At 38.1% G+C, this 132,189-nt stretch overlaps 1 protein-coding gene across 2 annotated transcripts; it reads right to left on the reverse strand.

The window, feature by feature from the left end:
- Positions 1–12,530: 12,530 nt before the first annotated feature.
- TRIM8 (tripartite motif containing 8) lies at positions 12,531–74,833 on the reverse strand. Of its 2 annotated transcripts, none has more exons than XM_026704687.2 (7): positions 74,694–74,833; positions 71,395–72,076; positions 22,418–22,513; positions 20,944–21,177; positions 17,285–17,316; positions 16,408–16,523; positions 12,531–13,889 (listed from the first exon to the last, which is right to left on the reverse strand). In XM_026704687.2, the coding sequence occupies exons 2-7, from the start codon at positions 71,962–71,964 to the stop codon at positions 13,282–13,284; spliced, it is 1,656 nt and encodes a 551-aa protein (XP_026560472.1). In that variant the 5' UTR covers positions 71,965–72,076; positions 74,694–74,833; the 3' UTR covers positions 12,531–13,281. The 2 variants fall into 2 exon arrangements, with proteins under 2 accessions (XP_026560472.1, XP_087788943.1); XM_087932817.1 differs by having other exon boundaries at positions 72,279–74,700.
- Positions 74,834–132,189: the final 57,356 nt, after the last annotated feature.

The raw sequence follows: 132,189 nt of genomic DNA on the forward strand, positions 1-132,189 counted from the left end.
TCAGTAAAGAGCCAGCTAACATTTCATGTCACTTATTGAACTAAGTTGTCTTAAAATGAAGCTCTATTATTTGTACAACCCACTGAGATATAGACTAGCTGATTGGCCTAGTGTATGGGGTGATGCCAGCCTATGTGGTTAGTAGTTGTTCAGTGTATCTTGTAATATTCGATGGAACCCAAAATATAGAGTGAAATTTAAGCCATGGTTCTATCAAACACCAGTTAGCATGTCATGTGAAAACAGCCAGTACTTTTAATATAGAAATAATAAAAACAGTTTTATCACACAGATCTGTCATATGTTTCAGCAATACAGTATCTTGCAACTAAAATTGAATTTTTGTGCCTCACTAACAGTACTCAAGAAAAGATAAGAATAAGCCATTTTTTTTCCAGTCAACCCAGGGGAAAGTATGTCCAAAGTCACAAGTCAGATCAGGAGCAATTTGCTCAAGCGCATATTCAGAGCCTCAGGGCTTTGCAATCCACATGCACTAACATCACAGTGCAGTTTGGTTCCATTACGATGACAATTATGTCTCAATAAAAAGAACTGCATGTATGATGCTGTAGTTCTAAATACTCTGAATAGCGAAACCGTCACTCCCCTCCCCATTTTAAACTCCTGAAGCACATAGATGATATCAAATGTTCATAAATGCAAATATTATTTAGGTAGGCTCTAGATTAAAACACAATAGCAACAATACTGAAACTTGTCATCTGATTATTTATTTTTATTCTTTTATTCTTGTTCTCGATTTTGTTTGACAAATTCTAAATAAATAAATAAATAAATAAATACTTGAGACAGCCTAATCATAGTTCTCTTGCAGTATGGACTTATGCTGAATACAGAACTGCTTGAAGAAATCATTGAATGATGGGCTTTGATAACTTATCAAGACGATACTGTGGCTCACTGTTTGAAAAATATTGTCAAAGTATCTTTCTTAAAATCATACAATTTTTTTTTTTATTCCAACACAGAATCCATTTCTGCAATTTCTCTTCTCTAACCCTGATGCTATAAATAAGTCACTTCAGTTAATTTCTCCTACATCAACTCTTTGAAGGCTATAACTAAATGGGAAAGCTATCAGCTTTTCCATTTCTGCTTTGTGACATCCCAAGATTTAGCTGGAATAAATTTTCCAGGCTTTCATTCTGAGGTCTGTGTTCATGCACAAATGTAGTTATGAGCAAGTGAAAGGACAATCTATGGTAATTCACCTACTCTTCACCTGGGACTTCAAAAGGCAAATGTGGGAATAATAAGGAAGAGCAGGATTGGACAAGAATGACAGTAGAAAAAACAAAAGGAAATCAGCCATTATCTCTCAGCTATATTTGCATCTTAATGACTTCCCATTTCACAAGCCACAATGAACACTGCTGTTCAGTTTGGAAAGAACAAAGCCATTTCTGCTTTCGGCTGGGAGAGGCCAAATGGGTCACCTAGTTTCACAGAATGATTCAAAACCTATATAGGTATATTTGAAACTGATCTGAGGGGGGGAGAAATGCATTTTGAGTAGATAATAGAAACAATGAAAGTTATATTGAAGCCTTAGAATAAGAGATTGATTTAAATTCATCTATTGTAAAAGAATGCTAGAAGTGATTTCATTGTATTGTACTTTTTCTACGTGTTTGGTTTTGATTAAATTCCTATCTTAAATATTAGAGCTTTTTAGTTTTCATCTTTTTAGTTCAAAAAAAAATCTAATAAAGTTATCTTTAAAATAAAAAAGGAAAAGGCATTACATTTTGCAAGCTTTTGCTGAAGCTATGTTTTAAACTGTATAATACTCTGAAATGCAATTCCCACTGAGGAATATTTATGCGTGGTCTAAAAGTGAGAGGGCAGATTTTGAGTGTTCCCTCCCTTTCACAATTGGTGTCCTGAAACAGCTTCTTATAAAGCTATCAAGTCTGTTTCTTGTTATCGCTCTTCATGGAAGTCCAGCTGCCGCTGGCACAGCCCCTTCATTTTATCTTGTCAGCCCATTTTTGATTACCTCTTCTCAAATCTTTCCTCTTCACAAATCTTTACACAAACCTCTTCAGCCTGAATGGGCTCTTTTTAAGATTGATTGATTCACCATAGAATTAACCCAACCAATATTAGGATTTTAAAGGTTATTATAAGAATAAAAGGCAATGAAATCATAAATAAAACCATATCTAGTATGAGAGCAAATAAATAAAACTTTTTTAAAAAATACTACCATAATATATTATCAAGAAATTGACAACAGAAATTATCTAATATTTAAGATTCCTGGAGGAAAAAAGGAAAACATACAACAAGGCACCAAGCAAGTCTTATTGGGATTAGTGCCCATAAGCAAATTCTCAAACTGAGAAGGTTAAGAAATAGAACTGTAAAGCTGATCAAACCATGTGGCACACATTGCATAGCTGACCCTCCTTTAGATTTTCTGGCTACAAACTGTTTAATAAAATACCCCAAACCTTTACCAGTAGAGTCATTTCGACAGGAAATAAACATAAATTGAGCAAACTCAAGACTTCATCTGACTTATGGTTAGATCTTAGAATATTAAATAATGGTAGATTAAACTGTGAATTTTTAACTGTGGACTTTTAATGTGTATGCTGCCCAGTGTTACTGTGTGTATTGTAGTTGGATGGATATTTATTTGATAGTAACTTTTCCTTCAATCACCTTACTAACTCATAAAACTGGAGCTGCTGCTAAGTAGACAAGCAACTGCCTTATGCAATAGACATAGGGTAGTACAAAAAATCAAATCAACAAATTACATTATTTAATTTGTAATTGTATTTCACCAATAGAGAAGGGTGTCAATATTGTATTCCATTACCTGCCAAAACCAACATGGATGTCTTTGATTAGAGGCATTCTGAGTTGAACGGGGAACAGTCATAGGCAGGAACTATTTGCAGCTCTGAGTCAGGCAGCAAAATGTCTTGGGTCAGCCCTGTTCCCACACTGGCAGGCCTATGATTCATCCACTGTCCTTTTTTAGTTCCATTTCCTATAGGGTGACCCAGTTTTTCCTATACCTCCCATCCCATGCTGAATTTGATTTTTTCTGCCAGATTCCGAATAATGTTGCATCCTTTCTCTTAAATTGTCTCCTAGGTATCATTAATACTATTATATTCAATAGAATATGGCAGAGGTATATTGTCCCTAAGGGACTAAGAACTTACGTGGTAGGCTCTTGGGTATATCTGGGCTGAAATCAGACATGTTGGGACGTGTTTTATGGCCACATTTTATGGGACTGTTATGCAGATGCTCAGCAGCTGTTCTTGGATCATGCGGGTAGATCTTAAAGATGGCTAGCAGACCTAGTAAGAAATAGAAAACAGCTTCTCTGTGCACAGGCTGATGATGTCTACTACATCGGTAAGAATTCCTAATGTTCCTGCTTGTATAAAATATCAGCCTTCACCACTTTGGTACCTTCCAGAGATGATGAATGGAAGGATGATATCGGCTGGGTATTATGGAAATTGACATCCAAAGCACTGCAAAAACTAGAGATGCTGGGAACAGCTGAGATTCATAACCCATTTGTGTATTACTGTAGCTGTTAAGCAATTACCCAGAGGTTGTAAGTGATTGCCTATGATGAAGCAAATAATAGAAAGTTGAAGCATGCATTTTGAAGCGAAGGAACTAATAGCAGTTTAATTCATGCTACAGCTATACAAGGATTAGTGCAGTGCTTTTCTGTCTAATACAGAATTCATGCTGGAAAAAGGTGGTTTTAAGGACAACCTAGCAGTAATAATGATTAAAAACAGAATATTGTGGTTAAATGAATATTTTGCAGATTAGCTTTTCACGAAAGCTTCTTATGCCCAGCATTTATGTCCTAGACCTAGAGTGACCCAGCATCAAGGCACAAATGGTGAACACCTTCCCTTCCCTTATACCTTCCAGATATGGTGAGACCGAAGACTTTAGCATTCCTGGTCAGCATGGCCCACCGGATTTTCAGTTCCAACATACTGGAGGTCATCAAACTGAGAAAAAGGTTTTAAATTTAAATATAATTTAGACCAGGCATGTCCAACCCATGGCCCAAGGACTGCAGGTGGCCCTGGACAGCAATTAATGCAACTCCACAAAATTATAAACTTGTAATATTATTATGTGTTATTTATATACATTAACTATATTATATATTTTAAACATGGCCCGAAATAAGTCCACCCATTGCAACTCAGGCAAGCCAAAAGATTGGACACCCACGATTTAGACCACTGACTCAAGACTTCTAGTTCAGTTCTTTGTTATTTTGTCAGAACTGATCCAACTTGCAAAGTGATGAATAGGTCTGGAATAGTAATGAATGCAGAAAAGTTCCAGGGCCCTCTTACAAATGTACAGATTTGAAAAAGGGTAGAATCAAAATAAATGATTTGTAGCCTAAAATTATCATTGATCGCCCAAACTACTTTGTGTACAAAATGAAAGTTACATTTGGAACTAGCACTGCCTTAATCCTTATAGAAGTGAAAAAGCTTTGTATTACAGTAAACATTTTGAGGTACAATTTAGCTAGTAAAAGCCAGTACATTTTAGAGCACAATTGTAAGACAATTTCCTTAGAAATGTTTTTTCTGACTGTCTGTCTGTATGTGAATTTGTATATATGCATGTGTAAATACACAAGTTTTTTTTTTTTTTAATGGGGAATCAGTTTAGGTTTTGTCCCTTGTGGGAGCCTCAATTTCTCAATCAGCAGGAAACACTGAATGCAGGCAAAGATTCCTTTGGCCACCAAAAGCAGAGATTCTGGCTGGATCTCTGACTGGTGGAACAGGAGGAAGCTAGAAGCCATTGCTGCATCACAAAGACTGCAAAAGAATACTAATGAAATACAAAGCCTCTCATTCTCCATTCTGAATCCTCAATGTGCACAGCTGTATGTTCTGGCACATCTGCACCTCCTGAGAAAAGCAAGCAGCAACCCCCTCACTCTTCTCCTGGGAGGCATGCTTTGCATTAAACGTCTTGGGGGCTTAGCTATTTGTTGCATGGAGTCATTCCAGGGCACTAAATTAATTGGCCTCTCACTATCTGGCCCGGCACACTAAAAGCCTCTGTTGATAGAACAGATACTTTGCTCTAGTGAAGAACAGGGGCTCCACCCTTTTATGGTATTTGATTAAGCATTGCTATTACTAAGCCCAGGCTTTTTAAAAAAAATAACATCCGCTTCCCACAGACATCCAAAATCAATTCACAAGGAAGGAATGGCTTTCTTTACCCCTCCCCTCCCGGCCCCAAAATCTAGAACTGGTCATAACTAGTTAGTTGCCAGATCAGGGAAAACCATTCACAGCTTGTCCTTGGTATAAAGAGGTGCACTTGGCTGAGTACTTAGCAATCTGGTTTGGACTTAGAATCTAAGAAGATTTGTTTCAGATTAATAAACACATAAGGGCCATCAGGCAATTCACTTGCAATCAGGAAAGCATTCCCAAAGTTGGCAATGCTAAACTGTATGATTGTCCATGTATTCAGTAAACTCTCTGTAAAGCTCAGCATTTGCTTTTTTTCCCTGCTGATCAGGGAGAACTATTGCAAGTTCCTTACTGAAGAAGCAAGCATGCTGCTTTGTTGCAGGAGAAAGGAAGCAATCGAAACGGCTACAAAAATTTGAACTGCTTTTCTTGGTTTGTGCAATTTCTCCCACTAACTGAAAAGTACTGCCTTAATGCAGATGTTAAAAGAGTGATTACATTTCTTTTCAGTAATAGCAGCCTTCCAGAATAAATTGTGACCTCTTAAATTCCTTGTCTTGGTAATCCTCTAGGAACCTTGATTTGCTTACCCTTTATTATTTAAGGGTGTTGAATGCCATTGCTACGAGAAGGGGCAATTTGGGACTATAATTCCTCTAAGTTCCAGGTAGCTTGGTCAATATTAAAGATGATAGGAATTGGTATTTGAAATGTTTGGCAAAAATCAAGTCCGCCATCTTTAAGCCGGCAGTGTGTCCGATCATCATCTCAAAAATAATCATGTTCATGTTATGTTAACTCATTTATTTATGTATTTATTCACATATGGGTTCCTACTATCTGAATATCCATGTAACATTCTTTTCACTTCTTCCTATTAACACAAGCAATATTCTAGATAGTATTCCTTTCTTTAAAGAGGTAAGAGAACATTTGAAGAAATTTTGCAATTTGTTTGATTGAATGAATGACGTATGTTGGCCAGGCAAATACAGTATTCTATCTTGTGCTAGCTCAATAAGGCAGTATCTTTAACAGAACCCAGTCTATTATATGTGTACTCTTTCTGTGTATCACATGTAAACAATTCACAAATTCATTTTCATGGATGTATTTAGAAAATTTGTCATTTGTCGCCCTTGAGCAGATATTCCCTCTGACTGTTTGGAGTAAAGCTGACTGAGGAATTCTGGGAATTGAAGTCCACAAGTCTTAAAGTTGCCAAGGTTGGAGACGTGGTTTGGAGGGATCTCATTCCCCAAGATACGTTAACATTTGGGTCAGAGGTAGGGAAAAGAAACAAACTTTCCAGAAACATGCACATTGCCATTTTCTTACAGCGCATAATCTGTGGAGCAATGCATCCAGATTTGAATCTGCAGGACCCTGACAACTATGAAATTATGCTATCCCACTACCTGCAGGTTGCCTTGAGTACCTGAAGGATGAACTGAAATATTCCGTTGAACAAGATGTCTTGAGAAGTTTTATCCTTCAATTCCAAAATTATTTTATTAAAAAAAAAGAAACAATCATATGATAAAAATGGATAAATCTGATGAGGCACCTCTCGTGGACTTTATTCTGAATTAGCCTGTATCCCTTCAGGTATAAAGTGGAGCCTTTGCATGTATAATGCTGGACTGCAGTTGCTGAAATCTCTTACCACTGGTGATGCAGGATCAGGTGTGAGTTGGTTTCAACATTGTCCATCGTTGTGTTGGTTGTACCTATGCTAAGTTATGTTATGTCTGTCCTATTTGCTTAAAAATATGGCAGCAAAGCAGACCTGCTGGGGTGAGAAATGAACACAGTGGGTGGGACTTCATAAAATATGTGAAGGCCTTCCAATCATTTCCCATCTTTTCCCATACTAAGTTGGATAATATCACCATTTCAGTCTTAATAAATCAATCCTCTTTTTTCAACGTGGCCACCCTTTTCCCCTTTCAACAGATTTATCACATACTTTAGTATATAAATGATTTAGAAGGCAGTAAAATGATGAGCTAGGATTTTTATTACCTTTTGAAGGCTAGTTAGGCAGTTCCTTCTGTCAGATATACATTAGAGCTTCAAGCAGACAATTCTAATGCAGTTGGCCTAAATAATGTAGATTCCACTGCCATATCAGAATCAGCAAGCTTTCTTGAGACGCTGACCTTTTTCACCTTTACCTTACCTCTTGGGTAGAATGGTAGCAAGGAAGTTAAAATATCTTCCAATATTACAAGTTTTTGTTTTTTTTACCAACAATTTTACCATAGGCCAGCATTCAAACCAACAGTAAAAGATGAAAATGTGGAAACCAGAAGAGATTCCTGGGTGTTTTACATAAATCTTTTGGCTAAACGATTTCTTTACCTTCAAAGCACCCTAACAGACAATAAAACCTCTCTGTACTGTTAGCTATCCAGGAAGAATAAAATTATCATTTTTTGATTGAGAGCAAGTTGATCACTAACTCTGTTTTTATGTCTGCTGCTGTTATTCTTATTTGAGCTTTGCTGCACAAATTCTGCATTAGCAAAGTGCATTTGCTTCATCTTGAAAGGCATCTCTTTTTTTAAATATCAATTTGATGAATCCATCCCCAAATAATCCCAAGGAAGAAATCTTCACAGGAGGAAAAAAATGATTGTTCCGCTATGCTTTTAAACTATAGCATCTAATAGCAACTTGTTTGATCTAGGAAACACCCTTAGAAGCTATTTTGCAAATTGAACTGGTAATAAAAGGTCAAAAAATGAGTCCTGAAATTTGAACCAGGGATTTCCCCACCTATTTCAGTTGCTTGAACCTTAAACAAAAGTAACTCAAGTGGTATTTTAAATATTTTTACATGACTGTATTGCATGTTATTACTGCAAGATACTATAAAGAGAAGAGTATTTGAATATATTCTAGTGAAGGTACAGTTATTACTTGGATAACGAATGGGCTAGCTCTTTTGATCTTTTTGTCATGTACTTGATTCCATTTTTATATTCCCAGAGCATTTGAATAGGGCAAGGTTGTTCAAACCATTTATACTTGGCTCCATAAGGCTCAGTGCTGCAAGATCTCTTAGGAAAGTTATTGCCTTTCTTCTGACAACAAAAACAGCATGCATATTTAGCAAAAATGTCATTCTACCCTTGCAGCCCCCTTGCTGTGAATTGATTAGGCTCTTAAAAAGAAATAAGACTAATGCATTCACTCAATCAAGAACTAAGAATGTGGCTGGAAAAAATATCCTAATTCTAGCAAGGTCATCAGCTGTAGGTTATAGAAATACTTTGGTATTTTACATCCTACTTACTTATACTATGAATGAACGTTATTAAAGCACTTTTCTCCTCCCTACTGAAGCTAGTCTTTATAATCTAGTCTTTTTTTCTACCTACTTCTTTTGGAAATCCTACTCATTCCATAGATCCTGTAATGTGCAGGTGAGGAAACTTGGTGCTTGCAGCCGTATAAAATATTTCTGGGGAAGGCCAAGAGTTGCAGTGGAACATCCAATGACACAGAGTAGGTTGAGCTGCATCATACGCATGGGCAGCACCAGAGTTCTTACATGGATGTTTCTTAATCACTCATCACCAAATGGCAATAAACTTTGTAACTCAGAGATGAAATGAGATTCTGTATACTACAAAAAAAGGGACCCTGGTTGCCCAACTTTGCACTAAATTGTGCTCACTATCCATCATAATTCTAGAAACTAAACAAGTTTTTTATCAGGTGGCTTTGTAAAGAAGGCGGCACTGATGATACTCTTATACTCCAGAGCCTTACCAGGTACAGCACCATCCTTAGTTTCTTCCTCAGAAACATGCAACTAATAAAATGCTACCCTCATCATAATATTTTAAGATCCAGAAAACTGTAATGGCTTTATGATTTGTGCGTTCTCCCAAATGCGACTGAGACATGCACAAGGCTTCACTGTTTAATGCCTAAGTATATGAAAGTCAGAAGTGCTCTTCTCAACAGGAAGAGGAAAAGCAGTACTTCTAGAAGAAAATATAACAAATAACTCTATTGTATAGTATCATAAAGTACATTATTACTTCCTCTGAAATTTACTTTATAAACAATTGGGTTTTTTTTTACTAAATAATGACCATTAGAATAACATCAAGGAGAACCGATCATTTTTTCAACATTGGCTAGAAATGGAAATCCAAAATTGCTGGTTTTCATCTGGCAAGCTCAGATGGGCATGAAAAGGGTTGTTTACATGGAAATCTTCAATGCCTTTTGATATAGTGGTCTGCCTGAAGAAATAGTTGGAATTAATCCATGGTTACCATTCATCGTACCACAGTAGACTACAGGAAACTCCAAATGAAAGAATCTATTCTGAGTCAAATGCAGCGCAACCCTCCATATAATACCAAATCTTAAAAGTAATGCCTCTTCCAGAAATGTCCACGAGGAAATCAACAGGAAGAAAATGCACTGTATCGGAGAGACTTAAGCTCCCCACTCCCTTTTCTAGGCCTTGTGCACCTGGGGGTGACCTCTGAAAGAGATGAAACTTGCTTGGCAAAGGTACAATGCTGCTTTGTACTTTTTGACAAAAGTGCTGGATCTGAGAAGGCATCTGGTCTTTCTCAATAAGTTGAGACAGGATTAAAACTTGTTTCTTGAGAAGAGAAGCTTCTGCTTCAACTCTGAACCTTTGAGTAATGGTTCCTATGAGGAAATGTTGCTTTCCACTAAAACACAGGTAAACAATGTGTGAAGAAATGATTGTCTTCTGTGGGTTTATGGCCTGCTCATTGTCATTTTACAACACAGTACCAATAATAGGACCTTAAGGAGATTCCTAGGATTCATCAAATCTTACAGATGAATTTGAGGCCCATATAGTCCATGGCAGGAGATCCATGTCTATATTGAAGCTCTATGTCCAATCTATGTCATAGGACCAAGGTTTAAGAACTAAAGGATATTTGTGCATGAGGGCAAGGGATGTTTCAAAACATTTCATCCATATGTCCTTTCCTATTTGGACTGCCAGAATAAATAACACCAGAGTGCTGTTTTAAAGTGAAATCTGCATTCCATACACACTGCCCACCCTTTGTGTTGAATGCATGCTCCTCTGCATGTAAAAAAAAAAAAGATACGCCTGTGACAGATGTAATTTGCTTTTAAAAACTACCAAATCTGACCTTTTAATTATCTTGCAAATCTAAAATTAAAATAACTCTGGGATGATTATCTACTCCCTCATTAAGCCACCACTGAATATTGCAAAACTTTGTTTGAAGTAACATTTGATCAAAAGTTAATATGCAATCAAAATTGGTAAACAGAACAGACGAACGAGATGATTTTACATTAAAAAATAATGGTTTTTCTTTAAATAGTGAATTAAATGCTATTTAACTAATGTCAATGGAAGAAAGACACTATTTGTTAAGCTCTTCACTAGGAGAAACCACACACTAGTCTATCAGTTTCCAACAAACAATTTGTTTGTTTTTTCATATAAACCAAACAGAAGACTAACTTAAATCTAGAAGCTAATGGTACTGCTAGAGTCCTGAAACCTGATTATAGTTATTTTTTCCCCCCTGTGAATAAAAACGGGTTCATTTTCTGCTTGCATCATATAATGTATTAACTCCCACATTGTTTGAGAGAATAGACAGTGAAAGGGTAAATAGTAGAGACATTAAATAAAGCCATTTCCAAATAAGTTTGGAGCGGATTTGTTATAAAGCCTCTTGCTTGCTGTTATTGCTTTTGGGTGCTGGGCTTGTTTGCTTTTTATTACACTGATTATTTTAATTTTCTTTTGAAGACTGTATGCCACTGAGCCCTGTTTAAATTGGACACACATCTAAGTTCCAGTAAATAAATAAATAAATCTGAATGGTTGATGCTGGTACTAGCTGTGGATTTCTTGTCCCACCCTTTGTAAAAATAAATTATGTGCCTTTTTTAAAAAAAATGCCAGAGAATTGAAAGCTGGGCTCAGGTAGTACAAAATCTTTTCTTAACGCCATCAGGATACTTCCTATATAACAGAAGTGGCAAGAGCAAGCACAAAGGTGAAAGGATTTTTTAAAAAACTTGGGCCTCAAGGAATCTAAGCCCACTTTTCCCACTGGGAGCATTTGTAACTCCTAAAATTCCCATTCAGCATTTTCAGTGGCTGGGGATTCTGAGAGTTTTAATCCAGTGTATCTGAAGAGAAATAGATTGAGAAGATCGGTTCAAAAATGGCCAATAGAAAGCAGCTCTAAACCACAGGTATTTTGTTTTTGCTTTAAATAGCAGTACAATCTTCTACAGGTGTATGTAGCAGCATATTCCATTGAGTTAAGGAATCAAATGTTGCGGAAATGTGCATACGTTTGTTGCATAAATGTGTTATAACAGAAACATATGGACAATCATGACTAGTTTAAAAGCAGAACCTCTGATATAATTCTGACAAACCTTAGAATGTGATATTTTTGTTTTAAATAAAGGAGATACCCCCAGAAAGCAAAATATGGCACTATATTAATAATCTGCATTGCTTATTAAGCTAATATGACCGTATCTTTCTTAATTTGCAAATCTCACATTTTTACATTTTAATCAAGTTTTAGCAAAGAAGAAGCAAAATCTGACCATTATGCAATGTGCATATCATTCGTAATTATAGCACCCATATATATTATATCTGTCTTTTATTCTGAACTACTGTTCTGATTCCTGTTTGGTCCATATGTTTTCATTACATCCAAACAGAAATGACATTCCTATTTCACTGAATAAGGAATAGGGTATTGCTAGATAATTGAGCCCATGTTTTTCAATATTTATCCCATTATTGAATATCTATTTAGAGCAGGGGTTTCAAATTCAAGGCCTGCAGCCCAGCCCATGGGGTGCTTAGACCTGGCCCATGGGACTGCCTTGGAAACAATGAAGGACCGGCTTGCGGTGCCTCTGCCAGTGAAAATGGAGCTTTGTTTTCACTGGCAGAGGGCTGCAGGAGGATTACCCCAGCTCTGCCCAGGCCATCACAGGTATCCCCGACATGAGTGACATTGAGCCGGCCACGCCCCCAGCCCCCCCAAGGTCAAATGCAACCCTGATGCAGCCCTCAATGAAATTGAGTTTGATATTCCTGATTTAGAATTATTCCCAAGGGCATGCATAGACATAGAAGAGTGTGATCTATTTTTTTTAAAGGCTATCAGATTTGCTTTCTGATCAACATATCCTTATTCTCAGACATAACTGGGTAAAGTAATGCCCACACAGGCAAACCAGAACAAGGCATTGCACTAAGTGATCACATTTATTTGAATATTTTGTGTGTGTGTGTTCTAAAATTGGTTACAGAATAAATACCTGCATCTTATAACAGGAAGTCCATTTTTTTTAATACAAAGTGCTTGTTAGAGGAAGTTGCATCAACAAAACACAGGAAACCATGTGTGTACTTAGGCACACACTTCCCTCCTGGAAACTAAAACAGATTTTTATTTTTTTTTAAGTTTCTTTTCCCTTTTTTGTGCATTTCATTTCCTGCCATTGTGTATTTACAAATCTCTGAAAGAAGAAAAAAATGCCAATATGTACGATACGTGGCCTTTTAACACACAAAAAAAATCAGCCTTAAAAAAAAAACCTCTACAAGTGTCATTTCTTAATGAATCAATGATAGAAATTTGTCTTAAAAATGGGAAGGAGAAAATAATTAAAAGGAAAACCAAAGAGCCCAGACTCTGAAATAAAAAGGATCATCTGTCCCTTTAAGTTTTCCCCGTAGGAAAGTAGCAATGTCACATGATCCAAAGCAAATACTTGATTGAAATTCTTGTTAATTTTTTCCCACAGTTCCCATCCCCAACCTGATAGAAAGAAAGGAATTTTAAAGAATTAAATTAGAAATAAGAGATGACAACAATGCCCCACTCTGAATCTGGCATGTGGTAGGGATAGATGGAAATGGATTTGATTTAAAATAACAACAAAAACTAGATTAAAAAAATTCAAAAATCAACAGGATTCTACCAAAACCAGATGGTTAACTGGTGACATAGTGTTTGGTGGAAGGCTGACCATAAACTCTATAGAAATCCTGGCGTCCATGTTGCTGAGATGCATCAATCCATTCTCTCACTGCCAATCCTGGAAGCGACTGAGGTACAGATGGAGCAGGTGGGAGTGGGTGGGAATATTCCTGTGATGACACTGTCCATGGAAAGTGGCCGGATCGTGGGTAGGGCTGATGCCCACTGTGATTGGATACTGAGGAACAGTAACAGTTGTCCACTGAACAGACAAGAATTTTGCGCCCACCATATTGGGACAGCACAGACTGCTGAGATGATGTGCTGTTGGGATAGTGAGAAGGGTTGAACATGGAGCTGGAGTGAACTGGTTGGGGGCCACTGGAGAGTCCTACTATGTGCTGCGTGGAGCTACAAGGCACCATGGGTTGTGCAGACTGGCCTTCACCAGCCGAAGCCCCCTGGCTGACGTACTGGTTGGCAACAGGTCCCGAGGATGGCTCCAAGAAACTGGCTTCTGGAAAAGCTGTGGAGTGCTTGCGTTTCTCCGCTCCTGAGTTACTGACGCTGCAGGGATACATAGGGATGCTCTGCAGGAATGGCACAGGGGTACTGAAAGGACCTGAAATGAAACAGAAAAAATAAGTGACATCTCCATTTTCAGCTGAGTGATTAAGGCAACAGCACAGATCCATGTGTGTGTTAGTAATATAATGAAGTCTGCCAGATAATGCCAAAGACAGACATGATCTCAAAACTAATAGAAACTAGGAAAAGAACCCCTGATTATTCTAGCTATCCATTGTAGAGATGTCTGCTGGACTTCTATTCTTATACTGAACAGACAGAAAGAGAAAATATTAAATACTAAATTTTGTTATCTGCGGGAAAGACGGTGTTAACATGCAGTGTTTTCTAATGTGCATAACAAATTCAAATATAATTTTGATGCAGAACCTGGATTCAAAGAAAAACTAGAAAGTCCAGTTGCCTCTTGAAAAAGTACCTTGGGGATAGTAACATTTTATTGATTAACTATTAGAGCATAACAGAATACAAAATATAAAACACAAAATACTAGTAAGAACATATGTTAAAAATAGAATTAAAGAACCTGCAAATTGTACTTCCATAACACCCCTCCAAATTCACATATGCAGTTCTCAACTCTTTGCTTTGTTCAAATAAAGGGCCATATTATTATAGGTCCATGTAATAATAATGTGCATAATCAGGAAGTCTGCAATTGTGGCAAGATGTATTATTATTTAATGTTAATGTGTTGAGTGATCTAGAAAGATTTTTGGAGGTAATATCTTATAATGTCATTTTCTAATGAATTATTTCTATCAATATATATTTGAAGAGACTATGCAGCAACACTTGCCCATTTAATATCATCTCATAGAAATATTCTCCTGATATACAAATATTCCCATATAAGCAGAGTATAAACATTAAAATAATTATTCAAAAATATTATAAATCAGGAATTGGTAACCTTTTCAGTAGCATTGGTAACCATAGCATGATCACATGCAATAATGCAGAAATCATTGATCAATATGATTAGTTGAAATCTAACAAGAATATTGAAATTTATAGGATTTTATCAATTTCACTTGAAATTCTTTAAGATGTCATGTGTCAATGTTGAAATCTTAAAAACACTTGATGATTTATCATTTTGGAGAATATAGAAATGCTACTCAAAAATGTCCTCAACATTCTAGAGCCAAGGGGCAACATATTTATAACCCCTTTTTGATCCTTGTCTCATAAATTTTAACCCATGAACAGCCATTCCAAGTGCAACTGAATGCAGCCAAATTACAGCTGGTGAAAATAGCAGCTCCAAATGTTTTGGATAATAATCTACACTCCTCACCCCAGGTACCTGACAAATAATAATAGAAATATATTGGTTGCTACAGAATTAACTCAGGGGAGCCAGCAGTATAGCAGTAATTGAAAGAATATCCAAAGAGACTGTACCTCTTTAACTTCTTTCTTGGATTAAGGCCATACTCTATAGCAGAGGTGTCAAACTTATGGCCCATGGGCTGGATGTGACATGCATTGACCACGCCCCAACCCTGGTTTAGTGAAGGGGGAAAAAGTAGCGATATGTCACGTGATGACAACATGATGCCGCAAGTTTGACATCCTTGCTCTATAGGACAGAGTAGAAATTCTAGGCCCTTCCAATGCTTTTGGATTATCAATTCCAATCAAAATGGTAAACTGAGAGCTGGTAGTCTAGCAACATTTGGAAGGAAACAGATTTTCCATTCCTATTCTAGAGGTTATGTAGAAAATAGCAAAGACATCAAATTGAGTTATCTTTCTAGTACTATTAAGACCACCTTTTGTTTCTAAAATATCTTAAACTTTGTAGATCTGGGACTAACAATATACAGTGAAAATATTATGGGAAGAATATCATTTTGTGCCACATTCTTGCCACAATTCCCTTTGAATTAAAATTAAATTGCCAATTAATAAAGAAGCACAGTGTAAGGAATGGAAGACAAATTAAAAGAAATAACACAAAAATAAAATGGTTTCGTCCGCCTAAAAATAGATAGTTGGAAAACCATGTACAGATTTAAGATTGGGATCCAATCTAGGTTGGTCACAAGGACGAGAGATTTACTCTTCCAAGCTTTTGGACTGGTCCTAGATTCCACACTCAAGGATCTTCTCTATAGCAGAATGTATGCTTTGGCCTATTCTATGAGTATTTATGTGGCACCTTGTTGTCTTTAGCTTTTTAGTTGTTGATTGGGATGTTGATGGCCAGCTATTAAGTCATTGGCTGATTTAAAATCGCTATTCTATAGAACCCAGATTCTTCTCCTGGGATGATTTCCTTGAAATACAGGAGCAAATCTGTGAATTGAATATGTTGTGCTTATTCCTAAAGGAAGAAATATAAAACTCATCCAACAACACTCCCAAACCAAAAAAGGTCCTGCTCACACACGTTACATCCCCATTACCCTGTTTCCTGTGGTTTCCAATTTTCAAAAATAATTGTTAAAAAAAGGTAGCCGAAAGATACTCTGTCCCGATTCATGCAAACGGAAATTCAGTAGTGAGTATACAAATGATGAAGTGTCATGGGAAATATTACTCACCTTCCAGGAGCTTCCGCAACTGTTTTTCCTTCTTGGCAATCTCATTCAGGAAGAGCTTGGAATTGAGGTGGCCAATCTTAGGAGGGGGCAGGCTGCCTCCTGTGCAGTTCTGAGTCCTTAAAATGAGCATTACAATCTATTACAATTATTTTTTTTTTAACAAAAGCCAGCTCGATAAATATCCACAGTGCCTCTTGTTAGCCATCTGATTCTTTCTTATGGCTCCATCCTTCTGCTAATTTAAGGGAAGCCTCAATTGTTCAAACATTTATCTCCCAGCAAACTTTTCCCCCTATATCTCTAAGAACAATTTTCTTTCCTCCACATATTATTCTTTCTTCTTGAAAAACAATTCTGTAAATTTAAGATTTCCCATGTCTTTTTAAGAAATCGTGTTCTCAACTGCCAAACACCATTTAAACTAATATTTTTCTTACACGTTTCTGTCACTAACAGAGAACAGTTTATTTGCGGGGATTCTCTGGTTTTGTAGATACAGGGCATAATTCAAAGAACTTTTTTTTTTTTGCTCTGATTTGAGTGGACACAAATAACACAAAGTGTATAGCAGAAACTAAAGCACAAAACCCCCAAACCATAACTTTGTTCCATCAGTGCAGAAGCAAAACTTGTATTTTTCATGTTTGAGAAATATAGTTGTCATTTTCTTGAACCCTCGTTCTGAGTAAAGTATACAACAGAGAGTTCCATTTCAGTGCAACAATAACCATGGTTATAATAATGGCAGCTGAGGAAAAGAAATTAGCTTTGTTAATGTTATCTTTACAGCCACTCAGATGGTTATCTGGATTTTCTGCATTTCAAACCACCTTCTAATACAAACCACCCTCCAAATTACTGCCAATAGATTTCTTACCTATCCATCAAGATCTTCACTGACTTTGTATTCTAGAAAAGAATAAAGAAATATAATTAGTAGTTGTCAATCAAATAGATGTCTGATGACACATAAACTACAGTTTTCCAAATTCTGCAGATATCTAGGGTGTTCCTATTGATTATATACATTTATTAAATTCATCTCCAACAACCTATAAGTATTCCATAACCAAACTACCTGACGATCACAGCTCATTCATTTTCTGTATTTTCCAAAGTTTTTCAGTTAACAAGAATGACTTCTGGCTGAAACTCTGGAATTTAGTGGCTACCATTATGAATACTGTCAAGGTAGATAGCAAATTTTTCTTCTCATAAAACAGTGGTCCCCAACCTTTTTTGGGCCGTGGCCTGGTACCGGCATCACAAAATCATCTGCGGCCCGGTACCGGCATCAGCACGCATGGCAAGGCGAGCTGAGCAACCGGCCAGCCAGCCGTCCCCCGCTTCTCCCCGCCACCTTCAACTCCTCCTTTGTCGATGGGCTTCGCGATGGCTTTGGGACGGTCACTCGGCTCTCCTTGCCATGCGTGCTGAAAGAATCCTCGCGCCTTAGTTTTGTTCGAAGCCGCCGCCCCCTCGATGAAACTAAGGCGCGAGGATTCTTTCAGCACCCAAACGCCGCTTTCTACCCAGAAAAGCTCACCAGAAGCACTTTTTCATCAAAACAAGATGGCGGCGCCCAGCAAACTGGCAGCCCGGTAGAAATTGTTCCACGGACCGGTACCGGTCCGGGGACCAGTGGTTGGGGACCCTGTCATAAAAGATAATCTGGATTGCTTTTCAGAGTTGTAAAGTTCATGAGAATATATGTAGAGCATTCTGAAGTACTATATTACCACTCTCTGTATTACAATATGCTTCTACCAATACCCTTTCATTTCTCTGTTGTAATTAAAATATATGGGATCAGTATAGAATCAGCTATTCAAGTTCAATCAGTGGTGTACAATATACTTTAGGTTAATTGCAAAAAATGCTAGTAGTTTACACAAACCTTCTTGGTTTTAGATATATTTGCTATGATTTCCTGGATCACAACAATGAAAATAAGACAGCCTTCTTAATTAATCTTACAAATTTAATTAATCCTACAGATAATCTTTTCTGAAACAAATAGCAGAAGTTACTAAGCAAATATTTTGAGTTAGGTGAAAACCCAATAACTTTATCTATTGCTCTATAATGATTCTAGTTTTTATTATTTTAGCTGTAGTATATGACAGATAGACCCTGGGTTTTAGAGCACAAGATTACCACTATTGCTGTCATTTCACTACACTTCCTTGGCTTCATGCACCTACTGAATGTTAATAATATTAAGAATAACCTCACATTCTGACACATTAATTTTTTTAACTCACTCTGCCATTCTTCTAGTAGTCCGATTTGGGACTCTTGCTGAAGCACAATTAAGTGCAATATGATGTATCAATCGACTTAACGAGATATTCCAGTAGGGTGTAAATACCTTGCCAATCAATTATTAAGATTTACAACGAAGCTTCTTTTTAATAGAGGCATTAATATTCACGAGGTGAAGAAACTTCCAAAATTGAGTATTAGGCTATTTGGTATATATGAAAAGCTTTTTAGAAAAGAATGCTGAGTGGAACCTTATCTGAAGTAAGGTTTGAAGTAATCTTTTTACTCATCCATCTGCTGTATGACCTAAAAAGCTACATTTAGAAAACTAATAGGAGGATTGACTAGGCATCTCCAACCCTAAGGGAAATCCACAATCCTAAATAAGCCAGTTAAAACATTTGAATCTCAAAACCAAATATATAAGTTTAAAAATGTTGATTCGATTCTGTCCTTAGGCCATTTGACCAAAATTATAATAGTTTTATTTTATTTTAACTACAATTTCTTTCATGGCAGGTAATAATATTGTTATTTTTGCCTTAATACTTAAGGCAACTTTCTCTAACCTGATATCCTTTGAGACATAGAATTTGCCACACTTGGGACTTCTAGCCCAACACATCTCTTGGACACCAGATGTGCAACTATTTTCAAAAACAGTCAACAGAATCCCCTAATCTATTTTAAACAAATGTTATTTGAAATATTCATCTAAATACATCTCTGTCCAGGAACTGAACTGAACTTTTTATCCTGTCTAAGAGCTGCATGAAGTATGATAGCTGATGCTGCAATATCATTAGAATAGGCAGGATTGAATTTTGTATGAATTTTAGGGTTTAGATGAGGAGAAATATTCATTTTGTGCCATCAAGTTAATGTTAACTATTGGTGACCGCACAGATTTTCTCCAGGAAGATCTTTCCTTAATCTGGCCCTTAATGGGCTTCCATAACAGTGTACGGCATTGCTGTTATAACTGAGTAAAATTTCAATCTTATCCATTTAGGAAGGAGAAACTGTGGGGATATAAATGGACTCAGAGCAACTAGAAGTTCAACAAAATTGTTGTGCTATATATATTCAAGAGTACGGGTAATATTGTTGGCCACTAGTTCTTTTAGGCAGCTTGGGACACTTATGTAACTTAGGAGAACATTTTACCAAATAATAATGTGAGGTAGATTAGGTCAAGAGATGATGACCCATCCAAAATCACAAAAATATTTTGTAAGATTTTTTCTGCTATATATTTAACATAATTTTGGCTGAGAATATCATCTATAAAATAGTTTAGCACTTGTCCAATTTAAGTCTTCAGCTCTACTTAAAATGAGAAAACATATTTTGTTCATAGATATCTGTTCACAAGAAAGAAGGAACTTTGAAAATATATGCTATCAAACTATCCAAGTTTAATATTTATCATTGATACATCCTTTGATCAATTCTGACTCCTTGCCAAGTGTTAAGATTAACCACACATTTGGATGTCCCCATGGTATACTATATGGTAAAATGAAAGATAAAATAATTTTCTACATGGACTAATTTTCAACTCTTAATTTTAATTTCCACTGTTAATTTTGACACTGCTAATTCATATGCAGAAACTACAGGGTCTTAGCACTAGTTTCGAACGCTGAATGTTTAAATCCATCCATGAGAGCTAAAAGTAAACACCTGTCCAACTGTAGCCCAGAATTTTTCTATCAAACTTCAATCTACTTCTTTTATTACTTCTATAAACCTTTTTGGGATATTCTCATCCTTTGTTGACAAAGTAGCATTTAAACATGCAGAAAACAGTGATAGCATTTCTATATCAAATAGAGAAATTGAATAATAATTGAATACTCTTTTCATTCTCTCTCTGCACAATATCTCTGTGTGTTGCTGCAGAAGCTTCAAAATTATTAAAGAGAGAGAACCATAAACAATAAACAAACTAGTCAATAAAACTACAGAAAGTTAATCAAATCTAAAGTAATATGGTTTTGCCAGGTAAATATGGGAGGATTCATCAGGGTAACTTGAGAAAAACAAATGCAAGGAGATGGAAATGCAAGCTGAAAAGGCTATAAAGAAGAGAGGGGAGAAAGAAGAAATTTCTATTGCCAGGATGGGAGACAAAGATTGGAAATAAAGTTACAACTGTGAGCTTGATGCACCCAGTACTGGCTTGACTGTTTAAAAGCTCTGAATCCTTCTTTTATTCTAAATGCTTAGCCCAGACCTCTCCTTCTCCAAACACATCCCACTTTTCACCTTCATGAAGTTGATGTCTTCTGTCTTGTCATACATGACCTGAACAGAGCTTAGCAGTTTCTTAGCCTCCTGCATGCGTTCGCTCAAATGCAGCACCTGGGCAGCATTGTCATTGCAGAATTTGGCTTGGGCTTTGTCAAGGATCTCCATTGTTTTGCGCAGGTCCTCATCAAGTATCTGATGCATCTTCTCATACTGTAGGCGCACCTCATCCTTCAGCTGGCTCACCTTCTCCTATTGGTACAGTGAAAGAAGAGTGCCCAGAGTCAATGTCCTCTCTTATTTACTTACTACATCACTCATAATGGATAGTGGCAATAATGCTGATTCAGAAAATTTATTCTAAGCAATTTTCACTCGCATTTTTTGCACAGGTAAAAAAATTACACAGCATTGTTTTTGCTCTACTGGCCTATATGAACTTTAAAAGAATACAGTTACTTCAAGATGTGAAAAGAGTGGTGATTGTTCAACAGAGTGGTAAGGGTGCACATCTTAGCAAATGGCACATAGCAGCTATGAAGCATCATCTATAAGAAAATAAATGTTTGCTTTTGTCCTTGATCAAGATGGCAAAGACTGTGTTCCAGCCGTGAATAGAAGTTTTTCATAGACACATTATTGTACATCAATGCACCCCCTTAGCTCAACCTCCTCTACTGTCCCAGGCAAATATGCTAGAAAGACAATTTCTCTATCTAACTATCAGCTGAAGTATGAGGCTGAAGTAAACTAAAATTATTTTATATCTCATATTCGGTAGATTATTCGTGCCCTGAGAGAGGAAGCTACACTGGAAGGCAGGAGCTTAAGAAAAAGGGTCTACAGCAGGGGTGTCAAACTCAAAGCCCATGGGCCAAATCCAGCCCATGGGGTGCTTAGATCTGGCCCATGGGGCCAACCTGAAAAACAGTGAAGGACTGGCCACGGTGCCTCTGCCAGCAAAAATGGAGCTTGGCCACATGCGGCCTTCCTGAGCTCCATTTTTGCTGGCAGAGAGTTACAGGAGGCTGTTGAAGCTGAAAATGGAGCTCAGGAACACGTTTTTGCTGGCAGAGCACTCAGGCCGCCACAGGCGCCCCCTGACGCAAGTGACATCGAGCTGCCCATGCCCACCCCGGTCCACCCGCGGTCAAACACAACACTGATGCAGCTCTCAATGAAATCAAGTTTGACACCCCTAGTCTAAGGTATGAAAAATACCTGTAGATTAGTGGTTTCCAATGTTCCTGCATATCATAAGAAGACATATTGAAACGATATAATTAACATTAGAGAGCTGTAGTGAATGATGCCTTTGGTGGGGATTCTCTAATTGTTCCATGCATGGAGGAAAAATAATACATGACTATGCCATTTATTTTGTAAGGATTCCAAAGACTAAACCTTCACTGGAAATTCCCCTATCAAGAACACTTTCTTGCTAGATGAACATAATTCTTCTTGGTTATAGCTTTAAGTAAATTAGAATTACTTCAACCAGGCGCTTGTCCGATTCCAACTTGTACAGCTGCTCCTCAATGTCTTGTTCACGCTCTTCCAGACGGTCCTGCTGCTTCACCAGCATCTTCTGCAAGAGAAGGAAGAAGCAGAAGAAAGGCTGTTAAGATGTTTTAAGGGAAAGGGGGGAAAACTGAAAAGGTATATAATAATCACAAGGAATGTTGGAAATGCTGATGAAGACTAGTTCATCATGTTCCACTGCTCTTTCTGTCAAAAGTAACAGAGTGACAGTGGCAACCCTAGGTTTGTAATTTCACTAGCTAATCTGAAAAGTGTTCAGTTAATTAGAAAAAGAAAAAATGATAAACGATTTGTTCTTCCACTCACCATCACTGCTTCTATGGTAATATACTATGAACTACAATTCCCAATTTTTCTCAAATTTTGGAACGACATGCAGAAGTTATTAAAGAATGAAGACATGTGCTTCAGAAAAGATAAACCCACTGTGTTACATAAGACCTTATTCAAATCATTTATTTTTGTTTTGTTTTGTAAGCAACAAGTATGTGCCAGGAGTGGAAGGAGACCCACACTGACACACACACATGCCAGCCCTGGAGCCATCTTTGAGGCTGCCACAGTGAGGCTGGTTGGAGCTATAAGAAAGGGAAGGAGGAATAGAGATAGCTGAGTGGAATATGTAGCCAAAATAACATTATTTCTTATGTGAACCAAGGACACTCTCACCAGCACCTGGAGGGGCGTGGATGGGAGACATCCAGAATGGGGAGACCTGATTGGGGCATGTGATGGTTGTGTGCAATGTGGGGAAGAACTTTGGGTGGAGAAAACCCAGGAAACATCAGATTCAGGTTTTCATCAGGTGTGCCAATATGACATACCTAATAAATCTATACTCTGAGGAACCCTGCCTTGGAGTTTTGATTTCCTATGGGCTGTTACTTGGAACCCTGACACACAACACATGAATATTTTTGCTAATCTGGAAAAGATGGAAAAAAATATATTGGGACACTTCTTGTTGTTAGATGGACTTTTTCATCTTAATTGTTTAAACATCTTAATTGTTCAAATCTTTGTATTCATCTGTGTATGGTTTGTCAATTGCACAGTGGCAGATAAGAAAGCACTCCAGAGGTTAACTTGTCCAGAAGATTATTGGTTGCCCTCTCCTCTCTTTGGAAGAGCTTTATAGCTCCTGCTGCCTTAAGAAAGTTCAAAACATTCTCAAAGATCCATCTCATCCTGGGAACCCTTTTTTCGAACTATTACCATCTGGCAGATGGTACAGAATAATAAAAACAAGGACAAATAGGCTGAAAAACAGCTTCTATCCTAGGGCAGTAGCTCTATTGAATTCTACTGTATAGTGCAATATTAATGCAGTATCAGGGGTTTTCAATTCAATGTGAAGAATGTGAAGGATGTATGTTTGTTTTATTTTCATAGTCATAATGCACACTGAAGATGGTATTGAATTTCATTGTACGAGGTGCAATGACAATAAACTAAACTAAACTAAACTTTGCTAAGAGACATCTTACCAAAATCTATATCTTTGTTTCTTAAACTTTAAGAGAGAAAAATAGAATTTCCACCCAAAATATTTTTTTCAATTTGAAGTGCAGACTAGTTGTCCTATAATGTTAGAAACTGTATAAATACTATAGCCATAATAACAAGAAATTAAAAATAATAAATACTTACTATGAAAAATCAACATTAAATCATTTCCTTTGTATTTATTTTATTCTTGCTATTATTATGATCTTATTTTTCACTTTCAAAGTTCTTCCAATTCTGAGGAAATTATTTCTGGAATGCTATAAATTATTGTGTATACAAGAGTGTTTTTACTTCTATAGAAACTTTCAATATAAACATAAATAATTGATAGCATTTTACATCATCTAAAAATTCTTGATAGTACTTTGCCCACTTATTATGCACTAACTTCAGATAAGGCCCTTTCTACTTAAAAAGCTGTTTCCCTGGGTCATTTGGCTAGGAGAAGAAAAAGAGGCAAAGAAAGAATGCTTCAGAAGACATTGGACTTATGAAAACACTTTAGGCAAACAGGTCTTCAGATAACTAAGCTTCCTTGTTGAAAGTTACAAAGAACATTACTGTAATTTCAAACAAATGAGTTTTCTGTGATAATGAAGAGCCAGATAAACCAGTCTTGTATAATTTCTTCCCTTTGCTTTAAGCAGCTTCTACATACAAATAGAATGCACTTTGATTTCAGATAGTATTACCCAGATATGAAACTTATTTTTACATGACTACGATAATTTCAATTGTTGTATGAACTGTCTACCTTTGACCACTTAACACCCAGGTAACTGCAGGTTACTTCTCTGCCCTACTTCCATGGAAATGAAGTTGCTTTATTTTTTCATTGTTATGAAGATGACTAGGCTGAAAGACACTGACATGCCCAAGGCCACCCAGGCAGCTTCTTGTCACAGCAAATTCAAGTCATTCTAGTTCAAGCCGAGCATTAAATCCTTACATTACACTGGAAAGAATTCTTATAAACCTATTGTCATTGCTCACTAGATAAAATGGTATCTCACATAGCTGGCAATAAGTATTAAACTAGAAAAAGTTGAGAAACATAGATGGATACATAGCTTGAATAAATAGGCTGATACTGATGCCATACATGAAAGAGTTAATTTGTCAAAAATAGTAGTAGAGAATTAACATTGTTTTAATTACATGATAGCCCTGGTTTGTATTATTTTTAAGTGCAAATTTTTCCATTTAAGTTTCATCACCATTTTGGGAATGGGCAGCATACAAATAAGATAACTAAATAACCTATTACTGCTTAAAATAATGCATTTTGACATATTGAATCTATATGTAACATAACTCTTGATATCTATGGAGAAATGACCTTCTCATTTGATATTTGTCTGCAACAAGCATGTGCATATGTAGCAATACCATATCCATTCATTGTTGTCTGACTGGTACATATGTGAAATTTGGCTAGGAAATTTTGTGAAAGATAGATTAGAGGAAAAGCTGAACCAGAGGCTTCAAAGATTTTGATTGGGATTGGGAGGGGCGGGGAAGAGATTGGGGGCAGTTACTATGTTTTGTATTCGAGTTTTTATTTATGTAAGCTACCCAGAGTCACCATAAGTGAGTTGGGTGGTCATATAATTTTTATAAATACATAAATATCAACGAAGATTTATCTACAAAATTTGCAACCCGTTCTGCCTTCTGAGAATTGAGACCTTGGTCCCCAGGAGATGCACTTATTCAAGGAGAGCTAAATCCACTAAGCTTCCATGGTAGAGATTTTTCATGTGCTCTTCTGACAATACTAAACTGATCAAAATTAATTATTCTAAATAAATAAATATCTATGTATTTCATTTCATTTCATTCTCTCGTTTCTGGCTACCTCCTCCAACTAATGAAATTCAACTGACATCATTCAAGCTGGGTTCTGCAGTAGGAAATCATTATCTGTGTATTCCTAGGGAGTTTTAAGCAGTAATAGATTATTTAGTTATCTTATTTGTATTCTGCCCATTCCCAACTGCTGGTGATGAAACTGAAATGGAAAAATTTGCATTTAAAAATAATACAAAATAGGGCTATCATGTAATTAAAACAGTCTGTATGTAATTTAATTTTAACTATTTCAATTAATATAAACTGCAGGGAATCAGCATGAAAGATAATTATAAATATCTATAAAATTATAAATAATATAGACAATATATTTAGATGTAACAGAATACTAGAAAATTCATTCTTTTCTGGGGATAAGAAATATAGGATAAATCTCTTAAAATAAATCTCCATAGTCAGCCTTTCTGAACAGCTGTCCAGGCTAAGTGGAGATGACGTAACTTGTATTCTAACACCTCTGATGAACAACACATTCAGAAAAGCTATTTTAAATATTTAACTTTAAAATAATCTGTTTCTTCAAAACGTTATGCAAAATAATTTTGTTTCCCACTCAAGCTATGTTAGTAATTGATAACAAAATCTCCAGGAACTGGAGATAAATGAGATAGCAAAATATTTCAATATAACACAAAGGATTCACATTTCTGACCTTTGGGAAAGAAAACCTCAGGTGATGGCATATTTTTCACTATCAAAAGTTTTTTAAAATATATGTTTACCATTTCAATAAAAGTAGGGGAAATGCAAAACAAGCCAATGTAATTTACCAGTCTCCAAATATTTTGGTCTTCTGTTGGCTTAGATGTGGTGTGTGTGTGTTTGTGTGTGTGTGTGTCTCCCATTCATTCTCGGGAGGGGAAAATTTACCTAACTTTTTTACTACACCCCCATTGAAGCAATAAGGGTAAGGAAGATCAAGAAGGAAAGTGAAGTGGTTAGAATAGGCAGAAGGGCAATAACAAAAACCAGTTCTGAAGGGATTATTATTATCATAAATAGCTGGTTGAGGTTTATAATCAGGTACTTGGTTCTTGTGTCAAGTACAGCGAAGAGTAAATCAATTTAAGTGCAAGGAAGGCCACTATTTTCTCTATCCATTAGGCAAAAATATTGGAACTCTTTCCTTATTTTCTTGATGTTTCCTGCAGATCTCAGGTACCTTGATCCTCGTTATCTACAGAAGTTGGGATAAAACAATAGAGGGCTGCAACACAACTAATAAAACTGTTTGCAAAACTTACAGAGAAAATAATTCATTTTTGCCTATTTTTTGCCTCTCTAACCTGTCCTTTAAAAAAAATTCCCCAAAGTGGTACCACAGGTTTCACTTAGGAATCCTTAGTCTTTTAAAAGAGAGCTGCATTCTATCTAGAGACAAAGTACAATACAGAGCTGTTTGTAAAAGCTCAACTACACTTTGCTAGTTTATTAAGAAAAACTAAACTACACTCTGTGAAAGACTTGGGCATGACTAGGATAATATCAGTGTATCAAAACAGAACTTTCAGCATCCATTTAGAAATGTGAGCTGGATAGGGTATAAATGCTACCAATTCCTAGTCTAATTCTATTCACTTTCCTGTCAGTACAAGTTAAGAGCTGAGACTTTTTGCATTCCTCACAGCTCATCCTTATTAAGGAATGGGGACATCCCACATTTGGCAGACTTGTCAGTTCTTTCCCTGAACTGAAACACTGAGTAGGACCAACAGCATTTGCAGTATGCATGAGCAAAGCTATTAAATAGAAAATGAAAGATTTAAAATAGGGTAACAAATGTGGGAGGCACCAATGTGAAGCATATGCAAATTTATCAGTTTTCAACATCTGTACTATTAACTGCTGAATATCACAGATTGTTCTCCCAACCTGGTTCCTTTTCTAGAAGGAACTACAACTTCTTCCATAGTTCTATACTGTAGCTCAATAATTCCCAGTGAGCACATAACCATTCATGGCGGCTGGTGAGGATAATAAGAGTTGTAGCCTAAAAACCTAGAAACTAGGTGGGAGAAAGCTATAATAGATCCAGGGGTTGGGGGTGGAGAAGAATCTTGATATTTAATTTACCAGTAACTGAGACTCTCTGAATTTTGAATATCACTACTGCTGTAGCAAAAGTAACGAGCTCATTATTTTTTTTCAGGAACAAATTAAATCCTTTCTGTTTCTCCCAGTGCTGACATCTGAACCTCTGTATATCTGCTTTCAAGTTTGGCATTGAGGAGGGATAGGATACCAACTCTAGAGATAGGCATGCTGAAAATTCCCTGTCCCTTAAATGAATGAAAGAGCAAATTTGTGTGTGTGTGTGTGTGTGTGTGTGTGTGTGTATGTGTGTGTGTGTGTGTGTGTGTGTGTGTATGTATATGTATGTATGTGTGTGTGTGTATGTATGTATGTATATATATATATATATATATATATATATATATATATATATATATATATAAAAATCTTATGCAGATACAAAGTAATATTTGCTATGCCTTCTGTTGAATAATCACTAACATAGGAATATTTATAGATACTAATGACAATCATAATGGATTACCATTGTACAAATACAATCATCTTTGATTTTGAGTGCAGTTAAAGTACAATATGAATATTCCAATGTCTCTAGATGGACATAGATTTTAAAACTCGGTTAATCTTTTGCTGAGATCTAGCAAACAATTATAACAATTCTGAGACTTATTCAGAGGTTCAGTGGAGAATTTTGCAGTTTTTAGGAAATATAGTGTCTAGTATTAAAGATCTTTATTTTTTTAAAATAGCCCATAGAATATTTCATAAACTAAATGGAATGAAAAGTATTTGATATAAATCAGTGTTTGACATATCCTTATATACCATAATAGTAAGTAGAATCAAACTTAATATCAATGCCACAAACTGTTCAGCAATATAATGTCCTAAATACCTTTTGTCTCACTTCTTTCCAGAAAGAATGAAAATTTTTCTGTCATAGAGCAAAAACAGAATTGAGATTTGTTGTTTTGCTACTATGCTTTATTTTTTTTATGTCACTTATTGGAATTAATTTTCTATTTTAGTGCAATCATTGGAAGTTCAGTGCATGTGTCAATGATGAGTTCAAAGTGGGAAGAATAAAAAATATTTTAAATTAAAATATTAGCCAAAATTTCTAATGCTAGGGTGTTGCAATCAATCACAACCATTCAGAGAAGTGAATTTGGAAGAGATGCTGTCCTGAACAAATGAAGCAACTCCTGTCTGTCATTAACTCACTGTTATGGCAGCATGATCTATGTCACTGATTCAAAAAACTAAAAAGGAGTCAAAGACCTGAGAGGATTAGTTCCAATATTATGCTGAGACAGGATTTTTCTTCTTATTTCCCCTGATATAAATCAAGTCAAATGACTCATCCAGTTCCATTTATATAAAGTGGTGAATATCTAGTGATGAGTTAGAAACCCTGGAAAATTTACCAACAAAAGAAAACCATACGCCATTGATTCATTTTTTAGGTATTCGTTTTCCATCCTAACATTATTAGGTTATCAGGACCTTTTAAAGAAATCTGAATCCAGGATCAACTCTAATTCAGAGGAAGAGTAACAAAACTTACTTCACCTTTTAATTCCCTAATCATACACACAGATAGTATGTGCTTTTATTTACATAGCCACACAAAACTGTTCTTTTTAAAGTCTATGATATCCCAATTTTTTCAATATGAACATTTGTTATAAGATAGTGATAGTTGCCTGTTATAAAGGGAGATGGCCATACAGCAAACAAATGAAGGGAACACACAAAAAAAATACTATTTAAGATTGTCCTTGTATTTTACAGTTTACCCAACTTAATGGTACACTCTCCTCTTAGTTTAAATTTCATACTTCTACTCCTTGAATTTAAGAAAAAAGATTTTTCCCACACATGTGTTATTAAAATAAAAAAATATTTTACAATGTAAAACTGTGACATGTGGGGTTCTTGATAAAGCACATATTGCAAAAAATAAATTTACATTTCTCATCATTGTAATTAATCAAATGTATGACAAACCATGGCTCATAAGCACACTACTCATATACTCGAATTTCATTTTAGAATTGTTAACTCCCACGTGAGAGCTAGTTATAACTAGAAACAATAGGATCAGAAACTTATATTTATTTATTTGCCTATTCCTATAGCAAATTGCAAGATTTCGAAAATGGGGCAATGTAAATCCTTAGTATGTTTCAGTTAGACCACAACAGCCTTTCCATACATGGAATCCTCCAGATATGTTGGATTGCAACTCTTACCACCCCAGTTGACTGCCAGTCAGTATGCTGACAGGTATGCTCTGAGCCAGTTGTAGGATTCATTTTTTTTTTACTACCAGTTCCGTGGGCGTGACTTGGTGGGCATGGCAGGGAAAAAATACTGTAAAATCTCCAGGCAGAGATGGTATTTGCCGGTTCTCCAAACTACTCACCATTTCCGCTACAGGTTCTCCAGAACTGGTCAGAACCTGCTGAATAGCACCTCTGCTCTGAGCTAAAATTTAACACAACTAGGAGGGCATTGGATGAATGAAGTTTAAAAACAATTATAGCAGCTCATTCAACAACAGGGTTCATCTGATGACTACTTCCTTATAGATCATAAATGACAAATCTGCTTTACCCCTCAGCAAAGTCATATCAATTGAAAGACATACTACATTTATGTTCAAAAGACAAAGTAAAAGTTGGAACTCCAAACAAGATAACAAGCAATCCTTGGCTTGACCTCTACAAAAGTGTTTTGAGTTTTACATCCGCACCCTACACAAGGCAAGCTTATTAAATGCAACAGAACACTTTGCTGCATTTAGTAAAATCTCCCTTAAGTTACTATAGCTGGTTCCCTAGCAACCACTGACACAATGGTAGACAGGAAAAGTGCAGACACAATTCTGCTGTCTGAAAACAATAGACCACTAAATGAAAGGAAGTAGTATTCTACTTCCTTAGAGCTGCTTTAGTTATTGGAGATCCCAGTTTAACACTGATATTGATTTGGAGAAAAGACTCATTCAGATAAGTTCCACAGATTGTAACAAGAGAACACCATGTGCTTGAACAACCTAATTCCATTTCTTTCCCTGCCATCCTGTTTCAATTACAATTATTTTCAATAATTTCATGGTGTTTTAACAACAGTAATAGTTTTGAATACTACAAAGACAATCTGATAGACACATACCTATCACTGACTGTTGTTCCAGCTTCTTACATGATCTACTTTAAGTGACTCTTTTTGGTTAATAAATCTCTAGTTAAGAACTTTTTATATTCATATACTGCCATAAGATTTCACTGGTCTTTTCACTAATAATTAAAGATTTCACTAATCTTTAATTATTTTCAAATATGTACCTTAAAATTAGCAAAGGCATTTAACATAGAATAACTTTATCTTTGTAAGCTGCCCAGAAATATTGAGAGTAAGTTGGAATATAAATTCTCTAAATAAACAAATATTTCAACCTAGGAATTTAAAGAAAACAATCATGTGCAAGAATAATTTTTAAAGGTAATTTTAAATTATGTTCTTGGAATTTCCAGCCCACCCAGTGATGGCTGATTAGAATCCTAAGCATTGTATAAGCCATGAATTAGAATCCAACTGAGAAAGTCTTAGAATGATAGTTCAATATTTGCCATGTTCATAAACATTACACAATTTAAGTCAACTACGTGAAAATAGAAATCTATTGCAGCTGGGTAATATTCCATATCTTTTCATACATTTGTGCAGGAACTCTGTCAAGAATTTTATGTTGAAGATCCGGTTTGAGCTTCTTCGTCGACAGAGCAAAATCCGTGATTGTGCACGGTTTTGATCTGTGCTCGCCACTGGAGTGCCCTAAGCCGGCTGGTTTCGGGGCTAAGCTACCCTGTAGAGGTGGTGAAGAGTGGGGAGGACTGCCAGGAGGGTCGAGGAGAGTCACATCTTTCCTCCCCAGCTGGCCATTACTCCCTTTCCCGAAGGTGGTTGCAGCGGTGGTCAGAAATGTCCACCTCAAAGAAGAACTCGACCAGAAAAGAATGTGTAGGAGGAAGATAAGAAGAGAAAGTTTTGGCTGACCGGGTCGAACTGAAAAAGCAACAATATAAGGTACCCTGGAATTTGAATTATAAAAAAAAACATTGCTCCCAGAGAAGACTTTGAAGCGGTGAATGAGAGAGGTAAGGGAAAGGATTTGGGTTTTTTCTTTTCTTTTCTTCCCTATATTGACAACTAAGAGATTTAAGCAAGAAATCGGCAAAAATCTATTTTGACATTAACAGTTATTTAAGCTGAAAATAAAATGTCAAAGGGATAATAAAGATTTCTGGATTCTCAAAAACTTTTAAAAGAAGAAAAACAAAACAAAAAGATGGGATCTGGAAAAATGGAGGGAATTAACAGTGAAATTTTAACAAAATTCCTAAAAGCTACATTTTAACTGAAACTTTGTAACAAGATAATAGTACTCCAGGAAGAGAAAGTGGAAAAAAGAACCAGGAAGAAACAGCTTTGGATTATTTGGATTACTTGGTGATTTTTGGATTTTTTGGCTATTGGATCTAAAGGACTAAAATTAATCAGGTGGTTGTTTAAAAGTTTTTAAAATGGCATCACTCTTGGAAGAATTGAGAATGGAACTTAAAAAACAGAAAGAAGATGCACAAGAAAGAAGAGGTTCTTTTGGCTTCGTATTTCAATTTTTAGAAATGGAGATCCTGAACTATGAGAAACAACAAGAAATGCCTGTAGAACCAGAAGGGTGGGACAAAGAAGAAGCCATCTTCAATGACCAAATATTTCGATGCAGGGAAAAGAAAGGAAAGGGGGGAAAGAGAGTGAAAAATTTAAGATTTGAAAAAGCAACCCAAAAAAAGGATAGTTTGAAAAGTAATTACAATATTAGGAAGAAACAGAAGAGAGGATTACAGAAGAGAGAATCACAATTAGAGAGAGAAGAGGTCAAAAAGGGAAGGGAGAAGAAGAGGGGGAAGAGGAAAGGAAAAGAAATTATAAAGGACAGAAACAGGACATAGAGAAACAGGGAAAACGTACAAAGATTAAGGGTATAAGCCTATTTAGAAGACACAGAGATAATTGGTGAAAATTTAATTGAAAGGGGGATTCTGCAAGGGTACATAAGATAGTATTTAGAAATAGAAATGAACTTTGAAAATATGAAACAAGTGTGATTAAAATGATAGATAAAATACTTATTGTAATGTAATGGAATGTTTAATAAATAAATGAAATAAAGAGAATGAGAGAATGGAATGAGGAAAGGAGGGGAACATTTTAATTATCATTAATGTGTTATAAAATTTTAAGTGAAGAGGAATATGAAAGAAATATGAAAAATTATGGAAATATTATAAGTGTTCCTAGAAGTATGATATCCTATTGAAAAGAAATGTTAAAGATGTTAAAGATTATAACATTAATGATAGAGCTGAATTGGAATAGAATAAGTATTTTATTTATTATTGTTATATATATACTTTTTCTTTAAGAACTTAGTACGTATTTTAAGAATGTACCAAGCAGAATTCGACTGGAAGTTATGTGTTATATTGAATGTTATAATTGTGAAGGCATAAACTGAAGTTTAAATAAGAGTTGAAGGGATAAAAATTAAAAGATGTAAAGGTGTCATACTCCAATCAGTAACTACAGGGGAAAATTTTGTTTAATGAGAAAAGAAAGTATGAAATTGAAACAGGACAGACAAAAGTAATGATTAGAAAGATATTGAAACTTAGAAAAAGATATATATAATTGAATTGAGAAAGGAATGAGATAATTATAAGTAAGATTGAGGGAAGGGAAAAATTATTGAGAAAATGTTAAAATAGTAATAAGATAGGGAATAGAACACAAAGATGAATATGACATTGAATTTGTGTCTGTATGGAGAAGTGATAACTCGGGACCATGCTATTCTCAAAAAAAAAAAAAGAAATTTTACTTGTATTATATTTTGTGAAAACTCAAATAAATTTTTTATTAAAAAAAAAAAGAATTTTATGTTGAAGAGTTCATAAAATGTAGGGTGACCTCATGGCAACCAAGCAGGAAGAGCTGAACTTGGCTGGGGCAATTCAGGAAACTTCCTTTCTTTAGTCTTATGGCACAAAGCCAAACCAAATGAGATGACACCCTTGAGTCAAGTATGGAGTCACCCTTGAGTCAATGGAGTCAAGTGTGCTGACTACATAATTTAATGGGCCATAACTTTAAGTCATGCATGGTAAGACCAGGATAATTAAATTTCATGCTTTAGAAATTCAAGGTCAGAAAGGCGTTCCCAGATCCTTACACTGTATGTTGCATCACCCAGTCAACTGTATAGTTCTTCTCAAAAATTTGGCCTGGTCAGATATAGAGAAAACTCAGCAGCTGCACTGGACTTGTCATTTTCCTATGGAAAAATCCCATCTGATTTTAAGTAGAAAGTATAACAAAACAAATTAGAACAGAGATTATATGAAAGCTTGTTCATTTTTTCCATCCTCTTTTCCAAAAACTAAAGCATCGACAAGAGCCAGTTTGGTGTGGTAGTTAAAGCATTAGGCTAGAAACTGGAAGACACGAGTTCTAGCCTTGCCTTAGGCCCAGCTGGGTGATCTTGGGCTAGTCACTTTCTCTCAGCCCTAGGAAGGAGGCAACTCCAAAACACTTCTGACAACTCTAGCCAAGAAAACTGCAGGACTTGTCCAGCCAATCTCTCCCACCCCCCCACCCCCCAAAAAAACCCAGACAAAATTGAATGCAAGGGGGGAAAATCCATTGACACTCTCATGCTTTTTCTTCCAAAAGCTGGAACTCAAGAATACTGAATACTAAAGAAGCATGAATACCACAATGAGATTTAGAAAAAGATTTAGGAAAGCTACCACAGAAATTGCCCTGCAATTCAGACTTTATCCCATCCTTCTTATAGTTGCAGCTTCACCCTATTTTTAGTTCTCCACGGGGGCCCCTCTTCCAAGTATATTTCTGATACAGTGTCAGAAGGAGATTATTTTGTTTATAAATGGAAATGTCAAAATATAGAAATAAATTATAAGGCAAAGAATTCTTGACGGAAAACTTGCATATGTAAAATTTCCAGAGGATTCCCCAAGGATAGTAATAGAAATCTAGGGCATCTCTCTAAAATGAAGTATGGCTGATTTTAAGATTAACATACTATAGAAAACTCCACTCATTATTGTTATCACTAATAAGATGCTTCCTGGCCATGATGTACCCTCAGACCTGGGGCTCTCCAGACAGCCTTCCAGACTTCCAAGTGCCAAAATTCTCATCAGCAGTCAAGTTTATTCTGGGGAAAGAGGCTAATACATACAGGGGGCTCTCAGATTGGGAAAGGATGGCTGCACACACCAATTACCCCAAAACCTATAAGAACAGTTTATTAGTTAATAATAATTTATTTACAGCAACATGAGAATAGAGTAGAACGAATGGGATTCAGAGAAGGTGTGGGAGTGACCTTTGGCTTCTAAAAAACCTGAGTGCCATCCCTTCGACTCTGCTACTGAGTGCCGGGTTGATCTTATTCAGATTCCTTTTCAAGGGCACCGAAGAAAAAATAATTAGCATTATCTGCAGAGGCTGTAGCCCAGTTGTCATCATATCTCAGTTTGAAATAACGCAGAAGAAAGAGGTATCAGCCCACTGAGACCCTGGAAGATTTGATATTTTTGTACGTTGCCATGGAAGAGATCTGCATTTCTTTTCCAGCAGGTTGATTTTTCTATTTGCAATTGACACATTCTTTTGGCAACCAGCAGGATTATTTCAAAAGTAGTACCTTGAATACTAATGATGAGTGCAGCAGAGAGTGATGTGCTTCCAAGGACACACTCAAAAGATCCAGAACAAGGGCAGGTCAACATGTGAATGCCTTCAAGAACAGAACATTTGCGGGAGGGGAGGAGGCAAGACAATTCTATTCCAGGGTCCTTCCCTTTGAAACAATGAATTATAACTAGACCCAGAAAAGAGGCTGACCCATGCTTCTACCTCAAGAATGAGTAGGTGGCCCCAGTAGAATCTAGGTATTTTGGACTATAACTTCCTTAGGCCTTGATCGCTCGTGGTTTACTTATCCCTGCCATCAATATTCCATTGTTAGTTTCCACTATTAATTTCCACATTATGCTGCTAATTTCACATGCAGGAAAGATACCTTATGGCTTTGCTTAGTTGCCTGTACGCCAGATGGAACGTTTTCCTCTGAAATGTTTTTTTTCTGTTTGAGGTAGTAATGTGACCCAGATCTCATTGGATGAGTGCAAAAATAGGGCAGATAGAAATGACAGGCCAGATTTTACAGCAAAATTAGCCCTCGGATTCCTCTTTCCATCCAGTCAGCTTAATCCTTACCATCACTGAAGGCAAATGTGCTGAGTGTTCTTACCCTGCAAATTGTAAGGGAGGTACCATCCAATGAAGCAGCTTCCATTCTTTAGAACAATATTTTTCAAATATGTCAATTTTAAAATATGTGGCCTTCAACTCCCAGAATTTTCCAGTCAGAATTTTGGGAGCTGAAGTCCACATATCTTAAGAGTTGCCATGTTTGAAAAATGTCCTGCACTCAATATTAGAAATGCCCAACAACACCCCCCCCCCCCCCCCAATATTTTAAGCTTTTAAAAATGCAATTGTGCTACAGAGTATATGGGTGCTAATAGTATAATATTACAATTTGCAGGGTAAGAACACTCAGCACATTTGCCTTCAGTGATTGTAAGGATTAAACTGACTGGATGGAAAGAGGAATCCAAGGGCTAATTTTGCTGTAAAATCTGGCCTGTCATTTCTATCTGCCTTATTTTTGCACTCAATAGTATATGCTATTCAGATGAGTTAGAATAAATTTTGTTTTGATAGTTTTGTTTGATTTAAAATATCTTGAGTCCTCTGCTAAAGTGGGCAGTCTAAAAATTATTGCACAAATATATAAACAAATGCATAGTTTACTTTCTAAAAATACCTTGATTCTTACCATTCTGTGGTTGTGTCTGACACAAGAAACCCCAATATACACTGCTCAAAAAAATAAAGGGAACACAAAAATAAGACATCCTAGATCTGAATAAATGAAATATTCTCATTAAATACTTTGTTCATTACATAGTTGAATGTGCTGACAACAAAATCACACAAAAATTATCAATGGAAATCAAATTTAGCAACCCATGGAGGTCTGGATTTGGAGTTACACTCAAAATTAAAGTGGAAAAAAACACTACAGGCTGATCCAACTTTGATGTAATGTCCTTAAAACAAATCAAAATGAGGCTCAGTAGTGTGTGTGGCCTCTACATGCCTGTATGACCTCCCTACAACGCCTGGGCATGCTCCTGATGAGGTGGCGGATGGTCTCCTGAGGGATCTCCTCCCACACCTGGACTAAAGCATCCCCCAACTCCTGGACAGTCTGTGGTACAACATGGCGTTGGTGGATGGAGCGAGACATGATGTCCTAGATGTGTTCAATTGGATTCAGGTCTGGGGAATGGGTGGGCCAGTCCATAACATCAATGCCTTCGTCTTGCAGGAATTGCTGACACACTCCAGCGACATGAGGTCTAGCATTGTCTTGCATTAGGAGGAACCCAGGGCAAACCGCACCAGCATATGGTCTCACAAGGGGTCTGAGGATCTCATCTCGGTACCTAATGGCAGTCAGGCTACCTCTGGCGAGCACATGGGGGGCTGTGCAGCCCCCTAAAAAAATGCCACCCCACACCATTACTGGCCCACTGCCAAACCGGTCATGCTGGAGGATGTTGCAGGCAGAACATTCTCCACGGCGTCTCCAGACCCTGTCACGTCTGTCGCATGTGCTCAGTGTGAACCTGCTTTCATCTGTGAAGAGCACAGGGCGCCAGTGGTGAATTTGCCAATCTTGGTGTTCTCTGGCAAATACCAAACGTCTTGCACGGTGTTGGGCTGTAAGCACAACCCTCACCTGTGGACGTCGGCCCTCATACCACCCTCATGGAGTCTGTGGACGTTGTCCACCTGTGGATGTCGGCCCTCATACCACCTTCATGGAGTCTGTTTCTGACCGTTTGAGCAGCCACATGCACATTTGTGGCCCGCTGGAGGTCATTTTGCAGGGCTCTGGCAGTGCTCCTCCTGTCCCTCCTTGCACAAAGGCGGAGGTAGCGGTCCTGATGCTGGGTTGTTGCCCTCCTACGGCCTCCTCCACATCTCCTGATGTATTGGCCTGTCTCCTGGTAGCGCCTCCATGCTCTGGACACTACGCTGACAGACAAAGCAAACCTTCTTGCCACAGCTCGCATTGATGTGCCATCCTGGATGAGCTGCACTACCTGAGCCACTTGTGTGGGTTGTAGACTCCGTCTCATGCTACCACTAGAGTGAAAGCACCACCAGCACTCAAACATGACCAAACCATCAGCCAGAAAGCACAGGAACTGAGAAGTGGTCTGTGGTCACCACCTGCAGAACCACTCCTTTATTGGGGATGTCTTGCTAACTGCCTATGCTTTCCACCTGTTATCTATTCCATTTGCACAACAGCATGTGAAATTGATTGTCAATCAGTGTTGCTACCTAAGTGGACAGTTTGATTTCACAGAAGTGTGATTGACTTGGAGTTACATTGTGTTGTTTAAGTGTTCCCTTTATTTTTTTGAGCAGTGTATTAGCTCATCCATAATTATAACACAAAAATCCCCACAACTAATTTTACAACCAACCTATATGTGCAGTAAAACTGCATATCCTGAGGGCACATACATAACTATACCATATCAAGCTTAGGGTCAAAATATATTTTTGAATGCTGTTCCACACAAAGAACAGCCTCTTTGTTCTCTGGATGTTCTCTAATGGCAGACTTCTAAAAATGCAGTCCATAAGCATATAATCTGAAGTGGGACACTTCAGATTGTCATGCAACTTTGATGCACATTTGGATCAAACCCTGTTGGAACTCAGAAAGAACATGGCTACAAGTGAGAAAAATGGGGGTGACCAACTAAAACATACACAACTTCCTTTCTTCCCTTTCCTGCTCTTGCTTGGGGCTAGAATTCTGCATTGTTTTGCTGCAGTTCTGCATAATAGTTATAGCTTCCTCTCCTGCTCTGGGGAAAGAAAATGATACTGACCACCAAGGAACTTGTCTACTCAGATTCTAATTAGATTGTGCTCCCTAGCGCAGCAAAACAAGTGGAATGTTGCCAGCCATAAACGCTCAACGCAAAGGCCTGCATCAAACTGCAATCCATCTATCCTAAGGCTATGTGGGAAGGCAGCTTGCTCTGGCCCAGTTGCCAAGGCAACAGGGGGGCGTTGCCATGTGCATTGGCTCGGTAGAGGACCAAGGGGAATGAGGTCAGCAATACTGTATGGCCTCGTCAATCACAGTAACATTAGGCTGGTGGCCAAGTGAGCAGATAAGTGGCTAAAAGAGCAGACCTTATCCTCTGCTAAGTAAGGAAGAGAATATGCTCTATTGAAAAGCAGCTCAGAGAAAATTGGAATGGGGAGGGGGGGGGGAGAATAATAAATCAGCCAGTCACTCCTGACTTACTTGTTGGAACAGGACCAGAGTTAGGACCAACAATGAGGAAGTAGCATGGAGGAGATTCCACTCATATTTCCCAGATGGCACTAACCAACTGCTACTCCTGAATTTAGAATTAGTGTAATCTACATCAAGGCCCCACTGTACTGTTGCCTGTTGATCAGGAGTGTAAGGTAAATGGGGCTGCACTCTTATTCACGCTCACCAAGGATTAAGGGCCATCAGATGTTAGTAAATGTGCCAAGGATTCCATAAAATGAAAATACATAGCACACTCACCTCAAAGGAACTCCCTTTTAAAATTAATAGGGATTACTTGGATAAGGCTATCGAATATTGACTGTAAGTTCTTTAAAAAAAATACTTAATAGCACAACCATAAAAAAGAAATGTGTTCACCTACTGAAGATCAGGAAAAAAAAATCAGTAATTGACAGCTAAGAGATATAGACATCCTTAAATATTTGTTGCCAGCCGGTGGTCATCCACATTTTTACCATCTTGATCTCAACGTTATTTCTGGAGTAACTTTGAATACTTTGTGTGGAATAGTGCATGCAGGTAAAATGTTATGCAAATAAAGACAATACAGTAAAAAAATAAAAACCCTCAAAATTGCTATGTAAATATTAGTAATTTGTGGATGAGAATTCAGAAACAATCACCTAAAAAGGGTGGCAAGCATTAGTTCTAATCTGGTCTCTAATTTCAACATGGACTTCTCCAAGATCTGTAAAGTCTTGCACCTCAAACTGTTCATACATTAAGGCAAGTAATTTACCATCTGTCATTTAAAGACACCTGCACACAACACACCACGAATTTCAGGTTTACGCCTAGAAGAATTCAGAAGTAGCTGTAAAATACAATATGGTCTTGAGTTAGAAAGCTAAAAATAAATACCTCTGATGCAATCTATATGAAGATTTTAATATTACTTGCTATAATAATTCTTATGTTGCTATACCTAAGGCTGACCAGCTGGCTTCCTGTCTTTGGAAGCACTTCAGTTTTATAGAGAACATATTAATTATCAATAGGAAAAAAGATGTTCCTCATTTGTGAGTTAGTAACTATTTTTGGCCTGAACCATTTCTATCTGTCTTGCCTCAGGGCCATCCAGGAATGATCACAGTGATATTAGCAGAGCTAGTAAACCCAATAGTGTGCAATTTTTTTTTATTTGAAAGCTTTATTTGAGAGCTGATTAAGCTGTAAAGCACCCGTTTTTGCTTCTCAAACTCCTCCCAAACAAAAATGCCCTTGTTTTCATACCTAATATTCAAGGAGAACATGTAGCCAATTGGTGGTTCGTTCCTGCCCTATTTCAAAGTTCTGGTGCATATAAAGTACTTTTTGCAACAGGGAAAATTCATTATGCTTCCTATAAACTGAGGCACTGAAAGCCAAAAGAATAATGAACCTCTTCCTATTTAGAATCACTAAACTAAAGCTTGCAATGTTTTAGCTGTCTGTGTTTCCTACATGTTATTTTCATACCACAATTAGTTTTTGTTTGTTTTTTACAGTCCTCATTTAAAATCATTTGGATCCTTGCATTTTCAGTTTATTCTAATTGGCTTTACTCTTCAAATAAGCATAGAAGCTGCACTGTTTTACATCAAATAACAGCTTCAAATAAAACCTCTAATGTATGTTATTCATGGCTCCTTAGAAAAAATAGAGGAAATATTTATAAAATTATAGTTTACCAAACCAAGATGTCAAGCTATTCCTAAATTCTCCTTCTTGTAAGTAGTGCGTCTTGACTGATTATTGATTAAAGGGACTGAGGGCTGGAAAAAGAAAGGTCTCCATTCCAAGAATATCAGTCAAGCAATCAAGGCAAAGGATTATCTCGAATAAGGCTGGGTTTGTGAACATTCAAATGGCAAAGTGCTTTTTGCAATCGTGTTATAGAATAATCTGGCTTCTGTTCTGAAAATGATGTAATCAAGCAACTTTGTGTTGGCAACTTCTAGAAAACAAAACCAATGCAAATAAAGATTTTAAATACTCTGTTTATGGTGCTGCATGGAAGAAGATGTTGACCGAAATGCAGTATATACATAGAAGAGTTCCAGTTTCCTGCCTCTCTCCAATCTACCTCTGGAATTTTCAGGATCAGAACAGCTGCAAGCAGACCAGGCCCCTATCAGACTTCTGGCATCTGTTGACTGGATAATTCAATTCCATGTTTTTGTTCTATGTCCTTTCCTCATCAGCTGAGCTCTATACCTCCATGTGTACATCTTTCAAAGTTTCACACAACCTCCAAATCTCACTGAATTTGTTCTGGAAACCTTCAACAGACTATATACCAAGTAGCAATCAGTCTGATTAATAAATAAGTAAACAATAAGCTAAGTACATAGCACCCTATGTGCATGTTAATACTTTGTCCAAAAACAAATTAGCACAGAAAGGCATTGAAACAGCTAAAATGATGCACAAAGAGAAGCAGAGCAAATGCTCTAGCAATCCCTGATTTCAAGATCCATTCATATAGGTTTTGCATTTCTGGGGAGCCTTTTGCACAACAATCGCCTAATATACAAAACCTACAAAATTTCTCAATAAGCGTATGTTCTTGCATTACTAGAACAGTTAAATTGCAGTAATCCACAATCCACTTATGACTCCAAAATCCAGGAGAATTATTTTGATGATCTTAGGTACTGAAAAAACTTTGTAATTTGGTTTTTTCCTGGTTATCTCAGAGCTCTCCACTACCAGATCAAGATCACAGCTGCTTAGTTTTCGCAATGCTGCTATATCAAGAGCTCCAATGCTATTTCCTGAGCCCTGTGTTTCAGCTTTGTGACTGAATTCATATACATATGTTTTTAAAAGAAGTACCTATGAATCTAAATGTACAACTAATCTGCCATAGGCAAGGGTGGGATTCTACCAGTTCGCACCTATTCGCTAGAACCGGTTGTTAACATTCTAAGCAGTTCGGAGAAGAAATTACTGGCCTAATCCTGTAAGGAAGGCAGGAAGGAAACATTCTGGTGTTGCTTACAGAAACCGCCTCTCCGTTAACCCTTATTATATTCTTGGCAGGACTAGACTTCCAGTCTCTGGAACTTCTCTCGAGTTTTTTTCCCCTCCCTTGCTGGTACTTTGCTTGTGTGGAGTGACCATTTAAAGTTACAATGGCACTGAAAAAAGTGACATGACCATTTTTCACATTTATGACTGTTGCAGCATCCCCACAGTCATGAGAGGCCAGGCGAGGGGATGCGTGCCTCAATGTGAGTGATATTGAGTTGGTCACACTCAGCCAATAACATGATCACCACGTCATGTCTAACACCGAAGCCACGTCTACAGAACCAGTTGTTAAAAATTTTGAATCCCACCCCTGGCCACAGGAGAAGGAAGCTAGGTAGAAAATTCACAGGTCCTTGACTGCCTGGGGTGCTTCAAAATTTGCATCAGAATTCAAGAAAGTATTTAGTATTAGCTTTAAAAATTCCTATTTTCAACCCTCAGACTATTAAAAAAATTCCAGGTCAAAACAGACACTATATACAGATATAGCTATTCATTTCAATGGGACTTTTTGTTTTCTGTGGAATTTAAAAGTTGAAACTGCCACCTACATTTCCGATCAGATCACTGTAGTTGGACTTATCTTCTTCCTAGTCTATAGTTTGGACAGCATTCAAACAAATATACTTTCAATTTTTTGGTATTCAAGCTTCAATTCCTAACGAAGCAAAGGACTAGTGAAAGGACTGGTATATATGATGTACTGATTGCATGATGGAACTGCACTGCCGAATAAAACTGCTGTTATATAATTTTGCTGCCAATGCATAAAAGAATCTGGGATTCTTTGACCTTAACATCTCAATGCTGTGTTATAACATATATTTGATCCTCTCCATCAAACAGAAGCCAATCACTTCTTTCTGAGAGAGAATCTTTGAGACATGAACTAATAAAAATTGTAACCACGATGTACGATGATTCTTAAATTTATTTTTACTTTCTGAGAAGAGAAAAGAAAAGTTTCCCATCAGGACCAATTTCCCATTCAACCTCCGTATAGCATTGCTAATTACAAAGCTGCTGAAGCATCCTGACTATTTTGCTAACACACCCTCCAGCTGTCTCCTTTAAAAAAATGCAGTAAAATCAGCTTGGATTTTACTTTTTTTGAGGGGGTGGTGGCTCAGAATTCTAAAGGCCTGAATTATAATCTTTTATGAATCCTATCGTTTAGAACAGCCCAGGAACACCAGATGTTCAAGCAAAGCTGCCAACCAGCAGCTGGTTACAGCTTGCAGCACAGGGTTTTTTTTTTTTTGTTATTGTTACTTCTAAAAAGCAAAACGATATAGATCTGTACTTTAAATATTGCCAGGCTTTATAACATCATACGAAGTGGTGAGGGTTGTTTCTTATCTAGGGGTTGGCAGAGGTAGAGAGAATCTTGAAAAGGATCAACCTTTTTCCCCCTCTCTGGGCCCTTCCTTAAGGGCAGACCAAAACCTGAGCTTTTGATGAGAGTGGGATACTCCTTTTTTGAAGGCCTGTCCATACAAGCCAAAGAAAACAAGTACAGCGTAAACCAATACTTCTCCCTATACCGGACAGACTAGACTCAACAGATTTACAGCTCTACTTCTTTTAATAGTCAATTTTTAAAATCAAGTATTTTGGAATATATATTATCTCTGTGTGAGACAGGAGGGGAAGTTGAAAGACAGTGGCTTGAGAGAATTAAAATTTATCCAAGAAATTCCTGTTAACATTTATCTAAGTAATTCATATTCAAGAGATAAATGGCCATGTTTTAGGGAGGGGACATTTTCTGCCCAGGTATCTGGGTAATAACCAAAATGAGGTTTAGGAAGGGTCAGAGGTGGTATTCAGCAGGTTCTGACCAGTTCTGGAGAACCAGTAGCAGAAATTTTGAGGAGTTCGGAGAATCGGTAAATACCACCTCTGACTGGAGATTTTACAGTGTCCTTCCCCTGCCACGCCCAAGCCACGCCCACAGAACTGGTAGTAAAAAAAATTTAATCTCACCACTGGGAAGTGTCTACTATGCAACTTGTTTTTATTTTCTTTCTGAATTATCTGAATGCCTGCTGTATAGACACTCAACCCGGAACATCAGGATGCAGTTTTTAAGAATGCTTGCAACAAAGTAAAGTAGATAAATTTACACATGCTGCTATACTGCAATAATAATGAGCAATGGGGAGGGAATAGTAGGGCAGTTATCTTTTGGAAGTAGACATATTTAACTGAGCATTAGACTGCTTTCATTCTCAGAAATATTACAGTAAATCTAGTCTGAAGGAATAAAACTTTTATTAAATTGCAGTTGATACTATTGTTCAGTTTTTGCTTCACTAAACCAGAATATAGAATAATATTTAGTTTTCTTGCTAGAAAATGACACTGGAAGGAACAATAATAAGAGTTAGAATATATTTATTCAGTACAATACATCAATTCCCTTAAAAGTCAGCTATTCTTTAACTGAAGAATATATGCTAAGTTTATTTATTATGACTTTTCTGAACAAAGGTAGACAAGAAAATTTAATAAAGTTTGGGACTCCCAGATTTTTTGCCAGTTGACATAATTCACCAGTGAAGATTTTTTTCCAAGCAATAAAAATAACATTTTTGTATATATCACAGATCATATTATGTATGTTTTTGACGACGCAGCTAAATTTGTTGGGGCCTTAATGACATGGTCTTTCTCTATAAAGTCTTACATAAGCCAATTCCTCTTAAATGATTAGAAAACATTGTTTCCTATTAATTCAGCAAGAGAGCTGTAATAATGGCAAGAAAGAAAGAGGAACTTTAATCAATCCCTTAGAACTTATTGGGACACTTATTTGCATTACTTATAATAGACTAAAAATGGAGGTGTAACTAGCTTATATTGATAAGCCACAGGGAAAATTAGTCTGTTTTTTTCAATGACATTCCTCAAACTAGTGCCAGCCATATTGAATTACTGCTAATAGGTGCATCAGGTTGGAGAAGGCTAATTTAGAAAATGGATTTGTTTTGTTATTTTTTATAAAGATTTAGGGAGAATAGGTGTTGGCTTACCTGAACGCAGTTTCTCAGCATGCCTTGGGAGAATCCACACATATGGGTTGAATCTGCCTTTCTGCCCAGAGACTGAGTCATCAATCTTTGCCATGCCTCTTCCTGTCGGGCCAGGAAGTTCCCAGGCCCCAGTCACAATGAAGGCGCAGCCACCTGATGATCTTTGTGGCGTTAGCTCTGCCTCCCATCTGGATACCGGACCAAATGGATGGCAGGGTGGGAGTGGATTCTCCCAAGGCATGCTGAAAAACTGTGTTCAAGTAAGCCAGTGCCTATTCTCCAGCATGCCTTTGGGATAATCCACACATATGGGATATACCATAGCTGGCAGTCACTATGAGCAGGAAGAAGTCTGGTCCTGTGAACCCCTGTCTGTATGTACATACCACTGTTTTGCTGAAGGCACCTCTGCTGAGGCGTATGTGTCTAGTTTGTAGTGCCTTACGAAAGGAGATGGGGAGGACCATGTCGTCGCCTTGTAGATGTCCTCGAGTGAGGCCTGTGTCGCCCAGGCAGCTGTGGTAGCTGCACTTCTAGTTGAATGGGCGGTTATTCATCTGGGTACAGGAAGAGCCTGAGTCTCGTAGGCCTTGGCTGTACAAGCCCTGATCCAACGGCCTATGGTTGATGATGAAACTTTGGTACCCATTGAAGATGGCTAAAATGAGACAAACAGGCCTCAGTTTTGCGAAACGTCAATGTCCTTTTGATATATCCGTGGAGTGCCCTCCTTACATCCAGTTTGTGCCATCTGTGCTCCATATCATGAGATGGAGTGGGGCAGATGTCAGGTAGGATGATTTCCTGAGCCCTATGGAAGTGGGAGTTGATCTTAGGGATGAAGGAGGGCTCTAGGTGTAGAACTATCCTATTTGTGTGGAAGGTGCAGAGGTCTTCTCTGATGGAAAGAGCTGCCAATTCCGATTTGCGACTGGCCGAAGTGATGGCCACTAAGAAGGTGACTTTGATAGCTAGGTAGCGCAGGCTTACAGATTGAAGAGGCTCAAACAGTGCCTGAGTGAGGTTCCAGGAAGGGTACCTGTGAATTGTTGGTGGTTTGAGATTTGACAACTCCCTTGATGAAGGTGCGGACCACCAGATAGTGGACTAGAGAGTCCTGCTTTCTGTAGTGCAACAACGTGGACTACCTGTGTCTGTGTACTGTACTAGGAGAGAAACCTTTGTCGAGTCCCTCCTGTAAGAAGTCCAGGATCTGCGGAATAGTGGGATCCGTGCCCTTTTTGGTACACCAATGATGGAATACTTTCCAGGCAGCATCGTACATTCTGTTCATGGAGGGCCTCCTGGAGGCTTGCATTGTCCTGATCACCTTTCTTGAAAAGTTGTCCTTCCTCAGGATCCTCCTCTCAAGTGCCAGGTGATCAGTTGGAGCCACTGAGGCTCCAATTGTTCCAAGACCCCCTGGGTGAGATCCTGTCCTGAGGAAGCTGCCAAGGACTGACAAACTTACTTGGTCCGCGTACCAAGACCATCTGGGCCAATGGAGAGCTATGAGAAGGATTTCTGCCTGTTCTAGTAGCACTTTCCATATTACCCTCGGAATGACGGGAAGAGGAGGGAAGGCATAAAGGTGACCCTTGGGCCAGCGACTGCAAAGGGCGTTGACCCGTTCTGCACCCAGCGATGGGAATTTGGAGAAGAATCGGGGAAATTGGGTGTTTGTCGGAATGGCAAAGAGGTTCAGTACCAGCCTCCTGAATTTCTGAGACATTTCCTGGAAGAGATCCGGATGGAAACGCCACTCGGAGTTATCCACCCTGGTTCTGCTCAAGTATCTGCCTGTATATTTGATGTCTCGGTATGTGCTCCGCCTTGATGGACAATAGGTGAGCTTCTGCCCAGAGTCCCAGTTGTTCTGCTTTGGTCATGAGGGATCTGGAATGTGTCCCTCCCTGACAATTTAGGTGTGCTTTGGCCACCACGTTGTCTGTTAGGATCAATAGATGTTGGCCAGAGACTGTGCTTTGGAAGTGCCTGAGAGCTAAGTGAATGGCACGGAATTCTAACCAGTTTATATTGTCTTGTAGGTCCGCTGGGGACCATTGTCCCTGCATTAGTTGAGACTGTAGATGGGCTCCCCATCCTAACAGACTCACATCTGAAGTCACTGTCATGCGGTTGTTCCTTGAATAGGGACCCCTTGGTGATCGCTGGGGAAACTCACCACCTCAGAGATCTGAGGACATCTGGCTTTAGCTGAACCTTGACAATGGAGGTGCTGGTGCCTGCCCTCTGGAATGGCAGGAAGAACCATTGGAGGGGTCTGGCATGTAATCAGGCACAGGGCACTACAGCTATGGACAAAATCATTTCTCCCAGGAGCTGGGAAAGCACCGCCAAAGGAGCTGCTTGCTCGGCTGTGATCTGGTTGACTTGATGCTGTCCTGGAGCTCCTGGGAAAAGTAAACTTTGCACAGAGTGGTATCTATCACTGTGCCTCAATGTAGTAGGCAGGTGGAAGGAATTAGCTGGCTTTTCTGGAGGTTGATGGAGAATCTGTGTTCCTGTAGAACACAGATTGTGGAGACCAGGTCTGACTGAGCTTGTTGACTGGAAGTGGACTGGATAAGAATGTCATCCAGATAGCACTGGACACGCACCAGGATTGTTCTGAGGTGCACTGTCAGTGCTGCCAGCACTTTTGTAAAGGACCTGGAGGCCGATGATAGGCCGAATGGCAGGGCCCTGTATTGATAGTGGTTCCCTGCATAATAGAACCTGAAAAACTTCCGATGGGAGGGGAAGATGGGAATGTGGAGGCCTCCGTCAAATCAATGGACATCAGGAGATCACCCCCCCCCCATGCCTTCCAATATTGACTGCAGAGATTGCATCTTGAATCTCTTGTACTCTATGTGAGTGTTCAGCTTTTTTAGATCCAGAATTGCTCTCCACCCCCACCCCCCGAAGTCTTTGAACTATGAATAGGATGGAGTAAAACCCGTGCCCTCTCTGATCCTCTGGTACTGGTTCGATGGCCTGGATGGCCAACAAGTGTTGGAGTGCCTTGTTCATGAGCTCTTTTTTTAAAAAAGGTTTTTGGAGGTTGGGCAACAAGTGAAGGTCGTCAGAGGTGTGAAGAGAAAATCCAGAGTGAGACCAAATCGCACGGTCTTCAGGACCCAAGAATCAGATGTGATAGTCTCCCATCGGTTTGCGAAAAGGGCCAGCTGGCCACCGATGGGAGGAGGGGTCTGGCAGTCATTTGGATCAACAAAAGGGATGACCTCCTGTTCCACGAAAAGGCTGCTTGGATTGGAACTGTTGCCTATTTCTATCTCAAAATCCTGATCTGGAGGTCAATCTGATTTGGACTGGTAAGATCTTTGGAATTATGAGAATTCCTGACCTGTGTTTGAGAAACAAAAGGGCTGCCTGCGGGTGTAAGGAGAAGCCTGTCTATCAGCCCTCCTGGTAAGAGAGGAAAACACCTTGTTTGTCCTTGTTTTCAACCAGGAAGGGATTCAAGGCCTCTCCAAATAGGGATGAACCCGTGTATGGAGCTGAAGCCACTTTCCATTTAGTTCTAGCCTGCCAATGTCACAGTCAAAGCAAATGATGAGAAGTAACGTTGGAGGCCAGTGCCCTGGAAAATTGGTCTGCATGCAGGAAGGAGTCGGTAGTGAATTTGGCAGCCGCCACCAATTTATTGATGTCCTGATGCATTCTGATTTCCTCTGAGGGAAATCATGGCCTGTAATTGGAGAAGCCAGGGGAGGGATGTTCTGGTGAAGAAGGAGGTGGCCGCCACTGCTTTGACCACCCAGGCATTGGCCTGGTGTGTCCTACGGAAATTTTGTTCCACTTTCTTATCCTCTGTCTTAAGGGCCTCTGCTATGTCTCTGGAGATCGCAGAGGGGGAAACAAAGGACGCCAATGGTTCATCCAGAGGAGGCAATCGGAGAACTTCCTATCATTACCCCCTGGTAAGGAGAGGAGCCATAGTGAAGAACTTATCATTACCCCCGTGTGGGAAATGAACCTGGCTGCATCCATTATCTCTGGAATACATTCAGAAACAGTTTGGGGCACGGAATTTCCTGCTGTGGGTTCTGAACTGTGGGTTCAGAAAAAATCCTGCTAGGCTGAGGATCAAGTTGGGCCGTGGTCCTAGCCTTATGGAGAGGGATTTAAACAGGCCAATGAAAGGGGTGGATCAGGAGATAAATCCACATCCTCAGAAAATCCTTGTTCTCCTTGAGTTTCCTCCTCCGTAACTGATGCCCTATTCCTGATGGAATGGGCCAGTGAAGCAGCCCTCTGGTGTCTAGGGGATTCCATTGAGGTCTGGTATTGCAGAGATTGCAGTGGAGGATCAGACCATAGGGAAGATGGATGGCTCCTCCCCTCAGGGTGGAGGTCACCCCCTGAGTAATGGCCTGAGAAATGAGGGCCTTAATCTCATCCGATAATTCTGGGCCCAATCTATCTGCTAAGTGGAGCCCTGCTGCCATGGGAGTAAATGTGGCCTCAGGAACCCTAGCTCTGTCTCTGATCTGTAAATCTGCAGGGCTAGGGATCATGCAATCAAGGGGAAATCTTTCAGTTTGGATTTCCTCTGCAAGAAGGAATATATTCCTGCTCTATCTCCCTCTGGTGACCATGCTCCAAGAGCTGCAGGCAAGTCTTGCACAAATGGCTGCTGAGGGCGGGAACAACCAGGATCTGGCTGGGGGCGGGGGGGGGGGGAAATACCTCTCCTGTTCTGCTTGCTTCTGAGCTCTGGCGAACTGCTTTTCCAGCATCCTCTGCCTTTGTTTTCTGTTTCGTTCTTCCTTGAATAAAGAGCTTTTGCCTTTATCTTGTTTTCTGCCTCCTTACTTGCAGATCTGATCTTCTTGGGGCTCTACTTGGACTGTTTAGCACTTTTGGGCTCCATACTGGATGCTGAGTGATCAGCCATTGTGCTTTCAGCCCAGATCGTGCCAGGAGGAGAGCTGAGTGCTCCAAATCCTCTTCTTTGGGCAGCTTTTCAGCCCTGGGTTCCTTTCTTGGGCCATGGCAGTGGCGGCACTACCAGTTTCCTGGGGTAGCCTGTACAACTTGCCATGCAGTCTAGAAGTAAAATGGCAGCGTGGTGGCCCTGAAAACCAGCTGTTTGGTGCTATGACCGCAAGCGCCCCTCCCCCCCAAGTTACCTGGTTGAGCCTGGGCGCGTGAACAGCATGCTGGAGTCAATCACGGCTGGAGCACACACATCCCGGGGGTGGGAGATCATGGTCGAGCTGTTTCATTTGCCTGGGTTGTGAGACCCTAATTGGTAGGGGAAGCCGCCAGAATTTGTAAAATTCCAATGGCTGCCTGTCTTCAGTTTTTCAAAATGTTGCAAACCTTTGGAGAATCCACACATTGAAGATTGCTACATTCTGCTACTAATCATTGGAGCCAAACTTTGCCGTGTCTCTATAGGGCCAATACTGAGTCGTGACTGGGGCCTGGGGACTTCCTGGCCTGACAGGAAGAGGTGTAGCAAAGATTGATGACTCAGTCTCTGGGCAGAAAGGCAGATTCAATCCATATGTGTGGATTCTCCCATAGTCATGATGGAGAAGGCTCTTCTTGATTAAACACCATATATTCAAAAAGACAATATTGTCAAGCAGCTAAGTGTTTGCTAATTGTTTTGTTTCTCCTCTCCACATGCCAAAATTCTTGCATTTTTGTGTTGCTTCCCTCTGCTCTTCTCATCTGGAGCAAGTAACAAGAAACTGTCCAATTCATCTTAGTTGAAAGAAATATACACATAGTGAGACCATCCCACTACAAATCTCCAATGATAGATTTCTATCTTATCCTCCATTGGCCAAAAAAAGAATAAAGCGTATTAAAAACCCCATTGAAATAAATTCTGTTTGAATTATGTTGCATCTTTCAACATGACAGTTCATTGAATTTAGAAAGCTTTATTAAAGAAATTTTGATTAATGACTATTATAGCAAGGATAAATACCAGAAAAACAAAATATATTTAATTTTGGAAAATTATTCTCAATCATGCACTCCAAAGAATTCCTAAAACCTCTATCATAATAGATCTTACTGGCAGACCTGTAAACAGGCTCCATAGATAACTCACTTTACAGGTATAGACTTATCTTAAAAAATTTTCAACATTGTGAAAGTACTGCTTTATTTGGTTTAATGAAAATCAACATGGCTGCAATTACAAAAAGCAACAGCAGTTTTTAGCTTGGAATTTGCACCATCAAAGACTATGTCAGAGATCATGCAACATGTCAGTTTCCAGATGTTGTTGAATAGTATCTCTCAACACTCCTTAACATGTCTAAGCTAACTAAGGCTGCTAGGCTCTATGACTGGACAATATCTGCAACTTACCTCTGGTTTAAAATGTGTAATTTCCACCCATTTTCTGAAAATATTTTCTGGAAAGCATCTAAAATATAATGGACCAAAAATCCATTGTTCAATCCCTTGTTACTAAAACATTAAATTCACAATTAGCTAAAAGATGTGAACACAAAAAAGGAATAGTAACCCACCTCCCGTGGCTTACTCTTCTGATGTCATAACCATATATTATGACATTATGTTTATAACTGTAAGTGCACTTTTCAGAGAGTGAGATTCTTTGAATTTAGTGAGATTTTTTTGTGTATAGAATTACATTGCATAACACTTCAAGAGGGTTTTTTTTTTTTTGGTATTATGTCCTTGTCAGCATATTTTCTCTTTCTCTTTAACAAAAAAGTTCCCTATATTCTTATTTTCTCACACTAACAAAAACTGTCATTTATTTTTAAATGTTATGGGATTTTGTATTGATTCTACGAGTTTCCTGAATAAAATTAATGCTGCATATAGTATGCATATATGATTATAATATGATTACCTAATCATATTATCAACAAATTGCAAGGTTTGTTCAACAGATTCTTTTTCATTATGGGATTGTTGACGTAAGCATTTGTGTAACTTGATATTTCAATCACTGATTTATCATTAAGTTGACATTACTGATCTTAATAATAATTTTAGTAAAATTTTAGGAAATGGGGGTCAGTCTGCTGAGTCACTTCCCATTACTTTTTGTTTCATTTCCATTATATATTTTGTCATGTCCATAGAGAGCACAGGATGACAAAAAGGGTAACCTAATTTAATATCTTTTAACCAAGATAAGAGTCTGGTCCAGGATAGCCTTGCTTCTGCAATGCAACCACATTGAACCTCAAAAAGTCTACAACTTCATTCTACTTGAAGCAGGTTCTGTATGAATTACTAAACACAGACACAAGCCTTATTCCTCCTTCTCCACAGGTTAGGGGCACTGTCCAGATGCATCACATTCAGCAATTAAAATCAACTCTATAAGATTATGTAAGAAATTTAAACAGTAGGATATTAGATTAGGAAAAACCCAGGAATAAGGAAGTCATCCAGGTCATGGTTGTCTCAAAGATGCTTTTTCAGGAGGCAGCGGGACTTGTATTTTTCTTTGAAGATGTTGAATGGTGTGGAATAGGAATAGATTTCCAGAGAGAAAAATGCAGACTACAGGAACCAGGAGTACACTTCAGTGACCCTGAAGACACAGATAAACCTCCAGGTGCTTCAAGGACCCTCTAAAAGGATACAAATGACCAGCTGTCTACAAGGAATATAAATTCTTCCATTCCCCACTACCCTGTCAGAGGAGAAGCTTCTTGGATGTAAAGTCAAACGAAAAAACAAGAAAATACGGTTGCCTCCTGAAAAAGCACCTTTGGGACCAGGAATAAGGAGTAGTTACTTTAGTCAAGGTAACCACAGCTAAATATCTATCAGAAGATTTCTACCTTAAGCTAAGGAACGAAAAAGTTGGATTGTACAGTTCTTCAAATTCAAGTACAGTATTCCATAGCTAGCTTAAATAAATTATTCTTGTTATAAGGCTTGTAATTTGGTTAACAGCTTCAATCTCCACATGCTAGCAGCATTCTTGGCTCAATTTAAAATATTGGTGTTTTTTTTTTAAATTTTAAGGAAAATGAGGCAGGGGGATGGGCAAGGAACTAATTAAGCATCTACTTTCATATGAAAATATGCAAAAGAAGCCATTCTAAAGAAACTTCTGTTCAGAAACATTTTTATCCGGCATGCATAAAATATTTACTTTAGCATCACTTCCAAACTGGGATACTTCTCCTTGATTTTCCCCATTTGAAATGGTGTTAAGAATGGTGTTTAGTTTTTACATTATAGTGGTAAGTAATATTTTAATGTAACTTTATTTAATTTCCATGACAATTATAGAAAAATAGTGAATGCAATATAAAATTAATCTGTCCAAAAAATAAAACAGAGATAGTTTTCTACAATTCTTTGTACAATCTTTAGCGCTTATTTTCAGAATTTTTGTTACCGTAGAACAAGGGTGTCAAATTCGCCATGTCACATTACCATCACGTGACATATCATGAAAAAGTTTTTTTTCTCTTCACAGAGCTGGGGTGGGTGTGTCCTGCACGTGACCTATCTGGCCCATGGGCCACCAGTTTAACACCTCTGCTACAGGTACCAATAAAAGTTAGGATGCTTTTTTTTTGTCTTTGAAGATAGTAGAAAACTGATTGCCAAAATTCTTGCTGAATAACATGCACAATCCCACACATCCATACATGATTTGACAAAACTAAGTTTTAAATCCATCAGTTCTGCTTTATTTTTACTTTTGGTCATCCAGAGCAACAATTATTCTTGATAACTGGATTACTACTAAGGGGTTCTGATTCTGAAACATTCTTGTACAATATTAATTTTTCATTTTATTTAATTTGTAAAGTAGCTAAAAAAATCAAATTTAAAATATTCTAGCTTTTTCTTCCTGAAATACTCTACTATATGGAATTATATTTAAATATTTCAAATATTTATATTTGTTTAGATATTATTCTACTGAAATATTTGTAAATATTAAAATTAGGAGGAAAAACTAAAGGCATGGCTAACTATTAACATATGGGCAAGAGGATTCAATGAATATTTCCTTGATAATATTTCCATTGTATTGATTGCCCAGCATATGTGCATAATATGAAACTTCAAAATAATTTATTTTCTATGTAAGCAAAGGAAGCACATACATTATAAGGAAGAAAGTTCCAAATCAGTAATAGTAGAAAGAGGGGATGGGAAATAAAGTAGCGTCAGACTTTGCCAATTACATCTTTCTTGAAAAAAATTGGCTAACATGCAGAATCGTGTTCATTTGGCAAACTACTGAAGAGGTCCTTCAGTAATAATATTCCCAAGCTAGTGACCCAGAAAATGAAATGAAAGGAAAAACTGTATGGATGATTATCAAATAGATTAGACATACAATCAGTGTCCTAGTCCATATCCATTGCTTTAATCATGATTAGTCCCATATTAAGCTTGCATTAACCTCCCCAGAGATTTGCCTTTCCATATCAAACATGTATTTCTCAACAACATTCTGAATTTGCTTTTCACCTAAAGAGGGGGATTTATTTTCTCTAATATGCCATACTATGTTAAATTCTAGTAATGATGATAAAGCTGGTTGGGAGATATTCATAAACCATCCTGTGATTTTTCTAACATTTCTGGCATGATAATAGAGCCCAGAGATCTTACATCTTTTACCCTACATTGCCAGCAATTCAATCAACCTATCGCTGTTTACTCCCCCTATCCCAAGCCACAGGAAAGCAGCTTTCTATTTCAGCGTATGGTACACCAGAACAAGAGAACAAAGGGATAGGCAGGCTGGTGCACGCGTGTGCGCGTGCGCACACACACACTCACGCACACACACACACACACACACACACACACACACACACACAGAGTCCTTTGTCTGGGAAAGGCCATCCCTTCCTGGCTTCCAGTGAGATGCAGAAATGCAGTTTTTGCTGATCAGGCCATCCACCCTGAAAGTACAGAGAAATTCCTGGAAAACTTAATTTTGCCTTTTGTTCCCATCCATTTGCCTCCTGGTAGAGGCAAAAGAAATACTCCTACATCCCAGTAAAACATGATCAATAATGTTTGTGTTTGCAAAAGAGCATCTGACCTCATGCTTATTTGCAAGGTCAGCAAAAAGGAACACATAGCAAGGGGGAGGAAGAACCTGAGGAGGAAGCAAGCAGAGCAAATGAAAAATGAGTCTCCAGAAAGAGATTTAAAAACCAGACAATTCACTAAATCGGAACGCCAAGGAAGCCATTCAAATTGAAAATTTTGAAAACGGTCTCCAACATACTGGTTTCTTTTTTAAAAAATCGACTAATGGTCCACTGTTTTGGGATGAAGGGCTGAGATAATTACAAATTGTATCTCTCCTTAAAAGCAGCAGACTGCCCAAGCAGATTGGCTTGCCAGCATTTATTCCTACTTCAAAAAGAGACAGAAAGAAGACAGTCATCCAAACCTTTACCTTCTGCCAACTGTTTCATCTGGATCTATCTACAACTGCTGTGTTTTCAGTTTAGCCTCAGTGCCTGTACAGTGTATTACAAAAAAGCTCTTTACTGCATATGCATATAAGCATTTATGTGGGTTTCAGGGAGAAAGCCAAGCAACAGAAGATTCTACATACAGTACAGAATCAAAGCCAAGATACTGATTATTCGAGCCACCAATTTTTTGGAGTAAGATGGAGCATTTGTAATGTACATAATATTATTCTATTTTTAAGCAAGGCAGGGGAAAACGTATCATTTTGTAGTTTAGAACAATGACTTCCTGCATGCAAGCTGGGATTTTTTAAAAGTGAATCTTTAACGTATCATGTATGACAACAACATACATTCCTCTAGTAATGTCACATATCTAGCTAAGTCATTATCATCATTAAGAAAAAATCCACAATTACTGGCTTCATACAAAGTGCTAAGCTAGAAAACCTAGTTTACAAACCTCAACCTTTACAAAGCAGTTGGTTAAAATCAACTGAACTGTATTATTAATTAGCATGAAATGCACATTCAACTTAAGGCCACCTAAGAAATTAACAGCCTAGGAAATGTTTAAAAAACGATATACTTCCGTTTTGGGTTATGTGAACATAAGATCCAAAATGATAAGAAAATATGTCAGTACCTCTATTAGACCTTTTCAATTTAGTTTTGCTACTGTACTTATGGGTGGATCAAAGCATTTTAAACATTTGAAATAAAAATATATTTTTGAAAAAGTTTTTTGAAAAATTATGTCAAATAGTTGTGTAATACAAAAATACCCACTCATTAAGGGTTACTATAAATCTGTATGCTGTTATTTACAACATGATAGAGGACAAGGTTAACATTTTCTAAACATAGTAAGTGAATGCTTATCTGGATCCCTGTTTGTTTTAACCCTTGATTCTTATTCAAAATGGCATTCTTAGATCCCACACAATCAAATCTTAGATTATCCTCATTGGTAATGATTGCTTTACTCTATTTGATAATAAATAATATTTATTTTACCCTTGGGGTAATACAGTATTAGACTTGACTGTTTCTGTTTCCAAGAAATGGCATGTGACTCGACATGTGACTCCAACAAGTAAACCAGAGATTCTTACACATGAATTACATTATTGATAAGAACTCATACGTTCATAATCTAAACTTTTTCATGATACACAATAACCAAGATCATGGATTCTGATAACTGACTCCTAGATGAACATAGCAGCTATATAAGCCAGTGTTATAACAATGCATGCATATTCAGCTATCTTTTAATTAGACCAGAGATTACAGAAATAGGGATAAATCTGTGCATTCTGTTTGTGCATAGGGACATAGCTTTAATAAAGATTTGTTATTAAATTATGAGGCAGAAAATCAAAGATACATATTGATAAAGATACTAAAACAAAAGCAAAAATTTCTTACAGAATGCTAAATTAAGCATTCTCCATATCTATCCCGCCCAGTCTTTCATCTCTACTACAGAAGTATGGTCTTTATGGAAATGAATCTCAGTTTCAGGTATTTATTGGAATTTTCCAGTGCAGAATTAGGTTAGACTATGCATTCTTTTTGAAGATTATCAAGGGCAGATTTCAACCATGTGCTTCTTTGATTTAGCAAGATACAGTATAACCTCTAGCAGGACTTTGTCTTAATCTTAAAGACTTAAACACTGAAGAACTGTGGTGCATTTGCTTTTTTGGAATGGGAGCTACACCTGGCTGTGGTTCCATCCATGCAAAAAGTGAGCAGAAAATCAAGTTCAATTATTAAGATTGCTCTTCAAGTATTTTATTATTTTCCCCTTCCCCTCCGAAATTGAGATTTAATTCAGCCACTTTTTCAGCGCTTTTAAAGGCCACATCCAGAATAAAGGTTTTATGTAACCATTAACACATGTGAAGATAGGAGCCATGACCCATCTATCCTTGAGGAAAACTCCTCATACTTCTACTTAGCTCTCTGCAGTCAATGATAACATTTAGTCTACTGAAGATAGCTAGTACTTAGGTTCCAGGAGAATCTCTTCCTTAACCCATGATTTAGCAAGAAATCTAATGAATACAATTATTATGTTGAATTTGGATATAAACTAGGACCGCAAATTTTTAATTTGATAGACTAAGATTGGATTCCCTTGCTCCAAAAGGAAACAGAAAGGTTGGAAACTTAAGACAAGATTGATAAGGTCAAGGGAAAACTACTTTTAGCTTGAAAGAATGAAATGTATGCAGTATAGAAATGTAACTATTCCATTTCAACCGTTTAAGTAAGTAGGACACATACATTTGTGTCCTACTTACTTAAATGGTTGAAATAGAATAGTTTCAGTTGCAAAAGATCTGAGAAGCTATAGGAAGAAGGGGTGTATTGTTTCTGCAGGTAGCATCCAGTCTATTTTTGTTATCTAATCTGCTTCATCCAGGTTTGAACATACCATGCATTTTGTAAAATGTCATTTAAGAAAGAATTCCAACAGTACATACAGATGGCTTTTTAAAACACTATTTTTGAATTGTTCATTTTCCTTGTATTATGGATTCTTCTTTGAAAACCATATGCTTGATCAATATGTGTCTATTTCTAAGCAAATAGAGAACAGCAAAGTAATGGACCTTGATGGATCAAACCCAAACTGATGCAAACAAACTGCAGGCACAAATTGCAGGTTAGAAATAGAATAGCTCAAGTTCCAAAATAAGTTTTTCACTCTGCTGCAATTTCCTTGTTTCAGAAAATTAATGCTGCAATAAGATAGGCTTGTAATCAAATAAGTCACAGAGAAAGATATATAGATGCAACCTAGATATAATATCCATATGATTGGCACATGCCAAGATCAGAGGGTTTGGAAGAAGTATTTTTATATAACTGCATGGGAATATTAGGCATTTAAAAACAGATTAGTGTTCAAGGTACTTCCCACACCTTTCCAGTAATCTTTATACCTTTTTTCTAAGGCAGGTCAGTACAATGATTTTGAAACTTCTGGAGGTTGAGGTTTAGTGTTATTTTACACCATCTATTGAGTTTATGGGTAGGCAGAAATTTGTATAATGACTTCCTGTTTCATAACATACTCTCTTAGCTTCTACTTATACCTCTGTGAAATGTTTTGTAGCCATCTATCTTTTTGTACCTGAGATAAGTATATTTTTCCTTCAGATCTGAGGTAAAAAGAACCTGCGCTTCAGTACCTCTATCCAACTCCCAGCAATCTTACCATTAACCATACTGTTTTGGGCTGCTATCAAGCCTAGCACAGCATTGTTGTATTTGAAAGGATATACAAAAGAGTGTGAAAATGACTTTGGAAAAAGATACTCAACAGCAACTTTTGTAAAATACAGTTTAGTCCCGGAAGGAGTAGGGGGAAATCTCAAGATTGCCCCACTTCTTGAGTTTCTTCATATTGGAAGGGGTGGGGGGGGTAGGGGTGACGACTCTCTGACAGACTTTCAACATTCAGTTATTCCACTTTGCAACAATAAAGGAGAGTTCTAATCCTTGTGGAGTCTACCTTGAAGGACTGACATAATATATGCTGCATATATTTGCTCTAGGTTAGAAAAGTACTGGAAATTTTATTGTAAAAAGTACTCCTTAAAAAATATGGTGGCCACTGTCTTTAACTTTGTTGGATCATTCTGGGAGGCCAAGTGACCTCCATAAGAATTGGACTAAAACTTCAAGCATCTGCAGGCAACACATTTTAGCACAATCCCATAACTGTGAGAACAAAAAAAGTGGATGTCACTAGGCAAAAGATGTTGCTGTATATATTCGAGATATTTTTAAACATTTCTATACTGCATATCATTAAAAGAATCTAAAAATCTTACAATTAAAAATTATGACCTCTTAACCATTTTTCCTTTAGTTGTTGTTCTGAACATTTAACAGTTTACTTTCCCATCATTTATGTGGAAAATACAGAAAACATGTAGTGTGTACTTTAAAGTAAGTTTAAGTGTTTAATAAATTAAAATAAACATTGTAATATATTCAAAAATATCTAGGACCCCCCCCTCCAATAACACCTAGAAGATAACATACATGCTCTGGCTTCACTGGTTTTGCATTATTGTTTGGCCAACTAAGGCCCTTACTAATTTCCTAAAAACTAGACGCAGCCCATAGCCATCAAAAGGTTGTCCACCCTTATAACAAAGGAAAACTTAATTCTGAGTAACCAGCCTATGTTCTTATCAGCACAGCTCAGAGTTTACTTACAACAATGAAAAGCAGTAGTATTCACTACGGGTAGTCCTTGATTTACAACAGTTCACTCAGTAACCGTTTGAAGTTACAACAGCACTGAAAAAAGTAACTTATGACCATTTTTCACACTTATGACTACTGCAGCATCCCCATGGTCATGTGATTTACATTCGGGTGTTTGACAACTCACTCACATTTACGACGACTGCAGTGTCCCAGAATCATATGATTGCCTTTTGCAGCCTTCTGACAAGCAAAGTTAATGGGGAAACCAGATTCACTTAACAACCATATAACTAATTTAACTGCAGTGATTCACTTAACGTGACAAAAAATCGTAGAATGGGGCAAAATTCACTTAACAAATTTCTCATTGAGCAACATAAATGTTGGTCTCAATTGCAGTCGTAAGTTGAGGACCACCTGCATTTTATAAGCACAACAAAGGTGGCTTCTACAACATGAAAGGTAGACCGGTCTTCCTATTTTAATTCTAGAGACTATTCAGTCTTTGTTAAAAATATAAATAAAGCATGTGAGGATTTTCTTCCTAAGCCGTGTGATCCCCAAAAGGCCTGCCTTAACCATCAGTCTTTCCATTCTCTGTTCAAAAAGCAGCAACAATCCAGTCATTAAACCCACAACAAAATGTAGAGGAGGAAATGTTTTGATTGACATATTAACCTATTCTCCAAAGAACCTGAAGGCAGGACAAGAAGCAATAGATGAAATTATTCTAGGAGAGATCACCCTAGAACTAAGGAGACATTTCCTGACAGTTAGAACAATTAATCAGTGGAACTATTTGCCTTCAGAAGTTGCTCCAAGATTGGAGGTTTTTAAGAAGAGATTGGACAACCATTTGTCTGAAATAGTATAAGGTTTCCTGCTTGAGCAGAGAGTTGGACTAGAAGCCCTCCAAAGTCCCTTCCAACTCAGTTATTCTGTAAATTCCAAACATATTTCCAAACAGATGTGATCCTGAGTTCTGTATCTACTACCTTAAAATATATAGTATACAAATAATGTGTCTTCTACATTATTCTGTATGAGATATCTGTCATTCCAACAAAAGAGTCTTGATCTCCTCAGAATGAAAGTTTATCACACACAAGAAATATTTTATACAACCTTTTATATAACCATTTTATATAACCTTTACTTATATATGATGTATGTATGTATGTATGTGTGTGTGTGTGTGTGTGTATGTATATATATATATATATATATATATGTATGTATGTATGTATGTATATGTATGTATGTATATATATTATATATATATATATATATATATATATATATATATATATATATATATATATATATATATATATATATATGGATCTTTGGTTGTTCGGGTTTTCTCCCGCGTAAGATTCAAAGTGTCTAGGCAACGTTTCGATGAAGTCTCATTCATCATCATCAGGCCTCTGTCTTTGGCAAGATCCTCACTGAAGCTGAAACCAAGGTCCTTTCAAAAGGATTCAACTTTGCTGTCGCCCCCAAACACATCCCCACAGAAACCATCATATGTGGAGTTGAAACCAGCCTGACCAAAACCAACCCTGATGATGCTAACAAAATCAGACTTGAAATCACCAACATCCTCAAATATACAACCAAAGATCCACATACAAATACCCGCGAGAACCTCAGAAAACAAATATATATATATATATATATATATACATACACATACATACATACATACATACATACATACATACATACACACACATACACATACAGAACTTACAGGTTTCTTAAACTGAAACTGACCCAATTGCTTTTACATAAGGTGAACATTATATTCTAGATATCACTTTAGTAGTACAGAATTCTGCGCAAATCTGAAAACCTATCTCCAGACCTAAATCGACAGCATGCATATGCATTGCATATACAGAGAATCCTGAGGGGTGTTATATATCAAGCAGGAAGAATAAGTTAGGAAATATCAAGCTAGTTCAACAGAGAAAGCCCCTTGTTTTTCCACATAACATATCAGCCAGTAACCTACTTCAAACATGCAAAGTGGGTGGCAGGAGAGCTAGGAACACAAGGGCCCTGGGGAAGCCAGCAGCTTTTATTCTTTTTTATATCCAATCACAATTGTTTCCTCCTCCTCCTCCCCTCCCTCCACCTCTTCTTCCTCTCTGTCATATCTCAAAACACACAACACTTTGTTTTGCAAATGGTTCCAATGTGCATCTTATTCATATGAGCAGGGACAGAAAATCAGGATATTTAAAACAGAGAGAGAGAGAGAAAAGAGTGGGGGGAGGCAGGGGGGAGGGAAGGAGATAGATAGAGAAACAGGATTCTAAGCAAAACAGAGCCTTGGACACAGGAGATGAATGAGAAAGAGCCTTCAGAACAATGTAGACAATGCTAAAAAGCACATCTTCTGCCCTTTTAATTAGTGGGAGGTCAGTGGGAATGTCAAGCTTTGCCATCGAGTTCCTCTTTTCAGAGGAGGAAATTAGACTTTTAAATGAAGGTGCTTTACCTCTTTTTTTCAATAGGATTCATACAGGAAAAAAGAATTGCTTACCATCCCTTAGCACTTAGTATAGCACCAAAATTTACCATTGCCAAAGGAATGTCCCCCGTCTTCTAAAACTGCATAGCTATAGAAGTCTAGACAGGGAATGATACCAGTTATTTCTAAGAGAAGACCGAATGATCATCTTGTGAAATAGGATACAGCAAAAATTTTGCCCTTCAATCAAGGTTCATGGTGGCAGTAACCAACTATTCTCTGCTTTGCTCTTCATTCAAGCATGGCTTGATGAGGATGGGCATCAATGAAAGCCACAGAGTCTGATCTCCATTCTCCCATCTAACCACAAGGTCACTGAGGGTACTTACTTTTATTCCCATATGCTTTCTTTTTGTCAGATGGTTAAAAGGAGAAGCAAACCAAAATTAACAGATAAATTTATTCAAGCTTTATATAAAAATACATCAGGGATGTATTTTTGCAGGGATCAGGGAATATTTGTATTTCTTTCAATTACAAAAGACTGTATTCTGTGACTATGACTATAAAATAAATACAAATCTAGGCTGTATCAATAACACTTTTGTAGCTCTCAAAACAAGAAACATTTTACAGACCAGAAATAACAGGCAAACACAAATGGCTAACTTATTATGCGATTGCAGAATTTTGTGAAGAGGGATATAAAATAAAATCTAGAGAAGAATTGATGGCAGAGAGATACAGTTGCCAATGGTCTTCTTATTTACAGTTATTGAAAAGATTTAAAGTAGACAAAAAATGTGGTTTGAACATTCAAGATTGAGTATGAAATGGAATTACATACAAATGATGAACATGTAATTGCTAAAATATCTAAAAATTTATTGAAAAATGAAACAGAAGTTGAACAAATTAAAAAATGCACAGGTAATCCGGTAGTCTACTTTTGACTATAATTGGGATTGGAATTTTTATTACTATACAATATAGTTATTATATAGCTCATTACATGATTGGACTTGATTTTACAACCATTTTTACCATGGTTAATAAGTGAATCATATGAGTGATACACTCAACTGTTAAGTGACACACACAATTGTTAAGAAATTCAGCTTCCTCAATTAACTGTTTATCAAAAGCTGACTGGGAAAGTCGCAAATCATGATTACATGACCATAAAACATTACAACTATCATAAATGTGAGGCAGTTGTCATGTACCCAAATTGCAATCATACGACCATAGTGTGACAGTTGTAACTTGAGGACAGGTCATAGGTCTTTTTTTTTCTAAGGCCAGTGTAACATTGAACTGTTGTTAAATGAATAGTGGTAAATCAACAACTACCGGTATGCTAAAGGGAGCAAAAAATTTTGGTTTTAATATACATATGGAACAGGAAAATATGTGGTTGAAAGGGTTGAAATTTACATTATGTTGAAATCTTAAAGATAATTTTTATAAAATGATGTGCCATTGATATATGTCAGCAAGGAAAAGTGTCTAGAACGTACAATATAAATTCATGTTCAAATTCATGTTGGAAATGTGAACAAGGGAGATTTTATGTTTGGTGGAAATGTAAAAAAAGCTAGAAAATATTGAATTCAAATATATATACCTGATTTAGAGGATTTTAAAGATTAATGTATAGTTGAGACCAAAGGTCAATCTTTTGGGATTGATGGACATAGTCATGGAACGTAGTCATTGTTCTTTATATAACTACAATGAGATTATTGTATGCACAAAAAAAGAAAGCTTCAGCAATACAATGGAAGTGAAGATTATGGAGCTTGCTGAGATGGCCAACTGACTTCTTTGATTAGAGAAAAAATATCTACTTTTATTGCTGATGGAAACCCCTTGTGGACTTTTTGTGGAAAATAGAAAAAAAACAGACTTATGAGAATTTATGATTAGACAGGATAGATTATAGAAAGGGGACATGTAACTTTAGAGAAAGATATAAATTTACAATTATACTTATAACTGCTGTAGGAAAAAAAATCATAAAACACTTATTTTAATCTTTTTTCCCCTTTCTTGCACTTTTAGCTTTCTCTTTGATTTTTTTTTCTTACTTTATATTAGTTTGTTTTTGGTTTTCAACTATTTAAAGCCTTTTATTAAAAAGTCTTTGTGACAACTCCCCACTGCATGCTTTCTACCCATATTAGTAGTGTGGTCTGCTTGTTTCTGAAACTCCATGTGCTTGATCCTCATCTACAGCTTCCCTTCACAGTATGTGTTTCACCCTGCCTATTTCCATGATGATCCAGAATAAAGCACATGGAGAGATTTTGCAGTCCCATAGATCTTACTACAAAAGTTGTCTGGGGAGAAGTGAGAATAAAAATAATTCAACTTTATGAACATACAAAACATTCCTTTCTTAAGCAAATGTAAGAATTCCCAAGATAACTTCGTGTTACATTTCTTTAGGCCAGACCTTTACTCCTGGGCAACATCCAGGAGATAATTGGGTAATTAGACTTTAACCTCCAAAATTTCTGTGAAATAGTCCTTCCTTCTATCTTATACATTTAATTTTCTCACTGCTAATTTCCATGAAAACAGAAGCCCCAGCTCAAAAAATGCAGAGGCCGTTCAAACCAGTCAGAAAATCAACGAGAGAGATGAGGAGGAGCAAAACGGCTATTACAAATCATTCAAGAGCATTTGGGAAGCATGGCCAAGACAGAGGGAAATGGAAATGGCTGCATAAAATAGGGAACTATGAACTATGGAAATAGGAGAAAATTCAGGCTGCAGAAAGCCAAGGGATTAGAAGACCTCAGCAGGCCTTGCTAGTTTCAGGGAAGAAAAAAAGGGGGGAGGGGGCTGCTGTGGAGAAGAAGGCCTGCAGCCTCACATCACATTTAAAGTGATAGGCAGAGCAGAAAATGGAGCTGGAAAAACAGACAGCAACATGTTTTACAGGCCACCCAGAGACAGCTTGCCTATGCAAAATTATAACTGTGACTTTATAAGCATTTTTACCAACAAAAAGAAAGATGAAGACAGAAGGCAGCTGAGGAAGAGGGGAAGAAAGGACGACTGTATAAATCATGTTTAGGCCATAATACCCTTTATGCTGAATGATTTTTAAATGACACTTTAGGACAGCTCCTGATGAAAGAAGGCTTCAGAGCGACACTCTTAACCATTTTGTTTTCTCTCACATGCTGATTCCTGCATGTGGTTTGGGTGGAGCTGTTGTAATTCTGCCTTTCTCAACACAAAAAAAGCATTGGGCCTCTTTGAGGCCAGGTAACGAATTCTGTCAGAATGTACTCTGGCACAAAGGCCATCTTCTGTGACACTCCCCCACCACCACCACTGGCAATGCAGCCAAATGGGAGAAGCGTTTGATGAGAGCATGAAAAGCCAATTTGCAGAACATAAACTAATTGCTGCTTGCCTCCACAGGCAAAGCAAACCAGACTGGGCCATACTGAGGGTACAGGCAATCTCTCCCCCGTCTCCTTTGTTCATTTGTTATGTTATCATTAGAATTCAATCCTGAAGATGCTCAAAGTATTCTTCCCTTATAAAAATCTATTTGCTTTGGACAAATTATGTTCATTTTAAATGAACATGAATAGCACCACTTTTTCATTTATTGCAGATATGGGGTACATCAGATGCAATTCAGAATGTTTCAAGGTCAGAAAGGTCTTTCTTTCATAGTTGGTAGGCAGAAATATATATGGAGAATAAGGGATAATTTTTTTCTAGCTTTTATTTGTTTTTAAGAGGTTTTTTTTTTTTAAAAAAAGTTGTGCTATGGCAAGATGGTAGACATAGAAATCAAATCAATAAGGAAATAATAAATGTATAAATGCTATGAACTGGTTTATTATAGGTCTCAAAAACTGCCTTTTAAGTTAAAAACCTAATGAAACCTATTTTTGTTTAGCAACAAAAATAGCAGTACAATACAAAATAACAAGCATAAAAGGACTCAAAATGAGCGTTCAAGTTTCTTTCCCCTTTGTTGAGGTTTCTGAAAATTTTATTTTTTATTATGAGAGCAAACCAAGCTATCTGCAAATATTTAGCTTTTCTGCAAATTCACAACTTCTGGAACCTTGTAGAACTTAAGAAAATATAAAACAATGCAATTTGCTTTTGTACTCTGGTAATAAAAAATACCAAATTTGATGCTCATGCAAACACGTGAAATGACTCTTTTTGCTCATTCCAAGCAAGCTAATTCACTGCAATTTTTTACTAAGAGTTTTTAAATTAATCACACATTTCTTTTTAATGTATGATTAATTTAAAAACTCTTAGTAAAAAATTGCAGTGAATTAGTTTGCTTGGAATGAGCAAAAATATCACTAATTTTAATGCGCCAAGGTCACTAATATAGGGAAAAACTAATCCACGGGAACTAGAAATTAGTTCATACTTGATATGACAATCTTGTTGCACCCACTTAATATATTTAGCTTTAATAAATCTGAAAGGAATATTTGGTTTCTCAGGTGTGTAAACAGTTTAGATAGACTTATGTAGGAGATACATTTAGTTTTTATCCAATACATTTTTAAAATACTGGCTTTCTTTTTCAATTTCATATGTTCTCAGAGCACATATAATGCAGCATATACCATGAAACTCCTCTGAATCAAACCATAATAAATATTGTTTCTTAGAACCAAATGGCCTAATTTTAATAATGGCTGAAATCTTACATCCCTTGCCTTATCTACCCCAGGACTCGAAAAATTTCTATAATCAAAACTACCTATGGCTGATAAAAATTGTACAAGCATGCCCATTGTAGAAACAAACCCAACATACTTAATTCATTCCAACGAACCCCCTATTCAATTGTAACAGACAGGCTTTAATTTTATTGTTGTAGACTTTTTTCAAAACTTTTCCCATTATTCTTAGAATGTCTGCATTTCACTTCATAATATGTCCATATTCCTGTTTAAATCATTTCCTTTACTTCTACTGCAATGAAAAAAATGGTTTTTTAAGCCTAGTGCATAGGAATTAAAACTGCAATCTATGTTAATGTACAAAAGAGAAAGAGATGCCCATGAGTGCATGTAAGGACAGAATCTAAAAATTGTTAGAAAAGGAAATTAGACAATGGATGAGATGAAGAATATTCTAGAATATTAGTCAAGGAGATACATGAAGTATACCATGGGAAGACTCATATTCTTTAATGAAGAACACTGGAAAGAAACTTATTCAGAGACAGGAAGAGATGTAGATTACATCCATTACTGATGGATATTGATTGAATATGCCACCAACAATATGAAGGGTATACATATAATTCTCCCAAAGTAGCAAGTCGCTGTTTCATTTCACTTATAGTTTAAAATTTAGCATTATAGGAGAAAAAAATGGAGCGATATGCACTCATCAAAAGGACAAAATGTAAGTGCTGCATTTACGCCTACTTGACTCAATCGATATAAACAAAACAGTATAAAAAGACAAATGGATGACCACTTATCTTTCCAGCAGGAGTTTACTGAGCAGCTCACATCCTTCAAAAACTTACATGCAAATAAAACTATAAAGTTAACTTCAGTGAAAGACATCCTCAGAAATTTGAATGAGAAATGGTTCTGGTAGGCTAGATAGAGTTAAGTATGTTTAAAAATCACATTAGCTTTCAAAATATTCTCCCATGAAAAGTGCTAAATTGAGCAGGGCTAAGAGAAGCAAAAACATTTTTCCAACAATAAACTCAACTCAACATGTAGTGGTTTTGTTCATTACTATACACTGAAGTCAAAACTAAGAATTGCCCAGCCCAAACAAGGACACAGAGTTCAGCTGATTTCCAGACAATGTCTGCTTATTCAGGAAAATACTACCAGACAATCTGAGATGACTTTTTACTAACTCACTTCATATGCAGCCTGACTATCACCAGTAAGGTCCAAAATAAATATAGTTTACTACATTATATGATGGAAGGCAATGAAGGACGTTTCTAGAAAAAGTTGGGTGTGCGCATAACTAAAAATTCCAGAATACTGACTCATTATCAAAAAAAAAAATTCTGAATTGAACTGTTAGTGAGATTTACCAATCTCAGTTCATCAGCCATTTGCCAAACCTCTCCTAGATTTGAGGAAAAATAACATTTCTGTTCAAATTCACTCTTTCTACTAAGAATACATACCCTCATCCCAACCACAAGATTAGTTCTCCAACTGGAAAATAATAAGAAAGCAATTTTATTAATGACTTATTCACTCCCCCATTTTAGCAGCTAAATGGTGAGTCATTTTGGCAACACTGGAATATACACAAGTTGTCTGTTTTACAGCCACTGCTGTTCATTTATTGTTAAATATTTATCCTACACAATGATGCTTGAAAGGATTCTGTGGACCTGTTTGTACAGATTTTGAAGCAACTGGATCAGATCAAAAAAAGAAGACGGGACCCAGCCAAGCCTGTCTTTACATGCAGGTGTTGTCACAGAGATGTTCCTCAGCCTGACTTTTGCCACATACTCAAGATCACACCCTTAAACTCATTATTAATCCAGAGTAAACACCACTCCTTGGTTTCAGCCTCATGATCACCAGTACAGATTACAACTTCATTTCATAGATAAACATGCATGAAGGGAAATGATGACACAGAGGAAAAGTCTATCTTAGCCATTTTTAATGTTGCCAAAAGCGAAACTACTTTAGGTGATCTTATGACTGTAGTCAAATAAATATTCATCGCCTCTGTGATATTTTAATCTTTTGTACAACTTCCATGTATAGAAACCCGCCCCTCCAAAGACCCCTGAAATTTCAGCCTATCAGAAACTACCGAGATGTCAGGAATTAAACAAACTACAGTCCAAAGTATATGTTCATGGTCAGGCTGGCTGGAATTTAAAGGAATGCAGGAAAAAAATATCTGAAGAATACAGAATACCAGATTGACTATCCCACCTTTACTGTATTGTCAAGGTAAAAAATATTAATTTGAAGCTGTTGATGGTCTTCCAGTTACATTCCCTTGCTCTACCACTAAATGATGGCTTCTTTGGGGAGTAGCTTTTGTTGCTTTTGGATGAATGTGAAGATCCCATCTCATATCTAGTTTCATAGCATGGAGTCAGAGTAGGGGAGAGGGTTGAGTTCATATGGTACAGTATTCCTTTCTAGGAAGTTGGCCAGAAAGGAGGAAGGGAAGAAAAATGGTGATATGACAACAGGTCTTACAAAATAAGAGGACTGCAAAGTAATAAAGTCTTTGCTCCCAACTACCAGAAACAAAGCTGCTTAAAACCAGATTTCACCACTGGACTTTCAACCTTTAGGTCCATTGGCATCTTTGTGCATCCCATTTCTGAATAAGAGCAAAAAAGACAGTTGGGTCTGAAGAAATGGTTCCCAGAATGAACCAAATAATATTGTAATGGGCATTTTATTTTGAAAGTAATAAGGGAAATTGCTGAAAATTCAAAAGCTTCACTTGCTATACCACTAAGAAGAATCTAGCCTATATAGAATTTTATATCCGCTAATAAGCCAATGCCTATCTTTAATAGCGTAACATAATCCATTTCCTGCTATTCTGAAATTTTCAGAGTGAAGACATTTAAATAACTGTTTTTTTTCCAGAAATATACCTTATTGTTTGAGTAACTAGTTACATTGAAAAACATCTCCCCACCACACACATTCCCACTGCTTTATCCCTTCCTTCCCCTCCCCCAACATCCTGTGCAATAGAAGCCTGTTTCCCTTGACGGATTTCTAAGGACATCTGAAAAGATAATGTCAGCTTTTGTTTACTTCATTTTCACATTTAAGATTTGAGAATAATACCAGGATAAGTATTTAAAGCAACCTGCAGTAAATCTTGTTAGCAGCAATGGAAGAGTGCATTCTGTAGGCCTTACAACAACAAAAAAGCGAAAGGCAAAAAAAAAAACCACCCTTAAACAACCACTTTATTTATAAAAAGGTGGAATGGATAATTTTATTCTTGCAAAAATTATGTTTGAGCAAAAGGGGTCACATTTCTTATTGAAGATAAAACTGTTCTTAGAAGAATTAAGGAGCAAAGCTACTAAAACAATAGTGATCCTGCTGAGCAATAAAAAAACAATAAGAAAAAAGTTCTTGCTGCACTTTTAATTACTATTTGTCATTTGGTGTCAATGGTTCCTCTTTGGTCTCAGTTCAAAACAGGGACTAAGTAAACCATAGCTGGCTGTAAACAAAGAACTGGGGATGACTAGACAGCTAAGAAACCGGCCTTTACCTGAAGTGGACTACTAATTCCTTGATGCTCTTTGATACAGCACCCAGTACTGACCTGGCCAAAAATATTTCGCTGCCAGGGCAAAAGAAAGCTTAGTAATTTAAGAAATGTTTTTATTTTGTTTTTATTTAAAAAAAACATTCAAAGTAATAATCTCTTCTATTTCACTTAAACTGATTATGTGACAATATCCACCACCTCAAATGAAAGCATTACACTATCTGGACAGGTAGCAGGATAGGTTCTAGGCTGCCCATAATAATGTACCCCAGAAGAAGGGAAAGGTAGGGGCTGCTTCAGGACCCCTCCCATCCACCATCTGAAAAAAAAAACGCTTGACTAATAATGAGGTCAGTCCTGTCAAATGAACTAGTTGTATTTTGCAGTCAAGAAGAAAGCTGCATTTAAGTGTGAAGCAATGTTCCTACTTACCCTGATCTCATTGCGTCGGATCTCCACGTCACATACTGAGTGCCCTTGGTGTGCACCACTGTAGTAGCAACAGAACTGGCAAACAGCAACCTGTTCAGCTTCGCAATGATACAGTCGGTAAGCATTGTGCTGGGGGCAACTCCAAGCCCTGACGTCATCCGCCTCCACCAGGAGGTGTCCACGTGCTGTAGAGGGCTGTTGCAGGTGTGTCTGAACGTGGGATTGGCAGCATGGAGCTTCACACCTTAGACAGATCTTCTGTGCAGGCAAAGGTGGCCCACGGCGGCAGAAGACACAGTGTAAGACAGAGGGAGTCTTTTCCAAATTAAGAGAGTTGAATTTCTCCACAATGTTGGTCAATTTTAAGTTCTTTTCAAGGTTGGGCTTCTGGTTGTAGGCCTGATTACACTCAGGGCAACGCACTAGCCCCGACTCTTTGGCCCAAGCCTCTCCTATGCATCCCCTACAAAAATTGTGCTTACAAGGAAGTTGGACAGGTTCCACAAAGACATGCAGACAGATAGGACATATAAGCTCCTCTTCAAAACAGTTCTTCCAGTTTTCAGCCATGTCTCACCCAGATCAGAACTTTCCTTTTAATCTCTTTAAACAGTCAGTTTTTGGTCTACTAAAGCAGATGATGACGAGTTTCCACTTTTGCAACAGAAAGGCCACTAAGTTGCTAATGAACCAAAAAATTAAGAATGAAATTAATGTAGATCTCCTAAAATTTAAAGTAATATATTCCCAACAAGCCCACTTTTATTAAATATAATTAACAATCAGTACTAAAATTGCAGAATAGTTTTAAAGTTTAAAGCCAAATTTTCTTAATTCTTATAAGGTTTTTACTTCTGATTCTGAAAAGCAAAAGTAAAACTTACCGAGAATTGAAAAAACTCCATACAAAATCCAAAAGGAAGTCCAAATGCCATATAAATCTCCTATATTAAATACTCCTAATTACCACTTTTTGACCATTTAATATCTGAAAGGAATTTGTATCCCTCGTGACTAAATTCAAGCGTCCCTTTTCAATTATTTTTCCTCCGTAAGAAATTAGTATTTGAGTCTTTAATTGAATCATTCAAAAGCTGGAGATAAATCCATATGCAAAGGGCAGGAGGAGGAGCTAGTTTTCTAATGCAGCTGAATGGTGCAAAAGGATTTTTTTTTCCTTGGCTTTGGGACAGTGCAATCGCAGAAGGAAGACGGTCAATCACTCAGATGAAATTCCAGCCCAGAGCCAAAAGGACCCTCCCATTCTTTGCTCTTTTTACAAATAGGAATGAGAAGAAGAAAAATACTTTTAAAATGTCTACTCTGAAGAACAGTAATAATCAAATTCAATGGAAAAACAACCTATTCTAATATTCTGTGGAATTCTGTTTTCAAGATTTGCCTTGTTTTTAATCTTTCATAAGACTAAGGTGAAAACAATACTCCCAACTCCAAAATCCTCAGCCTTTTGAAGAGTGATGGTTTGCTCTCGCTGGAAGGAAAACAAGTATGCCTTGATCAAACTGAAAAGGAATTTCTCAAGTGCTAATGAAAAGCCCAGACCCCGCCTCTTCCCCTTTGCTTCTCTGTTTTCCCTTCTGACATGAAAGCTATTTCTCCTTTTGGAACCAGCCTGCAAGGGGGTGGGAGAAGAGGAAGACAGACGAGCTGGAAGGGAACTGCTGAAATGTACAATTCCAAGAGGACCTACTCAGTCCTCAGCCATTTTGAGTTGATTTTATTTTTAATTTGAAGGATTTAGGGGAGAGAAATAGAAACAACCGTGCAAAAGACAAGGGAGGGGAGCTGGTGAATGGCACCACCCTGCAAAGTGTGTCCTGATGGGGGAAAGAGAGAGAAAGGCATACAGGGAGGAGAAGGGGAGAAGCGGAGTGTTCTAAATTGGGTTTATATAGCTGCAGCTGCTGTGTCTTTTAGTTTTTATTATCAGATCAAAGAAACCCCTACATACTCCTTGCAATCATCTCCAGCCATCTTGGGTCCCTTCAGTCCCCCTTTTAAGTAAAAATGTATTTTTAAAAAAATATCTATCGACCCCTCTCTTCAGCACCTCTCTTCTTCGGCTCCCACCCTCAGTCACAACAGAATGAGCTAGCAGACTAATGGATCGGACCCGTGTCACATAAAAAAAGAAACAGGAAACCCAGCCACGATTTCAGCCCCTAACAAGAAAAATTAAACCGGGGGAGTGGGGAAGAGGGTACTATCACCACACTATCGCACACAACAAGGACAAGAAAGAATATGGGAATTCCGGAAGAGAAAAATAGGGTGATAAATTAAAAAGCAGGTCCATTTATCGATTAGGATCCAGTACAGAAAGCCTACATGGATTTTCAAAAATCTTTTCCCCATTCAAGGCAGGGAAGTGATGAATCTAAGCTAATTAAGAAGCTCTGCCTGCTTCGCAAAGATACACACACACACACCCCAATTAAGCCCTAACCACCTTCTCCCCCCTTCCCCTTTAAGATTTGCAATACGAAGCAGGTCCGAAGTAGGGAGTGGATGGCCCAATAAAAATCAAATTAAATGAAGTATGCTGAGCAGATCGAAAGGGTCGCTATCAAGGTGAAAGGGAGCAGGCGTCGGAAACGGGCAGAGATGCTGCTGCCTCTTCCCCTCCGCTTCTCCTGGGATGGCGAAGGCGCCTTTAGGATCGAGGTGAACGAAAGGAAGAACCGGAGTATGAAGGAACTCAAGGGCGGAAAGATGACTAAAGATCAAGGGCGCATCGCAGGACTTCCCTCCCCTCCCCCCGGCTCGAATTTAAAGGAACAGGAGCTCAATCCGAACCCAGCTTCTCGGTTATCCAGCGGCAGGGCCCCTTTAACGCGCGATTGTCAATCGATCGATCGATCAATCGACTCCGATGAATAACAAGCGTGGAGCCTCCAGAAGCGCAAGGACAAAAAAAAACGGGGGGGAATCGCCGCGCAGTCCGGAGAAAGCCGCTGTCCCAGCTCGGGCCCTCGCCTGGATTCAATCCCTCCTTCCTGCCCTGTTTGCGCCCACTCTAGCCGCAGTCAGCGCCAGCCATTCGCTCCCCAGCTCGGTAGACCTTCGACGGCGACGATGGCGGCTGGCGCTACTCCTGCTGCTGCCGCCGCCGCGCTGCTCCTCAACCCCTTCTCCAGGGCCTCACGTGACCGCCACAATTTGATACATTAAACACAACGCGTCCGGCCTCTCTTAAAGGGGCAACGGCGGCTCCGGCTTTTGGTCGGCCTTGCAGGCCTCTCGCGCCTGACTTCTCCCCGCCTTCCTACGGTACTTACTGAGCGAGTGGGGACCGCTAGGAGGCCCGTTGCCGTTCCTGAGGAGAGCCAGCCATTGCTGAGCTCCCTTCTCTTCGCTTGCCTTTGCTGGATGTCACGGTATGACTGAGTCATAGTGGGCTGCTCCCGCCAGCCTCAAAGGGAGGGGAAGAGCCTGGCTGGAGCTGCCAATTGAATAGGCGCAGGAGGCTTGCTTTCTTCCCGGTGCCGGCAGCAGGGCGTCCCAGCTGGCCTTATCCGGGGTGGCACAGATAAAGGGAAGGGCTCGCTGGGATCCCTGAGGCTTTGAGCCTTGGTTAAGCGATGCCGGGTGTGTGTGTGTGTGAAACGGGATGGCTTTGCTTGCCAATCGGGGTCTTTTTAGCCCTGCTGCCCGTGGCCTTTGAAAAGGAATGGGATGTTGTATCTGCTTGCCAATATAAGCTTTTTTTTTTCTGATCGAAGCACCGCTTGGTTTTTGTACACTGTTGGGGTCATTACCACTGCTAAAAATACCAGGTGAACAAAGAAAAAAGACACCTTACCTACAATATTAAAACTTGCTGCTGATGCCCCGTCCTGGAAGTCCTTCAAACGGAGTAGGGTATTTTAAATTCAACACTGCTGTGCTATCGCTTCTGGTTCATAGAAGTCATGATCTTTTATGTTATTCCATTATTTAGCTTTGATGTATTGCCATCATTGAGCCCGATCCTGGCAATACAATGATATCCTAGAAATGGATGTGGGAGAGGTTGCCAAAGTTCAAAAATCACTGGATTTCCATGATTGTAGTTCACTTGTTATAGAACAGATATGAAACTGAATAGGAATCAAAAGAATGTGCCCTCTTAGTAAACGGACAGTTTGAATGGAAAAGGTTATCACAATTCATTACCTGAGGATATGTTGTTCCCTTTGGAAGCTAACTTGGTTTCTGTGTTTTTTTTTAAAAAAAGGGAGTGAAGATAAGGGATGGCTTTCCCTTATGCAGCATCATCATTATTTAGTGTCATATATTTTTCCAATGCTAATACTTATTAGAATGGAGAGCATAGTGGGTTACAGATGTTTTATTAAATTTAGCACTTTTTTTTGCTTGCCAGCTGAAAAACCTTCCTCAATGGCTTGTAAAGGTCATAAATAAGAACATATCTGCCTATAGGCTTAAAAGGAAGATACAGGTTTACACAACACACTGAGTCACAATTACCTTAACTGATAATGATTTATTAAATAAGATGCTATAACTTGGCTTTAGAAAACCATCAGAAATCATAGTATAGAAATCACAACCAAGAATAAACTAATCACATGTAAATAGCTTCTAGATTAAGTTTTGGAAGGACTAATTCAGCAGATGATGAATCTGGATCTAAGCACAACTGAATTCTCTGCTGGCCTCAGCAATGGCCATTTGTAGCTAGCAGTAGGAAACACTATCAAAACTGATTCACTGGAGCTTGCTTAACTGCCACTTGATACTAGCTCTGATGAAGGTTAATATAAGCTGTGTTGTCATCTAGCAGCAAACACGCATATCTGATATGGCTATTTGCATGTTTTCATATGTTAAGTGATATCTAGTACTTGATTCCTTGTATCTAGCTCAGGGCTGTCAAACTCCCAGCCCATGGGGTGAAAGTCTGGATACATCACATGACACTGCCCTGATGATGCGATTTTGACATCCCTGAATTTCTAGCTATTCCAGATCTAGAAAACAAAGTAGAAGGAAAGATGTAACAGAAGGATCTGCAAACAAAGCTTGATTTTTGCTATTTTTCCCCTCTAACTAATTAACTGTGCTGTTGTGTGCTGTGACATTTTCTATTGGATATTCCAGCATTACTTTATTTAGAATGGTTTCAGCATACATTCAGAACCAATACAGTTCATAATACTTCAGGATTAGAAGAGGCGTTTGCTGTTTCAGGAAAAAGCCTGCATATTCCCAAGTAATGGCATGCCTGACTTCATATGAGAAAAGAAGACCTAGACAGATTTTGTCAGCACTTGTGTGTACTCCCTCTGTGAGTGTATTAAGCATTTACAATTGGCCACAGAGAGGAGTAGAATTTTCCTCACTGTGAGAGGCACAGTTCTCAGTTACAATTTCTGGATGACATGCAGAAGTTTTCTAAGTATGCTTCATTCACTGGTGGCAACTGCATTTACAGCTCATTTATACTTAAATATTGCAGTTTTCCACCTGTGATGATGTAGGTGAAGCAAATAATTTTTCTCAGAAGAAGGAAAACAAACACTATTAATACTTCAGAGCTACTACAAATATCCAATTAATGTCTGGAATACTCTACCTGACTCTGTGATTTCTTCTCCAAACCCCAAAAACTTTAGCCTTAGACTGTGTACTATTGACCTCACCCCTTTCCTAAGAGGTCTGTAGGGGACGTGCATAAGTGTACCAACGTGCCTACTGTTCCTGTCTTTTTATTTTTATTTTTCTTATATGTATCCATTTCATGTATTCATAACTGTGTTTATACTTATACCTGTTATCTTATAATCACTTGACAAAATAAAAAAATATATTTTGAATATCTAAATTGTTACTCTTTTATGACTTTTTCTGCAATAGTTGGCATTACTGTCAGCTTTTGAAAACTGAGAATACGCTCAGTGATCTTTCAATTTTGCAGTGTTTTTCTGGTGTAATTAATGGGTTAGATTATTTGAGGGGAATAAATCCTATTAACTACAAATAACGTACTAACTAGAAATACACCTGATTTTGGCTACCATCCCTTTGCTACCAACTGTTCTTACAGAGAGAAGAGATAAAATAAAATTGATATTGAAAGGTATAGTCTTTAGTTCCTTAATCCAGTTCTGTAAAAACATATTATTACAGCTACATTTTCAACTTTGAAAGTTAGAAAAGATCCACAACAGAAATTCTGTTATTTTGAAGATTGGTGGATTTCCCTAGGTTTTTAAAAAGTGAATAAAATGGTAAATCAGTTATCAGAACCTTCCTGCCAATGTTATCTGCAGCAGCTTTTCCATACCTTGTGAGGAAAAACTGGTGAATCTTGTTGGAAGAAATATCCATCTGGTTCAGTTCCAAGCCGGGAGAAAGGCACTGGAGACAAAATGGAGGCTGGAGGCGGATTAAAAAGAGGGTCCATTTATTGACAAACAGAACCACATGTTTGTAGTTCTGGTACAGCTGACCACATGGAGTTGATAGTGAAGGGTTTTTATACCTTCTCTAAGCTTTGCACTTGAGCTTCCTGTTCCTGTGCAAGAACACATATTCTATTGGCTGTTGTCAAGGCTCCCATGGTGCCATGTAGTGGTTATGTATGGGTCATAGTGGCTCTATAGCAGGGGTGGGCAAACTTTTTGGCTCGGGGGCCTCATTGACTTTTAAAATTTGACAGACGGGCCGCCACCAGATGTCGAAATGCCTGTCATTACAAGTCAAAATCAAGTGAATGCAATCATTCAATCATTCACATTAAACCTTAATTCTGTACCAATCTTCAGCGGGCCGGATTAAAAAGACCAACGGGCTGGATGTGGCCCGCGGGCCGTAGTTTGCCCACCCCTGCTCTATAGGCAAAGAAAATCCTAAAGTGTTTGAGCAAAGTTTGGCTGAAGTTTGGAGGGTGATGCAATAATTCCTATTATGGCTTAATGGCTTTGCCCTGTGTTGGCTCTTGGGTAAGAGCTAATCTGCCTCTGTTCAGACTTTGCTGCAGGGAGTAATGGATTACCAAATCTGCATTTCTAAAAATTGCCCCAGCTCCGTATCTGCTTGGGGGGCAGGGAGCTGGGGCTCTCTCCCTTAAGAATATTTCTCTTTTAGGGGAAATATTTTATCCTGCCTTTTTTAATGTTTTCTAAAAAATTTCATTCTTCTAGTAGAGGAATGGGTGCTAACTTTCTACAATCTAAATCCTGGAAAATATACAGGGTGGAAAATATTTTTCTAAAGCATAAACTAATTTTTAAATTATTGAAAATGTTAAAAACTCTCCTACAGTATATATGATAATAGAATAGGAATGGAATAGCACTGTATTATTACATGTAATATATAGTACCAGGAAAAAACATAAGATTAAATAAACTCTTAATTAAAAGAATAAAATTAAGCAGTCTAGTTGTAAATGACATGAATTAGCATGAGTAAAATATGTATCTCTGTATGTTAGATTCTGTGGAAGGTAGAAGGGGCTTAAAAGAAATAGGTCTTTCCAAAAATCTTATTGGTTATTTTTCAAATGCATTAAAGATAGAAATTATAATTCATGTTTGCTGTCTGGTCTCTACACAATATTAAATGGACAATATAATAGTGCATTATCTGAAATTCAGGAAAAGTTGGGGTTTTGCTAGTTAATGAAATAATCTGGGCTCATCATCAGCAAACAAAGATACAAAAATATATAGATTCATTTATACATACATACATACATACATACATACATACATACACACATACATACAAGTCCAGGTCAAATGAAAATTAAGAATAAACTCTTTTGTTTGAATTGCTACACACTGAGCCATGTTATAGCAAAAATATTTTCTGGGCTAATATGTGCTTTGTACTCTATTCTGCAACTGATTATGGGGATACTTACCATACAGCACAGGGGTGTCAAACTGGCAGCCTGTGGGCCGCATACATCATCCCAGTTCCATGAAGGGAAAAACATCACGTGACAGCAACGTGACGTAGCGAGTTTGACACCCGTGATATAGCAAGACTTTAACGATTACTGAGATGCTATGCGTGAGGCACTCTAAACATACAATGTGCAATATGAAAGCTTAACATCATTGTTATATTTCGTGCAGCCATGTATGTAATATGCATCAGTTGCTTAGATTAAGTATCTGAAATAAGAGCTTAGTTGCAGAAAGCTTATGCAACCACAAATGTGTTAATTAATCCTCAAAGTGCCATAGAACTCCTGGGCTGTTTTAAATTTCATATAGGGTTCTATCACATACCATAGTACTTGCCAGAAGTATTCTGTACTCCCCTTTTCCTGGATTGACAAGATTGGTTGCCAGCATTTGTGCTGTATGAGTATATTGCTGTGCTTTCCCCCCACAAATTATAATTGAAAGGTTTTCCCCATTTTGTCTGAAAACAGGTAGTCCTCGAGTTACGACCACAATTGGGCCCAAAATTTATATTGCTAGGTGAAATATTTATTAAGTAAGTTTTGCCCCATTTTGCTACTTTTCTTGCCATAGTTAAGTGAACCATTTCATTTAAGTTATTAACATGGTTGTTAAGTGAATCTGGATTCCCAATTGACTTTTGTTTGTCAGAAGTTGGCAATAGCTGACTTCAGGACACGGCAACCGTTCTAATTATGAACCAGTTCCCAAGCATCTAAATTTTGATCATGTGATCATGGGGATGCTGCAGCAGTCATAAGTGCGAAAAATGGCCTTAAGTCAATTTTTTCAGTGCTGTTGAAAATTTAAACAGTCACTAAATATGAACTGTTGAAAGTCAAGGACTACTGTATTTGGAACTTCAAACAATAGTCCTCTGAGCGTAGTAAAAAAATTTGGTCTGTAAAAGATTAAAGATCATTTAGTTGCATGGACGTTTATTATTGTTAATATGCTGGTGATCTCTACTCATTGCCAGGCATGTGATGCTGTTCAGGTGCCTGCTCAATAGACTGTAAGGGCTGGGATGGAGAGACATTGGCTGTGACTTAATTCTAGCAAGCTAGAGTGATTGTCTAAGGTCAGGAGAGATGACCCTTTGATACTGGAAAAGATAGCACTCCCCCAGATAGAAGTGGTATATAGTTTGGTGTGGGTGGGTGTCTCCTGGGAAAAACCAGTGACAAGTGTAATGCTAATAACCATCACCATCTTGTAGGCCAATTGCATCCATTCCTGAACCTCATTTGATTATTGCAATGCACTCTACATGAAGCTGTCCTTGAAGGCCCATCTGGAAGCCGTAATTGCCCCAGATTGCAGTGGTGCCTGTAGTTTTGGACACTCGTTTGTTCACCCATATTACATTACTATTGCATGAGCTTCACTTTCTCCCAGGTGCAATTCAAGGTGCTAGTTATCACCTTTAAAGCCCTACATGACGCAGCTCCAGGTGCAGAACAGTCTCTTCCACTAAGTCAAATAGGGCGGGATGTTCTAGGTCCCTTTCCTCAAATATTATCCTCTGGTAGTACCTTGGAGGCCTGTTTTCTCTGTAGCCATCTTGATTCTTTGGAATAGTCTCCCTCCTGAGATTTGGGAGGCCCCTACATTAGACAAGAATGGAGCTGACTTGTTTACAGTACAAGTAGTTTGACACCTGGAGGAAAGAGTCTGATTTGTTATTTTTATATTGTTTTCATTGTAAGACACCTAGGATCTTTGGGCAAGATTGGCAGAGAGAAAAGAGGTACAGACAACGAAAGTGTACAAGAGGACAATTGAGAATTGGAGAGATGGTATTAGAAAGAATGAGTTCAGTAAATGGTGCTAAGAACAACAGAGCAGGCTCCTGATATATTCAAAACAAAACACTAAGAGTAACCAGCTGGGCATGCAATTCCCCTCCCTTGTTAATCAACATAGCGTCCTGGTCTTGTAACACAGATGCTAATCTAGGTCAAGGGACCATGCTGCCATGGAAAGTGCTTGAAAGTCAGGCCTGATGAAGACAACAGAGAGAAAACACGCTGTAGCAGCAGAGTGGGCCTAGACCAGGGGTCTCCAACCTTTCAGACTTGTGGACTTCAACTCCCAGAATTTCTCAGCCAGCAAAGCTGGCTGAAGAATTCTGGGATTTGAAGTCCACAAGTCTTAAAGTTGCTAAGGTTGGAGATCCCTGGCCTAGACCACAATTTGGTAAAGTTCCTTACTTCTCATTTTTCTGAAATTTGTGTACACTGTTTTTGCAGTAACTACCTATTAGATCTAGTTCATCATTAAAGAAAATAGCTTTCATGTCATGATTTGGCTTTGCATTGATGTGAAAAGGCCAGCCTATGAAATAAAGTAAGAAAAGAAGCAAAATCTAATTTGATGGGACATCATCTTAGAACAAGGAAGTTGAAGAAGGCAGTATGAAATGAAAGCGTTTTTCTGTTTATAGAAATATATACAAATATCAGTTTGAAAAGTTGCCCTACAGTCTTGTTAAAATATACAAATAATTTTTGTTCTGTTTCCTATACTCATAACGGTAGTACTAGAAAGGTGAATGCTCTGATTTTTCTCATTAGACACAAAATCTCATTTTTTCCTGCATTTTTACATAATATAATATTAGTTAAACAAATAGAGCAAAAAGACTTTAGGTTCATCATGCCAAAGGAATCTCTGAGTTGAAGAAATAATTTCAATGTTTGGAATTTTTGCAGGGCTACTAATAGGAACAGCTAAAACCTCCAAAGATGTATTATGTTGCACTTTATTATTTCAATAAATACACCTACCCATCTCATCTCAAAAACATGACTGAGGCTGGCTTACAATAAATTAAAAAACAATATAATAATATCAAAAATATACAATGATATAAGAAAAATAAAATCATATAAAACTCCCCCATACACAAAAGTCATAGCTGAAGTAGTTGAGGCACTAGTTTACTACAGAAAGTTAATTTATCTGTGTCAGTGTTAGAGGAAAGTAAGTTACTAATTCACAGGTACTTCACTGGGTCATGATCCCAATTGGGGATGTCTTGAAAATATAAACCCTGATGTTTTTTTAAAGCTCTATCTGGGTGAACAGACTTATTAAAATGTGCATGTATGAATGAACTGTGATTACCCATTGAAGTTTACTGTCTTCTTGATCAGGTGATGTGCTGACAGCTGATATTGTCACAACCCCAGACTGCCTAAACCTGTTTCCCATCTGAAAACTGCCACAAAGATAGTGCAGGTAGAATTGCTGTGATGTCACAAAATGACATACTAACAAGTGCTACAAAACTTCTGAAGTACAACTGTTTGGAGAAGAAAGTGATCTGGGTGTATGTTGTTGGAAAGGCCCAATTATTTTATAAATGATTAATCCCTTATGATGGTCATAGTCATCTAGACCAGCGGTTGCTAACCGGTAGGCCGCGACCCACTGGTGGGCCGTGAGAAAATTTTTGTGGTCCACAGACAAATCTCACTCCCAGAGCACCCCCGAAAGCAATTAATCCAGGCTGTGCTGCCCACATGGCCCACGGGAACCCTCCCTGCCCACTCACTCCTTACCCAGCAAACTTGCCTGCTAAATTGCTCTTTTTCCTTTTTCCAACCATCATCTGTTCTGCTGTGGAGATTCAGATTAGCTAGGAAGCAGGAAACGGTTGGATTTCTTGCTTTCTAGATCTTTAGATCTGAATGATTCTGTGAGCAGCTCAATCTGCCTGCCTGCTTTGCCTGATTTGGGGTAAAAGTTGTTGTTTTTTAATGAAAAATTCAATATTTATACTGTATAATTATTTATAATATTTACATATAAGCCATACCCAGCCAGTCACATGACCACCAAGCCACACCCACAAACTAGGCCACACCCACAGAATGGGTTAGTGGTCCCTGAGATTTAAAATTATGAGTTTGGTGGGCCCTGACGTCCAAAATCTAGACCAGTCATTTAATTGAACATGCCTTTTTCAAATTAGTCATGTTTTATTTCTCTTTTTAATTTGTAAGCTTTGAATCTCACTTTTTGTTCAGGAGATCGGGATGATATTATAATACTCCCTCTTTCTATTTTCCCCAATACTTATACCTCTGTGAGGTAGGCTGGGTTAACAGAGACTGAATGGCTTAAAGTCACCCACCACCAACCTTTTATGACTGAAGGTGGATTTAAATCTGAGTTTCCTTGATGCTTGTCCAACACCTTAATCTCTTCATCATACTGGCTCTCTAATGCTGTGTCATACCAGCTTTTGTAATCAGTAGATTCTACATGTAGCCACAATGTCATATTTGAGAGATTTAGGGTAGTGATTGCTGTAGAATATTTAACTTAGTCTTCCTGATCACACTAAGTCCTGCTATATGAGGGCCAGTACATGGTAAAGCTAAATGAACTTTATGTACAGCAGGGGTCTTCAAACTTGACAGCTTTAAGACTTGTGGACTTCAACTCCCAGAATTCCTCCTTCAGTCATATTAGCTCAGTCTTAAACAAGACTTAAACAAGTCTTAAACTTGCCAAGTTTGAAGACCCTTAATGTACAGTATTAGGATTTTTGTTTTATTTTAAGATTGTAAAATTGTTTTATTGCATGATCTTATTTAACTAACAAGTTTTGCTGCTTTCAAACATCTTGGATATAGGTGATTCTTTCCCTTTTAACTCACATTCAAGAAAGTATCAAAATCGTCCTGGACTGACTTCTAAGCAACTAGGCAAACTCTTCAAAATCTAGGGACTGTAGATACAGGGCAGAATTAAATAAGTTCCAACAGAAAGCATATCTTTTTTGATCCCATCTTACTGACACATAAAAAGTTTCCTCGCTATAGAGATAAGTAAAGTTTTGAAAGGAGAAAAATCCAGTGATGGCTATAGATTTATCCAGTTCTCATGAAAATCCTTCAGAATTGCTAGCCATTATTGTACAATTTAGTCAGGCCTGATGAATATCTGCAATGGCTGCCATAGTTGCAGTTGGAGTTCTCATCCTCCTGAAAACCACCATCCTGGGGAATGTGGACCTTCAAAATGTCAAGTCGTTTGGTACACATCTTCACAGTGTTAAGGGTGACAGGGCTCCAAGTTGCTTGCACAATAGTGATGTATTATATAGTTTCTCAAGATTTCGGGCTCCTGTTTAAAGAAATTCTGCATTTCTTTTTGGCATGTGTGATAGCCAAACACTGAAAAAAACACCAGGCTTGTTTTGGCACATCTTGTTCCACTTTGTTGGTGCCTTTGTAATTCAAATGCACTTTTCCCTGGGAATGTTCAGCAACTGTGTGACCCAGCCTCTTTAAGGAGGCACTAGCAAGCACAATGTTTATGATTTCTCATGATGTCCCATGATAGGATTGGTGATGTGAGTATTTTAAAAGTACCACTAGCCCTTGGACAAATGTGGCAAAGTCAAAAGAATTTAAAAGGCTTGATCCAGTCCATATAAATTTATTTTTTCAGGTATGTGTGTGTTATTTTTTTTCTTCTATTTTTGTTTTATTTAAAAAGTAAAAAAAAACTCAATTTTTAAAAACAAACGAACAAAGGAAGAAAAAACACAAAACAAGATATTTAAAAAGTGCATTAAAGCAAACACATATACACATATTATCCCACCTACAGGCAGTTGAATACTGATTAATACATTAGTTTTCCACTCCTGGCGGAAATAGCCCCCCCCCCCACAAACTTTTAAAACTATTATAGCTATTTGCAAATATTAAGTGTGTGTGTGTGTGTGTGTATTTTTAAACAGTACTTTATTCTGTCTGATGTGGAATAACAGTTCTGATAAGCATATCGACTCCCAAAGCCAGTCATTCTGCCCACTGCATTGGAATGGGTTTAGGAAAGATTGTTCTACCAAATACCAAATTCTGTTTCAGTCCCACTTAGCAGCGTTTTGCTGTGCCTATTCCTTTAGGGAACAAGAGATGGAATGTGTGCAGCAGAGGAGGAGCAAAAGTATAGGGTGATGTATTATGCATGGCCCATTGCACAACACATTCATTTCTAATTCTGACATGTTGGCAGGTATGGTTTAATTATGCATTATGTTCAGAAGTACTTCCTTTCATTAGTCCTGAATCTCCCCACATTTCATTTTGTGAGAAAAGAAAAAAGAAAAACTTCCCTTTACATATAATACCTTCATTATGAATTAGAAAAAGAGTAGAGAAGGAATTCAGAGATGGTTGAAGAGTTTGGTTCAGTTGAGTGTGAACTTACACAAAGTTTATTATGGTTGCCCAACATAACTGGCATATTGATTACTCCTCTAGTTAATTCACTCATGTTCATATGCTGGCAGCAGACAATCTAGGATGACCAGGATGTCAAATGGAAGGATGCCATGTTCTTCATCCTTCTAGTTTTTGCAATGGAAACTTATAGGCTGTTGCTCCACTCCCATTTACCTATGCTTTTTTTCTCCTTCAAGCTAGATTTTTTTAAAAAAATACATTCACACTCAGGAATGGCACTACTGTAGACAGATTCTGGGGGACCTTATTTATTTTGGTCCTCCTACTAGTTCTTTCCCTGCTTGTGGCTGTAGGAGAGAGAAATAATCAGAACGGCCACATATGGGGACAAAGTTTTTGCTATTTTTGCAAATTAATAGAGAAGAAGAAGAAGAAGAAGAAGAAGAAGAAGAAGAAGAAGAAGAAGAAGAAGAAGAAGAAGAAGAAGAAGAAGAAGAAGAAGAAGAAGAAGAAGAAGAAGAAGAAGAAGAAGAAGAAGAAGAAGAAGAAGAAGAAGAAGAAGAAGAAGAAGAAGACAACTTTATTGTCATTGTACAAGTACAACGAAACTATAGATGCACCCTATAGACAATTAATCCTCAGAGAAGCAGTTTTCCCAACAATGAGTAAGCTGATTTAAACAAATTAGTTTTGTTCTTACCAAGACTAATAATATTTGGGACTAAATCTAAGCTGCTCTGGACTAAATTGATCCCCCAATGATTCATTTAAAATACTAATGCAAATAGGGCCACAGTGGAGACAACTGTGCTGAATTCTAACTTAGACATCATCCAAGGCCAGATTGGATAATAGCATACAATTCCCTCTAGCATGAAATCTACTTAAGCAAATGAAGTAATATCTGACAAAGCAAAGTGAAGCAAAAGGAACAGTTTTTCTTTGTAGACCTTCCAGTTCATAGGTCAGGCCTGCAAGCAGGAACAAATTGCCACACCAACCACAAAAGGCTTACATCACAGCAACATTTATTATCCTCAGCCTATTGACGTCAAGGTGAATTGGGTGTATAACTTCTATTGTTCTTAGTGAGTATGGCCAATCTTAGGAGTTCCAATCTTAGGAGTTGAAGTTCAAACATATTATTACATTATATGTAATTATGTAAAATGGGGGGAAACAATAGCAAATAATAATAACCTTTATTGTTGATGTACATATATTCAACTAAATTGATTTAGCCTCTACTGCTGCTATCCATAACAAAAATACAATACAACATGAATAATATAGAAAACGGTAATTAGGGAGAAACCAGTCATATGTGTGCATGAAGTGATTGTAGTTGTATTTAGGAGCTGCCATGTTAGAGCTTCATACATTAGATACATTAGAATTTACAAGATGAATCCCATCCAAATTTATACCACTTCCCAAGTTTCTTTCTTTGCCAAATGACACCCTTGTTCTTCTGAATAGTAATATAAAATAAATATTTAAACATTTCCATTACTACTGATGAAGATGATACTGCTCAAATTCAAATAAACCTTACAAAGGTAGATTGTCCAATAAAGGACTTTATTTGTAGCTAAGGTCGAAATTGGGTGTCTTTGGTGCTCTCTGAGCTTGGTGTTTTCTTGAAGATGTTTCATTACCCAATCTAGATAATTGATGCTAAACTGTTCTAGCCATCTAGATTCTTTTTACTGGGAAGAATTATACCCAGAATAAGATGTTTGAAGGATATTGCACTTCTTTCTTTTAAGATGTGTTCTAAATGTATTAACTTCTTGACAACATCAGGCAAGACCTAAATTCATATCTGACACAAAGTTTTTGTTCTCAGGGATGCAGCTTTTCTTTTACCAAAGGCAACAGAGCTGCTTATTGTATGCAGCTTTTAAACAACATAATAGCAGAGGCTTCTTAGATAAACAACACTCTTATAATTTTCTACTACTCAGTGAAATAATCATAATCATAGAACCTAATTCTAAACTGATAATTTTCAGCAGCAACCCATTTTTCCTAATGACCAATTAATAGAGGACTCTTCTACAAGGCGCAGTTTCTATCCCCTAATTCCTCCAAAGCAGTATAAAGATCTCTCAATGATCTCAGTTCTGTCAGCTCCCAAATGCTGAGCAAAATAACTCAACTAAAGCTCTGCCTCCAGCTGACTGCTAGAAGCCTCTAGAAAGCAGTCTTCCATTATTTCACTTCCATTCCACAAGGCAGAGAAACGAAACACTGTTAGCTCCTCTTCCATGTTTTCTGTACATATTGCATACTTTTATCTAGGCTTTTGCAAAGAAATCTAAGCATTGAAATATAGTGAAGCTTTTCAAGCCACCATTCTGTCTGTATTAAAAATCCCATTCAGAGCAGTAAAGATGATAGGATATCTTACTTTATTTTATTTATTTGATTTGGCACTTACAAGATAATAGGTATAAGTATAAACATGAGTAAGAATAGAAGAAATAGGTATGAATAAATGGGGACAATAGGACAGGGAAGGTAGGCATGATTGTGCACTTACGCATGCCCCTCTTGGGAATGGGGTGAGGTCAGTAGTTTAAGGTCATGTATCCATTTTGCAAAGAGGTCCTTTTTCCAGTGCTGCTAATAATGGTTGCAGACTGCAACAAGGGCTGATGTAGGGTAATAAATTGTAAACAAAATCTGGACCTGCAGAAATTTCAATTCATTGTAATGGCATTTCAGAAACCAAGCTGCAGCAAAGCACTTTTCAGAGTCATTTATCCCAGTCAGAAGAAAAGGGGGAAACCATTTCTTAAGATACAGGTGATAACATGCACTTCCTGAACCTGCACTCTTTCTAGACACTCTTTCTAAATCCATAACCCAGGGGAAACCTTTGAAGAAAGTTAGCACCCACCCCTCTCCTAGAAGAATGAAACATTCTAGGAAATATTAAAAAGGCAGAATATTATATTTCTCTGGATGAGAAAAGGAGAAACATGTTTTTAAAGACAAAGAGCAGTTCCCTGCCCACCCACCCCCCATCAGCTCCAGGTTGATGGGATTAAGATATGGCCCTCAGGACATGATAGGATTAGCCCTCTACCCATCTAATAGCAGGGTTCACTACATTACGAAATCACCTGGGGACATTACATCAGTCCACAGTTCAACCAAACTTATTTCAGACAAACTCCTAGGATTTGCACACGACCCCTAAAGCAACCAATATGATACCTGCCCTTGCACAGGAACAGGAAACTATAGGGCAAGGCCCAAGAGAGAGTATAACTATATATCTCTCTCCACTCTATGTGGTCAGCTACCCAGAATCACACATGCTTGGTGGTTCTGCTTCACCATTAAACCATCCTTCCAAGCAGCCTCCATGTTTCCACTGTCTTTCTCCCCACTTGGAACTGAACCCAGATGGACATTTCTTCCAACATCATATAGAATAGTATTTTGCAATAATTCAAAAGTATTACAATATAGTTGAGCCTTTTCGTATCGGGGAGAGTTACAGCTACCAAACAAGGCAGCGATCGTTCAATGCACTCCAGGCTACCTTGGGTGGCTGAAATGAATCCGAGAGTACACTAAGAAGGCACTTGCTTTGTGGGGGAATGTCACCCTATCTGGGTTCAGAAAGCTATGCAATTCAGTGAGCTGTCCATAGTGTGTCTTTTTCCCCCTCCAGTTTATTATCCCTTACCCAATACATCAACACATTTGGACACTGCTCTAGATCATGCTGATGACAAAGATAAATAGAACTGGTACCATCAGCCTGTTAGTGATATCCACTCCCCAAACTGCCTTATGTCTATATCCAACAACTTCATCTACATAATGAAGTCCTCAGAGCCTATATAGAATGAGGGGCATAGAAATCTGGGTATTTAATAAAAGAACCAGGCAGCCAGAAAACCGTATCACATTTATGCTGGTGCAAAGTATGGTTGCATTTAGTCTGCTCTTTTTGTCTGCCCTGATTTTCAGGTTATTTGCAACTGCAATTCAAGGTGAAGTAAAAAGAAGCCAGACAGCCGAATGAAAATCTGCACACAAAATACAATAATGAATGAAATGAGTTTGATGAAGTCACCACTGCCTGGAATACCACACAATCTTTTCAGGAATTATGTGGATGAATGTACTCATGGAAAAGTTGTAAAATTCAGAACCGAGCTGTAACATTTTAAGGCAATAAACATACAGCAGTATCATGAAAATCAACAATAATAAAGGACCAGGCAACAAAAGCAAAACTTTTGCCATGGGACAATAATTAGTAAACAGCATTATTTAAAGTTGGGATTTCTTAGGGAGGGAAATGCTCCCTGACTAATCCCTTATTCAGCGATTGCCTTATGCTGTATATAGAATTTTATATGGTGGATTCCAACTATTACTGGTTTCTCATTGACACTCTTTTTTGCTTTTCCACAAAATATATCTTAAAGAAGACATGGGGACTTGCCATTTTGGACCAGTAGTACTAGAATTATCTGCTTAGAAATATGCTTAAGTGGTCTAGCCCTTTGGCTATGGTAAAAATGAGGAGTAAAGTTAAGCCTATAACAACTCGGATGCTTAACATTTACAAGGTATTGTAATAAGAGAGATTAGTGTTATCCCCTCCTCAAGAAGAAATTGCTGGATCCATCTGCTTTGGATAACTTTGGCTCCATCTCCATTCTTCCTTAAAAAAAGTAGGTCCACTGAAATTTCAGATATTCCTGGGTGGGGAAAAGATTATCTAGACCCTGTTTAGTTGGGCTTCAGATCTGGTATATCTGGTATAATGGCATTGATCATACCTGTGAATGACCTCCAGCAAGAGCAAGATGGGTTGGTGCACATCCATCCTTGCTCCCCTGGTCTCTCACTGATTTATGATGCTGTGGTGGGATTAAATATTTTTTACTACCAGTTCTGTGGATGTGGCTTGGTGGGCATAGTGTGGCCTGGTAGGCATGGCTTGGTGGGCATGGCAGGGGAAGGATAATGTAAAATCTTCATTCCCACCCCACCCCACCCCACTATCCTGCTTTCCAGCTCTGTTCTCCTGTGCAGGGCAACAAAAGAAGACCCAGCCGATCAGGTGGGACTCAGGAGGCAGAGAAGAGATGGGGGCGGGGCCAGTCAGTATTCCGAACTACTCAAAATTTCCACTACCGGTTCTCCAGAACTGGTCAAAACCTGCTGAATACCACCTCTGCTGTGAATCATAATAATGATCTGAACTGCTTTGCCTGCTAGAGGTGGGAGGTGGAGTTCTGAGTGGATTCTTCTCTTTCTTCTGGTGCTTTCCTTCCTCCTGGGAAAAGAGATCTAGTCTACAGTCCCTTTTCTGTGGACTACTTCTATTTCTGTGGAATATTTCTATTTAATATTTAATGAAGTCATTGGCTGATGGTAAGACATTATCAATATACTGATGATACCCAGCTGTAAATCTGCTGAGTCAACCAAATGATGCCAAGAAGGTTCTGTCTTAGTGTTTTGAGGTTGATTGGGGAATAAGAAGCTTCAGGTCAACCCTAGCAAAATGGAAGTTTGGGGCCCAGTAGATTTCATGTTTTCCCACCTTTTGGTTTTGGATGGATTTGCACTACCCCAAAAAGAACCAGTGCACCATACAAGGGTTCTCCTGGACTCAGAGCTCCTGTTTGAAAAGCAAATGGTAACTGTGGTACGGAGAACTTTTGCCTAACTTTGTTTTGTGTGCCAGTTGTACTCTATTGTGGTATATGAGGCACTGTTCAATCTCATACCTTTGTTACCCACCAAGTGGATTACTATAATGTGATATATGTGGAGTTGCCTTAAACGAGATCCAGAAGATTAAATTGGTCCTAGCCCAGCCACACTTTTCTTCTGGATGTGCTCTAAGGACTGGAAGCTGAGAAATTAGATAACATGATACGTTATTGCTACTGCTGAGTGTTTATTGCTTTGTTCTTAGTGACCATTGTAACTTTTTATGCTTGTGCTGTTTTCTTTGTATTGTATAAAGTGGCATTTGCAAGACAAGTGGTCATATAAATCTAATAAATAAATAACTTGATCATCAATATGTAGCACTCTGATTAATCAATATCAGCAAGACTTCATTTTAATTCCTTGTTCATTTGGGAATGCTACAGTGCAAGAGGGTGATTTGGGGAAAACATAATGTAGCACTCAGCTACAACTAAAAAATCTGAACTGCTTGGAAAGAGGATCCAACATGGTAGAAATGCAAAGTACAATGTACAGTAGCAATTAAAACAATCAATATATATTGAAATATTGAAAGGGTCTCAAGGAGAAATAAGATTAATATAAGACTTTGATTGAAGAAAAGCACATGGAAGAATATTTTAACAGGTTGATTGATTCAAGGACAAAAAGATTTGGGAATAACAGAACTGTTTGCTATATCCATTCATCTACAAAAACAATTATAGCAAAACAAATTGCTCATGAAACTTCATTCGGAGTTTGTTCATTATGGTGTCTTAAGTTGTGCCATAATAGCTAATTAGATCCAGAAATTAAGATTCTAACTCTGGACTTAACACTGACCATACATTCTTCTCAGAAATAAATCCTACTGAGTTCAGTTCACTCCTAAATTATATAGGAATTACAGTACTTATTACTTCTTGAGACAGGCTTCTTCACTGACTTCCCTTTTCAAAGAAAAGCAATCGGAGCATCTGAATTATGAGCAACAGAAACTCTGTCTAGTTAGTATTTCTCACGAAAGCAGCAAGCTGTTACTTGCTGCCTTGCTCAACCCTTTGGCTATTATTTTCCACCTAGTCCACATTTGCAATCTTTTCTGATTCATGTTCTTAGCTTCCCTGATAACTTCATAGCCAGTTTCATAAATCGACAGCTCAGTTTTGTATGGTATTTTTTTCCCCCTCTTCTCCTGTACCTGAAGTTTTTGCTAACTCTTTTTGTCCATTCTTCACTTTCTTTTCAAATGAATGTAATATTACCATACAAAAATTGAAATGCCAAAAGGGAAATAGCAGGGAACTCAACAACGTCATGCCTTGTACTTGAGCCTCATTTTTGTCATCAACTTGACTGTGATCTACCATGAATGGACCAATTCTCTTTGGATTTAAACAAAGACCATTATTAGATTTCACATAGATAATGCAACCAGAAATGCTTAGGATTATATTGCAGCTCTACCTTATCATCAGTGCTGGGGCTACAGCAAATCAGCTGTCTCAGGTGACAGAGGTGGACGTTGGCTGAAGCATGTTAGAGAAGAGACACTAGTTTTGCCTACTAGCCTTTCTTTTTCTAAGCTTGCCTGCTTTTTTCAGATTGCAGTAGCAGAAATAGTCCTATCTGTCCTGCCTATTCAGCTGGCTATTGTACAGGTAATCCTCGACTTACAACAGTTCATTTAGTGATCGTTCAACAGTTACAACAGCCACTGAAAAGCAGTTACAACAGCCACTGGAAAAAGTGATTTATTATCATTTTTCACACTTACTGCCTCTGTAGCATCCCTGTGATCATGTGAACAAAATTCAGATGCTTGGCAACTTATTTATATTTACGACAGTTACAGGGTCCCCAAGGTCATGTGATCACCTTGCAATGTTTTGACAAGCAAAATCAACAGGGAAGCCAGATTCACAACTGTTCAGTTATTAACTTATCAACTGTGGTGATTCACTTAATAACTGTGGCAAGAAAGGTTGTAAAATGGGGCAAAACCAGGGGTGGGGTTCTACCGGTTCTGTCCACCTCTGTAGAACCGGTAGCTCTGAAGAGCAGCAGACATAGAACCTTTTCTATGTCTGCTGATGTTTTTGCCTACCCACCCACCTGGGCTCTTACCTGATCTTTATTTCCTGATTTTTTTTTTAATTTCAGCTGCCGAACAAGGCACAGCTGCAGTTAAAAAAACAAGAGGGCTGCTTCAAAGGCTGCTTCTCAGCACACAGCATGCTAATGACGATTTACAGGTGCGCGGCTCACAGCGGACAGGGAAGCTCGTAAATCCCGAACCGGTAATTAACCCTGTGGTATCCCACCCCTGGGCACAACTCACTTAACAAATGTCCCACTTAACAAAACTTTGGGCTCAATTGTGGTTGAAAATCCAGGACAATGTGTATTTTGAATGGGGGAAGTGCAATCTCTTTGCTTCAGGCAGGAAAATGTATTCATCCAGATCTACCTACTGCTGGTCATTATTGGGGGGGGAAATATATCAATGCAATATATAGTGGTCTGTAACAAGTCCCACTGGAAGCAAGAGACCTTATTCTGTGGTCAGTGTGGTGCTACCTCTGTCTAAAACCTAGGATTCTTTTGTAACTCGTGACTGAGGCCATTTTTTAACAGTGCAGTTCTGTATCAGGCTCTCTCTTGCTTTGTCCTTTTTCATTTTCTAAGGCTTTGCTTGCTAAACACAGCCACTTGCACTGTGGATATATTTCTAGAAAAATATTTTTGTTGCCGTTTGTCAAAGAAAAAGAAATGTTGGTATGTACAAGTGTCCTTGATAATTCTATGTAGGAATATGCAATAGTGGGGGAAGTGGATAAAAAGGGTTATACTTTCTATTTAAAAGAAGTTTAAAGGATCTGCTAAAATAAAAATCGAAGGATGGAACAAGTGACAGCATGAGGGAGACTTCTATATTCAAATATCTATAAAAAAGCACAGAGGAGAACTGCTACCAGGTGGATAGTAACATTTGCATCAAGAAACATATATTTCAGCCAGGAAATCTGAGAGCTGCTGTCTTAGTCCATCTGATAAACAAACCACAAAATGGAAAAGTCGTATTGTACCCTCTATTTAAGATATTTCTGCTAACAAAACACACAGAATTGGTACAAAAATAAGGCTGTTTGATGTGGAGTAGAGAGATATTATTTTAGATGTACATTCGACTTGCAGCTTAATAGATGACTTTAAGCTAACATTTCTGCCATATACCTTTAAGCTGCTCCTGCCCTGTGATAATATTTGCTTAACACCAAACTGGTTTAATAAAAAAAAAACTGTCCTAAAATGCTTCAGTTCAGTCCAGCCAATACACTATCAGAACCCTTCACTGAACAATTCCCCTCTTTCTGTGCCTTTCCATTTATGAAAGTAATTGGGAATCCCTTTCCTTTCCATAGGTAGGTCTTACTGGCCAGATGGCCAGATATTGTGTGTGTGTGTGTGTGTGTGTGTGTGTGTGTACAGAGAGAGAGAGTTAAAACATGAAATATACAGGTATGAAGGCACAACAACCAGCTTTTAAATAAAGCACACATTGTTGCATTTTCTCAATTTGGCTCAATAAGATCTGATATAGCTGTTATTGGAAATGCATAATGATCATAGTAATTGCCTAACATGTAGAACATCACTGGCATGAAATCCAATAAGGTTTTTTTCCCCTTTTTAATTTTTTTTCCGCTGATTTGTCTATATTTCTACTGGGTTGGGTTTTTTTAAGTTTTATTGATGCACTGTTCAAGACTTTTCAAGCAGAAGGGTTTTACAGAATGAAACTTGAAAACTGGGAAATGATGAAACAGCTACAGATGAATTTATTTAAAACAAAAAACCAACACAGTGAAAAAGTTGGTGTGTCAGGAAAAGAAAATGAATATTTTTATTAGCTTTCAGACCAATGATGTCCTACATGTTAGGCAAGTGAGAGTACATTCCTTCTTCTGAACAGTAGTCACTGTGCAGGCAAGCTAAAAATAATACTATAAGCCATCAAAGCGTGGAAAATGCTTATTTTGTGTCAGCACAGATACACACAGAGAGGGATCGCATTTGTGGTGGACCAAAAGTGAATAGAAGACAGTGGCGTCCATTTTTATGCTTCAGAAATGGTTGGTGCCCCATACTTGCAATGGGTTATCTATCAATGTGGTTATGTCCATTATCTTTCATCCCAACCTATTTCAAAGGTTCTTGTAAGAATTAACCTTCAGGAGGGACTTTTACGTAAAGCACTTTGAAGTATAGATGAAAGTCGGCATAGAAATCTAATAAATAACAGCTAGCCCAGATATATCATTTGGTATGCAAACAATGTTTATCTATATTAACTGAATGAGAATGAAAGGAAAGTGCAAGTAAATTATTCATTTTGTCTTTGTCTCTCAGGGCATGCAACAACAAGCCACTGAGCTGTGGTGGTGCAGTGGTTAGAATGCAGTGTAGCAGGCTAATTCAATTCATTACCAGGAGTTCGATCCTTACCACTCAAGTTTGACTCAGCCTTTCATCCTTCCAAGATCGGTAAAATGAGGATCCAGATGGGGCCAATATGCTGAGTCTATAACCTGCTTAGAGGTGGCTGTAAAGCACTATGAAGCAGTATATAAATCTACATGCTATTGCTGTAAGCCAGAGGCCTCCAAACTTGGCAACTTTAAGACTTGTGGACTTCAACTGTTGGCTGGAGAATTCTGGGAGTTGAAGTCCACAATTCTGGGAGTTGAAGTCCACAAGTCTTAAGCACTATAAAAAAATGAGGAGAAACTCCTCTTTTGCAGTCAGGGATAATATCTATATTAGACAACAACCAGTTCTCGAGCACGAAACGGGTGGGGCAAACAGAGCCAACAGAACCAGTGCACTCAGAGATGGGGAGAGGATCAACAGTTCTTTGGTCTCAATCCCTTCACTTCTGGGCTGGCCTCATCAGGTGTCTTCAGTGGAGCTATTGTGCTGCCCCTGGTCTTCCTGAGTATGCTGCCAAGCTGGATGGTTCCCATCCTTTGAGTTTCTGCTTCCTGTTCATCAGTGGAATTACTCAATTATTATCCTCCAAGTTTGGGAATTGCTGCTCTCCAAATATTACAAAAAATGTAACAGCTAGTTATATTACTGAATAAATAACACTCTTCCAATGTTTCACAATCTTTGCAAGATGCAGATAGTCCATAATGGAACCTGCATATTATGGTTATATGTTATAAGGGTCAAAAAATGAGTTAGTCATGTGACCAATATCATTTTACAGCCTTTGTAGCAAAGGTCGTTAAATGAATGATGCAGTTGTTAAGAGAATCTTACAGTAGTTATATCAACCAATGGTTCACAATGGGTGCAGTTTTGTTGAAAACCAGGAACAAATGCCAGGTTTTGGGAAAACCATCATAAAATGGGGCCATGTAATTGCGGGACGTTGTAAGCAGCTGTAACTATGGCCGTGTTGTTGAGTGACATGACCATGGAGGAGTCCTGACAGTTGGAACTTTGAATCCAGATCATAAGTCCCCTTTTTCGGATCATTTGTAACTTAAAACAGTTACCAAGTGACCAGTTCTAAGTCAAGGACTATCTGTATGTGGTCTTCAACTTCTAGAATTTAAGTCCATATATCTTAAAAGCTGCCAAAGTTGGGAGACACTACTAGTCTATCTAGATTTTAATTTATTGGGACTATTAAATTTTTTTATTATTATTTATTATTTTTTTTTTTATTCTTTTCAAGGAAACAGAAATTTGGGAAGAATTATGTCCATGGCCAATTGGCAGATCCACATTTCAAAAACACTAACAGAACAGGAGAGAGAAGCCAGGAAAAGAAAAAGATCAAGTTTGAAAATGGACCAGATTACACCAGATGCTGTAAACAAATACAGGGGGGAAATCCCCCCACCAACATTCCTAGAAACAGCTGGCCAGTGGCTTCAATTACTGTCCCTAATCTGTTCTAAAGTGTCTTCCATTCTACCTTCCAGTAATGCCCCGATTATGCTGTCTCGCTTTTCCAGTCATATCCTTTTTGAGGGCTGGCACAAGAATTTTGCTGCCCAGGGGCAGAGCTTCTAATGGTATCCACCACCTACCCCAATTAAGGACATAGAAGCAAAGTCAGCCAGGTATTTTGGCATATCATGCTGAAAATTCTACAAGTGCTCATCCTCCTTACAAGCAGTAAAGGACTGTAACAGAAAATTAAATAACTAGCAATTTGTTATACTTTCATCACTTCTAAACTTGCCTGAGGCAGCTATTTCATCTTCTCTGTTTGATAAGGCCATCCTTGCCCCATTTTCCAAACTATGGTACATCTTCTACCAAAATTTATAAAAGTATATTATTTCATTGCTGTAATTGATCAGAATTTCAGCATATATAATCATTGGCTTTTATTCTTGCAAGTGGTTTAAAATGGCAGGTTTATTTTTTAAAGTAAAAAATTCACTTCTTAATCTCAATTTATCAAAACCAAAGGTGGATACATTTAAAACCTGAAGTTTATGATAGTTGGGCTCTGTTTCTACACATCTGAGTGCCCAGTATATGGATGTACCCGCAGAACAAATTATCAGCAGTCAGTAATTATATTCATATAGTTGTTAGATGTACATCAATTGCTAATTTTTTAAAAAAAATAACCTCAAAATGATACAGAATTTCACCAATGGATCACGATTTTAATTAAGTTGTCTTAAATTTATCTAATTTATCTAGAATCCATTGTTAATACTGTTTATATTTTGTTCCACACATTGTTTTCTTTTGCAATTTGACTCCATTACCTTTTGGAAATTCCACATTTCACAACTATGGTATTAATCAACTTTGGCCACAGTTCTGTACATTATGCTGTTTGACACGACAACCAAAGCTTGCACAATATTATCTTCAACTGTGATGCATTTGGCCTAGTTTTCCTGTTCTTCCCACATTCCCCTTCCCACTCACTTTCAGAGATTGTTATGTCTCAGCCAACTTTGCTGCTTTTCATCCACATGTCATAATTACCTTTAATTTCTCCCTTGTCATTTCTTACATCAACATTACCTCTTAAAAGGAAGAATATAGGACAGAATACAATTTGCTGCAGTAGTAGATGTTTCAGAGCCATCCCGTTCTGTCTGTTTAATATTTATTCTGCATATTAATTGAAAAAAAAAACTTGCAGTGATTATCATCAAGCATAATCTTTTTTTAAAATAAAGTTTTATTTGGGTTTCACACATACAAAATACAAGTAAAACATCTTTTTTGAAAATAGCATGGTCCCAGGTTGCACTTCTTTATACAGACACAAAACTCAAATTTCATGCTCCTTTCTGTGTTCTATTCCATATCTTACACTATTCTACATTTTGTATATAGTTTTTCCCCTCTTTTAATTTTCTCAATTTTATTTTGATTATCTCATCTCAATTCAAATCATTATATTTATACTTTTGTCTGTTCTGTTTCAATTTCATGTTATCTTTTCTCATTAAACAAATTTTCTCCTGTAGTTACTAATTGGAGTATGACACCTTTATATCTTTTAATTACATCCATTCAACTCTTATTTAAACTTCAGTATATACCTTAAGGTTATGACCTTCAATATAATACATAATGCATAACTTTCAGTCGAATTCTGCTTGGTACATTCTTATAATACACAGTATATTCTTTTAAAAAAATGATAAATATATGTAATTATAAACCCTCTTTCCATTCCAATTCAGTTCTATCATTAATAATCATTAAAATCTTAACATCTTTAACACTTCTTTTCAATTAAATATCATACTTCCTTAAAGACGCAGCCTCAACCACTTGCAGCGTCAACCTCAAACTGTTTATCGTGGACCTCACCCCATTCCTAAGAGATCTTTAAAGGGGGCATGCACCAGTGTGCCTACTGTCCTTGTCTTACTGACCCCATTTATTTGTATTTACTCCATTTGTTCTTGTTTATTTTCATACTTGTTATCTTGTACATGTTTGACAAACAAACCAACAAATAAATATAGGGAGGGAGAGAGAGAGAGAGAGAGACAGACAGAGAGAGATTCTGTGCAGTTTCGCCCAGCATGGTCTATGCTATGATGTAATATACCAAGCAACATTTACAAGACATTGTAAAAACTATTTAGACTCAGAAATACAGTAGTGTAATAGAGCCTTCTCTACTTTTGACACTTGGACGCCAGCTGAATATGACTCAGCTGAAGGGAATAACAAATGTCCAATCACTGCAAACAGCTGCAGTTGCTTTGAAGATGGAATCATGCAAGATTGAAGATGGAATCATGGCCAGAGGAGCTTTGAGAGACTGTAGCACAGGGTTGGCTTTCTGAGCCAATCAAATCAAAGTCACCTGTCCATGATAATTATATTGGTTAGCAATTTAACCTTTGCCCGGAGTCATACGCTTTTACAAATCCCACCATAAATAATAATTTATAAAATTTCAACTTTTTTGTTTATTTTTTTAAAATATCCTATTAGTTTTTAAAAATAAATATATATATAAGAATAGCTTCTCTGGCCGTATTTCTGTTAAGACAATTCAACCAGGGAGCATACAACTGGAAGCAGGAACAGTTAAATCTAGCAGCAAGCAAAACCACTACTCTCTTAATCTGTTAGATATGCCATATTACAGATGCAAAAATCTGGACGGCCACCAGGTGGGGGTCTGTGCTGGCATACAGTACAAGAGTCTTCCCATACAGAGCTAGTCTTTCTGCTCTCTACCCATTTCTTTCCTTCACACTTTGTGAGCTTAGAAGCAAAAAGAGATACATTTTCAGAGGTCAGAAATGAAAATGTATAGTGGATATTTTCTTTCCTGTTTATCATTTGAACTATTCCCCCCCCTTTATATTTTTGTAAACCTTCATGTATTATATTGCTTTGATAAATGATATTTATTTAAATGTAAATAACAATTTGATAAATTATTATCACTGTTAGATAACCTAAAGTGTTAGAATTAAAAAAGAAATGTTCTGTAAACATTAATTACAATTTAGAACAAAGCATACAATCATTTGACTTCTTCATACAAAATTGAGTGCCTAGCATTTGTTTTGCCACTTTTCTCTTCTTCCAGGATGTCCCCTCTCTGATAAAAATTAAGCTGGAACCTTCAGAGATCAAATCCTGCTTACTAAAACCAAGGTTTTAAAAGAAAAGGAAGCTATCTACCTACAGTGCAACTGAATAAGCCCTGTTAATTTCAATGGGAGTTATTTTCTAGCAAGAAGTCCTAAAATATCTGAACAAAATTAATGCTTACCTGGTTCAGTGAAACAAAGAGGAAATGTATTGTGTACATGATAAATATTAAAAATGCAATATTAATATCCAGTTAAATTGTATCACAGTAAAATGAATTAATGACAGATAATTATACAGTATATTCGGACAGTATTTCCATCATAGAAGTTGAACACTTTTTTCCTTGCTTTGATTCCAGTGAATTTATTTTTAACAATTCAGACTGCCTTTATTCTTTTTTTAAAAAAAAATTCTTAAAGTTGCCATTTGTACTCTGCTGAAATTTGATTTTATACAAAAATGGGGAATATGTATTTCAATTAAATGCACATGATGATAATAATTTATATGCATTTTCCATTATTCTCTAAGGCTGTGGAATGTTATCAAATTCCAGATATTGCTGAAATACTTAATAAAACTCTGACAGCTGCATTGAAGTAACCATGATACCCCAGCTGGGGTGATTTGCAGCAGAGAAGTCAGGAGTGGGGGAAGACAAGTGTCCTGTTTACATTGGACCATCCTGTATCAGAAAGCCTGTTCAATGCAGCTGATGAAGTTCTCCACCCACAGTCTTTAGAGATCACTTGCCACTTGGATAAGATGTGTGGTTTTAATTATTACTATTTACTATTACTAATTATTAATTATTACTAAGGGGAAGGATTTTATTATCATTTTGTCATTATCAGTTCGAATCGACCCTCTTCACTGAAGGTTAAGGCCCATAGTCTGCAACATTGGCCCAGTGCAGGTTGGTAGATGGATGTTTTCCAACTTCTTAATCTGGGTCTGTGAGACAATGATTTACTTAAAAGGGTTCTGTGCCTAAAGGAGGGCTAGGAACCCTTAGTCCGGAAGTGGCACGCAGAGACATTATTGCTGGCATGCGAGCACTCGCCCAGGAAAGGTCTACTGTGCATGTGTGCATGCCGCCCACCTGAGAGCTGATTGTCAGGTATCTGGCGCACACACAGCTTGTGGGGGGTCACGCATGCATGTGCAGGAGGCACGGGGGGGACGTGCGCATTGCCTTCTGGGTGATGGCACGTGAGCACGAACAGGCAAGCGCTCATGCAATTATTGGCACGGAACCCCAAAAAGGCTAGCCACCACTGCCTTAGTCCAACATTGTAAAAACTATGCCTGTCTGTCTGTCTGCCTCTCCCTCTCTTTCTCTTTCCCTTATGCATGCAAATATATGTTCAAGGGACTTATTCCCTAGTAAGTGTATTCAACTATTAATATGCTTTCACTCCATTTCTTTATTTAATTATTAATCATACTTCATACCCATTGCAATCAAAGCAACTTTTGGTGGTTTATAGTTTGCACAACTAAAATTAAAACATCTGTAATTGGACGGTAAGATTAAAACCATTCAAAAAACATAATGACAGTAATCTAGTGATGAGATTCAACTGGTTCGCACCATTCAAATGAACCGGTTGTTAAATTATCCCCCCTGTGTCAGCTCTGAATTCAGCTGCCACAAGAATGTGAAAAATGCAGTGCAAGGGGTGGTGGTGAGGGAGTTGAACAGCCAAGGTTATTTAGTATGTCGCATCAAAAAATTCCAGCTGCAGTTAGTTGGTTCTTGTGATTTATGAAGTATAGTAAGTGGGAGGAGATAGGGCGGAATTTTGGAGACAAGCTGGAAACGAGTTTCAGTTTTGGAAATTGCCGTAGATGTACCAGAGCTGTTCCTAATAAATCAATTGGAGATTATACTTGTCTCAGTGTGATTGATTACCATGGAAAATTTCTGGATGCCTAACACCCTGCTATCTAAGTGGATCCTCGACATTGTGCTGCAATGGAGAAATGGGCAACAGAGTGGCCAGCGTGAGGAAAGAAGAAGGCCGCTTTCCTTCTTTCTTCTCCCTGCCCTCCTTCCCTCAAGCCAGCTGCTCCATTTACTGTTTCTCCATTGTAGCACAGCACCCAGGATCCACTTTGATAGTGCAGAGGGAGGGTATAATTTAACTACAGGTTCACCCAGGGTCAGGTTGGCGGTTGCAAACTGGTTGTTAAACTATTTGAATCACACCACTACAGTAATCATATCGGCCCCCTACATACACAAAAACAGCAAAAACAAAAAAAGTAGAAACAAAAAGCAGAAAACAAGATTGCAAAAGATATAGACCTGAAATGGTTTTTAAAAATTCTGGAAAAACATGGAGGGGCTCCATGTTGAACTCCATGAGGAGTCTGTTCCAAAGTACCACCACAACCATAGAAAGGCATCACTTTCTATCTCATCCCCCACCATCTCTTGAAAATACAGGAGTATAAGCATTGACGTATCTTATTCTAGTTGTTCTAATGAGTTTGACCTTCTACCGATGAGAGCAGACAATTCTGCTGGTGTTCAGATGCCAAGTGATCAGGGACTTTATGGGTTAGTACCAGTCTTTCAGATTGTATCCAGAAACAAATTAGTAATCAAGACTGCAGAACTGATTTTATATGCTGCCAGTGATGTGTGCCAGCAACCATGCAGACTACCATGTTCTGAAGCTAATTGTGGTTTTCTGACTAGTCTTTAACGGCAGACCCATGTAAAGCATATTGCAGTGGTGGAGCTGGGTGGTAATGAGGATATGAGTTACTCTATCCAGATCTTTTTGCCCACGTACAGCCATAATTGGTGCACAAACTAACTGGTTATAGATCCCTTTGACCACGGTTTCCATCTGCTGACCAAGCAGGAGCTGCAAGTCCAAAGAGCCTCCCAAGTTGCAGACCTGGTCCTTTATAGATTATGCCTGTCAGTCAAGGATCAATCAATCAGAATAGAACTGGAAGGGACCTTGAAGGTCTTCTAGTCCAACCCCATGCTCAAGCAGAAAGCCCTATACCATTTCAGACAAGTGACTGTCCAGTCTCTTCTTAAAAACCTCCAGTGATGAAGCAACCACAACTTCTAATAGCAACACCAATCGCCTATCTTCCCATATCTTTCATCTGTTATCATTCACTTGTTTTTGACATCTTTTTCTTCCTCAAGGCTGCTCACCCCCTCAACAAAATGAAGCTGAATCCTTCCAAAATCCTACTCTGATGATCTCGAACCCAAGTTTTAAAATAAAAGGGAAGCTAACCACACATCTCTCAGCATTTTCAAATTATATGACTGCTTCTATGTCAAAAGCAGAGTCTTTCCACTTTTCGAATATCAAGGAATCACAAGAAGAAATTAGTGGTAAAGAACATGAAATATTCCGGATGTTGATGAACCACGGTTATCAGGAACCTTCCTAACATGGCAATGGTAGTTTAACAATGTATGGAAAGTCTCACATTTTCTATTCCTTCACCTTTGGAGTGCATGTTTGTCTGTGCGCGCATGCAGGCTGAGATCTATCAGATACTTCTCTAGAGAGGCAAGGCCAAAGAAAGACATTGGTTCATGGTTTGTTTTAATCCTCCCTATCATAATAGTAGAAAAGTGCTTTGCCTAAAGAAAAAAGTCTTCTGGAAACCAGACATGTGACTGACTGGTAGCACCAACCAGGTCTAGTCAAAGATTTCAAGGTATCTGGCAGATTTTTAATTATTTCTGTCCCAGAAATGAGACTTTGCATGTTGCAAATGCTTGTGCATCCTGTTGGAAAAATTGTTTCTTGCCCAGAAAAAGCGAGCAATTGTATCTCTTGAATACATACAGTACATTTCAAGGAAACATTGGCCCATGCTGCTTTGAGAAAAGAGCTTCATGCCCAATGATTGTGTCTCTGCTTCACAAAATGATTGTAGCACAAAGATACTAATGTGATTGTGGTACAATGTTGCCATGATACGATTTTATAGGGCACAATTGTCTGAAAAATAAAACTGTTTGGTGGCTGATCTGGTGGCACGCCAAAAAGCAGCCACCACAAGATTATTGCTTTCCCTCTCAGTTGTTCCTAAATTTACTTTGTAGGATTAAAGAAGTACATGTTTTTGAAACACAAAATTCTTTTTAGTACTTGGAAATGTTTATGCAAAATAAATCCTATGCAAAAACTAGAAAAATGGAATGATGTTGCTCAGACATTTTGGTTGTGAAGAAAAATCTCCTCTCCACATTGGTGTAAATTCATTTAATTGTTATGAATAATAATTCTTAGTACAAATAATAGATAATAATACCCACTAGTGTCTAGTATTTGTAAAGTGTATGCTGGTCTTTTCCAAACCTGCTATTTTCCAGAGGTATTGAACTATAATTTCCATTATCCTAATCAGGAAAGCATTCCATGTATTGGATGGGCATTCTCAAATTTATAATGTAAGATATGGGGTATGAGATTAAGGGAAGGCCACGTAAGGCTAGTTACTCAAAATGCAATTTGTTACAGTCAGATTAACACTTATGCTTTATGGTACCACCTTCACTGAAATCTTTAAAGATATGGAGCAAAAGGCAAAACCAGCAATGTTAGTACTAGCATATATTATCATTTTGGAATATGGCTCAGGTATATTTTATCTCAAACAAATTCTGCATATTAGTTTTTCCAATAAAGTTTACAGTACCAATAAAGGAGAATATTTGCAGCTCAGGGTTGAAATGAGAGGTCTTTGGTGCTCTCTGAGCTTGTTTGTTTTTTTGCAGACATTTCATTACTGCAAAATTCATTAATTCATTGTTTTCTTGCAGACATTTCATTACTGCAAAATTCATTAATTTTGCTGGCTAAAACTAATAGAAACACCTGTCTGGCATTAATTTGCTTACCTGAACTATAAACTTTTGAAGGGTCTTTGCTGCTGTCTCAGCTTGGTTAATTTTTTGCAGACGTTTCATTACCCAAACTAGATAACATCATCCATGCTAGTAATGAGTCGGATTTGTTCTCAGTTTATATTCTAGTGGCTTGCCCTGGCAGTGTTGGTCTTAGAGGTTCTTTGATTGGGCTGTTTACCATTGGCTTGTTTGGCAGTTCCTTGATTGGGGTATTGTTTACTTGATTGTTGGTCTGATGTTAATCTTGGAGTTAATCTACGTTCATCTGCATATTGATTGCTGGTGGGAAGGTGTTTTAGTCATATAACATAAACTGAGAGCAAACCCAATCCTTAATGGTACTGATGATGTTACCTAGTTTTAGTAATGAAACATCTGCAAGAAAACAAACAACCTCAGAGAGCACGAAGGACCCCTCAAAGTATACAGTTCAGGTAAGCAAATAGATGCCTCACAGGTATTTCTATTAATTCTAGATGGCTGAGGATGACAGGAATGGTAGCCCATGTTCATGTATAAATTACCCAAAGTCTATCCTGCCTTTTCATGGACATTGCTATGATACCCGTGAACCTAAGGTATCCTTTCATCTCAGTAAAGACATACTTCGAGAGTTCATGCAGGGATTGTATGTTAAATAATATCGATTCTTCTCTGAAAGCCAGTTTGATATGGTGATTAAAGCATAAGGCTAGAAATCCGGAGACTGTGAGTTCTAGTCCTGCCGTAGGTACGAAACTAGCTAGGTGACTAGCTTAGGTCAGTCACTTTCTCTCAGCCCTAGGAAAGAGGCGATAGAAAACCGCTTCTGAAAAACCTTGTCAAGAAAACCGCAGGGGTTTGTCCAGGCAACCTCTGAGAATCAGACAAATTAAATGGAAGTAAAACACCTGCAATTAGAAAATAAACATACGGAAATATAAACATAAAAATGCAACAATTGGTAGAGTAATTGGGTTTACCTTGCAACATATATTATGCATTCTATCTATTCACACTCATACAGATGCATGTAAAAGCCTACACTTTTATATTAGGCACTATCTGTCATTGAGATGGTATCACATATTGCTACGATAGCAATAGCAAAAGCACTTCTAACAACAACACAGCACTCTCTGTGCAGTTTACAATGTCAGCATATTGTCCCTAACAATCTGGGTCCTCATTTTATCAACCTCAGAAGGATGGAAGGCTGAGTCACCCTTGAGTCCCCCTCCCCCCCGTCAAACTCCAGGCTATGGGCAGAGTTTGCTTGCAGTACTTCTATCCACTGTGCTACCAGAACTCTGACATTCATCATATTATGTTGCAGACTGAAGAAGTAATATGAATACACTTTATGGGTGGTATGTCTTCCTCAATCTCAGTCCTCTACCAAATACCTGGGAACTTGAGGATTCGGTACAGTATCTTAGTTGTTCCTAGCACTACACTTTTCTGAATAGTGAGTTCTGATGCCATTCCTGGAATCTGTTGGAACCACTCTTCCAGCCAAGGAGGCACAGCCCTGAGATCTCCCACCATCACTGGGACCATTTTGGCTTTTACTTTCTACATTCTCTCCAGTTCTTCTTTTAGATCCCCGTCCTTTTTCCTGATGTTGCTGTCACTTGATACAGCTATATCTATCACCAGCATTGTCTTCTGATCCTTGTCTACTACCACAATGTCTGGTTGATTGGCCAGTAGCTAGCTGTCTGTCTCTGGAACTAGAAGTCCCACAAGATCTTAGCTTCCTTATTCTCCACAACTTCTTGTGGGCTCTTTGATTTAGACTTAGGAGGGTCTAACCTACATTAGGTACAGTTCAGTTCCTGTACCTAATGCCAGATACTTGATTGTGCCATTCAGTATATGTTGTTCCTGCCTGCATCTTACACTCTGCTATAAGGTATTGGAACTGCCTCTGCAGCCTCCCTGCTTAGGCTCCACCTCGAGTCCTGTCTAACATAGTAGACCCCTGTCTCACTGATGTCCTTTAGTCCAGCACTTTCCAGCCACTGAAAGGATTTTCCCAATGTCTGAATTTCTCATGTACTATCAAGTAGGCTTGATAGTTTTATACATTCATAGATTTATATTTACAGACAACACAGGTAATTCTCATATTCAAACATTCAATTGTCAACATCACCCTGAAATACCCGAGATAATTATTTCTGGAACTCTGCATTCTGAGAAGAAATCTAGGACTCAACTGGCTTATATAAATGCCTTCATTGCAGTCACAGCAACTTAACTGACATGAAGAGCAGCTTCTACCAGAGAGAATGAGAGTGAGGGAGAGGTGTGTACATAATACAGAAGTAAACCCTGGGTTTTTTGTTTTGTTTTGTCCTCACATTGCAAAGGATTGGCAGCTGCCCTAACCCAGTCTTGTCTGTTCTGGCCAACTACCCAATGTTTTCATAACAGACTTTCTGTATTCCTAACTTTACTTTGTCCTGCCTTGCTAAAGTTCAACTCTGGCTGGGTTGGAGATGTTCTGAATGATTAAGGAGGCTCTCAGAGGGATAATACCCTGGGGTTACCCAAGAAAAGCCACATTGCAACTGTTGTATTTTATCTTCCTGCAAGGATTATTAGTGGTAAAATAAAAAAGATGTAAGAAGCAGAATGTTTCAAGTTTACTAGTTAAAGATGGCACTGTTTGAACCTTCTCTAAAATTCTGCAAATGAGAATTGTTACAGTAAAAATTCAGACAGGCACCACCGTAAACTACTGTATGTGCAGCTTCCCAAGGCAAAGGCCAGAGACTGAGCTTCCTTCACGTTTGAAACTCACCAGTAATTGATCAGTAAGGTTCTCATCTACTATATGGAGGTTGTACTTTTTTATCAATTACTATTCATGAAATGATAGGTGTTTTTGCAAAGCAAAATCACCCCAGTATAGTTCTTCAACTTTGCAACAACCTTTTGATATGTCGTATATTCCCCAGATTGCTGCTGTAGTATCATTCAAAGCAAAAGGTGTTAGTTCCCAGATTCCACACACTTGCCTTTAGCACTTTCCCCCTGCTATTTATTCTCTTACCTGAAATTAGAATTGCTGGTGGATTTTCTTTTTTTTTAGAGAAAATGTCATCCACGTGAAGGACAAGGTCTATTCTTAATGGCTCATCAAAGCGACTAGAGAAAACCGTATCATTCACTCTCTCAATCCTAACTCACCAAAAGGGCCTCCCACCCAGTTCTGTTGTGGACCCTGCTGACCTAGTTGGTTTCACTCAGTGTGAGGGAAGAATTAATCCCTTCCCTGTCAGAAATGGATTGAGAGGATGACGGATGTCTGTATCATCCTTCTGCCAGAGCTTTGTCCTTGTGCAGTCAGCTTAGCAGGTCTCCTCCTGGGGAAAAACTCAGAGGCCCCCCCAGCGGCCTTGCCCCGACCTGCCCTGATATAACAGAGACGCTGGCTGGTTCGTGATGCTGTGATGGGCTGTTTGTGTGTGAGGTTTATTTAAAGCAGGGATTTCACATTGCACCTCCGAGGAAGGGTTTAAGGGATCAGTGGGGTTCTTTAGGATAAGGCAGAGCAGACAAACATCTGAAAATAAGCAAGTAGCCGCCAAGATGCAGAGCTTGCTTGAGTCTGGAAGCCTGGTGTCATTTCCCCCTTGTCTGGTGGTGCTTTTCTTTATGCAAATAGCTGAAAGCAGCTGCTCTCTTGGGAGTGACTCATTTCCTGCTCTTGTGTCACATTCTGGTCAAGCCAGTTTGGCAAAATCTCTCCTTTCCCTCTTAGTTCCACCCCCCTTTGGCTAAGCGAGGATGTATATTTGTTCAGTCCCTGACAGGACCAGGCAGGACTCTCAGGAAACAGCAGCACAAAACTCCCAGCCTGAAACCCAAGAGCAGCTTTCTGTAGTGTGTGTGTGTGTGTGTGTGTGTGTATACAAGTGTACTTTTTTGTGAAAAATGTATGTGTTAAAGAATACACACACATACATTTTTCTTCTCCAGAAAAAGAAATTTCTTCAGGCAATGTCTCCATTTTGGGAGGGCTTCCGCAGTGCAATTTGCATTGGAAATACATTTCTATCTCTAAAAATAAAACATGGATAGAAAAGAAAAGGAAAAGCAACTTGCTTTCTAAATTTAAACTTTGAAGTCCTCCTTATAGTTTGTGTGTGCTTACTGTAGAGGTTCTTAAGTTATTATAAAGCACAGTTTAGAGGGCAAGAGAGCAATGTTCAAAATGCAGAGAGCGTGGGATTATTAGAAATTTGGCTTTTGATGCCATCTGACTCCGAGGTAGCTTCAGGAATTCAGTGTAGAGTTGAAGATAATAATATCATGATAACCAGTAACACATTTTTCATCTCTCTCTCAAGATTATTTTACAATTAAAGCCAGGTGTGTGTGAAGCTATACTTGTTTTCCTTTGGGAAATTGACTAGAGTTGATAACTTAATTCCTTTTAATATAAGTGTACCTAATATGAAGAATAGAAAGACCCAGCATCAGCAGAAAAAAATATGACTGCATTGAGATATAAGGGCTACCAAATCTGCAAACATCAGGACAACCAAGTGATGATAACAGAGATATAAGAAAACCAATATAAGTTACAGAATGTACAGAATGTAGCAGAATGCTACATAATATTCTGATAGCCTTAATTACTGGATGCATCCATTGAAAGTCATGTGGAGTTTTGCAAACCACACCTAGTAGCACTGCAGAAGTCATTTTGCTTGCATTTAATTTTCTTAAGGAGAAATTAGCAGTACTTCACTTCTAGTATTGAAGAATCATCATTGTGCCCATAGCTCCCAGTTCCTTATCCATTGTAATACGCGCACACACACACACACACACACACACACACATTACTCAGTATGGTATAGGAGAGTTCATTATTTAGTTAAGGCTATATTCCTCCTTATATATTTAAGTTCACTGTGGCACTTCCTTGTTTCTTCCCTAGCCGAGGCCATTATAATTGTAAAATCTTGTCTGTTGACGACAGCCAGAGTTCTTTATCATTTTGATTGGATTTGGTGAAAGAACCACCCCACTTCGAATGTTAGATTTTTTTTAAATTGACCACCTAACAAATAGCACTAGGCAACACACACACATATTTATAGGCATATCTATTTAAGTATATCTGTTATTTTATTCTTATGGTTATTTTTTTAAAAAATAATACCAACAGAATTTCTTACTTAGCTGAAGGCCTATAAATTTATAATATGAATAGCTTTGGGAAAGTGGACAAAAACCCCAACCCAAGTCATCAGCTTGCTAGAGAAGATCACAAACAATGTCTCTGTGAAAGACTTATCTAGTTCTTGTACAGGAACATGGGATGGCTGTGGTAGCAGGCACCTGTCACTGCCTTTTTGCCAACCTGAAGACTGTTGATGCTTGCAGGTGCAGAAAACAAGTAACTGCCTAGACAAGCCCCTATTCTTTTCTTGGTAAGATTTCAGAAGTGGTTTGCCATTACCTCCTTCCCAAGTCTGAGCTAGAGTGATCGGCCCAAGGTCATTCAGCTGGCTTTCTGCTTCAGGTAGAATTAAAACTCACAATTTTCTGGTTCCTAGCTGGATGCCTTAACCACTACACCACCCTGGTTCTCATTTACAAATGCTAAAAATTTTTAGGGCAAATGGGAGTAAAAGAAATTCCCCTTTTGCTGTTGTAGAAAATAAGCACCCATCCCTGAATGAAGAATTAAATATTTTGAGAAATATTAAAAAGACAGAATATTATATTTCCCTGGATGAGAAATGGAGAAACATGCTCTTAGATAGCAGCTCCCAACTTTCTTAACAGCCCTTAGCAGATGTCAGCATAAGAGATAAAGAGATAGATAGCTCTATTCATAAGCAAATATCCTCACCCAAGATCCAGCAAAGGTAGGATTAGTCCTCAGTCACAATAGGAATTACCCAATGCCCCTTCACAGCATCACCCTCAGAAATTTCAACCAAACTTAGCTCAGACAAACTCCTAGGATTTGTACATGGCCCCATGGGAGTCTGAAAACAGCCAATAGAATATATGTTCTTGCACAGGAACAGGAAGCTCAAGTGCAAAGCTTAGAGAAGGTATAAAAACCCTTCACTCTCAACTCCATGTGGTCAGCTGCACCAGAACTACAAACATGTTTCTGTTCATCAATAAACAGACCCTCTTTCAATCAGCCTCCAGCCTCCATTTTGTTTCCAGCACCTTTCTCCTGGCTTGGAACTGAACCAGATGGATATTTCTTCCAACACTTTTGAAACTGGGAAGATAGAAATGTGGATAGGCGTTGGCTGGCAATTCTTTGATCCATGCAGGTTGGGTAAAGATGATGGTGGAGTGTGCTTAAGTAGCATTATGGTTCTCCTTTACTGTTTATCAATCCCTTGAAGAAACTGAAATGGCAAGGGACCAAATGTATTTCTGGGTTTCCAGACTGACTTTGGGTGCCAAAGATAAATTAAAATGGTCAAGAATGAGCCTTACAAGAATCCCCAAAGGAAAGCAACTTTGCATTTATCAGTCCATGAGCTGTGGGAACCAGGCCTAAGGAGGGGGAAAGGAACATGTGTCAACAAGCAAACAAAAATTCCCTGCAATATGGTGTCAGTTGTGACATAATCTGGCAAGAAAAGTAAACTACTGGTAGTTAATATGAGCATATCTGCTATGTTACTTTTTGTCTATGTGTGTCTCTCTGGTTAGACTACACTTTATGTGAAATAGTACTTTAACAAGTCCATCTTTCCCACCTTCACACTTCAAGATTAAAGGAGTGAGGCAGTTTGGTTTGCAGAATTACTCCAGGACCATCCTACATAGCCAGTTGTTTATAATAAGCCCAATGGAATTTGCTATGACTTATTCTACCTATAGAGGACAGCAATATTAGTGAGCCTGTAAAAATCTTCCAGTTATATAGACAGATCTTCCAATGTTAAATATGTTGTATGATTTGGGGAACAATTCAAATGCATGTAAGTGACACAATAAAATGCAATCAACATACTCCAAGGGCTCTTCTCCCATCTGTGAGCCAGAAAAAAAGTATTCCAATTAAATTTTGCTGTCCCCATTGTCAGTCCTAATTGTCTGACAATGGCCATAGCATGGTGTCCTTTTCCAGGAAGGGAAGGTTGTCATCTCCTCTCTTCTCAACATTATCAACGTTGAGTGGAAAAACTATCTTCCAATCTCAGGACTGCATCTATCGGCATTTACTTCCTGAGTTCTGCCACTTCTCCCAACCTGGGGTTTAATTACCTACTGATGTTTATGCATGCATCTACTGGGGCTTTGAAAGAGACACCTCTCATTGCCTCTGCTTTTTCCAGCCCTGGCAGCTGATCCCAGGCTGGAAGAATGACCAATGAAAAAGAGATGGGGGTATTTTTATCCATCAGATATAGCAGGTAAAGCCTACTTTGAAAAATGAAAAAAAGCACAATGGTCCTACAAGAAAATACCCAGAAGCTAGACAATTTAACCTGCTCCTGCTAGTCCAGAGTAGTCAGTAAATCCCAGGTGATCTACAGAATACACAATAATAGGGACCTTGGAAGGGACCTTGTAGGTCATCTAGTCCGACTCCTTGTTCAAGCAGGAGACCCTATGTCATTTTTGACAAGTGGCCATCCAGTCTCTTTTTGAAAACCTCCAGTGATGAAGCACCCACAATTTCTGAAGGCAAGCCATTGGTTGATTGTTCTCACTGTCAGAAAACTTCTCCACATTTCCAGGTTGAATCTTTCCTTGATCAGTTTCCATTCGTTGTTCTTCGTCTGGCCTTCAGGGGCTTTGGAAAATAGATTCTCCCCTTCCTCTGTGTAACAGCCCCTCAAATATTGGAACACTGCTGTCATGTCACCATTATCTTTTTTACAGTATGGTGACCAAAACTGGATTCAGTATTATAGATGTGGTCTTACTAAGGTTTTATAGAGTAGCATTAGTACCTCTCAATCTTGATTCAATCCTTCTGTTAATGCAATTTAGGATTGCATTGGCTTTTTTTGGCTGCTGCCACACTCTGCTGGCTCATATTTAATTGATTACCTGCTAGAGCCATCTACAGTACCTGTAAGAGAATGGTTGGTGAAACACATTAGATTTTTGTCTACAATGAAACTGCTATGACTTGTGCTCTGCTAAAAGTGAAACAGCTCAAGATAATTAGGTGTAAGCTAGAGCTGAGATTAAGACAACAACAGGAAGACACAGAAGAAGAAGAAAGAGGTTCTGTGGTCACACAAGTGGGAAAGACCCTCCACAAACTTACATACATACATAATATGTACGTACCTATATATGGTATATACGTACACCACACAAAACAATTTACAGCTATATCTTTGGTTTTGGCAATAAAGCCTACAAATATACTGTGCCACTGATTCATGATTTTAATTATTTCTTAAAAGAGAGATGTTAATTTAATGAAGATATTGGTTATTCAAGTGACCTACAATAAAAGGATAGCAATAGCAGACTTCTATACCACTTCACAGTGCTTTTACAGTTTACAGAGTCAGCATATTGCCCCCAACAATCTGGGTCATCATTTTACCATCCTTGGAAGGATGGAAGACTAAGTCAACCTTGAGCCAGTGAGAATCCAACTGCCAAACTGCTGGTAGTTGGCAGTCAGCAGAATTAGCCTGCAGTACTGCATTCTAACCATTGTACCATGTGGCTCATATTATTAGTTGAATTACAGATACTAATACTATAGAATAATAGGAAGTAAGAAATTTGGACTACTAATAGGCCTTGCAGAAAATGTTACTAGTGTCACATGTTGACTATTGGTTATTTTTCAAAATCTAGTTCATCCCTGTTTCCAAAATCAGAAATGGGATGCACTGCAAGTATTAACACTGTTACTGAAGATGAAAGCTGTAAAATATAAATGTGACAGCTATTTTTTTCATTCCTGGTAAGAGCTCACCTTTGTGACTTTTAATAAAAACATGGACACTCACAAAATGAACGCTACTTTACCCCCTAGAGAATTAAAAAATGACGCGATCCTCCTTGGTGATTCTAAAGCTGTCCTATCTGCTTTTCTTCCTTTGAATTTTATATCTCAAAGTTTTGCAACTCCTTATCAAACAAGATTGCTTAGGTTTCAACATCTCTTCAGGATGGGGTGCTAGAGGGTTGAGCAAAACACCCCAGTGTAGTGGTGGGATTCAAATACTTTAACAACCGATTCTCTGCCCTAATGATTTCTTCCAACAACCAGTTCACCAAACTACTCAGAAAATTAATAACTGGTTCTCCTGAAGTGGTGAGAACTGGCTGAATCCCACCACTGCCCCAGAGGAACCACAACACACATACACACTTATTGAAGTACTGAGAACAGGCACCCTATTTGCTTCTATTTGCAACTCAGACAGACTTGATCACTGAATGGACATTAAAAGAGATGTTTCCCTTCCCTCTTCTCCCCCCATGTAGTAGATTGGCTTGGGCAACAGTTTTTGCAATGCTCATTGTTGGGAGCCTTGAAAGATGAAAGATTCATGGCAGCCATTTTAGATTCAGAAGTAGGAGTGATAACTAAACAAAAGAAGGGGACAAGTGGATGTACTGAATGTCAGTGAGGCTAGCAGAGGGGTACATGAGAAGGCAGAGGGCAAGCCATTACAGAGAAGAAAGAGATAAAATCTGGTTCTCATCCCACTTCCTGCTCCACAGCCTCAACCCAAGGCTCTTGGTGCTGGATCACTGGAAGCCTCAGCCTGTCTAGTTCTGCTGAAAGTCAGGCCTGTTCATAATAAGACCTACTCCATGTCTAGCACTGGAGGAACAAACAGCCTTGGTGTGGATATGGAATTCTGAGTGGACAAAACAAAATTTGTCAGATAGATTGTGAGTGGTATACCAGCCCTGACTCCAGGGAAGAGAAGGAGGGTGACTTGGATACTCTATGCTTTGGCAACAGAAAGAGCTTCACCTTAGAACAATTAATATGTAATCCGAAGAGGGAGGAAGTTCACAACAATCAATTGTGTCATGGAGAGATCATTATTATGTTGCATTAAACTGGCATTAGCAACCAAAGTTTATAGGAGGGAATGAACCCATTAATCTGTTTTTTCTTGGGCAACTTATAGATTCTCTTGGATCCCAAAAGATTCTGGGGAACTTTCCAAATGAGTTAATGAGGAGTTCTGTGGGTATCTGATTGTTGTCTGGAATGCAAAAGTCACCCAGACACTTGATAAGATTATTCCTGAGTGCTTTTCTTGGGCATATAACCAGAAGGGTTCCTTGATTTACGAAGCTGATCTGGAGCTGAGGTGCAAAATGAGACATCGGTAGCAATGTTAACGCAAAATGAGTTAGTGGAAAATGAGAAATGAAAGACTGAACTTACACTGTGCTGGTAAAAGGGATAAAACAGGCTAGGCTGACATTTAACAAGTTCCCAAAAGTTATTACACCCTAGCCTGGCATGTCCTTTATCCACTGTGAATTTGTCACCCATTCGCTAGAGTGAATCTTATATAGCTTGCAATTTTGGATTTGATATTGACTGGATTAGAGACTGAAGATATACGAACCTCTTCAGAAATAGTGTAAGAAATAGTGTAAAATCCAAACTTGGGTCTTTAACATCATCTTCTTCTATCACTGATGGTCCCCTGACACTTGCATGTGAAGGGTCTCCAACCTGGAGGCCATATTGAGGGTCCAAAACTAACCACTCTACACACATACATACACACCCTATAAAGCCATCTACTTTGGAAGTATCACTATGTCTTATGGCAACAAATTCCACAATTGAATTATGCACTGAATAATACAGTGCTATATTTTCTTTTTCCCATTTTAAATCTTTTTCTCCTCAGCTTCACTGTATATTCCTTGGTCCTAGTGTTTTGCATGAAGGAGAAAAAAATATCTCTCATTAAAGAGATAGCTTGTTGTCTCATCTATAACATGTGAACCTCACAAGTGGAGGGAACCTTTTTCACTCATTTGATGACTGGACTAGATGGATAGACTAACTTCTAGCAAGGCATGGTTTAATGTATTCCTGTGATTTGTCGTTTAGGGCTTTAAAAGTAATGAGCAATTTGTGCAGCCCTATGTAGAGCACATCATGTGTGTACAACATAGAGCGCTTTCTGGAGGTTACCAGTGGATGCATCCCTACCTAAAAGTCATCATTACCTAACAACGGGCATGTAACATTCAAGGCTGATAAAAGCTCTTTGGTCACCAGCTCCACACAGGGAACCAGGGAAAGGCCTGATCCAGCATTTCTCCCAAGCTGCACACCTGCTCTTTCTGGGGAAAATACGACTCCCTCAAGAACAGGCTGGTTTATTACAAACCTAAAATTATTATCTTCCACAATAAGTGCTTTTATCTTATCAGGATTTGGTTTTAAATATTTTCCCTCATCCAACCTATTATTGTTCATAAGACAAACATTCAAAGATGGCATACAATTATTTGACAAGGTGGAGACACGGGTTTGAGTACCATCAGCATAACATATGGGTCCAAATTTCCTGATGATCTCTCCCAGAGTTTTGGGTATGTATTAACAAACATTAGGGACAAAATTGAGCCTTGAATAATTCTATATACCAACTTGCACTTTGTGGAGCAGTAATTCCTATGAAACACCAACTGGAAGAAAAGAAAAATTGTGAAGGACATGTCCTCAGTTGCAAATTCTCCTGTGGAGGTCAAGTCAATTTCTGAGTCCCACAATTCTTTATACATTTTGAATATTAAAGATATACAAAATAATAAAGGCAAATATTGGTGTTCTGGTTAATGGAACACTCTACCAGTTCTGCGACAATGAAATGGTTCAGTTTCATAGAAAAAAAACAAAAATTGGCACACTTATATTTCACAGTATGCTCTTTACTTTTTAGAATTTTTGACTCACAAAAGACTTTTCTGTCAATATATGAAAAATCTTTGAGGTTGCATCCTTTTGGCTTCTGGTCAGGTGGGGAATCTCAAAGTCACAGGCAACTTATATTAATAGTCATCAGTTGAAACATTCAGTTTAATGCCATATGATGATGGTTTAGGTGCAAAACAATGTCCAATTTAGTTCAAAACCAGAAATATAAATATAAACACACACACACACACAGTATATTGCCAAAGAAGGTATTGATTGCCTCAGATGTCATCTTTGGCAAAAAAAAACATACACACACAACCTAATGTCCATGTGCATTGAATCTGCAGATTCTCATTTATTTGAGATTCCCAGAGTTGTAAGAGAATTAACATCTGTTCCTTCTTTTTATTTCTTGTCTGTTATAGTCACTTAACAAGCCACTTCTAACATTGGCCCCGTTCCCTACATTTTCTAAAATATCTATGTGTCTTTTCTAAAAATGCCTCTCAGTGCCTTACAGAGCCAGCATGGTAGTTCTTCCTAAATTATGGAAGCTCACTGGGTGACATTAGGCTAGCGACTGTCTTTCAACCCACTTACTCAAAGAATTATTAGTGTGAGAAAAAGGGGAAGAAGAAGTAAATATATATGCAGTTTTGAGTTCTTGGTGGAAATAAATGTATATATAGTATAAACGTAACAAATCTAAATAACTTCTCCACCTGCCATGAAACCTCTGCTTTTTCCATATATTAACACCCTTGAGCTATGCTTGCCCAGTTGGCCTTGCGTGCAGAATAGGCAGCATTTCTGAGAGCGCTACCTTACAAAAATCTACACATATATCTACAAGGACAGATACAAGTTTGCAGCTTTAATATGCCAAAAATGCTGCCGCTCAAAATGTTTCTAGAGGAGTCTTTCAAGCCTCAAGCTAACATAGAACTCCAGCTCTCTCGTCTCCACCCTGACCTTGTCTCTACAACTGCAACAAAGCACATTTCCCCAGACTTCTGCAACAGTGCATTCCACAGTTGGGAGGGAGGCCCTGTGGCAGAACAGTCTATATGGCAACTTCCTTGTCATTCACAAGGCCAAACAATGGAAGCCCATGGAATCTGCCAAATAAAAGGAAGCACTAAAAGCTTTGCCAGAAGTATTTGGGTGTCCTCTGACCAGGTATCCTGGGGCAGAAAAACCTATTCAGAAAAATCATTCAATCAAGAATCACTCCAGCTGTAGGCTATGCAAGAGGATTATCCAGATAATCCTCTTCAGACACACAAATTATTAATGCATTTATTTGTCAACAATTTGTTAATTGCTTCATGGATATTGTATAAATTCTCATTTAAAATAAAATGTATTGTTGATATTAGGTTTGTATTAGTTGACTTTCCTTGTAAGCCGACTTTGGCACAGGTCTTGTTAATGAATACACACACACACAAACATTCGTGTACATCAGTAGTGGGAGTCAAATATTTTTACTACCGGTTCTGTGGGCGTGGCTTGGTGGGCGTGGCAGGGGAAGGAGACTGTAAAATCTCCAATCAGAGGTGGGATTTGCCGGTTCTCCGAACTACTCAAAATTTCTGCTACCAGTTCTCCAGAACTGGTCAGAACCTGCTGAATACCACCTCTGGTGTACATAAACACACACACACACACACACATACATACACATTAACAAAAGCATTGTAATGTTTGCCAATTGTTGCTTTGCTCAAAGTATGTATAGGCAAGTATTCATGAAATCTTTGAGATGAAAAGAACCATTTAAGTCAGCAAGTACATCTTCCTCTCATACAAGTGCCCAAACTAAGGCATATGTCTGGTCACTCTTTGCTTGAACACACCCAGAAAGAGGAACCCACCACCTCTTTGGGTAATTGGTTGCCCAATCAAATGAAATGTACTTTCTTTCAGTCTAAAACTATTATCATGAGTTTCACTTTGGCACAATAGCCATTTCCTAAGACTCTTTTTAAAAACTTGTCTTGGGACTAAATTTCTATTCACTTAATAATCCTTATAACCATTCTTTATGTTTCTCTATTTGTCTGAGTCATCTTAAACTGTTCTACTGAGAACCGAACACAATATTCAAGGTTGGAATCTCAATAAAGCAGAAGAAAGTGATTTAATGCAATATTTGCATTTGATGCAGCCTAAGATAATTTACCTTTTTTCTAGACATATCACACTGTCGATCCTTTTCACACATTTATGATTACCAAACCAGATATACCATTTCCTATCCCTATGCTTATTATCTGTGCCTATGTATTTCATTTCTTTTTCCTAAACAAAGATATTTTCACTTTTTTATTAGATCCCATTCTCTTAATTCCAGCACATTTTAATAAACAATCAAAATAGCTGTTAATATTCTTTCTGCGTTCTAGAATATTAGCCAGATCACTCACATTCATTCCTTTCACCTCTTTATCCAATTAATAAAAATGGCACATTGTCTGTTTTCTCACTTCATTTTGATGAAGCACCATTGAACACTGTATTAAAAATCAACTTAATTCATTTCACAAGAAAAGTACTGATCTTAACATCAGATTAAAAATACATTTTGTTGCAAACTCTAAAATTTTACAGATAAAAACGTTAGGCTTAAAACCATCTTGCATTTGACATGTGTATGTGTGTCTCTTCAGCTATTAATTGCTCATGAATAGAAAAAATATCTCTGAATAATTGTATTATATGCCCATTTTCTGAGATCTGAACTGACAAAAAGAAACATTTTAGGAAACCAGACTACATGTCCATTCCTCAGTGATACAAATCTAACAGCTTTGCAGTCTTCTCCAATCTGGTATCCTTCAGATCTTTTCTACCGTTTACATTATTATCTCCAGCTAGTAGAAGATAGGAATATATCATATGCTGTGCATGCCAGTTGGGGGGAAAACAGCAAGATGCAGGTTCACTTCCTCTGCAGGTAAAGGCATTCTCATTTTTGCCAGCATAATCAAAAGTCCCTATTCTTATGTCCATGCTTCCAAATTGCAAACACTATTTAGAACTCTTTGCACAACAGTACTTTCAAAAATTCCAATAACAACAGTTTAAAGTGCTTTTATAAGCAATCATATTGTAAGCCTTTGCTGTAGCCTTTAAAACCTATTTAAACAATTGATCATTATCCAAGCTGTATTATTTTATGAACATATCAGTCTCTCCCCTTTTATTCTGGAGGGTCCTCTGAAACAGGAAAGGCTCAGCATAACTGGAACAGTAGACTGGGCATCAAAAGGGCACCACTTACCACATTCACTTCTGCTTTATTTCTGATGTTTCTGATTTGGGGAGAGAAAAGGAGATGTTTAGGTATCCTTGTCTTCAAATATATATAGACAAAGACATTAGCCTTCCCCAATTTCATGCCCTCCAGACTCCAACTCCACAAATCCCCCAAAATAGAGACAGAGATGTAAATTTTGGAAGTCCTGACAGACCTGTCTGGAATCAAAGTTTAATCAAATAAATAATAAATATTGAAAAAAGTTTGAAGAAATCTGGTATACAGCTTAATCTTTCCCGTTTGATACTCTCTTAGTTTGGAGAAAGCTGAGAAAGCAATCAGACATGAGCATCTCATACATCTGGAAGGTACCAACCTGAGAAACACTAGTTCAAGTTAGCAAAACTGTCTATGTTCACACAGGATATCTGCTTAGCTTAGCCATCCTTAATTAACTAACATTACTGGGTTCATGATTCGTTGAACCATAAGCTACTATGGGCTGATGATTGTACAACCCCAAAAGCTCAAATTTAATTGGCTAGTTTGATTCAGTGTATCATAGGAAAACAGTTACACTGAACAAGAAATAATTCATATCCTTGAAGTTTTATCTGAGAACCGTATTGCTAGCACCAAGAATCAAGGAAAGATTATCATGTAAAATTGCTGTCATTGGCAATTTCTGCATCACTGCAAGAACATGGAAGGTTTTTCCTTCTTTGCAGCTCTTAAAGCTCACTCACAATCTCAAGATGGCAATTCCATGTAACTTCTGGCTTGGGCATTCTTGAGGCTGATTGCTTTGCATTCTCTCAGTGATACTCCTCTTAACAACTTTTATAAGGATCAAGTAAATTGTTCTTTGCTGGGTTCTTAAAAGACAAAGGAACAGTGTTGCATAATAGCTATAGATGCTTCTTAGATTCTGTTGAAGTGTGTGCAAACTTACTTTCCAACTCAAAAGCCTGCTAGCACAGAAGTGTTGCTATAAACAATGTTCATTGTAATTTTAGATCTATCAGTCTTGCTAAAGCCTTAGTCTTAGAAGTTGAGCAGAGAGAGAAGGGGCAGAAAGCTCACACATTTAATATGCAAAGATAATACTTTCAGAAAAACTTCAATTGGGTCGCTGGTCAATCCAGCATTGCTTACTATTTATATGTTAAGGCAAAGTTGTGGTAAAAACCAGAATGAAGCATAAAAATAAATAAAATCCACAAACGTATATCTAGAAGTTCAATTGTAGAATTGTTTTAAAGGCATACTAACCTCACCTGTTGCTATTAAAGCTGTACTTAGAATTTCAAAATACAGTAGTATTTCCTATTTGTTATTTCCCTTTTACACATAGGAAAACATACCCACTCTAGGTCTACAAAATTTGGACTGCAAAGATTCAGATAACAACTAAATGGCAGGAAAGATTCTGTCTGCTGCCATTTAATGATCATCTGGATATTTGTAGCACAGATCTGGTAGTCCTACCCAATGTTATTCTTGATTACAAGATTCTGATACAACCAGTTCTAATTTTAAAAACATTAAAAAATAAATAAAAACAGCAAGAAATAACAGCCTTCCAGCCATCTTTGTGATGATTGCAACTTTATTGAGGCAAACAGTTCTCGTTAGACTGAAATATCTGTGATCATGTGCCATCAACCAACAAGGGCGTTTCACCAAGGCCACTGACTGCCAAGATCAATCAGTTAGACAAACACATCTACAGAAAGCATCATAATTGACTTGGGATAAAAATCTAGGTCATTATGCTTAAAACCATTTTCTTCCAAAGAGACTAGCTGTAAAAAAAATAGAAAAAGAGATCCAATATCTGGAGTACAAAAGCTTATCTATTACCCAGTGATTTTTTTTTTAAAGCAACTCTATTTTTAATCATGTTTAGATCATGGCTATCTACAGCATGCATACTAGGGGCAGAAAATAATCAACATCATGATCTAAGATTGTTCAAATATCTTCTCCAGACCTCCACATTTGTATGGCTTATTGAATTTTAGCAAGACTACAGTTTATGTAGCATGGGATACCTGCATTAGTATCTGCCCTTAAAATCTTGTTTTTTCCTTAGGCTAAAAGCTACTTAAACAAGGTTTGCACTTGCTATGCCAGCTGCTATTGAACACTTCAACAATGCCATGTTTGGAATAATTACTGAAAATATTCTTTTCACTGTAAATATACATACATATTCTATTCAATCACTATACTAAACAATATCCATCCTTCCCCTTACCCCAGAAAAAGTGGGGGGGGACCCTTTCTTCTTCTGACACATGATTGACTGCTTCAGAATTTGGGGTTGACTTTTTTTAATTGGCTAAATTCTCCAAGAAAAGAAGGGAGACCCTCCTGAATTCTCAGCAGCAAGTTGGAAAAGAAGAGTGAAAAATAAGGATTTTCTTTTTATTCCATACATCTAATCAGCAAAATCACCCCAGCATGCTGACTAGACAGGTGTTTCTTTGTTATACCCTGTCCTAAATCAAGAATCATTTCCTCATCAAAGAAGAAGCTCTTTTTCATTTTCTATTTTTTCAAGTTACACTGGGGCCAGTTTCCTTATGATATGTGATGAATGTTGCATCTTACACTTTTTCTGCTCCACAGGGGCAAGAAGCAGCTCTAACATGACGTCTTCAGTTTTATTTTTATTTCAGTTTCCTCGCATATAGGAAAACTCTGTTACAATAAATCACTTTTCAAAATTCCCCTTTTCTATCTCTTTTTGAAGAAGCTCATTCTTTATCCTTGTCTCACCGAAAATATGAATTTGTTTAGAACTACACATTGTAAGTATTCCTTGATTACATGGTATATTATTAGTAGCTTCAAATATTTTAAAAGTTTATACTGAGCCATTGGTTAAGCATGTCTGCCATGTGTGCAGCCAGTTTTATTTCTGGACTTCCACAATATATAAGCTGGTTTAATACAGTATTCAAGGTCTTGGCAGAACTGACACTTAGGAGACTAGTTCCTAATAAAGGCAGGCAAACATTCACAGTAATAAACCCTCCCATTGTTTCAGATAAGACGCCTTGTTGCCAAAGTAGCTAATCTTATATCTCAAAGTTACTTATGACAAAAGCGATAAGCATACATGCAGCCCAGTGTTAATTTGGGACTAACTCTAGTTCATTTAACGTGGCATGCTTTTTAGCGAATCTGGTTAGAATTCCTCTCAATATTTCTGTAGGGCCTACTCTAACCAGGATTAACATGAGATACAACTAAATATAGACCAACATCAATACTGAATCAAAATTGAAGACTAAATCAACATTTCTAAGATAGAGCTTTTGTGAGAATGATCAAACTTCAATATAATGCCTAAGAAAAGCAGAAACAGTCCTGCTGGATCTTATTTGTGATCCTGCCTTCTCTATCAGAGAAGTTAATCAGATGGCTTCTGAAGGCCCGCCAGCAAGGTTAAGAGGCATTCGTTTCTCCCATCCGGGCAGTTTGAATTTAAATCATCATATCATTCTGACTGGGTAATTACAGAAAAACTGGGCATTAAAACTGCTTAACTATTAAGCATAATCCTACTTAAACAAGTGGTCATTTCTATCACGTGGCAGGCTGTTCCAAAATTTAATTATTCACTGAGCAAAGTACTTCCCTGAAATGTGTATTTTTCTGAGAAAAGAATATCCTATTTAAAATGTTAAAAGGAAAAAAGAAAACCAACCTCTAGATTCCAGAGCTTTAAAAACACATTACAATAGCTAGAAGCATGAGATCAGATCCCCAGTTAAAATCTGTAAGTCATAACTCCCAAACAAGCCCACAGTCAGCCCTGTGGAATCCTGGCTGGGTAGGGAACGAAAACTGACTGGAAAGTTGTAGGAGGGGGAAGGAATTAGAGTGTCCAGGAAAAGGAAGGGACATAGCTGGTTGTCCAGCTGGATCCTATTAATTCAGTGTTATAGCACAGACATTATACTGAGGTAGGTAGGAATTTTTTCTAGTTTTAATCACAGGTAGGGAAAAATCTACTACCTAGCACTAGAAACTACTCAACTCAGCTGAGTGGGCCAAGCTCTTCACCCACAAGGCAGATTCCAAATCTGCAGGCGAAACCTGACGCAAATACAATAACTATGAGAGGGACCTTGGAGTCCTAGCGGATGATCACTTGAATATGAGCCAGCAGTGTGCGGCAGCAGTCAAAAAACTAATACAATCCTGGGTTGTATAAACAGAGGCATAGAATCAAAATCACATGAAGGACTGGTACTGCTTTATAAAGCCTTAATAAGGCTACACCTGGAATACTGCATCCAATTTTGGTCACCACATTATAAAGAAAAAGATGTTGAGACTTTGGAAAAGGTGCAAAGAGCAAATAAGATGATTAAAGGCCTGGAGACAAAAACATATGAAGAACGGTTGCAGGATTTGGGTTTGGCTAGTCTAGAGAAAAGAAAGACTAGAGAGGATCTGATAGCGGTATTCCCATATTTGAGAGGTTGCCACAAAGAGGACAGGGGTCAACTTATTTTCCAAAGCACCAGAGGGCAGGACAAGAAACAATGGAAACTAATCAGGGAGAGAAGCAAGCTGGAATTAAGGAGAAACTTCCTAACAGTAATGACAATTTACCCATGGAACTGCTTGCCATTAGAAGTTGTGAGTGCTCCATCACTGGAGGTTTTTAAGAAGAGACTGGACAGTCCTAAGGTGGTGTTCAGCAGGTTCTGACCAGTTCTGAAGAACTGGCAGAGGAAATTTTGAGCAAATACAATATCTGACTGGCCCTGCCGCAATCTATTCTCTGACTCCCGAGTCCCAGCTATTCAGCTGGGCCTTTTTTTGTTGCACTGCACAGGAGAATGGAGCTGGAAAGCAGGTTAGTGGGGTGGGGAGGGAAGGGGGTTTTGCAGTAACCTTCCCCCAGAAGTGGGGAAGGAATGAGGATTCTGCAGTATCCTTCCCTGCCATGCCCACCAAGCTACACCCACCAAGCCACAGAACCAGTAGTAAAAAAATTTGAATCCCACCACTGGGACAGTCACTTGTCTGAAATGGTATAGGACAGAGGTAGTATTCAGCAGCTTCTGACCAGTTCTGGAGAACCAGTAGCGGAAATTTTGTGTAGTTCGGAGAACCGGCAAATACCACCTCTGACTGGCCCCACCCCCATCTATTCTCTGCCTCCCGAGTCCCAGCTGATTGGCTGGGTCTTCTTTTGTTGCCCAGCACAGGAGAACGGAGCTGGAAAGCAGGTTAGTGGGGTGGAGAGGGAATGGGGATTTTGCAGTATCCTTCCCCTGCGACGCCCACCAAGCCACACCCACAGAACCGGTAGTAAAAAAAATTGAATCCCACCACTGGTATAGGATCTCCCTGCTTGAGCAGGAGGTTGGTCTAGAATACCTCGAATGTCCCTTCCAGCTCTATTCTGATTGATTGATAAGCATTTAGCTGTATAGCCGGGCAGTCTCCATCCACAATTACTACCACCTTAAGTTTGCTTTGAGAGTTTGTTAGCCTTCATTTTAGTACTGTGTCTCTCTCAGCAGCAGCCTGGCAGTCTTCTCTCCCCCACTTTGAGTGAGATCTGAGAGACTCAGGGAGGAAGATGTTAACATAGCACTGCAGGGGCCAGTTGGCCTTAGTCAGGTTTCAGTGTAGCTGTTTTTCAGGGATCAGAAGATGAAAATTTAAAGCAGCATGTACGCATGCAAGCAAGCACCCTCCTTGCTGCCTCTGTATTCTCCTGCAACCAGTCCAATTAATTCAGGGAGGCAGCTGCTCTCTCTGGCCCACCCAGCAGACAACCCTGCTTACTTAGACTGTGTTAATGCAAAAGTCTAAGCCGTGTCACTGGTAACCCCATTATATTGTCTGAACCCAGAGAAGCCATTGCTATGTTAGGAGAGAGGCCAAGATTACTTGCTGGATAAGTCCAACCATCCATGACTCATCTTAATCTGGAAAAGGGGGTTAATTTGTGATTAGTTCTCTGTCCAGCCTCTGGTGCAGAGCCAGTAAGCTAGAACAGCTGCAAAAGTGAGGATGTTCCAAGCAGCATCTTATCTGGGTCTTTTTTATATATATATAATCCTAGGCATGGGGCCGTGGGGGAGAGGTGGAGTTGGAATAAAGCAGCACAAAAGCACAGAGGTGAGATTTTCTTCCAGTTCTTCCTCAAGGACTGACCCAATGGGGATTTTAAAAAAGATTAAGAAAAGACCACTACAATGATTACTGCTGGATGATAATCAACGTGACTGGCCCAAATACAACTGGCATAGCCCTCAGTTTGATCATTCACGTGGGATTGATCAATTTGGTTAGAGATATCCTACAAACACCCCCTCTTTCTATATTCAGTTTCCTTAAGCTTGGTGCTGCTTTCCAATGTAAACTGCCCAAGGCCATGCTTCCTGGGAATTCTGAAATTGTTTTTCAATGCATCTGGACGACAGATTTGGGGGAAGGTTATATTCTGGGAAAGGTTATATTCTGCCCTATGTGTTGCATTCTGTTCTATGAATACATAATTCTGTTTGGTGAAGTGGAGAGTGAAACCTGGAAGGTCATAGATCCTTAAAGCCTTTTTCAAATATTGAGCTTAATGCACTGAGGACTCAACTGGAGAACGAGGCATGCATGCTAACATTCCCCTCCAAAAGTCTAGTTGAAGGCCTGTTAGGAAACTGAGGTTATAGCACCTTTAAAAGTGACTATAGCTTTCCACATGAATTGGGATCTTGCTTTATTAAAAGAGTACTCTGAAACATCCAGCTAAATGTGAAAATGTTGGGAAGAATAAGGGTAAGACTGCCTGCTCTCTGTCCAGTTCAAAAATTCAGAAATACATATATTTCATCCTGCTCAATGGATCTTAAGCAACTGTTTGGTCCTTGCTTCGGCTAGGCTTTAGTTTGCTTCAACAATGGATTTAAAACTAGGACTATATAACTTGCATTCCCATCCCTTATGAGAACCTATTTCAAGAGTCTTACAAAACTAAAATCCTTTCAGATGCCCAGAATGTTAATCAATCAAAAAAGACTAATTTAAGTGGTGAATAAAAACCCCTTTTTCTTGCCAACATCTAACATTTTCATTCTATTGGCCACCATATTCACTCTCAGGGCCATGACTTTGAAAGATCACAGGTAAGTATAGAAAGACTGTGATTCTACAACAAAAATGAAACAAAGAGTTATACTAAAATCTTTCTTTGCAAGTCATGGGGTTCCTTTCTAGTAAGGATCAAGCAGTATGGGATTATCGTCCATTCAAAATCCCAGGCTTTACTGACATATTAATGATGTCCCAAACCCAGGGATCAGCAAAGGCAAAAACCAGTTGTTTCACCAGTGCCCTGAGGACACTTTTGATTTCTGCAAGGTATTCTCGATCTTAACTTCCCCTTTACAGTTTCTTCTGGAACACCGGAATTAGATACTCAACCACAAATGTATAAATTCCATTAATTTAGCAATATACATTCTGGAAAACTGCAGCATATTTTATGTCCCTCTTGTAAAAGAATTTAAGTATGACCTTGAAAAAGGTATCAAAGAATTATTAAGATTGGATTTGTGAAAAGATGACAGACTGCAGAGATTCAAGCAAGCATGGAGAAAGAAACTCAAAAAACCTCTGCCTTGATTTTATTTAATATAAGATGACACAGGAGGAAACATTACTAGCTGTCAAGAGTTTGTTAAATACCCTCAAAATAAATTAGCGATTTCAAAATTTCTGCAGTGCATGTTTCTTGACCTAGCCTACCTCAAAGGGCTGATACAAATCATAAAAGCCTCCCTTAAGTTTCTAAAGCAACAATCACACCAACGGAATCCCAGATGCAATCATAAGAGCCAAGTTACCGATCTTGGTTCCACATGTTCTGGAATTATCTTTTGGTTTTATTATACATGCAGAACTCAGCAGAGAAAGTCACACAGGTCTCATGTGTTCCCCTGCTGAGTTCTGCCTGCCTACCATTTTTGATGCCTGCTTGGCTGTAGCCAAAAAATAAGAAAGTATCTGGTAACTATATAATTTCTGCAGAAGGACCCTTGGTGGAAAGATAATGAATCACTCCAGTTTTCACCAGATGAACCACTGGATAAATAGCATAATATGAAAGAGGCTTTTGGGAAGTTGGGGGTGGGATAAAAGCTGAATGTCATTTATTTAGAAATCTCAGCATGTGTTCAACTATTTATTTATTTTTTATTTATTTTATTTATTTGTCAATTGTTTACGAGATAATAAGTAAAAGTGTATACATAATTATGAATACATGAAATGAGTACATATAAGAAAAATGAAAGAAAAATAAAAGAAACAATAGGACAGGGACGGTAGGCACGTTGGTGCGCTTATGCACGCCCCCTACAGACCTCTTAGGAAAGGGGTGAGGTCAATAGCAGGCAGTCTAAGGTTAAAGTTTTATGGGGTTTGGGGAAGAAACCACAGAATCAGGTAGAGTGCTCCAGACATTGACCACTCTGTTGCTGAAGTCGTATTTCCTGCAATCAAGCTTGGTGCGGTTAACCTTGAGTTTGTATCTGTTGTGTGCTCTTGTGTTGTTATGGTTGAAGCTGAAGTATTCATTGACAGGTAGGACATTGCAATGTATGATTTTATATACCATGCTTAAATCAGACCGAAGACGGCGTAATTCAAGGTTTTCTAGTTCTAGAATTTCAAGTCTGGTGGCATAAGGTATTCTACAACGAGTAGAGGAGTGGAGAACTCTTCTTGTGAAATATTTCTGGACTTTCTCAATTGTGCTAATATCAGATACGTAATGTGGGTTCCAGACTGATGAGCTGTATTCGAGTATTGGTCTAGCAAATGTTTTGTATGCTCTAGTTAGTAGTGTGATATTACCAGAGAAAAAGCTACGTAAGATTAGGTTAACAACTCTTAATGCCTTTTTGGCTATGTAGTTGCAGTGAGCACTAGCACTTAGATCATTAGAGGTGAGTATTCCAAGGTCCTTTACAGAGCTTGGATCATCAACAAGATCTTGACTATTCAGCTTGTATTTTATTTTCAGATTTTTTTTGCCAATATGTAAGACAGAGCATTTATTTGTTGAGATTTGAATTTGCCATTTGTTTGACCATTCTGATACACAGTCAAGATCTTTTTGAAGGGTAGCAGTATTGTCTGTGGTATTGAACAGCTTTACATCATCAGCGAAAAGAACGCAGTTGCTCTTAATATGATCACAGAGGTCATTTATGTAGAGTATGAAGAGAGTTGGTCCTAGAACACTGCCTTGGGGGACACCACTATTGACAGGTACAGAATTTGATAGGACACTCCCAATTTTGACCATTTGTTGTCTGTTTGACAGGAATGCTTCTATCCAGTTATGCAGTTGTCCAGAGATACCATAGGATTTTATTTTTAGTAGTAGTTTGTCATGTACCACTGAATCAAAGGCTTTACAGAAGTCTATGTAGATTGCATCTATTGTTTTGCCCTGATCAAGTTGTGTAGTCCATATGTTTTTGCAGTGTAAGAGTTGCAGATTACAGGATAGTTTTTTTCTGAAACCAAATTGTTTATTGGAGAGTAGGTTGTTTGTCTCTAAGTGGAGGATGATGGATTGGTTAATAATTGATTCCATGACTTTACAGGTGACGCAGCATAAGGAGATTGGTCTGTAATTTTCAACTAGGCAAGGGTCTCCCTTTTTGAAGATGGGGATGACTGTGGCTTGTGACCATAGGTTAGGCAAGGAACTGGTCCTGAAACTACCACAAGGTCTAGAGAGCACTATTGAGCTATACAATATCAAACACTGAGGGTTTGTCAATGATGGTATCCTTGCTTTGGGATTTGAAAGAAGAATAAGTGGGTTAAAATATATAAAATAAGTACATTCATATAACATTATATCTCAATGTTCTAATACATTACACATATGCTGTTTTGCAGTCTTTTTTTAAAAACTTCTTGGAAGACTTGGGGGATTCTTTAGCTTCGAAATAGGTACATTAAGTAATCAGAGAGAGTGCATACCTGTATTACCTCTAGGGGACATAAGCCTCATGCTGGTCAAGGATTTTATTGCTAGATTTTAGCAGCATAATGTGGGGATGTCTAAGAGCCGCATCAAAGCAGGTGATATAGCTCTCTACTATCCTGACTTCAGCTTCCTCAGTTCACAATTAGGATGAATGATTGAGAACTGTAAGAGATAAAATCTAAGTTGTTTGAAAGGGACCAGCTTGAAGAAAGCTAATGTAGCAAATGTATGGAAGGAGGCATTGGTTAAGCAAAGGAATGCATATAATCAGGTTTTTATTTCACCTAAGCCAGTGTTTTCTATTCAGTGCCTTTTTGTTTCTTAGTCTTGCTTCTCAAGTTCTTTTAAAAATCAGAAATAAACTAGCAACCTTTAATTATGCAAAGTATGTACAATGTTCAACCTTCTAGTCTGAAGGAAATGAAACTTCATCTTCTGCTGGCTTCTTTCTCAATACTGAAATCTAGTGTGCTGTGCAGTGCTCCACAGCAAACCTAATAGGTAATTTTCGGCCAAGAAAAGTATGACTTACTCAAGACTATCAGCAAACTTCAAAGCCAAAGTGAGTTGTGATCTTAGTTTTACCATATTCAAACCAGAACATTTCCCACTACAAATCCTGGCTAATGAACTAAACTGATTGAATAAATTGAAAATAATTTATTCAGAGTAGTTGCATTTCAAGTCAGCGTGTACATCCCCTTAGCGTACTTTTCTGAGGAACATAAAATCTGAAATATGTTTTAGAGATTCCTCATTCTTCTAAAAGTTGCTTCTTAATGGATGTATTTCAAACAATGTAGGACTGATGTAAGTTAGAAAGTTACATCAGTCTAACATGACGGTCCAGAGAACTGCAGAGAAGCTGGGTCTGTTCACCTAGATCATTTTCTTCTGACACTCTCACGATGTCCTGCATTTCAACTCTATGCATGGAACATAGAGTAAAAATCTATGTACTGTATAAAATCTATACAGCAGATTTTAAGGTCAGCTGATTTAGAGGGTGGGAAATTGGAGAAGACTGATCTAAAGCTTGACCAATTGAATTTCCTCTCTTCTAATTGTATTACACAAATCAAAGAGCATTTAGACAAAGGAAAGCAGGGAACTGCCTCCATATTTTCGCCCCTGGAAGTTATTATCTTCCTTTAGATCTTGTTTGTTATTATTCCACTCACAATAATATCAACTAAAGAGTATGCTTAATGTCCTTTGAATAAGTCCTTGTCTCCTGCAGTACTGAGTTTGTTAGCCAGAGGAGATGATTCTAAGCACTTCCAAGTAGATTTACTTCAAAGCCCATCGATCTGCTGGCCTGGGAATGACAGAAATGGGAGAGGTAACTTTTGTTGAACATTAGCATCTTACAAACTTGAATTTGTAAGCACAGGCTGGATATCTATGTAAATTCCTCCATTTGTCTCTATTGCATATATCCACGATGATGAACTGATGCCACCTGCGCCAGAAGTGGCACGCAGAGCCATCTCTCTGGGCATGCCAGCCATCGCCCGCTGCTCTTTTGGATTCCGGCCCACGCATGCACACGTTGGAGAGCTGCTCCTCTGGTTTCCGGGGCACGTACACGCGTGCTCCTCTTTCGACACTCAGTGCCAAAAAGGTTAGCCACCGCTAGTATATATCTTATCACTAACATCACTGCATCCCTGTTCTCAAGATTCTCCACTTTCACCTGACTATAGTACAACCATATCTTGGAACCATCTTTTTGCTG

This window comes from Pseudonaja textilis, chromosome 4, assembly GCF_049901715.1.
Source record: "Pseudonaja textilis isolate UNSWEBS1 chromosome 4, rPseTex1.2, whole genome shotgun sequence".
NCBI classification, from domain to species: domain Eukaryota; kingdom Metazoa; phylum Chordata; class Lepidosauria; order Squamata; family Elapidae; genus Pseudonaja; species Pseudonaja textilis.

Bases quoted from the DNA above. Each gene is read 5' to 3' on its own strand.
- TRIM8 (XM_026704687.2), bottom strand. From the start codon at position 71,964: ATGGCTGAAAACTGGAAGAACTGTTTTGAAGAGGAGCTTATATGTCCT. The intron at 21,178-22,417 runs GTAATTCTAATT...CTGTACCAATAG, and splicing joins CGGACAAGCGCCTGGTTGAA to GAGAAGGTGAGCCAGCTGAA. The intron at 17,317-20,943 runs GTGAAAAGTGGG...ATTCTTTTCTAG, and splicing joins AAGACATCAACTTCATGAAG to AATACAAAGTCAGTGAAGAT.